The 134,421-nt window shown below is 41.4% G+C and overlaps 3 protein-coding genes and 2 long non-coding RNA genes across 8 annotated transcripts in view; 2 read left to right on the top strand and 3 right to left on the bottom strand.

Moving 5' to 3' along the window:
- Positions 1-640, bottom strand: part of SLC38A2 (solute carrier family 38 member 2) — a 16,688-nt gene extending 16,048 nt beyond the window's left edge. The window contains exon 1 of one of the 2 annotated variants that reach the window (XM_042017907.1): positions 397-640. The gene's annotated coding sequence lies outside the window, so the exon portion shown is untranslated. The remainder of the gene's footprint in view (positions 1-396) is intronic. The other variant, XM_042017908.1, reaches the window with a different exon arrangement.
- A 26-nt stretch (positions 641-666) lies between these two features.
- LOC121659472 (translation initiation factor IF-2-like) lies at positions 667-3,901 on the top strand. Its single transcript, XM_042017567.1, has 3 exons — positions 667-933; positions 1,454-2,062; positions 2,900-3,901. Exons 1-3 carry the CDS (start codon positions 667-669, stop codon positions 2,999-3,001), a joined length of 978 nt encoding a protein of 325 aa, XP_041873501.1. The 3' UTR covers positions 3,002-3,901.
- Positions 3,902-64,885: 60,984 nt separating this feature from the next.
- On the top strand, positions 64,886-110,649 carry LOC121659633. Its single transcript, XR_006014404.1, has 3 exons — positions 64,886-64,962; positions 102,966-103,197; positions 110,420-110,649. It is a non-coding gene; the product is annotated as an uncharacterized LOC121659633 (long non-coding RNA).
- LOC121659632 lies at positions 81,718-93,863 on the bottom strand. The gene is made up of 3 exons (XR_006014403.1): positions 93,725-93,863; positions 90,971-91,050; positions 81,718-82,415 (listed from the first exon to the last, which is right to left on the bottom strand). It is a non-coding gene; the product is annotated as an uncharacterized LOC121659632 (long non-coding RNA).
- Positions 105,745-134,085, bottom strand: SLC38A4 (solute carrier family 38 member 4). 3 transcript variants are annotated; one of them, XM_042017904.1, is made up of 17 exons: positions 134,067-134,085; positions 126,706-126,762; positions 122,733-122,963; positions 121,946-122,036; positions 120,543-120,658; positions 117,471-117,544; positions 117,237-117,329; positions 115,609-115,690; positions 115,435-115,517; positions 115,273-115,331; positions 114,634-114,912; positions 114,436-114,515; positions 113,235-113,335; positions 112,118-112,242; positions 109,420-109,564; positions 108,369-108,466; positions 105,745-106,986 (listed from the first exon to the last, which is right to left on the bottom strand). In XM_042017904.1, exons 3-17 carry the CDS (start codon positions 122,849-122,851, stop codon positions 106,885-106,887), a joined length of 1,647 nt encoding a protein of 548 aa, XP_041873838.1. In that variant the 5' UTR covers positions 122,852-122,963; positions 126,706-126,762; positions 134,067-134,085; the 3' UTR covers positions 105,745-106,884. The 3 variants fall into 3 exon arrangements, with proteins under 3 accessions (XP_041873838.1, XP_041873840.1, XP_041873839.1); XM_042017906.1 differs by lacking the exons at positions 126,706-126,762; positions 134,067-134,085 and adding an exon at positions 122,419-122,646 and having other exon boundaries at positions 122,733-122,824; XM_042017905.1 differs by lacking the exons at positions 105,745-106,986; positions 134,067-134,085 and adding an exon at positions 107,648-108,066 and having other exon boundaries at positions 126,706-126,806.
- Positions 134,086-134,421: the final 336 nt, after the last annotated feature.

The following is a 134,421-nucleotide window of genomic DNA, read 5'->3' as shown; positions in this document are numbered from 1 at the left end:
CCCCCCTCCGCCTCCCCGCCCCGATAGCGGAGAGCAGACTGATGCAACACCGGTGGGCGATTGTCACATCGGCCGCCGGAGCCTCCTGCCCCGCGGCTGTCCCTCCCTGTGTTTACCTCCCTCCTCCCCGCCGGCGACACCGCGCGCTCCAGCGTTTTCAATGGAAAAACGCAAACCACTGGCGGAACTGCGTCGCGCCGCAGTCACTTTGCGGGTTTGCCACCTTTCCACGCAGCGGCGGCGCGTCCCTACGCGCGTCTCGGCGGAGCCCGGCAGAGTCTTGGCGACAAGCCCGGGCGCTGCCGCCGGACAAAGGCGCGAAGCACGAGCCGCGCTCCGTCCGAAAAGGCGCCCCGTTCCTCCTGGCGGCCCGGTAACAGCCAGCCCCTGCCGTACCTTCTGCGCCTAGAGCTTGAAAGCGAGGGTTTCTCCCGAAGCCTCGGAATAACGAGATGCTCCTGTCTCCGCTGCTACTTCTTACAAGGGAAAAAGCCCTCAACTATGAAATGCCAGCGAAAACAAGTCCCTAGATAAATAAAGGTAGAAAAAAAATCACGTAAAAAAAGCCAGCGGTATCAAAAGGAAAGAAAATATCGCGTCTGTGTCCCTCCGACGTCCCTCCCAGTCTGACGGCCCCCCCCAGGCGCCGCCGCTCTTCAGGCAGGAATGTGGGCGCGTCATCGCAAGGGGCGCGGCGCCCGCCCGCTGCCGCGCCGCCCCCCGCCCTGCCCGGCTGACCCCCTGCGCCGCCCGGGCGGGGGCGGGGGGCGTCCCCGACTGAGAAGTGGGAGCCGGTCACCGGCGTGTGCCCGACGGGGATCGGGAGCGGGGCCACTAGCACATGAGCCGAGCAGCTCGCCAGTGTTTACATTCGGGCACTGGTTTACACGGCGGAGACAGGACGCTGCGGTGCTTGTCAAGAGCGCCCTGCCTGTGAGGTGCTTCTACCGGCCCGGTGCAGCATCCGCAGCGTGACTGCAGCACCCGGTGGCTACCGGTTCACCCAGGATCTGCCTCCCTCTTCCCGCTCCGCGCCTGCCTCCGGGCCCTGGCGCTGGCGTCTCCCAGTAGCAGGGTGCGTGGCAGGGGACGAGGTGCCACCGACCCATCATAGCTCCTCGCTGCAGTCACTCGCTATTTTTAACACCTGCAGCAGCGCACGTGCAAGCCCGGACCCTGAGGGCAACTGACAGACTCCCCGAACGTTTCCTTCGGGAAGTGAACCGGAATGACAGACTCCCCCTAGTGATGTGATTCATGGTAAACCTCCCTGGATGAAAGAGAGGGGGAAACAGAACATCCTGCTTCCTTTTCCTCAGGTAACCACTCCACCAGATTTGGAGAGCTCTCTGCTCGGTCCTCCGTTGAAGTGTGCGGCGGGTCTTTACTGTCCGCCGCAGCTCCTCACACGTACGGTGAGGAGGCCTGGCGGAGGTAGCAGGGGCCCATTTAGCTGCTGTCTCTAGAGGGACGGGGGGGTTGCAAAGCAGCATCCCCAGCTCCTGCCCTCGCGGCAGCAGCGCACTCCCACGCCAGCCTGGTGCTGCCAGCCTCGAGTGCGGAGGATGCCCTGCCACCGCGTCGTTTGACCCCCTCCGTGCTATCGCCCTCCCTCCCTTCTTCTGCAGCCTCGAGAGCCCGTGAAGGGTGCGAGGGGCGGCTGCCTGTCTGCTGTCCCGGGGCAGTGGCGGCCGCACAGACACGAAAGCAGATCACACCGTCGAGGGACAGCGAATCCCTCACCACCATCCCCGCTCCTCGGCCCACTGCAGTGCTCGCGACTCTGACGGGGACACGAAGCTCCCCAGGGCTGAGACAGGCGGGAGAACGGTGGCTCTGCCCCGCGACTGTCGCCGGGGCAAGCGGGCGGGAATCCGCCGGACGGCGCGAGGCGGCGGCACCCGACCATCACCGCCGCCTAAGGTTCCGGACCGTCCCCGCCGGAATGGGGGGCGGGAGTGGAAGCGGGGAAGGGGCAGGGACCGGCGAGGGCACGCGCAGGAGATGCAGGAGCCGAAAATTTTCCATCACTGCAGTCGTCCCCCCGCCCCCATCCGGCGCGGTACGTCACGCTCCCCCCGCAGCCCGGCGGGGCGGGACCGGGCGGGATGCGCTGCGGCGCCTTCCCGCGCAGCCCCGGGGCGCAGAGGGGCGGCGGCGGCGCACCTGCTTCCGCGGGAGCGGCGATTGAAATGACCCCGGAGCTCAGCTCGGGGCGTTCTGCGCTGGAGCCGGCTCCTGCCCTGCACACCTGCCGGCGCAAGGCGCCCGCCTGTACCCGTCTGCGGACGAGGCGGAGCGCGACTTTGGGGTGCCTGTGGCAGTGAGGGGTGGTAAAGTCACCCCCGGAGTGCCAGTTCACGGCGTTTTAGGTCCTCTGAAAATCGGACTGCACAACGGGAAATTTGCAAAGGCGTCGGCAACCTGACGGGCTAAAGCGAAAAGCTGCGCCGCTCCCTTTCACAGAGCAATCACAGCGATGTGTAAATAAGCACTACTGCGGGGAAGGCAGGGCACAGTCCTTTTCCAATGGGAATGGTGAATGCCTGGTGCCTTTTTCAGTCAATCCCATTCTTCGGGTGTCAGCAGTTCTGTGAAATTACAGTGTACATGACAGAGGTCAAGGTGACCTGTTTGTTGTGGGTTTTGCCAGTATAGCAACAGACGTAATGACGTATTCGTAACGTTTTTAGGACTGTATCATCCATTTCAAGGCAAGCGCACAGATTTGGTGCATGGTGAAGTGTCCCACATGCGCCTGGTAAATACAGCAACCATCTTTATAGATGTGATGTGGCTGTCGTGGACAGTACAGCTTTTAAAAAAGTTTAAACCAGAATTTTTTATCAAAATAAAAGTGTTACTCTACAAGTGCTTGATTTTTTTTTTTTCCCCCTAGAACTGTCCTCATTTTGTATGGAAAACGATGATGAGACCTTGTTGCTCATTTATAAGAAGAATGGTAAAATGCACCCAGGAAGAAAAATTGCTATGTTTCTAATGGCCGCATTACAGGAACTCTGCAACATGTGAGTGCAATCTGCACTGCTTCAGAATACTGAGTCTTTAAAATTTTACCCATGCAGTCTGTTTGCTGGTTCAAATAATCTGCTTTTTCAAGTGGTTTTAAGTAATGCCTCACTGATTGAATTATAATTTTCCTGACTTTGTAATTGCCAAGAATGTCCTTGGCAAAACATACATAGAATGTGTTTCATCCAATTTTGAAATGTATTTTGTAATCCGAATAATAAAAGTTAATATTCATCAGTTCCTCCCACCATAGTTTCAACGATTCATTTGTTTTCATTGTCATGCTTTTCTTTCTCCCCTTTTTAAAGTGTTTTTTTGTTCTTTTTTTTCCTTTCCTTTGTTTTCATCCTCCTTATCCCTAAGTCACCCTCATTTTTATACCTTCCATTTGTTTGCTTTTTTATTTTGTTCTTTTGTGTGCCTTTACACATTGGAAGCTTCCTTACAAAGTTTGAACATTTAGGATAGTTAAACTTTTTTACTTTTAATCTGGAGATTCTGTTCCTACTTCATGTTTTAAGGTTGTTGTAAAAGAAACTGTAAGTTTGTTAGTTAGACGTTGTAAAAATTGAATTGTGTTCAGTGACACAGGTAGAAATTAAATAAAGTTTTCAATTTATTATACAGGGAGGTAATGGGGGTTGTGTAGCTGAAGAACTATCTGCTGTGTACTTCTAAATGTCAGTTTACAGCAGAGAGCTATCTGTAGATTCACACCTCACTGTAACATCACCTGTTGTTCTCCATCCTGTGAATGGTTTCTTTTAAAATTTGATTAGTTGTTTTTATATTTAGAAAAAGAAATAGCTTGTAAGTGCCTATGTTTTTTCTTTGCTCATGTTTTAACAAATAAAAGGCCTTTATAATATGTGAGGGTTTTTTTCCATGCTCTTTCTTCCTAGATATATAAATAAATCTTGAGCTATACCATAAAACTATCTGTAACAGACACCCAGTAGAGTCATTTTTGTTTAAGGTATGCATGGAAAAGTTGTATGTACAGTAATACTGTAAAAGTCAAGTCCATCTGCAGGGTTTTTAGATGATACTTCCTAAATTGCCCAAAGGATACCTAATGAAATATGTAATATGTCAAAGCACTCTATACTAATAGCTACATTACATTCATTTTGTCTGTGCCTAGTATGAATAATATAAAAATCCCAACGGAGTAGGGATCTGCATCGGGTGAAATCCTCAGTACTGCCAAGAGTCTGGGGAAGGGTGATAATGGAGAACAGTAACAGAGACCTGAGAGTTGTGTTGTGTCCTGAATGAAACATCTGCACTACTGTCTACATGACAGATGTGGTCTGTCATGAGGAAGAGCTGGAAGTATGGGTGAGTGGGGAAAATGAGTATTCATGGTTTTGCTGCATAGACTCAGTGGTCCACAAAGATGCAGGCGGGGCCAATGGCTTCCACCATCCTTCCAACCAGTTTGGTTCATGATTCTTACCTCACATGGACTGCCTGTGGCATGCAATTAATGAAATTATGGGTTCTGATTATATGCTTTCTTAAACAAAACTTCCACTGAAGCCAAGAGGTATTACGAGTGCATAAGGAATGCAGGATTGCATATCCTGCCTCTTGGGCTTTGTGATGGTGCGTTGGAGTTGCATATTAAACTTGGTTTAAGCCTTAATTTTTTCCCTCTGTGTTTATCCTAGTCTAGTTTCAGTTTTGCAATATGAAAACAACAAAATCACTATGTTAAGAATATAAGCAGCAGTATTCTTTCAAAAAAATAGTACATTTACTATAATTATAACTTGGATTTAAGCCAAAAATAGGGGAAAATTTTGAGTTTTAAAACCATCTGATTATGCTGTTATACTGCAATAAACTCAAAACAGTGAGAGCTGCATGAGATATGTAGTGCTTGTCATCTGCAAGAAATTGTCAGCCTTAAATGGACATTGCCAGCTGCTATAAAAATAATTTTTACTTTATATTTTTAACTCTGTAACATTTTTAGGAGTTTTAAAAATAGCATTTCTCCATTAATCTTGATTCATCTTTTCCACTCAGCAAAATCCGATGTTTTCTTCCTGTGTGAAATTTACATAAGTTTTTAAGGTCGTGGTGGTTTCTTTATTTGTTTTTTGTTTTTTTTTTTTTTGTTTTGTTTTGTTTTTTGTGGTTTTTTTGTTTTTGGTTTTGTTTTTTTTGTTGTTGTTTTTGTTTTTGCTTTGTATAGTACAAATCTAGAAAAGCTTTGGAAATGGTATTTGTTAATTAACTGAAACTCTTGTCGTTTTCTATAAACCATTCCACATATTTTTGTTTAGATTCTTATGGGAAAAAGAGCTACTATTTTTGTTCTTTTACCATTTGCTGGTGGCAGAGAGTATAATTTAAGATATGCATTTGGATTCCCAGAGGTCTTATTGCCATAATTACAGCAGTCTCTGCATCAGTATCACTTACTATGTCAGCAGATCTTTGAGGACATTGTTTGTCAACCAAATAATGCTTCACATCTTTGGAGAGTCACTTGCATTTTTGTGGCTCCCTTAAAAAAAGTATAAATTTAAGAAATTAGATGAAGTTATCTGGGCAGGTTGCTATGCAAGAGGTGTATGCAGAAGGGAACAAAACTGGAACAATTGTGTAGTTACAAAGAGATTTCTGTGCTTTACCAGATAGAATAATTGTGTATGCACTGACATGGCAAAGAAAAAGGACAGTTAGAGTAGGAGTTCAAGCACTGTATTTTGATGGATAACAAAGCCCCAGTGAACCAAGAAAATCAGCTCTTCACTTTGTATTTCTTATCAAAAATACCATGAAAACAGGTATCAATAAAAACATATTACAACTGGATCTCTGTTCTGTAAATTCATGTGTGTAAGTTAGTATGCATTAACCTTGTTTTGGTAAAATTGCTGCTATTCCTAAACAACTTGAGGACTGGATCCTACTTTGTGGTAGGCAACCATCACCTACTGAGCTTAAAATTCCACTTTTTATCTCCAGTGCATAAAGCACAAGAATAGCTATTTACAGTATCACAATAGGTCCCTAAAATCTGATACTTTGTGTCTAGCAGTGGCCAATAGAGGATTTTTCTGTGAGAAAGAGTAGGAAAGAGGATTGGACCATGCAGTTGAATGTGTGAGCAATCTGATGTTTAGGATTTGGGATTTGCTGAACCAATGGTTGTATCCATGCCTTTGTATTTCATAGTTCCTGGTAATCATCTACATGAAATTGTTGAATCGCTTTAGAACCCGTTTGATATTTATCATAAGCAGTGACAACGTTTACTTAAGCATTTATAAAAGCTTCTTCAATTTGTTAATGTTTTTCCCCAGACTTCTTCCCGATCAGTTCATTTGAGATCCCCATGTTTTGTGCAGTAAGAATAGGGTTTTATACACCTTTATTCTACGTTGTATGGTTGTCTTTCTTGAAGCCAAAGAGTCCTAGCCGATCTGACAGAAACTTTAATATCTTCGGTTCCCCTGGATTCCTGTTGTAGAGAAAATGAAGATTGTTCAAAGTGTTATAGGTGCTCTCTCCTTTGTTAGAGAATGAAATTTAGACCTGGAGTCTCTCATAAAATGTCAGCAAGCAGATTTTACCACAACCTTTTTTGCAGTTGTTCTGTTTTCATGCTTGTGTGTTCTTCTCTGTGTTCTGAGGAAGGACTTTTCCCTCACCTTTTTAGATTGTTTGCTGTAGGTCTGAGTATTCTAAGTTGGCTGGTGTCCATGTGTAGAAAATTTGTAGCCATTTATTATTTTATTTTTGAAAGATGGTTTTTAGTTGTAAATAATTATGAGTCAAATTTGTAAACTCATTGCCTGTGGGAAGAAAAATCACTGTCCTACCTTAGTGTGTACAGTTTTTAGGTGAACAAAATGGACATCTTTAATTTTGTCAAAGAAATCTTCATGGATCAATTCCTGGCAAAAATTGGGAAAGGTTTAAATAACCTAGTTTATACAGTCTTCTTTGTATGCAAAGAGAAGATTTGAAATAAATTAGTGAAAAAATTATTACATAAATTCTGTATGGTGGTAAGGACATTTTTGTTTATATGCATGTCAGACAAGTGATGTGCTGTAAAGACATCCCCCTGCTGTTTATCTCCTGTGTGCAGCGTGCTTTTGCAGAATAAGTGGCTGCTGAGTCACACTTTCACCAATGATGGACAACCTTGTTTCTACTAAGAACTGGTAGACTTTCTTGCCTGTGTATCAGGCGAGCTGTGTAACGCCCCTTACCTAGGAAATGAAAGTATGACACAGCATTATAGCTAACCTCACTGAAAATGCTATAAGCAGCTGAATGGAAATGTGTTTAGGCAGCCATGTAGGGCAAATCAAAATCTATCCATGTTAAATTATTTACTGGCAGTAATGATTCGCTATTAAAGAAAATAATATAGTAGTATTCATTTCAATGTGCTGAACTAGCAGTTTTGCAATGCAGTTATTCAGAGGAAATTTTGTCTGAATATATGAGTAGTAATAGATCTGAGAGAGACATGGAACTCTCTGTTGGCAATGTTTCCTGAGCTCAGAAAGATATGCACGTAACTAGAGTGATTAAGTCTAAGCCTAAATAATCTACAGTTTATAATATCAATATATAACATGTATTCAATAGTTTGTGAGTCCAAAATAAATTACAAGAAGCTGTAAATATTGTTTTCCTCTTTAAAAATATAGGGAGATTTTATTGTGGAACCATAAATACAATCAATATGTTTATTTCCCCTTCATATATGATGTTTTAAATTGGCTTTTCCTTGAATTTTTAAGTATGTGTTTGGAATATGACAAGCAGAATCCATAGTTTACATTTACAGAAATATCTGCAGCTATTACTTGCTTTAAAATCCTTTAAGTAGTTAGTTTATGTTGCTATTAGAACCAGAATTATTCCATAAACAGCACAGCTCTTCATGTTTTGTTTAGCCATTCATTTGCCTTTTTTTTGTTAAATGCATAGGTATAATCTTTTAACAGAAATAGAAATTTACCTTTGACCAATAACAATTTTACTGTCATTTGGCATGTAAATGCACAATTTTTTGAGGTTTATTTTACTCCTGTGGTATTCCATAAAAATTTTCGTCATGGCATTCAGCAGGGAAAGAGTGACTGCAATTATTTGGTTGCTGCTGTGGAAGTGCTTATTACGATGTTCTTCTGATGGCCTTCTTTGGATTGAAAAAAAAATTGTGATATGATTCAGGTCATTTGGATTTTCTTGTAGCCCATGGATACCTCAGTTGCCATGATACTGAGACTTCACAGTGTGGGGAAGTTACTCATCTGAATAGTCAAATGGTCTTCATGTGCATGATTTTGTGCATGTACTACAGTTTTTGCAGAAGTAGATTTGGTAGATTTCATGTCACTGTATTTGTGATGGTGTATGTTGAAATAATGTCCCTGAAATTTGACATGGGATTTTGATATGCCGTACTAAGAGACGTACACTTTCTTTGTGGTATGACATCAAAAAGTAACTCTAAATTGTATTAATCTGAAGAATTTAAAAATACCAATGGTTCTATAAATAAGTAGCTTGTATAGAATACATAACAATGTTTTTTTCAAGTTTAACTCGTGTTTGGCACATACGTGGAACAACATATAACTGACAACTACCTCAAATTAAGAAACACGGAAAGTCTAGATCACAAACTCTCCTTTTTTATTCCACATACAGTACGCTGACTGGCACAGGTAAGCACATGCAGACAAGCTTAAGGAGGTGATACTCGCTTCTGTTAATGAATAAGGAAGCTACAGGAAGGAATAGAATCCCTTCATCAGAAATTTAACATCATTTAAAATACAATATGGTTAAATATTTTTAAGTAGATCCACTAATTAATGTCAAAATAGGTAATATATTTAAAAAGAGAAACATGGTTTTAATGGAACTTTGGAGTCAATTGTGGCTAGGGAACACTATTATGATACACAATTTGTTTCTTTCTGTTCTGATTGCCAATTTATTTTTAATGTCATGTTAGTCTACAGAACTCCTCAAGGCCATGATCTAATTTGATATGATTTTCTAGTTAACAGTCTGAAATTGAAAAGTCTCACAGAGAAACAAAATTGTTGAGATAATATAAATAAAAGTTTTGCTACAGGATGAGAGAAGTGTAGGTTAATTATTATATCGGTGTACTAGACTTACCTATAATTTATACTTTTTCCCCAAACGTTATATTCTTTATTTTAATATTGTTGGAATTGTATGTAACAAATACCATTTGTGGTCAAATAGAAACTTGGTGACCCTGACTGTGGCCACAATGATCTCAGAGAGCAGAAAAATTTAGAATTTTTTCCTCTTACAGATTTGTAGGACAATATCACAGTAGAGAGAATAACTGACCTAAGGAAAATCATACATACATGTAGAAAATTTAACAGAACTAACAGTGTTGCTTTTCCAACCCTCTCTGTCTAGTTCCCCTACATTCAGGCAAGTAACGTTTTGTTCTGTTGTTCTTTGTCTGCTTCACTTCTCTCATTCTGCTTCAGGTCCAGGACCATTAGTTCTCAGATCAGATTGGCACATTGCCAAACCTCAATGATACAGAAAAACTACTCTGTAGTTTTTGATTCTACGAAAAGTTTTGAAATGAACCTATAGGAAGGCTTGATGAAAAAAAGTGAGGAGAGAGGTGGAGGAAGGCTTATTAGGAGTTACAGAGATGCCACAGACTCACCTAGAGACCAGATCATCACTTTGTTTACTAAATTTCCATTGAGATCTTGTCATGGACCCCATACTGCAGTGTGCCCTAGGCTGAATTCTTTCCTGCATGTGTATAATCTTGTCGCCAGTCACTCGTGCAAAATGGTTGTACACTATCTTCCCAAAAATTGAAGGACCATTTAGTGTAAGAATATCTGTGACTGACACAAATCCCTTTTGGGCTCATTTTTCATGTGTTTCCAATGTCCCTTAAGGTCTTTGGCAACCCAGAATGGGCCATACCTCTGCATACTCCTTATCCTGTCAGCCCTTTGCTGTTGTAACAAAATCCCTCTGAGTCATGGGGGGAAGAACACAGGGTAGGACCTGGGTGCTGACTGGCCATGAGCTAGTGCCAGAGTCAGGATATTGGCCCTTTGCTTGAGAGTGGGCTCCTGTAAGAAACCTCCCTCTGCAGGTAAATGAGTGGTGAAATCTGTGTTTTGTACAAGCTGTAGCTGCCCTGCCCAGCTTCCTTGGGACTCCCATTCACACCCTGCCTATTTAAGCTCAGGTCTGGGCATCCCACTCTTGCTTGTGTGGATCTGCATCCATCTCTGTCTCTTGCAGTGCGGATTTGCTGGCTGCCTTCCTGGGGGGCCCTTGAACCTACACTATAGACAGCCTTGTTTCCTGACTGGACCTTGAACTCATGTGATAGTCAGCCTTGGCCCTGGTGCTCTCCTGCAGGAACACCTGGCTGCACCCCCTGGATGGACCATGGACCTAGCTCAGTGCCTGTGTCTGGGTCTGTTGGGGAACTGTGATCCTCCCATCACCCTGGCCCCTACCAGAGTGAGGGGCTACCCTGTTGCTGGGGGTGCTGGCGGTCTCTGCCTGCCTGTCTTGGGGTTCCCATAGGCTTCTAGCTCATCCTCCCTTGGGGTAAAATGTATCTGTCTCGTTTCTTGACAGTGACTGACTTCATTGACCAGCTTGGCAAAAGCATAGCCTCAGACCCAGCTTCTATGTGCATCTTCATGATATATGAAAATTTTTCACTCCTAGACCAATACAGCTTCATGCTACTTGGCTGTATCTTTCATGACAACTTTCAGTACATGCAGCAGAAATAAACTTTTATTCCAAAATTTTATAGCACTTCAAGATACCTTTTATTACTGTAGGGATTTTGTATTTACATAGTAATATTTTGCTCATAGTCAAAGATCTTCACCAAGGATTTGGCCCCAAACCCTGCAGTAATTCACAGAAAGGTTTGTGACTCTCTTTGTGTGGAGTCACCACAAGTTTTTTCAGGTAAACAAAATACTTTCTTACTCAGTGCTACACTTGAAAAAAGATTAAGTAAGTCTGAAGCTTCAGCTGCTTATGATGAAGATGATATGGTAGTAGATTATGATGATCTATTTTTGAATGCGTACCTTAGTTAATAGGTTTCTATGCCAGCATCTAAACCCTGCATTCAGGAAACAGCCTTTGCATATTAAAGTATAGCTGTTATTCTTTCCTAACCATCATAAATCCACAGGCTAAAAGTATTGAAGAATAGTAAGGTGTTACATTAGTTTATAGAGTGAAAGACATGCCAGTACATTTATTGTAATATCTTATCTGAAGTTTTTTTTTCCTTATTATTGAATGAATTAAACAGGGAGAGTTCTACTCCAGTGAATTAACAGTACTATGCAAACACTTTTATTTTTAAAGCACATAGGGTTGTAGAACTTTAAAATACTGTCTTATCAGGTTTCATGCTTCTGTACACACAAATAGATAAATAAACATTACCATATGTAGATGATCATTGCTGTATTAGACCACATAATTATTGAAAAAATATTTCAGTGGTAGAAGTTACAAATATTCTTGTTTTTATGTGTCTGTATAATGTATGCAGCTGCAGTAACCAATCTGTGATTCTTTTAAACTTTATCAGAACTTGTATGACTAATTTAGCCTTTTATCTATCTGTGGATAATCATGTAGAAGCTAGGCGCACAGGAATGCCGAACAGATAGTATAATTGGTAGTGCAAATCTGAGTGGGCAGGCAGTTGGATTTCCTTCAGTCAGTTCTTCCTAGCCACTGTCTTTGAAGCTGTAATCCTTCTGAGCCAAGCAAGGTCTCAGGTTCCAAACACACATTAATGTCATGATAAGAAACTTGCTGTGGAAAGGTTGTGCTGCACTGGGGTGTTACTGCTCCCACAGCCAAACTGGCTGGGAAGTTTCCTCATTTGTTTCAGTACAAAGTCAATAGCTTTCCAGGATAATTTTAAACAACACAAGCTGTTTTGCATGAAATGCATGAGGAAAGCTCACATGTCTTTCATCACGTCAGCTCTGGGCAGAGTATCTTTCACTAAATTTGTGATCACAAACATCTGGTTACTGGTAACTGTGCTTGCAGTTGAGATACACGGTGTGTTCAGGGGAGCAAATGATGGGAAGAGGAGAAGACACAAAGGATGATGGGATCTGCTTTACTTTTGTTTATGGTTTGACTTCACTCAGTGGGGCATGTATGTCCCAGCAATCCGTGGAGCCAGCAGGTTCCTCACAGGCATACAGATATTAGAATCAGGACCAAGTTCATATTTTATCATGCCCAGTGCGGGGTAGAACATTTTAAACTTATCTTTCTGTTTAAGTACTCAAATACAAATATTACCTCCTTTAAAACTACTGAAGCTGCAAGAGAGTGAAGGCTAACAAAACTCTTCATTTTTTCTGACAAATGAACAAGTGTTGCTTATGCTAGGCATGTTTAAAAGACAAAGGGTAAGAACTCTCAAATTTAAAATTAATTGTTTCTAATAATTTTCATTAATTTCTACAATCAGATAGTGTTAATACTGTGCCTAAATATACAGGCAAATAGTGTAAAAGTTTCCCGAGATGAGCTGACATAGGGTTTCATAATGACATATGCATTCCTAAGTGTAGTATTTCACTGTTCTCCAGTCCTATAAATAAAAAAAATATGTGGGCAGTAAGTGATATTCTTGTCTTTCTCATTTTATAAATCTCCTATTTCCAATGGAAATGAAACATTAAATAACTAACCTTTGGTCTTCCTGTGCTGCTTCTGATCTTTATGATAATATATTATTGAAGAAGATATTCCATATTTTGGATGTAGTAAATAGTTACTGTGAAGTTTAAGATTTATTTACATGCTTCAAGTTACACAAGTTACACAGGATCTTGGTCAATCAATTAGTCATATATCCTTTTTTTTTTTTTTTCCTGCATATGCAAAGTCTGAAATTCTAACTCCATTAACTCTATTCTGGTGGTCCTCCCTCCCTTCCTCCCTTCCTCCCTTCCTCCCTTCCTTCCTTCCTTCCTTCCTTCCTCCCCTCTTTCTATCTTTCCACCTGACTCTCAAACATATTCTTCACTGTGTATGTCTTACAGACATTTGTTTCAATGCTCAGCTTGAGTGCTTATCAAAATCATGTTGTAAAATTTGTCCTTCGCCGTTGCAAAGCATGACAAACTCTTGTGGGGTTGTACTCACTAAGATAACAGTTGTGTAAGTGAGGTGCAGATGTTGACTAACATTGAATGCTACCGTACAAGTGGGGCAAGGCAGAGTCCATACTGAGGCAGGTTTTCTGCTAATAGTCTGCTATTGCCTGTAGCTGATCACAGACTTTTTTTTCCAAACCATCTGTGCAATCCTTCCTCTAAAATAAAAAGCCTAATTATGACTTCCTGTGGATGTGCACTTGTGATGAAATCAGTGACAAAGATGTTCTTTCTGTACAGGAGAAGTATTTGACAAAAAGCTGTAACTTCTTTTCTTCTGCCAACTTTGACAATACCAGGAAATATTTTCCCAAGTAAAGACGTAATTAATTTAAAACCCTGGTTAGAATTTTATCAGATGAATTAAAAAAAAAAAAAAAAAAAAAAAAAAAAGCAACACCAAGTCTGGAGTCCAAAGAGCAGGTTGTGGACAATTGGAAGCCTAAGGATCTGGTCTCCTTCCTTTGGTGGGTGATGGTAAAATAGTTACAATAATTAATCTGTTCTAATTCTGTAGCTAAAATTCTTCTGTGGGAAAAAATTTTACTTTAAGGATGAGGTGAATACTTTATGCTAAAACATTGTGTTTATGGAAGAAATAGTTATTTTGCTAAATCTTGTTGATTCATTTTGTCTTGAAGCAAGTTTTTACAGGTCTTTAGTATAGTATTCACATACAGCTGTCAGGCATTAACACGGTCTTCAATGTTGTGAGCAATCATTTTGTTACTGTTTCCTCTCTTATTTTTTATTTTTAATTTTTTAAAAATTATTTCCTAAGAAGTCATATTTCTGTTTTCTACCTCTTCTCACAGTTGGTGTAGACATATTTTCCTTTTTTTTAATTTAGCAGTAGTAATTTTTAGTTGGGGAGTACTAGGTTAACTTAAACATTCACTCAAAAAGAAGGCTCCAAATGTGCTGAAAAGTTTGTGTTTTGCTTCTGGAGCGATTAAAAGGTTTTATTGAACGTTACATTAAAGGAGTCACAGAAAAAAGACAAAGTAGCTCTTAAAAGACATCTAGTTCATCCTCTGTTCTCAGGACATGGATGACTAAATCATTCTTGGCAGAGGTTAGTCTAGTTCTCCCTTTGTTGTAATTTAAGTCCACTACTGTCTGGTCTCTGTGCAGTCGCCTTTTACACATCTGAAGACCATTATCATGTCTCCCCACAGTCTTCTCATTTGTAGGTGATGAAGAGCCTGGTCCTTTCAATGTTTCCCAGGCTCAGGGAGCTCTCCCTGTTCTCCTCTGTTCTCTCACCATTTGATTCCTGGCATACCTGGAAATGATGCTTCAGATTGAAGATAGTACTCCGTCTGAAAAAAGTCTTTCTATTGACCTTTTCTGAGGATGATATTTGCTTTTCTTGCAACCTTGTGGCATTGCTGGCACACGTTCTTCTGTGACCCATTGCCATCTCTTATCCCATTTGTCCCTCTGTCCATTCATCCCCATTTTATATTTGTTCAGTCAGTTATTCCCAAGTGTTATGCTTTGGATTTGTCCATAGTGAAACACATTCCATTTAATGACCACATGCATCTTATTTTGGCAATGCATCCTCTCTCTTTGTTCAGTTCATCCTTATGAATTCAAATCCTGTGGCCTGCATAGGTCTTACAGCTTTTCCAAGCACTGCATCCTTTGCAAAGCTGATATGAGTGCTATTAATTCCATTGTGCAAACCATTAACAAAAATACTGGGAAGTGCCATATCTGGGACAAGTACGGTACAGTGGAATGGCTATGGAATGTCCTGTCAGTGACTCTTCATTACTGCAGCTCACAGGACAGGTGTGGTGTGAACAGATGGTGGTTCCTCTACTGATATGCCACGACTTGAACGAGTTCAAGTGAAATTGTGTCAAACCATCCAGATCTGGGGAGGTCTGAGCCTCTTCAGCAACAGCGCTGTAGAGGGTCCTCATAAAGCCCAAAGCTGAAATGACAATAGCCTGAAGCATCAGTGGTTCTTCCACAGAACCAGGAGAGTTGTATTTGCTCCAGTACCTCCATCTTTATGCTTGTGAATGTAGAAATCAACTCTATATAATCATACTAGAAGTTTTAAAAAATATTTTCATAATTCAAACTGTTTTGTGAAGAATTAAATTGAGTTTGGCCTAGTTTCTCTAAAAAATGGAAGGGCATTCTTAAGTGCGGGGGAAGAAAGAAAGAGTTAGAAATGTAAGCAGGTAGTAGAAGTATTTTTGGGACAAACATGCAGGAACTAGAGGTGTTGTAGTGCTCAGAGAAAACCATGGTGTTTAAGTTTTCTTATTCACAGAAAATCTTGTTAATTTTCACTTTTGAAAGCATAATTCTTTCTCTCACTTAAACACTATAAATGACATGTTTCATTAGGAAATCGTATTTTTCTCAAAAAATACTGACAAGGATTTTTTTGCTTTCATCACTGCTTCTCCATGAAATAAGCCACCAAATATAGTTCAGTTTCAGAGCAGTTTTTTCAGATTTCACATGTTTTAAACGACATTTCTGTTACAATTGTTTTTTTTCAATAACTTCCAATAAAGAGATACTTTACAAGAATGGTCTTTTGACAATATATTTTGTTGGGAAAACTGCTGTTCTTTCTTAGAGCTTCCTGTAAAATTTTTCCTTCGCTAAACTCATGATAAAAATGAATTTGCTGTTCTTGCTAACAATGATTGCACTCTTTTCCAAGGCCAAATGACCAAGAAAATAAATATTTTGAGCTGCATGTGCACTGACCCTGTCATTCAGCTCAGCATTTGAAACAGTTGGGATCCACAAGGAAACATTTTAATATGTTTTGCTCTCTTTGGCCTTGAAATTAGCTGCAAAAATAATGCACAGTTATACATAACTCCTTTGTTTTAGGCAAGACGAGATTCCTGAGACCAAACTCAGATTTTTGCAATGGCTCTTTATGAGTACTTGCTTATTTAATGCAAGTAAAGTTACCAAATACTACACATGCAATGTATTACATGGTTTCTAAAGTATAGCCCTGTATTTCCTTTGAAAAGAGTAAGGCATGGAAAAATTACCCTAAAAAATGATGTGTCAACCAGGTAATTTTCCCTTAAGTTATAATTGATTCATAGAGGCTGATTCTTGCTGCTGTGTTACTCGGTGACCAATACAGCTTGATATAAAAAGCACTGTTTTGCTTTATGCTGATATTCTTCTTGACTGAGTGACACTGCATTGCATCAGCATAGTAAAACCAGAATAATTCAGTAGTACCTCAAACATTAGAATAATTAATAAGTGATTTTGGGCATAAAAAATACTGAGTTCTGGCAGAGCCACAGTTTGAATGGGTTGACCTGGATTTAACTCAAGGTTTGCTCAATACAAGGCTACTCTGAAGAGAGCAAATGTAATTACCAAATCAATGACATATGACCACAACAGAAGCATATTTGATGGAAAAAGGAAATTGAGAAATCCAAGACAATAAGATAAGGCAGTGGTCTCTCCATGGTTTATTAAAGTTAGGAAATGTGTAACCTAAGAGACTAACTTGCCCCATATTTTTGCAACTCTCATTCAGAGCTAATATTTTGCATTTCAAGCACTACTGTTACTTGAAATGAAAAGCTGAAACTTAAATGAATATTTTTTTTTTCCACTTCGTGATGTGTAAATAAAAGTTCAGATTTCTTTTTTTGTTGTTATTCTTTCATCTTTTATCCCCAAATCCAAATACTGTTTGGACTAGAACATTCTTGTTTACCTGTTCTTGAGTACCAGGTGCTGTTGACTGACTGAAAAGCCTGAGTTAGTAGTAACTGAAGGGTTAGGCCTGGCTTTGTTAGCCTATCTGGCACTAGCCCACCTATTTATGGCATCTGCTAATGTGGTGAAAGGACTGACTTACACAGGCTTTTGTCACCTGCCTGCAACTTTCTTCCAGCTGTAAGTGTTTATCCCCCTACCTAGCTCCAGTCTCCATCAGAACTGAATGTCAGGTTACTCACTAACGTTATTCTGTCAAAATGATTTGAGTGACTTTAAATACTTTCTAGTGGGAGATTAAAAAACAAACAAACAAAACCTGAATCAAATTTGACAGAACTGGGTTAGAGGAGACTATGGATGCAGTGGCACCTCACCCAGGATGGAGGCCAGAAAGAGCAGCTTGGGCAAGTCTGTATAGGTAACACTGACTCTGGATGTGCCACAGCCAGAGTTTATCTGACAGGGCTTTCTTTAAATCTAGCCTCACCTTCAGTGCATTTTTCAGTTAAGAAAAAAGTGTGAGGTGGCAGCAGCATCAATGAAATAGCAGCATCAAAACACCTAAAGAAACAAACATTCCCAAGAAAAGGAGGAATTTTTTAGCTGTAGTTTGCAGGCTTTGAGGTGGTGGGGGATAAGTTTGTAACCAATTTAAAAGCCTGTGATTAACTTGCCTTTGGAAGTCACAACTACTGCTAAAAACATGGTGACTTCTCACCTTCACTGAAGGTTTTATAGGAACTTGGAGCAGTTTTTCACACGTCTGCACAGCTGCTCCTCAGCCACTGGAGGGGATTTCTCAGGATGTCAGTCTGTGTTAAGAAGATAATGCCAGTTTAAGGAATCCTGCCTCCTTACACGTGCCTCTTCTGCTCGTCTCTCATTTCTGCCCCTACACCACAATATATCATCCTCTCCAGGCTTTCTCATGACCTAGATCCTTTCTGCAATTCACCTTCTCTAAGAGTCTCACTAACAGCTCCATGAGGATTGCTGTGGGGGCAGCAAACTGGTGTGGTGAAAGAGGAGAAACCCAGGTTTCTTAAACTGGTTTTGCTGCAGAAGCCAGTGCCAAGCGAAGCAATCATTGAGGCAATAATGTCTAAAATTATTCTAGAATAAATGCATTAAAATGTTCCAGAAATTGCTTGGAAGACTGAAGATGACTGGGCACAGGTGGGACTTTTTTTTTCAACTTTTCAAAGACAAATGGTCTGAAAATAGACACAGTTATTGTGCTTTTCAACATGAAAAAACAAGAGCATCCAAATATTTTCTTTGACTTTCAGATCCAATGAACATTTCAGTATGATATATTAAATCTAATTGTTGTGGCCACTTGCATTTGAAATTTGCTACTTAGGAGCATAAGAGGTAAAGCATTGAATTAATATCTGTAAAAAATTGCTCTTATACACCAGCTGTTTTGACCCGGCCAAGAGCGTGAGAACCGTTGCAGCTTTGTTCATTGATGAAAGTCATGTGTCATTTCAGGTAAAGTTTTAAAACCTGTATAATCTGGATAACAGTGAGGTCTTTTGTACTGTTTCTTCCTGTATTTGTGAAGCTCCTGCTTCAGTAAATCCCAGTAATTTGAGAATGGGAACATTTGAGATCACCTATAACATGAGCAATAATCATAGTTCAGCTGGCCAAACACTGATTTATCATAATCTGTGTTGGAAGATTCCTAACAGGCAAGAGTCCAAAATACTTCAACCATCTCAAAAATGTTTCCAAGAAAATATCTTTTTTTATATTTTAATAATGACTATGCAATATGTAGGAAACATGAATGCTAGAGGTCAAGAGATCAGCAGAGTTCTCGGCAACACCGATTTAACACAGGAAGCAATGGGGAAAGTCTAAGATTAAACTGTTCAGCTAAAGCCAGAACGGAAGCTGAGGCAAGAAAAAGAAAACGTGGGGTCATAAAAATGATGACATCTCTGTGCCAGGAAGATGAGTCACAATAGTAGTAAAACCTAGGTACAAAAAGTTCATTATGGATTCGAGAAAGTATGTCAGATTTGGTAATTATGTCATGTTTTCACCGTAGATAAATCTGTTTCCCTTTTTGATTAAAAAGTCAAGGGAGCGCAAATGCAATCAGATGAAGCATATGGCAAAACACATACTCAAAGTACCCACTTTAATTAGTTATCATATATAATAATGTGTCAATGAATTCTTTTCAGGTTAGGCAGAGAAGGAGTTTTCTTTGAAGTATTTGGGCACACAGGAAAAGTATTGCAGAGTTTTAAGCAAAAAGAAAAGCATGTTTTTCTAACTTGCTTAGATCTAGAACATATCAACTAGTTAAAGCAGCTGAGGAAAGTGCCATGATCATCTTTGTGCTTTCAAATGAGGAGAAATACAAATGCTGCGAGAAGTCGAATTCTCTGGCTTTGATTCAGGAAAGCTCTCAAGCACGTTCTTATTTTTAAGCACAAATGTTCCAGTGGAAATCATTGGTAGTGCCTCAACAACTTGCAAGATCAAGGTGGTAAAATGTTTCATGTTTGGGTTTTTTTTCATTGTCTTGCATATGTGTTGTAGGTTCTCCTACAGCAGAGCAGCAAGCTGCTACACGTCTCTTGTAACTGTGGCTATGGAGGAATTTACAATGTAAGCATTTTGTTTCGTATTTTGTGAAATATGTGCCCTCACCTCAAGTCTTTGCTGTAGATTCATTGTAGCACAGAAATACTGCAAAACTAACACAAATTCAGAGGAGGGGATGGGGGATATTGCTTCTTTATTGTCAAAAGACATTTATTTGTAGGAGACTTTATGGAGCAAGAGCAATTTATCACAAGTTTTATTGCTTTGCATGTGAGATTGGGTAACAAGTTTATAAAACTATTGTTTGCTAACTGGAGTCATGGCATTTTGTAAAGGAAAGGAACCTTATATGTAGTAATACAGAAATACTCTGGCTGTCATATTTGTAAAGGAAATTATCTACATTCATTTCTTAATAATAAAGGGGCTTGAGGTTATGCAAATACACCAACGCAAGGTGGTGTTTAGCTATTTAAGAGACAGACTACTCCACTATTTTTTTCCCCTAGTTCTTCCTGTTTTGTTCATAGTAGTTTTACCATTTGTTTGCACTTACAACCTCCTGCTTCTAGAGAAAAAGAAAGTATTTTTTAGAAATAGACAGTTTACTGCCTGCAATATATAAAACTGTGGTTTGCTTATATTTTAGTGCTGCCTCTACCCATATTCTGTGTTCAGTTAATAATTTATGAAGCAGAATAACATCCTCTTCACTTCCATTGTTTCTGTTGATTCTGTATCTTGGGATTTTAACAGGAAGAGAGACTCCAGTTTAAAGCCAGAGTTAGCAACTAAAGGTTTCAAAAATATGTGCTAAGCAGCTACCACAGAAGTGGCCAGAGCAGCTAGTTTGACTGTGTGTCTAAGATTTTCCAAAATTTTCCTTTAAGCAGTGGTTCTGGTTACAGCTGACTTTAATAATCACAGTTAATACTGATTTTCTTCACGACATCCTGTTTGCAGAATCTAGATAGGCAGAATCCTGATTTCTGCCAAGGACTTCCAGGGAGCACAGTAAGAAGCGAATGCTAACACTGCTGTCAATAACAGAGAGATTATCACTATAATTTAAAAGACTGCAAGCTGAGAATAGATTGCTCTATATTGTTGCACTTTTCCTTAAAAATGCAACAAAAAGTAAATTCAAATCTAAAATCTACTTACTTGGTTTCTGCATGTAGTTTTGATGCAGCAAATGCTTCTATATGTACACAAGTCTATAATAAATTGTGCTAAAAATCAGTGCAAACCTCACTTTTTAATTTTTTTTTTCCCTGAATGTTTAAACCAGTGCAGAGTGGCCAGCACTGAGATGCTTCTGATCATCTGCTGGTCAGCATTGGGATGCTCTGCATTAGGGCACACGAAAAGGATTTTATTTTACAATCTGGAGAAGCAGTTGCAATCTTTCAAAATACGGAAATTTGAATCACTGCAGCCTGTGAACTACTGTATATTTTGTGGCACAAGAAAGAATGAATAAACTGCATCCTCTGTGCATACTAGGCTTGGGTACAACAGCATTTGCGGGTGTGAAAATGCACCTTCTGTTTACTTTTTCAGTAAAAAATGTAATTTGTGAAATTTATGCCTCTAATGGCACATTATTTACTATTCTTTGGAGGTTACCTTGCTTTATAAATGTTCAAGTCTTCTTTACTACTTGGAAGATGCTGTTGGACTCTCAATTACCTGTCTCTAAGGAAGGAAGCCAGTTAAAAACCAGTGGCTTTTGATCCATCTTTCACACAAGTATTATGATGCTACTCCAGTATCCTGGGATGAATAATGTCAAATAAACCTCTTAGATTTTAAGGTGCTTTTGCATGAGGATAGGTAAGATTTGAGGTGTGTGCCATTACCAATGATGTACCACATGATAGAAGCTGGGTTTAAAGTTCTTCCTGCTGCTGGTGGTTGCTGACCCTGGAGGTTGGGCTGTTGCTTCAGAGTAGCTGAACAAGCCAGTATTTCAACCATGTTTCTGAAAAAGAGAATGCTCAATATTTGTGCTGAGTATTTTACTGGTACGTACCTGTATTGATTTTTAGATTTCTTTTTCTTAAAGAAATCCCCATTAACTGTTTACGGCTATCTCAAGTTTGTTAGAAATATACTGATCTCTAGGTTCTTCCCAACTATTGAATTGTTTATGTATTTAGTTAAAATCAGCTTCTTAGCCTGACCAGTTCTGTCATCACTGCACATATTGGCATATTAATGGTAAGTAAATGCAAATGGGAGCATGAAAACACCCAAACAAATTTAAACTTTATTTGTGTGAATACTGTTCGAAGGTGTTGTTCAAAATGCAGTGCTTCTGAATCAGAAGCGATAAACTTACAAGAGACAGTGCTGGAAATAATCCAACAACATCTTGTTCTTATTAGACATGGGCTAAATCATTCTGACAGATTTCAAACCTGCTGAAATACTATTCATTAAAATTTTGGTGTTGATTTCAGCATTACTGGGAGCACATTTTACTTATATCTTTAAGGATGACTATCAAAAAGGAAGAAGACAAGTATATATGGTGAAAAACAAGGTGAGAAAACAGTCAGAGAGCTGACAGTGTGAAAAAGAAAGAGACACCCTGGGAAAGCAGCAGAGGAGTGAAAGAAAAAAATCCTAATTTTTGTGAGTGTGTGTGTTTAGGACTGAGACTATGCCAAACCTTGGACGTGGAGGCTGTTCTGTCCTTAATACATTGCACATGATTGTCTGTAGCTAGAAAAACATTTTTTGTGGTTTTAAAAAAATTGAATTATCCTTATATGAAATAAAATAAACCAAGAGTTTAAATGACACAGTAAAAAAGAAATGAAATTCATTTTGTAAGCCCTCAGAGAGTTTAAAAATCCCTTAGGTTCACAAAACCTCAAACTCCATAAGGTTCATGTATTCCCAGAGTACGATGCCCAATGGAGTTATTTCCATCTGCTTTAATTATGTTTTCATCAGAGTTTTTCTATGTAGCTGACTGATTCTCCTTTCAAGACATTTGTGTTAAGGGCAAGATCCAAAATACGCCATTGACAGTTCCTGTGCAATCAAGATAAACATTAGCTAAGGAGAGAGATTATAAAACCTGGGTAACTTTCAAAGGTAGACCATAGGCAGTTGAGTATTATTATGAATGTTTATTTCAGCACCTATGGCTTGTTCCAGATAGGCTCATTTGCCTTTTAGGATCTGTGTCTTCATCCATTGGAAGCATTTATTGTGTCTAAGCTCCAGAGAGAGTGGCCCTTAGTGGGCCTGTGTGTTCCTTAAATAAGTGTATTCCTTAAAATAAAATTATCTTCTGTTGGCTGCCTGTAAGTAATTCCCCACCCAGTGGGGCTTTTTAGCTTGTTCTTCAGGAATGCCAGTCTCTGCCCTATATAATGTCTAGGTTCCCAATTTAGTACCTTTACAGACTAACAGCGTCCATTTTTCAAACCTTGGACTGCTACTGAGCACCATGGAGCTGTCTCTAAATGTTAACTTCGAAAGGAAGCAAAGGCTTGTGGCACTCAAGCCTGCAGTGGCCATGTATCTTCTATCTTTAATGCCTAGCAAGGGGGTGCCAAAGCAGAGGGGTGTGTGGAGTTAGATAGTGAAAGGAGCTGATGTGAATAGTCGGTATCAGTAGATTCTGATAATCAACAGAGATACCATGGGGCTGGGTGAACATAGGAGTGGCTATGCTAGGTCAGAACAAGGATTCACACAGCCCAACACGGTGTTTGTGGTACTTACCTGACAGGGAGGCGTTCTGATCGTGAAAGCTGTTTTTGAGAGGGAACCTCATTACTAGCACTTCAAGCAGTCTGACACCTGCAACTTCCCCAGATCCAGGGAACTTGACATTAAAATTTATGATGTGGGAGATTGTTTTTGTTCTTTATCCAGAATTAAGAAATATTCCTACACCAAACTACCGGTAAACTCAAGAGAATATCTAGGGAAGAATTTAGGAAGAGGTGATCTGGTTGCTGCTTAAGTCCATATCAACTTTTAGCATCTTTGATGTTCCTTGCAAGGAATTCCACCCATTTAATGAGAACTACACCTTCTAGTTCAGTTTGAGTTCTTATTTGGAGCTTCATTTGATAGCACTCGTGTTTGAATTGGTAGATGCAGTACGAAATTGGTACCAGACTACCCTCTCCATGACACTTGTGATTTTACATGTTTCTGGCACATCCCTCAGTCATCTGTTTCCAAGACTAGAGTCCTGAGTCATTTGATCATTTCCTTATTTGTAGCCATTGCAGATCTTGGATCACCTGTCTTTGCTCTTTCCCTTTATTATTATTACTATTATTATTGTTATTATTATTATTATTTTATTTCTTATTTTGTTTTGAGTCCCATTTCTTTATTCAGCTTTGGAGCTATCTCTAGATTGTAGCTGGAGCCTTTCTCCAGTCAGAAGTCTTCCTTAGTGTTATTAGTCTGATTAGACAAAAATGATATGTAGTGACTAATATTTCTTAGGACACATTTATGTACATGCATTAGTGTGAGTATGCGTGAATACTTGAAATTTGCTTTACCTGCTCTTCTACCATGGAGAACACAAAGCTGTTTACACATTATCATACTTGGAGCAGGTTTGGAAACTTTTAGCATCTTCCTGGCCAGTGTGTGTGATCCCGTGACTGGACACTCACCCAGGCTCTTTCTCACACTCAAATTACAGGATCATCACTTCAGCCATATGCAGTGTGACTGCTTCAGGGACACCCTTACTGCAGCATGGCCTTGCCTCCTGCTTCAGACCATCTCCGAGGGATGGCAGAGGTGGTTTTGTGTTTGCTTGGGCTCTGGGAGCAGGTTTTTCTTATCTTCTGTAAATGCTAAGCTGTTGCGTAACAGGACTTCTCCAAGTGAAACATCAGCTGCAATACTTCCTCCATGACTTACTCCTGTGGTAGGGAGTGTGTCCATGTGCCACACAGCAGTAGGAAGCATGCACAGTGGCACTGCAGATATCAGAGGCCATGGGTCACAGAGCAGTTGCTGGTGACTTTGGATCACGTGCAGGCGATAGTTTACTCTGCTGACAAAGGCACAGGTGCATACAGGATTAGGCAGCAGGAAAGACAGAATCATAGGATTTATTTGGGACTGAATAAGTGCACAAGGTTAACTGGTTAAGTTGTTGGTGTTGGTGATATTGCACAGAAAGTTGTTGAGCAGCAATTGCATCATCATCATCATCATTATCAACATCAAGCAGCAGTGTCAACCTGCATAAGAGGTCAATAATATCTCAGGTGCTTGATGGGGACTTACTAGGAGATAGCTATTTCACTAGGAACTATCTCTATGGGTTCACAGAAGTGGTATTACTGTTATCCCTGTGAAATGCATGGACTTGGGGTGCAGAGGGATTTAGAATTGTCTAAGCCAAGATCACTCAGGAAGTCTCTGACAGAGCCCAGAAGTGACACCAGTATCATAACTGGCCACCAAAATTCCTTCCTTCCTTCCTTCCTTCCTGCCTGCCTGCCTTCCTGCCTTCCTGCCTGCCTGCCTTCCTGCCTGCCTGCCTGCCTGCCTTCCTTCCTGCCTTCCTTCCTGCCTTCCTTCCTTCCTTCCTGCCTTCCTTCCTGCCTTCCTTCCTTCCTTCCTGCCTCCCTCCCTCCCTTTCTGCTGTTCTTCTGAGAAGAAATCAAATCACTTGTAGGGAACACAGAGGAACATTGTTGATGGTTTATGGAGCTGGTTAGAATCTTCCTTTCAGTGATTTCTCTTTTCCTCTAAGCATGTCCAAATCTTATTGCTTTCATAGAACAGTTTTACAAAATAAGGGGTGAGTCACATTTGTCTGTGAAGAGAAAGGGCTGTCTGGTTTTCATTTGAAGAGGAAGTAAATGAGCTTTCACAACCTTTCTTAGGGACAGCTGATTTAAAGTCTAGGTGGTTAAAATTGGAAATTAACTGGACTAGAGGTACTCAGTTTAGAAATGTATTAATAGAACATGAAGGTTGGGATATATACCCATAGCTAACAGAAGTTTCATCTGTGTGTTTATTGTGACATTTCTACTCATTGTTATCAAGTACAGACAAGGCAACTTTCTGGTCAAGTATCTGTAATGTAACTATGAAATAATTAGCGTAAAATAGCATATTGAAGTGGTTTTAGTAAAAGGATGTGTCAGATTTTCTTGGTTTGGGGCTTTGCTCACCTGTTGTTTTAGGTAAAAGCAAGGAAGGGATGGAGAGAAGGAAATTCACCTTCATCTTTTCCAGAAGAGGAGAGGTAGTGGTTTAATGTGATTAATGATTTAATGGTTTCATGATTCATGGCTGTCCCAGACAGAGCAAATCACTCTGACTTCACCTTAGGAGTGTCAAGATAGAAGCTTTATGGGTGCTGGTATCTTTGCCCACTGAGGTTTTATGTGGTGATTTTTTAGATGGGACTCATCTTCAGATCTGTGTAACGAAATGAGTTAATGTAACATGGTAATGGAGCTAATTTCTCCTGGGAGGCTCTGGTACATGTGGAAGGATGCTGTGTTCCTTTACTGGTGTGTTGCTTCTCTGCCCACCTGAGATCAGAGTGAGAGTGGCTATGGTAATGGTAGGGAGACAGTTTGAGGACTATAACCCCCCACATGGGAGCTCCCTCTTCTGTGTATGCAAAGCAGCAGGGGCTAAAATTCATGTCAAGACAGAAAATAAAGTACTCATTTCTCATTGCAGTAAACTAAGAAGGTAATAACACGAGAGTTTGTATCCAAATTTGTCTATTTCAGTTTGCAAGTATAATGAGGTGTGAATAAGAGTGTTCAGATGAGGTTTTTTTTACAAATGCACTATTACCTATACAACAACAACACCCTGTTTTGTACAGCTGCTTGAAATTAGTAGAACTGTTGTTGAATAATGAAATAAAAAGTCACTAAATTAGCTACAGATAGATACGCCTTTCTATGAGCAAAATAACAGGTGCTACTGGGTTCATGGCAATCAGTTATCAATGGCTACTGATATATTATAGTACCAGACAGACCTGTGAAAATGCCAAGGAAAGTTTTGTTTTGTTTTGTTTGAAATCTCATAGTGGAATTCTCAGTAGGGGAGCTTAAGCTAGAAATCCAGAGGTATCTAGAAGTAGCTTTAAACAATGAACAAATAATAATAATAATAATAATAAATTATTTGTGTTTCATGTAGGGGAAAATCAGTTTATTTGTTTGTTTTTCCCAAAATACATCATCCCCTGTAATATCCATCTCAGTAAGGTGAGTAATTTAACCCTTTCACTGTGTGAATGTACATGTTTATTAGGGTCTGTGTGAGCCTTTTTTGACCGTGCATACAGAATAAAGAATTTTGCTCTCAAAGCGTTACAAGGTCTGGTGCTAGTGAATACATGGGAATAATGGTGCTAACAAAATTCACATCCTTTTTTGACCCATGGCCTCTTTATCCCCTTTTGAGTGACTAGTGTTAACATCATTGTCCACATGTATTCATGCACAGGAGCTTTTAATCTCAGCCTTTCTGCACTGAGTGGCTGTGCATATGTGGACACACAGTTCTGTCATGTTAGAAGATGATGAAATGACTTTTGCTCCAAGTATTCTTCAGCCATTTACTCTTTTCTGCAGTGTATTCACATGAATGTTCTTTTCAACTTCCCACTTACCTCATGCTATTGAAATAATTTTTAGCTTAATATTGAAAGACGATGCTTTATACACATGAATATGATATGCATTATGCATAGGTACTAGTGGTTGGTAGTTACTGTTTTTCAAACATTGTATATATAGATATTTCTTTTTTTTTCCAAGTTATGTAATTGTTAATGTCTACCTTGAGCACTGTAACTGGCTAGTGTCAAAATAGAAACCTGCATGGTTATTCTTGCAAAATAGTGATAAAGGAGTATAACTACCAAAAATGCACTGGAACACAAAGAAAGATGTAGAATCAAAACATACTCTCAGCTATATTAAAAAAAATATATTGGATTGAACTTAAAGCTGTGTTCATATATGAAGTGAGAGATACATTAGTTCTGAAGAAATTTAGTAATTTCTGTTTTATGAGTAGTTTTCAGTACATAAACTGTATGGTTCATTGGTCAGACTGATTTCTTTGCATTACATTCAAAACTATCTTTTGGATGGTTTGTGACTAAGATCCTGCTGGAAATATTTTACATTTTTGTGTCTGCAAAATGAAAGTTGTTTTTAATTTATGCAAGATGCCTAATCGAAATAGCTGTAATATACCTCTGAACTAGATAAGGATGTAACATTTTTGGAAGCAATTGTATATTTATTAAACAATAATTTGGTTTTATTTTTTGTCTAAGCATTTATTATTTTCATCTCATTTTCCGGACACACTTCATTACAATGCTGTTTGTTTTATTGCTACTGCAGTATTAAAAAATCTCCTGTTACTTATAAATAGAAACTTAATATGAGTTATAGTTCTGACCAAAATTGAAGGTAAACTCTCATTAGATTATGGTGCCTCATATAAGAAATTATGAAGGTGACTTATGATTTTATGAACAAATGACCTTTGCATCCAAGAGAAATGGGAAAGGGCAAAGGCAACACAGCTTGTTTTTCTACTGCACCCCATTTGTAGGCAACAGTACGCAGACGAATATGCAGTAAAAAGAAACAAAGTCTGAAAGTTAATACCCCAGGCGCCAAACACATGTCTGTGAAAGAGGAATGCAAGCAGACATTTCTATGTGCAGTACATTAATTCCTAATGGGCTCTTTCTCTTTTACAAAGGTCAGATTATTGGATGGAACAGAATCCCATCTGAGCAGTGTATTACCTGCCTTGGTGTGTGTGGAGTATCACCATAGCTGGGTTTCCTTGCTATGGGGTTAACAGCCCACAGTAAGAGATTAATACTACTCCATTAATACTGGTAAGACATGGACAGCTCAACAGGGCAATCCTATTAATGCTGGCTGCATATAAATCTGGCTTTTTATACAGCCAAAGTATTCTCAGCCTCAAAGTGCTGAGTGTCCCTGTAACGCTAGAAGGATGGGATGCTGAGGAGCATGCCTCCACAGGGTCAAACCCCATCTGGAGTTTTGTTCATATGGCCCTTAATATAATATCTTTCTTTCCTTTTTAATTGCTGATGATGCAATGGAAAACATAAGGTTGATAATTTTAGTCTCTGCAGCTGGGGTGTGACACAGTCATAAGGTGTGAAATCAGTGCAAGCTTTCCCATAGCCTCCAGTGAATTTTGCCATGGGAGAAATCGAGCCTGGGCAGAGCCAGTGAAAGGGTCACTAGCATGCACTCAGGACAGAATGGAGTGACTTTGTAGATGGCCTTGCTGCTGCTGAAAAAATGCACAAATCATGGCCAACTGCAGGGGCAGTTCCTGGCTGTGGCTGTCTGTCCAGCAGAGACCACCAAACCCACACCCACTACAGCCACCAAACAACTGAGAAGATGTGTTGGCATCCACAGCTGAAGTTATACAACAATCTGAGAGGTTAAAAATAATAAGCAAGTCTGCCTCTTTTGGGACACATTTTTTTTTCTAAATCAAGGCTCCTAATTTAGATTTTGGACTATTTGTACTGCTGTTTTCATAAACAACAAAAAACTATACTGCATATAACTGTGTAGAACTGCAGTTTGCAAATCTGATATGTCAGCATTCTTCTTGGTTTCAAAAGTAATTTTTCTCAACTAAGAACTACAAAATTTCATAAAGCATGTTTATGGAGGATTTAAACTGTAAATAACAGGTAGTATATTAGGTTAACTTTTGTCAAGGGAAGCTGAATGGAAGAAGAGTAATTGAGACTGGAATTTCTCACTGCCTTTGTTATCCAAATATTTGACAAAAATGAAAACTGATCTTTATATAAGTAAGTAATTTTTTCCAAGAAGGAGTTTGGTAACATACAGTGCTACTGAGTTTGTGTTTCAATGATCCCTTATGACTAGATTTCTATACAAATATATAAACAGTTTATAGAACTTGTTAGGATGGTGTGAGTGTTATAGATCTCACATAACCATGCTTATTAATTATCTTCAAATTTTTCCTTTAACTTTTTCAAAACTAACTGAGAATCTTAAACGGTAAATGTAACATTCTTGCAGGTGATTCTTACTGAAATCCCACTGTTTCGTACCATGCAGTGAGAATAAAAGTGGTGCAGAGTGTAATAAATATACAGTTATTCTAGATATTTTGAGTCAGCTGAGTCTTGTTGACTCTAGCTATAACATTGACTGTGAAAACTTTAAGGGAGGATGAGAAAAGCAGATTCTGGAATTTTTACCAGATATCTTTTTCTCACTCATCGTCCCTTTGTGAAAGAATGAAGTTTGTGCTTTAGAAAGGTGCAGGATGTGAAATATCCAGGTGCCCAGAAAAACGTATTTCAGTGTTATGTAATGAAATCTGATGGGTGGAAATGGCCTTCAAAGGCTATTTCCTTCCCTTGAACAACAAATGCTGTCATCAGCTATTTTTGATTAGCCTGTGAATTATGACCCTGTCAAGGTAATAGGGCTCTGGTTACAAATGCACCTTCAAGTCTAACAACAGTCAGGTAATCATGAGCAAAACTTGACCACCTGCAGTGGTGTGGGACTATTCTCATAGTCCACAATGAATCCTTGGGTCAAGACTCACTTATGTAAGACATGCCTGTGTCTTCAGCACCCATGATATTGGCTGTGGTTGTAATGCTTTTGTTGCTGGGAGAAAACATAGTAATTCCTAGAATACACAGTTTGGAAAACTGTGGAGAAGTGAGAAAAGTGGAAATGACAGATGCTTAATCAGCAGAAAAAAATTCCCCTCTTGTTTCTTGGCTACTTTACATGTATATCTAGGGAGAGAGCAAAATCTTTTGGGGAAGCATTTCAGCATATTATGTGATGTTATTCTAGAGAAAAAAATTACACTAGTGTGTAAAAAAAGTGGAGAACAGACACAGCAACAATGGATTTGAAAGAAACCAGGTTCCTAATTTCCACCTCCAGATGAGACTGCTGAGTACACAATGCCTGTATTTCTTTAGTAATACAATGAGCAGGATGGATTAATATTCATACTTCCACTTTTCTTTCTTCTTAGCATAGCAATCTAAACAGTTTAATTCATTGCTGGTCACACTTTTTGAATCTTTTGTAAGACTTACCAGGTTTTTTTCTTTTACCCTCAAGCTTTCCTCTTTCAACTCACATTAGACTTTTTTATCTCCACTGTTGCACTTTGCTGAATTCCTTCCAATTTACGGCTGTCATTCTGGTATTGAGGTATACAGATCTCGGATATCTCCAGATATCCAAGAAATATCAGCATATCCTAGTTCTGTACCGACAGCGCAGAACTGTAAGTTTTTAGGCTTATAAACATTGTGACGCTCAGTATCAACTCAGTCTTTTCTAGTAAGGCTGCGCTTTCTCAAAGGATTTAGTAGTTATTTCCTATATGTATTTTTTTTTCCTAAACAGAATCCCACTTGCTTGTTTTCCATCAGAATTTTTTATCTCATGGTTTTATTTGTGAGCACTAATCCAGTTTTGATGTTCGTCTTGCATCTCACTCATCACTAGAAGAGCAACCGCCTCTGATGGATGTGATTGCAAGATCTAGATTTCACACCATTTCCAAAAGGGAATCCTGTGCTTCTTACTACTTTCTTCCATGATTTAACCTAGAAGACTAAATACAAATGAGCTTTCCACTGATTCATGGAACATTCACAAACCACCTCTGACTTTTTAGGGCTTCCTTGTCTTTCAGGAGGTTTGTTGTCTACAATCAAACCAAAGAAAAGACCAGTACACAAATTAGAAAATAAAGAAAAGGGACAACTGGTCTCAACCCTGCATGAATTCCTTTTCAAGGACTTGGAGGTGACAGACCCTAATAGCAGTCACAACCACCTATTGCTGACTGACACTGCCTTTCCAAGCTGGTGGAAAATAACCCTGAAATCCCACTTGGATACCTAGTAGCAGTTGTGTCAGCACTGCCTTCGATGAAGTGCTCCTCTGCTATCAGTCCTGTTGGCAATAATAAAGTCATCAGCCAACATGGGGAAGCCACAAGCAAAGGAAACAGTTGTAGCTGCATGGCGAAATGTGTTTCCAGAGATGTACGGATGGCATGAACCTCCTTACTCTCAGGGCTAAATGCAAAACTCTTTCCTTTGATTTTGTACTTGCCTAAGACCCTCTCATATGCAACAAAGAAGTTGAAAGGGAGGAAAATAGCTGAAAGGGAGGAAAGAGGATTTGTGTTTAAGTATTTTGATTGCATTTTGCTATAGTTATGTGGGTTTTATGCTTACCAAAACAACCAGAAATATTCAAAAATACCCTGGTTAACCGAGTAATTTAGTTGACACTTCAAGGAAGGTTTAATATAACTCCCCCTTTTTAAGCAAACATCTTTTTCTACAAATTAAACGATGCAGCTGAGCTCCTCAGCTGATAGGAAAGAAAGCACAGGGCCTAAACCTCAGGACTACCTGAATCATGTCATCCACAAAGCCAGATGGTGCATAAGGCTGCTGGGATAACTATCCATCACCTCTCTGCTCCCTGCCTTTGGTGCCCACTGGGCACTTCACCCTAGTAGGCCACCAACCATTACCCACCTACTCAGGGAACTGAGCATGGAGGGCTCCAGGCTTACGTGGGGAAATCAAGCCTTCACTGCTCTTGGGAGAACAGATAGATATTAAGGGCTGAGCTGAGACTCTCACAGGTGAGGCTGTTTTTGGTTGTGCTGATCTTGCCTTTGTTGTCAGGAGTAAGAATGATGCAACCACTTAGAAATGTTGAAGCAAAAAAACCCTGTCTTTAAAAGTAATTGCTTCCTTGCTTTGTAAACTGCCTACTCTTTAAGCACTACGAATCACTGTAATTAATCCTTAATTCAAGCTGCTGTATCTATGTTACATTGTTATGTTTACTTAGACGTAAAATGCATTATTCTTTACAAGATAATGGCATCAGTCCACACAGTGTCTGTGACAGGCACAGGCAGCTCTGAGCCGAAACATTAGGTGGAGGGTTATAAAGCTAGTTACGTGCCAATATGTTAATTAATTAATCACAGGCATGTTTTCAAAGCATTCTTCATACCTCAGGTGGGGCTCCTGGGCTATTATGAAATGCCAAACTTCCCTTGGGGCTTTGAGGATTGCACTTCTAAATTCCTCAGAAGTTCAGGGAAGTAAAAGGGTATGTTTTTGGTGTGAGTCACTGAAGTGAGGCTGGAGATAAAGATTTTTTTTTGTTATGTTTTGTAGTGGGGGAGGAGGGCAGTAACCAGCCAGCAAGCAAGCAAGCAAGTACTTCAGGAGGGAACTAGGTGGAGGGCAGAGCTGTATTTTTCTAACCTATAAGCCTATTTTTTCTGAGCACATTTAATTTTTAATTTAATTTTTTTTTTTTAGTTTAATTTTTCTGACCTTCCTTCTTTAAATTCATCTCTCTGGTATATATCAGCCAGCCTTCTCTCACCTCCTGGTTAGAAACCCATGGTTATCCTTTGTGCTAGCAGCTTGTGCAGGACAGGGCAAGTGAATATATGCCTCTTTCACTTTTCAGCATCAAGGACTTGAAAACAATGTTTTCATCCTGTGTTTTCGCAAACAAAACATTCTTGTTTTCTTTCCATTTGTGTGTGAACCTGTGAGATATCTGCAAGGCTGTATCTGTAAATCACCCACAGCTTCTTTTTTTGTAGTAAAAGAGGAGATGCTAATCATTGCATTTCAGTGGAGGTCTAGGGTGGGCAGGAAATATTATGAGATTTGGAAAAAAAAAAGAAAACAAAAGAGAAAGAAAAAAAGAAAGTCTATTTCATCATTATAGGGATTTGCTCATTTTTTAAGCCACGCAGCTCTAGATGGGTATGTGTTGGAGCAGGGTAATCCAGCAAGGGAAGCTCATGAGCTCTGTAGCTGTAGCAAGAAGCTCTGTAGCAAGAAACAAAGAGACACCTGAAACGCTTCCTTGGTGAGTCTCAGTGAGACTGGCACCTGAAAAGGCCCATGCCAACTAGAGGCTGGAGTGTGTCGGAGACCTGAAAAGGGTTCTCAGCAGGACTGGGCTGAGCAAATGTGGCTGGAGATATCTGCATGTGGATAGTGATCCCCACTGTCTCATCCCAGCCTCTCATGCCAGAGGAAAAAGGTTAGTGAGTTGTAGGCCACCTGCTCGGCCCAAAACTTTCGCTTGAATTGGCAGGAAGAGTAAGCGTAATGGAATTTTTTAAAGGGTTGGGCAATTCTGTTTATATCTGACTCACATTGCATGTAGATTCATGAAATGTAAAGTGATTCCTGGCTTAGATACAGAAGAGAAGTGCCTCACATGTCAGGACAGAACTAGTACTATGTGGCATGTTAGTGCTGAGGGAAGGTCACTCAGTTTCGAATTTTTTCTAATTACCATTCCCACTCGGTATCTCATGCTTTACCTGCGGCAAAGTTGTGTAACACCCTGGGAACGCATTTGTGCTTTCCCAGCGAAGGTGCAGAGGAGAGACAGCATTCAGAGAACCCCTCCTAAGTCCTGCACAGCTCAGCCTGGAATATGTTCAGGCAGGACTTTGGGAGTGCATCCAGTGCTGCATAGATATCACTGATGGAGCGAAAAGATAGCCAAATAGTTGGTCTCTTTACTCTGATTCAAAGAATTTTCAGTCCACTGGAGAGATGAGAAAAGCAAGAAAAGTTTTTCTTCATTTGGAAACTTCACAAAAGCTCCTTAGAATAAGGTCTTTGAGATACAGTGTGCAGTTAAAGTGCTTTGTGAAAGGTGCCTTTTTTCTGAAGAAATAAAAACTTCAACAGAACTTCAAATATTTTGCCTGAGTTCTTCTAAGATTTCAACTGCTGATTTAAAAATATATCTTCAGGAAAAGGAGAAAAATTCAGATGAATGTTGGTGTGAAACAGGATCAACCTTTCACCTAGATTTGTTCTGCACTAATCATGGGAATATGGGCATAAGCTCAAACAAATATGGAAAGGGAGTGGCTTACTGAAAGCCTTATAAATAAAGTACAAAGGTATCGCAATGGAATCTTTAAAATTGGTAGAGCATTTTGTAACCAGGAAAGATTTGGCAAGGATCTCTTATTTACATTCGACTGGATTCAGCTGTTTTTAGCTGTTCATTTGTTGCTTTCAGCTGAAATGGCTAAATGCAACCCCACAAGACAACTCTTCTTGATTTTAAAATTAATGGGTATTCCTCTTGAGTGCGGTAGAAGAATATCCTGGATTAGAATATTAAACAAAGAATCTAATAAAGAAATTGACTTTCTTTTTCTTTTTTTTGCCTTCATTCCCTGTTATGGTGTTTGCAAAAGAAATGTACAAGAAATACAAGTACATCAAAAAATCAAGAGTTAAATAATGTAGAAGGAAGGGATGAAAATAAAGCTTCTTTATGTAAACAAGTCTTGACTTTCAATACTATATTCCATTTAACTTTTCTAGGACTCTGCTGCCAGGTGGCCCTTAATTTACAGAGCTGTCATGCACTTGAATTTAGTAGAACAGCTTGTTTGGAAACAACTACAGAACAAAACTTGGTTTTATGTTACTGGAAAAATGTGTGCTTTCTTCTGGTATCAGCAGGCGATCGGAGTTTCTATGGACCTGGTGCTAACAGAGTTATAGCAGCATGAAACTTGAACGATATGGTGACGAATGAGCCTGCAGGTTGGGGGGAAAAAAGTCATGTGCTTTGGAACAGGGTGGTGTTTGGTAGCCAAGGAGGATCATGCCACTACATATGGTCACTATTCTGTTCATGTTCTGAAATTCAGGAAGAGCCACACCTTAGACACTTCATGGCTTGACACTGAAGGATGATAACTGACTGCCACTTTGCATGTGGGACAAGCACTCTGATATAATACTCTGGGCTGCACTTGCCTGTTTGCATGTTGCAGCTTGTGTTATGTTTCAAACTTGTCATCATAAATAGGAACCAAATTTCTGCACCTCTGCCTATTGGTATTGATGGAGTCTGCTTTCTCAGAAACCATCTCTGAATAATTCTGGATGGATTTGTATTTTCAGAACAACAGCTTATTTGCATTAGTAAATAGTCTAGCTTTATGACTAATTAATATCTTTATCTGTTACTTAAGTCTTTATGCTTTCTTTCCATTGATAAAGACAGGAAGAACACAAGTTCACTGAAAGCCAGTGGCAAATGCCCATTGATACAGTGGAGTCAAGGATTGACCTCTGTTGCCAAGCACAGGCAGAAAAGCAGATAGGCAAATGAATTAAATGAGAAAGAGGATCAGAGACTACATCTCTTGCAGGAAATGAATTATTATGTAGTAATTTACTCCCAAAGCTTAATTATTTTAATTAGATATTACCTTTCTCTTTAAAAGTGGCCTGAAGGACTTAAGCTGTTGCCATTTTCATTTGAGCCTGGCAGACACATAGGGTCCTGCATGCCCCAGCAGGCACTCTGGCTGCTCCTGTGCTGGGGCTTTATTCTTCCACAGGCCATGAGTGTGGCCTTGATGATGGCCTGAAAAGACAGCCTATATTCACTGGTCATACTTTCAAAATTAATCACAGCATGAACACAGGAGGAAGCAGAAGGCTTATCTTCCATTTTTCGTCTCCCTCCTTACAGTCTGATAGTTCCAGGTACCCTTGGTCTTACAGGAATCCAGCAATGGTGCTCTGTTGCTGCCATGGACCCTGACTCCACCTCCTCAGCACGTGTTGAATGGCCACAGTAGAGCAAGCCTTGGAAATAGCAGGCTTCTCTCTCTGAAATCAGAGCTGAGAAAGCATGTGTTTAAAAAGATGGGTGAAACATTTCACCAAAACTTGATTTTACTGTGGTGCCAGCCCTGCAGAGAGCAATATAAGAAGATGGACTACTTCTCCAGGAAGTATCTCAAGAGGCTTCTTGCATTACCTTAAATGATGACACACAGAATCAGCTCAGTGATTTTATTTTAAGCTAAAAGGGTATTTCTGTATAAGAATATATGGAAATGCTGTCCAGTGCTAAGACTCAATCCTAGAGGCTTATAGTCCCTGCACTGAAGGCTAGCACCTCTATTTGGGTTTTAAGTGCATCTTAGGAGCTCTGATATGAGGTCTGTGAGACAGAAGCAAAACCGTACATACTAGGCCAACTTCAAAAGTTCCTTCACATCCAGAGAGTATGGGGGTATAGGAATACTGAGATCATGGCCTGCATACCTAGTTGTGGGACATGGGGTAACAGGGCCATGAGCTGATGGCATGGTCTGCGTGAGTTCCTAATTTACACCCACATGGATTTCAAAGACCTATTCCCTGCTCAAAATTCCAGGAAAGCCCTTTTTGTCTGGTTGCCCTGCCTCTGTAATGTCATGTTTCCCAGGGCATGTCGATCAAGCTTGGATCAGAAATGCTTTTTTGTAGAAAACATTCCCATCATCACCAGTGGCTGTCCTTGAATTGAGCTGCAAGTCTTGGAGTACACAGCTTGACTGAATTCCTTTTGCATGAAGCTAATCCTGTCAGTGTTCTCCAGGAGCACACCTAATGGTGCACAGGGTCAGGCTAGAGCTCTTCTGAAGGAAATCTAGAGTTGCACATCGTGTGCCTGTTGGAACCTTGAGCAGTGACTCCCTTGCACTACAAATCTGTCTCTCTTGGGACACAGGGCTTGCAGACAGAAATCTTCTCTTTGCTGTTGTGTTTCTCTCCACTTCCTACAGCTCGCTTCCAGTCAGTTCTGATTTCTGCTTCCATTCTTCAAATCCTTCGTCAAAATCTGACTTCATAGTTTTCTTCCACTATCACTTTACAGTCATGAGCAAGTTAGCTCTGAACCTAGGGGAAACATGAAGTAGAACACAGGTGGCCCAAAAGCCACAGGCCTGGTGTGTCAATGGTCTGGGAAGAATTAACAAGAAAGACAAAGATGAAGACTGGGCTGTTAAGAATTTTTCTATCTGTATCCTGTTCTCAGTCCTCACCAGCCATGGGTGGTGAGCTCCTCTCTCAGCTGGATGAATGTTTTCATAATTTTTTTCAAATATGTGTATTTTATTAAATTTAAAAGGAGCTAGTTACAAATAGGATACAGCACTCTGGGCTGAGATCTCCTTCAGCCAAAGTACACATAGAAGGGTGTGTATGCAATTTTCACTGTCCTGCATGACCAAAGTGTACATATTTTTACTGACGGAAAAGCAGCTAATCCAGTGAGGTTGCAACTCAATTTCTGCTCCTAAAAATGCTGGGGTGTATTTAATCTTGTTCATGTGAGTGGTATGGGTATATGTGGCCTACTTCTACTCTTAGGGACTTTCAAGGGAACAAGGTGCTTAACTACTTAAGGACAAGCATGTGCACATAGAGCAAGAATGATTAAACTTGGCTGTGCACAGGCCTCCTCCCTTCCCTGCTCCCTCTGCCCCCACATCTTCTCTCCAAAAGTGCATTAAACCACTTCCAAACTGCTCATGCAGTTGGGGATTATCATGCTCTGGGGATTGTAATTATTTGAGATCTGTATACTTCCCAAGTTCTGGAGGCAATTATCATTTGGCCTTATCCTTCAAAGTGTGCTTGCAGAGTGTGGAGCTCTTACAACTGTGCCTCTGAGATATTCCTTACATAACTCCCAAGTTATGAAAATAGTGTTTAATTTTTACAGGCAATGAGACTGCTTGGTCTATTGTTTCCTGTTAAATTCACCACACCAAATTCCATCCCATGAGAACTGAAGCCAGTCAGTAACTGAGATGAGGATTTAGTCCATTCTTTTCTGTCAAAATTTGGATATTTCACATATTTGATAGTGCATCTGTTAAAGGAACAAATTCCTGTACAGTGTGTTGGCCATTTCTGTATTAAAATCTTACCTTAGATGTGTTCACATTCCCATTCAAACTTGTCAAGTTATTTAACTTATTAAAAAAAACCAACATGTTTTTTCTGTACTCATTGATCTTGTCTTTTGATGCCATGCCCATTATGCTACAATGCGTCTGGAAAATAGCCCATAATTTTTCTTAAGGCAGGAAGTAGTATTTATGGCTGTGTAATAATATTTTACAGTATATATGATCAAAAGATTGTCAACTTCATTTTCAAATCAAGTCCAAACAATAACAGAAACTACCAAGGTACTGTGCTTTGTTTCACATTTCTCAGAATATCCCTGGAATCCTGCCTTCATTAGGTATACTTCCCACACTGCATGGTTTGGGGTCTGAACAGATGTACTACAGCCTGAGAAAGCACAAAACAAAGTGTGAAATGAAACAAATACAGAAGTGAAATATATCTGTGGAGGAATAGCTTTAATTAATGGAACTCTGCCTGTATGTTGCCCTAAAAGGAGCAATATGTTGAGAGAGGGTGAGCAGAAATATTTGTAGTTCCTTTAATCATAAGTTATTATAAGTTAAATGGTTTCCAGGTAGCTGAGTTCAGGATGGATAATCAAGCAGCAACTTTTTCTTTTATTAGAGAGTGCAGTTCATTGCCACTCTGCATTTTAGAAAATAATGGATAGCAAGATTCAGCAATTCATGTGAAGTTTCAGGTAGGCAACAGACATGTAGCAGTATCTTGAGAGACAGTAGTAATGAGTGCAGGAAAAAACCTCAGGCTGTGAAGTAATCTACAGTTCTCCATGCTTACGATAACTTCAGTGGAAAGCAGGACTCTTACATCACTGTTGTATATATTTTTTTCCCCTGTAACATATTTTTTGGTGGCAGTACTTGAGGATAATTAACAAGTTGATGTAGAGATCTAGTTTTGTATTGAGAATCTGATGTTTCTCTTTAATTTTTCTTTCCCTTCTATCAATAAAAATGTGTCATTTTGATTCTACTCAGAGGAGGGGTTTGTGCAGGCTTCACAAAAATGGTAGTTTATTGGTAAGCTGAGGACTGAAATTGAGGGGAGCTCTCTCTTCAGGATACAGGAAAACCAGCATTAACTCTCATCTCAGACTTTCCTACTGACAGTAAAAATCTGTGACTAAACTGAATGCAATTTGAATTTGAAATATAGTCAAGCTGTTCTAAAATGAATTTGGTTTCTTATCCCTTATTTTCTTGATAATACAATATTTACAGTCTTGGAGCAGTTTTAAAGTAAAAAATCTGTATCAGTATTTTAAAGTAAGAAGTCAGATATCAATAGCTGACTGGTGATGCCACAGTGAAGCTATTCCAGTTATGGGATCCTTGGGAAGCCAAGGGACTGAAGTACCTGGGTTCCCTTCCTCCATGGTGTTGCAGTGACAGGAAAATGTTCTGCAAGTGGTCCAGGCTTCTCTTTTTCACTTGTAGCAGGAGGGAAGATGAAGCAGTGCCCAGAAACTAGGAGTCTTACTGTCCTTGGCTTCAACTGGCCAAAGCCACCCCTCATTTGGTGTGACCGTCACACAGCATGTGCAGGCACAGGTAGGAGCTTCTCTCAGTGACATACTCCAGAGTTCTTGTGGAAGTGAATGTATCATTGGGGAGGAAGCTGTCTGAATTCTCCTGGAAGCTGATGATTGTAAAAGCCACCTTTGCCTTAGAACAAATGTAGAAATCCTGAAAAGATAGAGGCTGATGGCCATGGCACAATCCATTCAAGGCCATCTGGGAGATATGATGGATCACTGCAAGGGTTTCAGAAGAGGATAAAAGCAAGGAAGAGGGTATGTCTGGGTGTGAGCTGGATAAAATTTTGCGTGGGCAGTGCAGCTGGGATACCACAAAGGGAGGCAGACACCATTGGAGAAAGCCAAGAATGGTCAAATGAGCTACAGTAATGGGGCCCTAGAAGGGGGAAAAAAATAACAAGGAAAAAGGTCATGCTTTTTGGGTGAAGTGCTGGCTGGTGAATAAAAGGCTTGGAATAAAGAGCAAAGAAATTCCTTCTTGCTGTTTGATGATTGTATTAAGAGAAATACAATTTAATGCTAATTTTCAGTAAATAAACAGGATTGCTACCTTGTTTGTACACAATTCAATCTTCAGTTTCCTCAAGAAAAACAATCTGAACACTAGCTAAGGACTCTGGCCCAAAGGGGTAATGGTAGCCTCTAATGGGAATAAATAGAGGGTAGGCGGCAATCTTTCAACACACTCTTTGAAGAGCAAACTGAATACAGCCCTTAAGAAAGGTACAGGTACACAAATATTTACCTATTAGGCCTCTATTCATGATGGACTCAACCCTATTGTACTCAGTTGTTGCTTTCAGTCCTCCATAGATCTGTCCCCTGATGTGTGACCCGCAATTACAAGCAGTAATTAGAGAACCAGGTGGCTCTGCACCATCACCGGGCGTTTTGAATGAGGGACAAGAGCAAGCTGTGTGCTCCATAAAAGCAAAGTTCTCTCTATTGTCTCCAGAACTGGGGGCAGCTCAGAATTTGGGCCCAGACCAACCCAGGGCTCCGGTTACTGATTCACATCCTGGGAGCCTGCAGTAACACTAATGAAGGATTAGGGCTTCATTACAGTACCTGATGGATAGAAAGTGTCATCTTTTGGAAACACCCGTTGACAGAGCTGCCTTTCTCATTTACCTGCCCTGTAATCAGGATACGACTGGGAAAGGTCTTAATAACTGTCACTTTCACATTGAGCCTGTCAAATAATTTCATCATGGTAAACAATTTTACATGAATAATTCAATGTAATCTTGGATTTGCAGTTTTGTGAGATCAATGAAAATGGTATATTTTTTTACAGAAGCGGGATTAAAGGAATTCTCCTCCAGCCAGATCATCCTGAAGGAATGAAATACATTGTTCTGAAGGATTAATTTCCTTCTGGGAATATGCAAGACTGCAGTGAAAACATACCATAAGTGAAGAACCAAGGAGGTGCTTTGCTTTGCTGGCTGTGTGCAGTGTCTTGCATTTTGCTTCTCCTATTGCTGAGGGCCCTGTGTGGATCAGAAATACACACCAGTCCCATCCAATGTGTGACTGGAGCAGCCACACAGTGTGTCACTGGTAGCTCTCAGAGGAGAGCCTTGGGAGGCAAGAGGTGCTCCCAGGTGCCACCACTGACCCCCACGTGGCAGCCAACAAAGGACCTATTGAGAAGGGACAGGGAGGCAGGGCTGCGGTCAGGGTGGAGGAACATGATAGCAGCCTCTTGAGGCCAGGGAATCTGTAAAATAAACCGCTGGGCAGCGTGAACGTGGAGGTGAGGAATGTGGAACTGGAGTCGAGTTATTTGGGAGCAGTGCCAGTCCAATGCTGCGCGAGACATTGCTGGCCAACGGAGGAGGCATAGCTGGTTATAAAATACAGCAGTGACAGGACAAACCCTTTGCTGGTATAAATAACTTAAACTCTGACCAGATCAACTGCCCCCTTACACTGGCGAACGTGGACAGTGCTGGCGGCTCACTGGCTGTCGCCTGGCCACTTTCCCCACCCTGGGCTTGGCCAGGCTGATGGAGTCTATCAGCTGGGGCCACTTAGTTTCTGTGACCTCTTTGTGGAGGCACACGGCAAAATGACTTCTGCATCCCAGCCAAGCCTGTGCACTTTCCTACTCATGGTTACATCCCAGACACATTCTTGGCCTATTTCACACATGGGTGAGGTTTAAGGCTGAATCAAGGCTGTGTCTGCTGGGAGACATGGTCCTGTGTTCCCTCCTTGCACTATGTTTGGACTCATTTTCATCTTTTCTCTACTGATCATAGTTATGTGTCTTGAGTTTTCCTTCTGCCAGGTCAGGTCTGGTTCACCACAAGTACTGGTCTTGTCATAAAGGGAGCTGACAGGCCCATGCAGGCAGAGGGTAGAGGGCCAGAAGGGCATTGCCCCTTTCTAGGGAAGCATGTTCCCAAACCTTCTGCTGCTGGTCCCTAAACTGCTCCTTCACGGGTAGTGGTTTTCCAAGCCTCTCTAATGCACCTCGTGGCTATAGTCTGCAGATGTCTTCAAGAAAGAGAACATACCAACAATTTGTGCAGAAAAAGCTGCTGATCAGAAGGTAGGAAAAAGGTTAAAATATAGATATGGCTTTGCAAGTGCTTTCTGTGGAGCAGGCAGTGAGTCTGGTCTCCTCATGCTCCTCAGTTCTGCTCTTTCTCTGCTAGATCAGCTGCTGACAGAACAGCCAAAACAGCTGAAAATAGTGACTAGGTCATTTCAGCTGAGGATAAAATAAATGAAAATGAAACTTGGATTGGGCAGTCAGTCTTCCATCAATCCCTATGTTGTGCTGTTTCACTCTTACAAATCATGCAGTGCTAAGTTTTGAGGAATGTTGCCAATCAAAAAAAAAAAAAAAAAAAAAAGAAGAAGAAAAAAAAAGAACCAAAAAGAATCAATTCCTTTTGATGCAAACAATAAAAGTGTGTGGTAGGCAATGCCTGTTATGACAACCAAGTCTTCCTATTTGACAAGTTTTGTGTAACATCCTCTTCATTCATAGTTCATAACATTATTAAATTGAGTGTTCTGAACTGCAACTGGAGTGTTTATGATCATAGCAAAGGAACAAACAAACAGAAAATAGAATGAGAACTGTTTTAAAAGGAAGAAGCCTGATTAATATTAAGACAACTGAGCTATTGTCTACACAGTGGTTTTAAACTTGATTTAGCTTGTAACAAATTGTAACAGTGCCCACCACAACATGTCTTATATCTAATGCTTTCCTGTGGGGTGAAATGGAGGAATAATTCATTCTTCTAACTTGTTTCAGATATAAAAATAATGGTGTTTTTTATGATTTATGTTATTAATAAAATATTATTTTTATGACAAAACACTGTCCTCTGCTGTGTCCTTGAAGAATCTCTTCACCTCTGTGGAACATAACCAGCAATTTATTAAACTGGAGGCATGAAGAATATAGTCATACAAATCTGTTATGCATGACTTATGATTATCTCCTTTAGTTTACATGTGGCTTATTTGTATGCATTTCATCAGCCTAAATTCTAATTAAAACTGAACAATAAACTCTAACTTTTCAGTCATAATGTTCCTGAATCCTCTCTTTAACAGCAATATTTTAAGGAACATATTTGTGATTTCTCCAAGCTTGGATCTGTTCTCCTTGTTTAAGAATTGGCATGGAACTGACTAAATATTTGTAACCTATAAAGAGTATTTGGCTTATTTGTGGAGTAATTTTATTCATTCTTTGTATATATTGAGATGACTTAATTTATACTGAGGTCCTTGAACAGATGTTTTCACAGAACTTGCCTGAATTTTTAGTTAAAATAATTATTCCTAAAAAGGAAACAATGCCTTGCTATTGGCTGATGTTAACTCTTTGCTATTCTTGTTGCTCCTAAGTTTGGTTCTGCCCGGAGTTTACAACCATGCTGTGTGGCTTTGATTACCTGGATGCTATTATCTGCGAAAAGGCAAAATGAATACTCAAACTGTAGGTTGTGTTCTTTGCCTGATCTCTGACATTTAAAGACAATCTAGCAACCTAGAAATCTGAATGAACATTTAAAAAAATCTAAGTGGAAGAAAGGAAAAGGAGCTTACCATATAGAGTATCCCATTCCACTGTAGACTTCTCTCACTTTAAGGATTTGTGATTTTAGCTCTTATTGATGCATGTGTGTGATTTAATTTGCTGTCACCAAAACCTGAAAGCATTCATCCATATTCCCAGGAAAGGGGCTCTTCTAAGAAGTCCTTATTAATTCTGACTTGCTCAAGGAGTATCTGTCTTCCCCAGCATGTCATATCTTTTATTCTTGGCTATAGCTCTCTGGCCTAGCAATGAAAGTTGAAACTGGTTCTCACCTAAGTCATGCCTAGATTGTGGTAGGGCCTAGATTTAAAGAACAAAACCTTCCTTTCCTCCTTTAAACTCAAAGCAGTGCCATGACATGTGATGACAGTCTTGATAAAATGTCTGAAAGACTGGCTTCTTGTAAAGCAACATGTGTACTTAAACAGAATAATTTCTGTCTTCCTTTCTAATATAGAAAACCTATTTATTATGTAACTTTCAAATCCTTTTTTAAAGGCAGACTTGCTTGTAAAAAAATGAATAAAGCATTAGAAACTGAAATTCCCACTGAAATGCTGCAGTTGTTCCTGTGGTCTTTTGCCTGTCAGCTTCTGGTGAGGCCACTAGGGATCAAGAGATGGGGCAGGTCTAGGCTTTTCTCTGAGAGGCAGGAAGTTTTGTAGCTATATGCATTTTCTGGTGCTTTGCCTGTAACCCTTCCCTTCCCCACCTCTCCTCTGTCCCAATTTGTCTGCGTGTCCAGAAGAAGCTGGATTGAGATCAGCTCATGTGTCTGCCAGCAGATGTCTTCTGCTAATGATTTCTTTTTGTTCTGTACTTGCTTGGACTCTACGTGAAACAGCAAACTAGAGATGACATGACCCATATTATGTTTTTAATCTCTGTCATATGGTCTCTATTTAGGAATTTAGATTTAATTGTTCTTGTGTAGGCTGGTAGATATTAATCTCTGAGATGAATATAGGTAGGATAGGCAGTGCTTAAAATTTTTTGGATTATGCATTTCAATTTTTTCACTCTTCCGCCCAGAGTATAGGATGTACATCAAATGCTAGATCTAACTTCCATTGAAGTCAAAACAGCAAGGGAAGGATTGGACTCTTATGTAATAATGTATTAATCTCGAGAAACAACTGCTCATCCTTGTTCTGTTTTGCCAACTTTTAATATTATCACATTAAAAAAAAAAAAAAAAGAGAAAACCAATGAAAAACAAAGAAATGCCACATATATAAGTGCTTGTATTGAATATGTATTACAAACTGAAATAAAGTGTTTTCATTTGGAGTATCATTCTTGCTGTTCCTCTGTTTCCAAACACTTATGATTTCAACAAGAATATCAACACAATGTATAATAATATGAACATTTTTTTGAAGTGCAAGCTGAAGAGATGAGGGCAAATGGAAAAATGTCATTTTTTTAAAACAAGGTACTGTACTGTGAAAAAACTACTGTACTCACTCTCTGAGTTCAGTTGCAAAAAAAATCACAAGTCTTTCATGTCAAAACTGAAATGGTTTTCCAACTCATCTATTATTCCTCAGAGTTGCTGCCCAGGAAACTGAATAGGAGATTAACAAAGTATCTGGCTAAAACGATGTCATTTGAAAAAAACGTACCACTGTGTTTATAGTTGCGCAGGACCAGCCAATAGATTGCTTGAAAGTGTGGAAATTGGAAAATGGCACTCTCCAGTTGTGGAAAATCCCATTGCTCAGAATTCAGATGTTTTGTAGAGGAGGGAATTCTCTTCAGGAGATTTGACTGAATTTTTTACATTCTTGTATTATCTTATTCCACTGGAGGAATGTAAACAGAGCTCATCTGTCAGTATAGCAGTTGCAGCTGGATGGCCTTTAGGACTGGGATTTAAAAAAAAATGAAGATGTATCCTGAATGTGGTGCTTACAAACTGGCAGCTCTAAACAATAAAATTTCCACTGTGATGGGTGAGGTATGACAGACAATTTGCTTTGTGTTGTCCCATTGCTCTGTCTATTGTGACTTGCCGAGGAATTAATCCCAGGCTGGATATGTAATCTGATTTGATGCCTGACTTCCTGCTCTCCTAAAGTGACCAATTAAGATGCCATTAATTAGAAGTGAACAAGTACGAAAGCCAAAAAGAAAATCCCCTTTCTATCTTTTTCTGGTATTATTTATTAGAAGATTGAAAAGTTTTGCTTGTAATGATTAGAAAACATTTTCTTTTCCTCCTCAGCACTATCTACAAAACAGTAATCCTGCATTACCCTGCATCTCTGGCTACCTTGCAGAATATGATTTTCTTAGCAGCTGGGAGCTTTGGACTGGGCATTGCACAGATATTAGTCACCCTTCTGTTTTCTGACTTCTACTTCACCAGAGCTACCCTTAGCCATGCATTCCTATTAATTCCTTTTCTAAATGTTATGATTCTGACACAAACAGAAGTTGGTGGACATACCTGAACTCAGCTTAAAAAAGCTATTTCTGGAAAACAGTCCAGAACAGTGTATCTAACTTCATCTCAGATGCAACTTTTAAAATTTGTCCTTTATACATCTTTTATTAACCAGAACAGGATGCACAGACATGAACTCAGGACTCAGTACTGGACAGCTGTCCACTCCTTTGGCCTTATACTTCCTCTGAATATTGTATTCTTTTTTTCTATACATCAGCCCAGCTCCAAAGTAGGAATTTGTCTCTGCCTTTCTCTTCCCAGTAGCACAGTTTTTAAGGCAGGAGGTGGTAGGTGGGAATGCTGCATCTGTACTTGGCAAGAATGGGAAAAGTGGCTGAGCTTGGTATCCCATTCTGTGCTCACAGCCACGGTGTTTTGGGCTAATCTTAACACAGTCCACAGGCAGAGTTTGAAAGTGCTCAAAAAATACATGAGAGTCTGAGCCTCATTTGACTGATGAGAATTTGGACATCCCACAGTTGAAGCAGTGGGGTGGAGATCTTATGGATCACTTGCTTGAACTTGCATACACAAATTTCTCCTAAATTGCTCTAAGAAACTATTTATTTATTCATTCAGATTAGGCCCTCTGCTTCAGTCTTCATCCAAAAAAGGATAATAACACTACCTCTTCACGATATTGTGTAATGAGTATTCAAAGGCTTGGAAGACACCCGCCTATGATGACAGCAGGGGTTAGTATGTAACAAGCACAACTAATTTACCTGGTCCCTGCAGGTTCTGGTCCAGTAGAAGCAAACTGAGAGAATAGCTATTTTTGTCACCTTCTCCAGATGTTTCTTTATACTGATGAAAATTTAAATGGAAGAATACTTTTTCTTTATGCATCTAACTCTTTGATTTCTGCCTTGTGTGCATATTCTCTGCAAATTTGCCCAGTCCAGATGTAGTGGACAAATCTATTTTTTGATCCTTGCTGTCATTTCCAAATAAAGTGGGATTTTCACCTCTACTAAACAGAGTCTTACCTAAATGTAGAAGCACACTTATCTGTCAAAAACTAAAATGTGTATGCATGTACCCCTGTACAAAAAGTGAGGGTCGTTGTTGTGAATAGGTTTAACCTCAATGTATAAGATCAACTCAGTCATATACTTGTAAGTTAAAAGGTCTACATGTAAAGTGTTTTAAAAAGCATAATCCAATTGTATGTTTCATTAACAAAATGACTAATCTCAGTAAATGTTGCAACAGTGCTGATGGAGCTTGAGCTCTAATCTATGAACACAGCATTATAATTTTACAAGAGTAGCTGTTCTTAATAAACATCAAAGTGCATGTAATTATTATGTGACTTTAGCCCTTTTTTTCCCACGATACTATAGTTAATCTTGACAACAGCTAGCATTAAGTGAAGTGATTTAACTCCCCTGATGATAAAGTTTAAAAATAGCTTTGGTTCAGATTGTTCCACTCCACCATTATCCTCCATCACTTGGCTCAGGGGGGTGACCTTCATTCTCTTGTCTGGAGGCAGGGCTTGGACATGCTAGATGCTGCCTTTTGGAGGCTGTTTTGCCTGAGTTTTGGGAAATGGAGCTGGGACAGGAACTGCATGAAAAATCCCCTTTTCTTGCACAAGAGGACCACCATTTTGAATATAAGTTTAGGTTGTGTTAGTATTTGGAGGTTACCTTTACATTTCTCTGAAGTTCATTGGTCTCAAAAACAAAGCAAAACAAAACCAGAGCAGTTGTAAGATTTTGGAGCAGAGAATGCCTTCCTAAAAAAGCAGATGTGGAGCAATGGAGGTGCTCTGTTGTGGCTGGAACTGGGTAATGTTTTGTCTTGTTGACGGGTAGCTCGCAGCATGGCTGTGAAGCCTACAACCTGCAAGATGCCCTGCTGCTGGGCTTCTGCAAAGGCATTATTCTTTTGTCTAAATAGTCTTGGTGGAGGCTTCAATAATAACTTGGGAGAGTGGGGAGAATTTAACTTAAATCTTCCATGATAGAAAAGTGCTATATACAAGGGTCTACTTTTAGGGGGTTTGAGGGACAGTTGTGTTCCAGGCAAAAGAGGTGGAACAAAAGTTTCCTAAACAGGATCGGGACTCATTATTTGCCTCTGCATATCTCAGCTGCATATTACCTCCTCCTTCGCACTAATGGTGTCATCTGGCAAGACCAAATCTGAAAGAATTCTTTGAGAAATTCCCTTAAAATACAGATGAGTACATTGTGTACAAAGATTTCATTCCATTTGCTGGCACTTGCAGTCTTTCCTTCCGTGCTCTTTCACCCTACCCTTGTCTTCTCAAGCTGGTTTGAACAGGCCATTTTCTGATAAAACCTATTACAGCCTGAGTCCTTGTAACATTCTAAGAAAACAATACAGAGCTGAATCACGAAACTAATGAAAGTAATAGTTATTGTAGTCTATGGACAAATAGAAATACATTGGTAACAACGTTTTTCTAGTTGCATTTACTGAAATCTTTAGTTTATTTTCAGTCTTAATGGGCAGATGCATTTGCTCATTTTGCAAACAAAAGAATATTCAAAACCCCTAACTAGAAACAAATGATCACACACTACACCTGTACTTCTTGAACTAAGAACAGAACAAAATCAAATGTTTTTGTCAGGCATGCTTTATAATTGTGCATTCCTGCACATAGAGGCCCAAGCAGGATCCTTCTCAAATGACACAGATGATTATTATTTTGTTCCCAAGGGAAAGTGGTAATCCAGAATCAGTATTATCCACTGGTAATGAGGTGCTCACAGATGGAAAGAGGAGGGGTAAGACAGATATGAGTGACTACCCTGTGGCAAATATTGCTTTAAAAATGTTTTCATAACACTTCAAAGAGTCTGAGTGAGGGGATCATGTGGTAATACTGTCTAACTCTTGCTTTTAACAACAGGGACTTTCACCCCCAATCCTGGATAACCCTGTTAATATTGCTAGTAGTTTCTTTGCTTGTTGCCAAGTACATGATTAAGACACTGATTCAACAAATCAGAGGTGATCGCTTCACCAGAAAGCATCCTATGATAATGAAAGGCTTCTGAGAGGGAGCTCTCTGCATCTGTGCAGATCTGCTTTCTGCTTCTTTTTTACCACAGTCTCAACCACCATTATTAATATCTGCAAAGAGCTCGAAATGAGAACTGTGACAGTGGCTAAGCATTTTAACAGATGATGGTTAGATGAAAGGATGGGTGAACGCTGCCAGTGACATGTATTTGCTTTTTGTTCTCAGATGTTATGTGGTGACATTACCTTTTTATTATGGCCGAGAGAATGGGTGCAGCAGAGCCCCAGACCTTACTGTCTCTTTGAGAAGTCTTCCTTGGAGGTTTTGCCTATCTGAAGACTGAAAGGGTTTACTGATTTGCACAATTGTAGGAGCAGTTCTGGTTTCACTAGAGATCTAATATGGAAAATATTTCTGAACTGTTCGCTTTGCTTGCAACAAAGGGAGAAATACAATGCAACTTCTTGTAGAGAGATGTAGTAAAGCGCCATTAACCACTTTGTTAATGTGAAACCTTTAACATGCAGAAAAGAATTGTCTCTCTGCACCCAGGTGATACATTAAGTGCTGATAAGCTGCTGCTTCACAACTACGGGGCAGGTTTCTCAATTAGACTTGTATAGGAAAGGCCTTTTTTCCTTTTCTTTTTTTTTCCACTTTTTTTTTTGTGTGTGTGTGTGTGTGTGTGTGGATGATCACAATTTCACTGACATAGTTAGTTCTTATTCTGTGCATGCATATTAGTGATAATTTTCCTTTTTAACTGGGCAGCCAAAATGAATGCAGAAAAGAGAGGGCTGCATGGACAAAACCTAGAGAAGGAAATGTGTTTATAAACCCACTAATTCCAGCACATGAAAATTACCTGATCAAAGCCTAAAATCTGTCTCCTACACTGATAGCATGTGAGGAGTAAGTGGTTTTGTGAATGAACTACTGCACTAGTAAAGCATTCAAATCTCTCTGCTACTGTTGTAGTGCAGTATGGCCACAACCATTAATCCCCTCTTGGAAGCAGTGATCAGCAGCAGGGAAAAGTGGTATTTTCCAGGGAGAAGGCTCTCTTGATGGGTGAATTAAAAGGTAAGATGCCTAGTAAGAGTCTGTGCCCAGCTGCTGGGGGAAAAGCACCATTGTGATGGGAGCAGGGCCAAGGAGGGTGTACATCAAAGGTCAGATGATCCTTCCTTTGAACCCTCTCCTGGACCAGTGTGTGCATTGTTAAACACTTAAAGAAATACAGAGATCAGTTGGAGATCACAGTTTCCTCTGCCATGGAAATGATCAGAGGTATGCTTAAAATATGAGGAAGAACAGAGAAAGCAAAGCTATTCACTTTTCTCTGAGGAGTGAAGGAAAACGTGTTTATTATCTTCAACAAGTTAAAAATTACAGCAGAACAAAAGGCGATGTGGTATTGTTAGACATCCACTGTTGCTAGGACAAGAACTAATGGGTTTACATTTTAAAAAGATGTTTAAGCAGGAACCTTCAGTGGAAAAATATGTTGAGAAATATCTCCTCAGGAAAGGTTAGTGAAATGTGGAAAGTGATTGCCTGAAGATGGGGAAGCTTTTAAAAACGAGTTTGAGAAATATCTGTCATAAATGATGTGTAGTCAGTCCTTATAGCACAAAGATACACTACCTGAGTTCTCAGGCCTCCTCTGAACCTTTTTTTTTTTGAGATGTAAATACTGGGTATTTTTTAGCCTTTTGTATAAATCCATCAAATTGATTTTTTTCTCTTCACCTATCTTTGTTTAAAAATCAGCCTTGTTCTTAGTACTGTGATTTTTTCCTTCATGACATTTGATTTCTTGTTTATAAAATGATAATCCATTTTCATAAAGTGCTCTATCAAACAAAACTATCTCTACTGTTTGACGATATAAAATTGGTTCTTATTGTGAAGAAAACGCAGATTCTGTGTTATCCATCCACCTATGTTAAAGAATTACTTAAGCTACAGTAAACTGGCCAGAGACATTAAGATTACAAATGGACCCCTCCTGGATTTATTTGGGGTGCTTGTGGGAGCAGAGTGAGGCCATTTCACTGTACAGGTATCTGGAGGATGGCATGTTCTCAAAGCGAGTGGAAGCTTCCCTTCACCAGCAGCAACTGCTTAAGAGACTGATGGCATTACAGGTGTAATAAATGAAGTCAGCTTTGCAGTTTATTTGTGGGATGATAATGAATTATGATATCTATCATATTATCCAGATGACTTAGCATAATCATATCTCACATCACTGTTTATTGCCCATTACCTTTCAGTGTGCCAATGCTTGATGCACTTTGCACTGGTAGTTGGATAAAGTTGCACTTTGATTTTGTAGTTGGATAATCAGATCACACATTTCACTTAGTTTTAATGGAAACATTTAGTTGTTCCTCTCTTCTTTCCCCTAATTCAGCAAGTAGCCACCATCCCAAAGCTTTGTCCTTAGACATGATGAATGGCTGTTTTCTAAGCTTGTCTCTGTCACAGATTTCACTTGCAGCTCTCAACAAATTGTGTCTTCCTTCTGCTCAAATAGATGTTAATCACCTATATTTCAGCTTTGCCAGATAACGTTTGCATGTTATATTTTGCATACAGCCTCATACAGCAACTGTAATTAAAACGTGGCAGAAGCCAATGGAAGGGCTAAATGATCCAGGGGTGCTGCTGATAGTAAAGCCAAAATAGACTTCTCAGAAAAGTAACCTGAGTCCTTCAGTGCACTCTAAAACCAGGGTGACCTCCTTTCTGAAGACTAGTTTTTACTTCTTCACATTCGTGGGGCATTTCATCACTTGCCTCAGAGACCTCAGCTGAAACAGTATCTTCAGCACTCTTTTTTTTTTACCTTTTTCTTTCCTTTTTTTTAGATATTCTTGGACCATGTTTCTTTGTACTGTCTGCTACATGGAAGACCAGCACTGTCTGAGGACAGAGACAGCACTCTTGTTTAAATAATGATCTAATGTTACTCATCAATGAAGAATTTTCAAGCATATGAAAGGGGAATGCCCAGATAAAGTGATATCCACTCCAGCTATTATTTGCTCTATCAGACACGTTTGCTCCATTTATTTATTCAGAAGTTCCTCTTTGATCCAGTGTAAAGATTTCACACAACTTGATGGTACTTGAAGGGGGAATCTATTTCTCTATATTTAGTGTGCCAGAGAGTTCAGGTTCTTTAAAAATGCCATAAAATGTCCCACGGGGCATCAGAGTGTGTGCTTGAAGAAATCTCCCTTTTGTAATACTCTCTGTGAGATTCTCAGAAACTGACAGTCCTCGCCAAAATAACTCCAGAGGGACTGAGACAGGCCAAAACTAACATGATTAAAAAAATTATCTCTATAAGCTTACATTAAAATTTTCTAGAAGGAATTTCTTCAGCGAGCATGTTGATGGAATTTTTAAAACTAAAATTAAATGAGGGTCAGTCCCTCAATCATTTGCCCACAGCATTTGCCACAATCTGAAGTTGCCAAGAGAGAGTGGGATAGTAGTGTATAATATGGTGAAGAGCAGCTGGGTCCTCTTTCCTCTCATGAGCAGATTGTGCCAGATTGCTGCACTCCTGGTCTGCATGTTTGGGATACTGAGTGAGTTAGACTAGAAGAAATTGCATGGAAGCAGTCTGCATAGTTTTGAACACATCTTTAAATTTGAAAAAATATTCTCACATAACTTCTGGTCACTTGCTGAGATGAAATCTAACCTCTTCATGACTCCCTGAGCTGATTTCCCAAGTGCCTGTCGGGCATTTTAGATCTTGGCAAGAAGTGCTCATCTGGTGTTGCCTCCAGTGATATTTGGGAATTGAACTGCCCTCCCTGTTACATTTTATTTCTTTAGGAGGCTTTTGAGAAGCACCAGTAAACCCTTACAGATAGCAAAACTTTGCACAGGTGGTTTTTATCCCACAGTTGCTTTGCTCACAGTTTAAGCACAGGACTTTGCAGGCAGAGAGCAAAGCAGACTTGCTAAAGCATCTCCTGTCTGAAGGTCAAAATACCTTTGGGACTCCCTGAAGTCTGTCTGAGCTGGATAAGCTATGCTTTTTTGTTCACTGAGACCCTGATTTGGGAGGATATTGAAAATCTCTGACAGGAGTAAAAAGGAGTTGCTGCTCTTTTCATAAGTTCCTTTTTTCTCTGTTATCTCCTTGGTTTAAACCTAAGATTTTTTTCTGTCAGTTCACGTTTTAATTTTTGTTACACATTCTCCATATATGCCTTATAAAACATCACCAACACTGATGTTCTTAGAGTTTTGTTAATCAGCCAGAAAACAAAAAGCTGGTTTTTTTTTCTATCCTCTCACCACCTAAAAGCAAAACAAAACTCTATAGCTGCTTTAAAGACCTTTATTCTATTGCCTACAGTATTTTTACTACTGTGAGAAAATAAAAAAAATCCTGAACTGAGTTTTCTAGTAGACTTCCCAATGATTTTATGATGATAGAGTTGGGACTGAAGTGACACTGCTCTGCTGTGGATAAACCGTCATCCACTCACAAAGAGAAAAGAGGTCCAGAGCTGGGTAGAGTACCCAAGAAGCTTTCTGTCTGCATCTCTTAGCAAGCAGGTGAAAAAAATGACCTGCAAATAACACCTAGTACTGTTATTGTGTGACAGACTAGGCTAAAAATGGCTAAAAAAAAGGAGCAGTCTTTCAAACCTAGAAATAATAAAATGCAGTTGTCCGTCCTAGGAAAGAAAAGGCGGAAGATAGTACCTCACAGCAGCTCCTATGGGGGAGCAGGGAGGGGGGAGCTATTTGGCCCAAAAAAAGTCTGGTATATTTGGGCAAGAGAGACTGGGAAGAGAAAGGAGGAAGGAACTTTGATGCAATAGGAAACTTCTGAATTTATCAAGGCAGGCCCTTTGCACAGCCCTGGTGCTGAGGCCTCATATATAGTCTATGCTATTCTTAGAGCACCCAGCAGAACAATGGTTCCATTCGAAGAAGCTCTTTTATAGCTTGCCAATATAAAGAAGGCTGTGCGAAATGATATGATCATGTAATTGAACACTGTAAATAGATACACTAACCCAAACGATAGCTTTAAATTAGATCGCTTTCCTGCCACATCTAAATTTGTAGACTTAACAGAATGAGAAAGACTTGATTATTTTTTCTGGATTTATAAATGTTCATCTTACTTATATGTGATTTACGAAATCAAGTGATTTGATGGGACAATGATGGGAACCTTTTTTCTGTTCATTGAAGTAGAAGCTAGAATAATCCCTTTCCTGGTTTGACTTTAATGTACAGTTATGAAATTAAGGTCTGTGTATCCTGCAAAATTCAAACCTCAAACGTAAAGAATACCTTTCACTTTTTATAATGCTGTCACAGCTTCCCCTATTAATTAGGATTAATTTGGATTATTAAAATTGGTTCTGTGCAATGCAATAGAACTGGTGGTACAGGCTTGAGTCAGACAGATACAGCCTGCAATTGCATTTTGAATGGCCACTGCCAAGACAGGAAGCTAATGTGACAACCATCACTGGCTGACATGAGCCACGAAGTTTTCTGGCTTTCATGGGCTCATGGCAGATGCTTGATTCCCTGTATACTATGGGAAATGAACAGTACTGCACTATGGAGGTGCTTTTTTTCTAGTTCCCTTCCTAATAGATCCAGATGTGGCCCAGTGCAACGGCTTCTTGTAGGTATTCGCAATTGCCTCAGAGGAGACATCTCATCCAGCTCCTTTTCACTTTCATTCAGAGCAGTGCAACAAGGGCCTGAATCTGCACTGATCACACCGTGGTTGGTGGCTGTGTAGTCACAGCAAGGCACTTGACATGATGGGAAGGCTTTGCTCTCAGCAACGGATGGCGTACAGCAGGGTGCGGCCCATGCAGAGAGGATGCTGATGGGGGCAGATGTGGCAGGGCCAGAGGTGGTGCCTGGAGCAGCAGGTTCTGCTGTGAGGAGTATTGTGAAACCTCCTGGTAGTCAAAAAATTGGGACAAGACTTGTAGTCATGATGAGGCAAACCTGGTGTTTTGGTCTGCAGGGTGACAGCAGAGCAGAGAGTGATAGAGCTGGGAAACATCTCAGAATTCTGCCATGTGCCCCAAAAATAAGATCCCAAAAGGTAAAACAAAGTCAGAGCATGGCAGAAGTAGCAAATGGTCTGCAAAGCAGGGAGGCATTTTCTTTGATTAGCTGATGCTGGATCACTGTGTGAGCAAGTAGGAATGGAGCAGGGTGCTTGATCTTGGGCAAAAGGGTATCTTCACCTGGGAATCCCAGACACCATGTTCCCCTTTGAGATGTACAAAGTTTTGAATCATCCAGATGTCCAGCCTGACTTGTGGCACATAGTTAACCCACCAGGATCCTCTCTGGAGTGGTTTTGATCCAGCCTCATGAACTCACACCAGAAAAATGTGTTGTGTCATGGGACCATGATACTTACAGCATTTAGATATTGCATGTCTCAAAAAGAAATCAAGAATGTTGAAGTAATAAGCTTCTAAAGCACGACCATACTGAATTTTAATTGAACAGCACTTGGGAAATTAGCAGGTCTGACCTATAGCCATTTCATCTGGGCTGCTTTTTTCATGTAGTGCTGCCATACCCTTGCTTAGTATCTGGATCTTCTGCTGAATTTGGTTTTGTTTCCATGCTGTAGCCTTAAGCTGTGGATCAAGGGGCAGGTTGATACTACACCAAGCTGCATGGTGAAGGTATTGCTTTGGAAGAGGGGAGCCCCTGTGTTTGCTAAGGACCGATAAATAACTCCTTCCCGAGGTGATCACTCTGGGAGGCTTTTGGAGGGAGACCAATTTTTCCTATGTTCGGTTTTGCTGTGGTGTTGGAATTCGTGATAAATGTGGTGGTGGTTTCTCTACTTTCACTAGTGATTTAAACCACACATTTTTAACATCACAGCTAGAAATAGAAAATGTGAGTGTTGAGGGCTGAGCTGGGAATAGGATCCCGAAGTTGGAGCTGCCTGACTTCAGTGTGTCTGGAGTCTCAGCTGGAAAGCTGCTTTGCGTTTGTTTGATTTGCATTGATATATTGTTACATCATATATGTGATACAATAGATTAAAAAAAAAGCCATGTGGCTCTTGTCAAGAAAAAATGAACTATGCACTTCTAGTAATTATTATCATATGATTCTTGCACTGTTTCTACATATATAGTGAAGTCACTTACATCCCACTGAAATGCTGTTTTTTTTTTTTATCAGAGAGAACAGTTGAAACAACATGTATATTGCTACAACAATTTCAGTTTCTTACATCTGTTACGTAGCCACATCCTATGTGTGCAGAGGATCCTTAGTCAAGAAAGTGAGCTTCAGATGTGCTTGCTTATTATAAGTTAAACAAATTCTTAAACAGATAGATTGAGCAAATAATTTTCTTTTTAAATGATTTAAAAACTGATGGTGATCAAAGACAGGAACAGTCTTCCATGTGCAAAAATTTGACATAGCAAGCTGAACTAGTTGCCTTTTCACACTCAGATCTTATGTACCAAATCCTTTCTAAGTGAATTCATGTAGCGCTAGAGTGTGAATCGTCATATTAAATCTTGTCAGTGCCATTTTAAATGCTGTACAGTTTGAACTAACCTGCTTTAATGCTCTGCTCCTTTAACTCATCCTGTTATTGTCTGCTGCAGTTGTTGACTCAGTAGATTTTCTGATGTGGTCTGGGAATGAGTTCTTTTGGACTTTCACATTATCATATTACAATATACACCACAGATTATTTATACTGGGGGTTAATTGCATCATCTGAATGGAATTCTTTTTCCATTGTATCTACAAGTTTGCATTTTAAAATAGCATTTTCTCTTATGGAAATTCAGAATAAAATTACACTGATTCTTGAGGAAATGAGCTCTAAATAATGATCCTATGGTTCCATGTTTGGCTTTAAACAAACACATTGGATTGTAATAAGTAACTAGGAAGTATTATTAGAGGATGAAATATATCACTTCTGAACTGTAAGGGAATATGGAGTCTGCCCAGCTAAACGTAGCAGATAAATAAATTAATTAAATAGTATGGAGCCTTCTCAAAGGGACAGAGTTGCTAAGTCTCACTTTTCTGTGCTTAGTATAATCTTAACTCTTCTCCCAGGCACTTCCATTTAATTTTAAAATGAAATCTTGAAAAAGTTCCCAGGACCAGTAACAAGAAATATGCAATCTCAGTCATGAGAAAAACAAGTGGGAGACAGAACTTCATTGTGTGTATGCTTATTTTTTTGATTGGCTGTCAACACATAAATGTGAAAATAAATTGGAGGCATAAACTCACAACCCCATTTTTTGTCATGGCTTATTGGTAACTTTAAAACCTTGAAGTTCATTTTGGGTCAAGCAAACATTTCGCTTTTCCCATCAAACAAAGCACCTCATTGACTTGCACAAGACACCACAGAAAGGAAGGGCAGATCCACAAGCTGGAGGAGGCAGGGCCTCCCCTGCCACTGCAGTGCCTTTGCCCGATGGCCCTCGGGTTACAATGGGATGTGGATTCCCTGCACCAGCTGCCACATTCTGCTGGACTGCTTTGGCTGAGGGTCACCCAGCTCTGGGAGAAGGCTCTGCCTGAAGCACAGGCACTTTGGACACCCAGACTCCGCACTTCCTTTCCTCCCTTTGAAAGCAATATGCAGTGAACACCCTTTAGCTACCAAAAATAAGAGAACTCTCTTCTTCCTCTTCATCCCAAATGACAAACAACGAGGGAGCTTTATTTTTTCCTCCCATCTCATAAGTCAAACAAACCCTTCCCTCAGATGGCTGCACAGGGGGAGCCTCAGCAGCCCTGTCTGCTCTGCACAAAAGCCTCTGAAGCGGCGCCAGGCTGGGATGCAGCAGGAAGAGCTGGGCCAGCCACCCGTGCGATGGTGCAGGGCTGCGTGGCCGCCTCTTGGTCTCATGTTGGCCACTTGGTGCTGCTTCTGTGAGGGGAAAAATGGTTGCAAGTCTGATGGGTTGAGTCTGCCCTTGGCACAGACGCCTCCCCAGAATGCAGCCATGCCCTCTGTAGCAGGCAGGCTATGCACAGATGCTTGTGAATGCCCACATTTGGGGCACATTTTTGCTTGACAATAGTGGCCTAGAGGTCTTGTGGAAGAAAGATTTTGTTTCCCATTGCTGTTTTGTATTTCCTCATGATGATCTGGGCTGAACTGGAAATGAGTTAAATGGATCTGTTTGATAGGCCTTGGGAAGCTTTGCTGATTGGCCCCCTGTTGTGCTGTTGAAAACTGGGGTGAGCAGGAGGAAGGATTTGTCAAGATAAAAAAATTCCAAGTCCCCAGGCTCTTATGTGCGTGTCTGTGCACACAGAACAAAAGGAAAGACGGAATTACAAAGCTGTTAATTTGTTAATAATGAACGGACAGTTGCCAAGGTCCAGTCTTTATGTGCTGTGGTTAGTTGCAAAGCAGAAAGGACCAAAAGCAGGGGCTTGGTGAGTCCTTTCCCCCTCCGTGTTCTCTGGAGATATCAGAGCTTGGCAATTCTATCCCCATACTATGCATTATATCAAGCTATCATTAAAAAAAAGGAAATCACCCCAAATCTACTAGCATGCAAAAGTGGATTCGGTACAGGTAACCAGAAGCATAATGGTGCAAGATGAAGGGAGAAACTGAAAACTAAAGTGTGCTTTCAGAAAGTTGATGAGTGAGAGGACTCTGGTTTAATCCAAAAATTTTGCCTTCATCTCAATAAACTGACTGACCTCGTGTCAGTCTCTCTAGAGATACTTTCTACCATTCAAATAGCAAAGAATGCAACATTTCGGGGAACCCAGCATGCTTTCTTTTTCTTATGCATGAGACTTTTTTGACTCCTTATATAGGAGAACATCAGAAAACATCCTCCTGGGCTGGGATTAATGGGGGCTATGCAAGTAAGTGCTCAACATACTCTACTGCAGCAAAAGCTATCTTTTGGGTCTGTTTTTTATTTTCAATCTGGGAATGAGTGGGAAGTTCCTGGAGAGTTACCAAACCATTACAGGTGGTTGAAAATATTTAACTCTTCTCTTTTAATAACAGAAAAACATTTGCACTTTAAAAAAATTCGTTCCAAATCTAGCTGACTCCCTAGAACCATTTAACAAGTTACTGATGACATTGATCTGGGATGTGGGATATACTCCCAGGAAGAAATTCCCTGCAGTATTTTCTGTGGCCCTGTGTGCATCAGGCAAGATTGAGGGGAAGCTTTCTAGCTACCTTGCCCTTAAGGGGTCTTTTTTCTGATAAGTTCTGAGAACCTAAAGCCTGCTTTAAGTTAGAGAGGGTGCCATGTCTCTTGGAGGGCGGCAGTGCTTTGGTGAGAGGTTTCTCTCCCGACACCATACCTGTCCACCCTGTGTTTCATGGCAATCCAGCTCCCAGCCATGGGTTAGTTCTGAGAGCCTGCGTGGGTGTGCAGGGAATGCACATTTGTGGTTTAGTCAGTGCAATGCTGATGGTTAACAAGGTAAGCCTCCTCCAAGGTTGCTAATAAAGGATGTCCTCCCCCCTCCCTCTCTTTGTCTGGTGCTGTCAAGACCTGTCTGGGCTATTCAACTGCTCCTCTATCAGTGAGGTGCTTCAGCTTCTTGGTTCAGACTCCTGTAAGTTCTTCAGGCCCAGAACTTGGGCCTAATATGTTTTCCTGGACATAAATCAAAGCAGAGTTAAAAATAATAATAAAAAAAAGCATAAAAAGCTGTTTGTGTTTTAGAGATACCATATCATTCAGACTTCAAACTACAAATTCTGTTTAAAGTCTTTTTCCCTCCCCTGTGGTTTAGATTCGTTAGTTGCTAGACTTCCTTAGTATGAGCAACAGTTTTAGTATAGATTAAGAAGGAAAACAGGATCTTGGTTTGCATTATAAATAAGTCTAGATTGTGCATTGACTGCCAGTATATTTTTCTTATTCCATATCTATGTCAGCTTGGGATGAACACTTCATCATTGTCAAGCCACCTGTGTGACTGCAAAGTGTCAGCTGAATCTGTCAGTGTTGCAAAGAGGAAATGAAGAGACTTTGATCCTCCAAATAGTGTCCCTTATCACCTAAAGATGTTGATTCAAATTAGTATTTGCCATAACTTTCAAAATGAAAAATTTGTAAGCTTTTTATCTTCTGCAGTATTGCTCTATCAAGGCTATCGTGAGATTGTGTGAAAATGATCTGCAGTGATTTTACATTGTGTGCTTGTGTACTGCAAGGGTTTGTGCTCCCCTGGCTCTGCCTTGAATTCCAGCTTGAGTTCCAGCTCAGCCTGTGCTTTCTTGTCTTGGTTCACCTCTGCCATTTCAGTGGCCACTGACACGTGAAGTACTGCACTGTTGGCAGTACTGGCTGCCCCTGGGTTCCTAAGGGAAGTATTGTAGAGAATAGTTCCCCAGTGTAAGCAGGAGTAAACATGATTTTTTGGGTTTTTTTCTCCCCTTCTGGAGATGTCTGGGTATCCTCATCTTCTGAGCTACTGACTCAGTCACCTTAGGGATCCCTATATGTCTCATGGTCTGTGTAGTGTAGTGATATTTTTCCCCAAAGGCTGTGGTTCTGTTCCCTAAACCCACCTGCAATTTTCTCGGTCTCTCTATGATGGCATGTGTTTATGTGGCCAGCTGTATTTGCAACCCTTCTTTTTGCTGAATTAGTAACCAACAGAAAACTGATCATGAGACTGCACTGGGAGGGGGGCCTTTCTTCTGGCTATATGCTCCCACTGGACATCCTCGAGGAACTCAATGCTCAGAAAACTAGCAGAACCACCACAAAACCTAAGTGATTTCAATTTTCTTGGGGTCTAGCTTTCCCATATTTGCAATCTGTATGAATAATTGAGCCAGTATAAGAGGCAGGGCACAGACTTGAACTTTTGGCATATGCTGAGCTGTACTTGGCTCAACCCTGATGAGAAGCAGAAGTCCCATTTGCTAGTAGGGTCTGGCTGCCATTTAATATCTGCTGGTATGTTAGGGATCTGACTCATGTTCGCTTGACAAGCAGCTAAAATGGGTTAAAGTATGTTTCTCCCTCAGGCACACATCAGCTCTTTTGCAGCTGGGGTCAGGACACCATGTTTTTGGCTGGCACGCTGCAGCACACAATATGCTCTGCTCCTGGACAACAATCTGTGGCAGTGGGGAGGAGTGAAGGCCTAGAGGGGAAACACCTCCTGATGTCGTGGCCAGATTTGCAAGAGCTTATCTCCCAAAACCCACACTCCCAAGTCAGGGACTTGGCATCTCACCAAGTGGGGCGCTGATATGGGGCGAGTGGCCCAGGCTGTAAGCACCAGGCCTGCTGCCTCATGGCAGCTCCAACAACACTACAAGGACCCTGACCTGGCTTTGAGGAGGGCTGGGTAACTTCTGTATTTCATCAGGAATAATACTTTTGCCCAGCAGTGTAATGTGAATGGATTGTCAGCAGTGCACTGGGTCCCTTTCAGGCTCACAATGCAAGAGTGGTCTTTTTGCTTTGGTTGTCTCTTCTATCTTCCTATCTCCTCCCCAGCAGCCACTTCTCCAAGGAGTAATAACTCAGATCCTTTCGTTCCTTATCCTAGCCAAGTGCTTTGATCAATCTAGTATCTCTCTAAACATTTTCCAACATGTTTCTAGTGTTTCCACCTTGAATGAGCCTCACAGAAAAATGTAAATCCTTTTTTGCTTTCAGCAGATTATTTCTTGTTCTTCAGCTCTTCTGTGGTTTTCCTTTCTTTCTTTACTTTTTTTCCTTTTAAGAATACTTGCAGCATTTTACATAAAATCTAGACTGATGTGCTGTAGGAATTTATTGAGTATTTCTGCTTATTTCTGGCACAGGACCCAGCCAAATCCCCACTGAATTTTCTGTTGGGTTTAGAGCAACAACCTCTGTTTGAAAACTTATAATGCTCCTTACTCTGGATAACTGCTGAATCTTTATTTTTCTCATTTTAAGATACACACCCTCCCTCACTGCTTCTCTTGTCACTTGTAAATGACACAGTGTGAAAACATTTTGCCTACTTGAGCTCTCGAGCAGCACTGTGAGCCATGAGCCTGGAAAGAAAATTGATGGTGCTGTGACTGCTGGTCAGTATCTGCTACTGCCTGTGTCCACTTGCGACTTGGACTCCAGTGGCCACCATGCTGGTTGTTATTAATGCTCCGGTCTGTTCTCAGACCTGGTTCTGTTGCAAAACACATACAAGGAGAAATATGCAAGGGACATTGAGCTTTGTTAAAATAGACCTGCTGTTTTACTGCTAGGTTTCTTTTTCTTCTCTACTGTTTCCCTCTCCTTCATCCTCTTAGTGTGGCATGAGTGTGCGTTCATATAGTAGTTCATTGCAAAATATACCAGATTTAAAAGCAAAACAGAACAAAACTCCCTGAATTGAAATTGCCTCTTTAAAACTCCAGCGTTAAGTTTGGCCATGATCCATCCTGGAGACTTTCCTTGGCAGAGACTGTGATGAAGACATCTCAGTTTGGAATTGCTCTTTCGGACACAGATTCCCGCAAGAATAACAGGAACATGATAAGCCAAGTTATGCTAGGCAGCAAAACCCACTGCAGTCCAGTGAAGACAATCTGTCCATTCACCTCTTATGGACTTTTCTAGGGCTGCTTGCATGTAAGGGAAGGGGAAGGAAAGGGGACAAGAGGACAGAAATGTTGTTGGGGTTTTAAATTGTGCTGTTTCTGAGGGATTCAATTGTATGTGAAATAGTTGAAGCTTCCACTATGGAAAATGATTATCTTTCACATGCTCTTTATGCTGTGCTTCATTAAAAACTTGTTTCATTGTTGGACTGTGTTGAACTCTTACTGGAAAAATTCCTGCTCTTCTTTTTCTGGCCTGATCCATCTGACTTTATAGCTAAAAGAAATCTGTTAGATTTAGTAGGTAAGTGGTGAGGTTAGAACAAGCAATGCAAAACCAAGTGCGTATTCTGAGTGATGCTGAATGATAGGAAAGAGGTCTGAAGACTGAGGTCCCTTGTTGGAGCAATGGTATAAATGAGCATATGAATGTAGCCCATTCATTCCTAATTTGGACAATGAAGAGTCTACCCACTTCTTACTGTCTGGCTTGGAATGACAAACAGGTGAGCCTGCCCTGCTTCATTTTCCATCAGGACATTGCTGGTTTGCAGGGCCACCTGAAAACCAATGTGTATTTGTGTAGCTCCTCACAGCAAGTGCTATGTAGAGGCATATACACTCTGCTGCTATTTAAAGCATCAATACCAAGTTAGTGCCTGAAATACTACCTCTGACCTGGCTGGCAAAAGTGATTCCATTTACTATGGACAGATTAACATCTTCTTGCTCTGCATTGACTTAGTATCAAGGTCTCTGAGGTGAGAGTTAAGTCAGGGCAAGGTCTTACCCCAAATATTTTGATCCTACTCAATTTAAATGAATTTATCATTATGTTTTGCTATTGAGAATGAAGGAGGTTCACGTGTTTGTGTAATCTCTGTTTGATTTTTAAAATTATTATTATTTTTCCCTCTTCTGCTGGGAGTGAAGTATTTATTTCTGTTGCTTAGAAAGCCCAGCCAAAGCTCATCCATATTTCTGATGCTGGATACAGTCCATGAGCAAATCATGATTTAGCTCTGCATGACATAGAGGGTTTTTCTTTATTTAAAGAATATAGTTTATAGAGCTGCATATGCTAGTGCTTTAAAAGCCCTTCCACTGAGCTCTTTCTTCATAGTACTCAAATGAGAACACAGTGTTTTCTGTACTGTTTGGAATAGCCTGGGAAACAATGCCTCCCAGTGTGAACAGATCTCCTTCAGTGCACTGGCAAACTCATCTCAGAGGAATGTGGTTATCGACTAACCCATGATTTCTGATAGCAATAGCAAAAAAGAGTGGAAAAGTACTCAGCTTCTTGCAGTCCAATAGCACAGCAGTTTACCGATGTGCATGAGAAAGTCGCTTCTATTTAAAATGGTCATAAATCCTATTGGCCCAAACACAGCATCCTGGCTGCCCAGGGGTGGGGAAACAGCTGTGGACCTAGGCCTCTGGTGGTGTAAGCTGGTGTGGCTCTGCTGGTTCCAGCAAAGCAGTTTCATCTACACAAGTTAAATATTTCATCTTAATATACGTTGCAATAGTACTACTTGCAAAAAGAATATTTTCAATTAATGCTTGTGCTTGTGGGAAAACATTCAGATGGAAAATGTAATCATCCATTGTTAACATGAGTGTCTGGATTCAATGACTGAAAATTGGCATTGATTCATGAAATATAAAATAATGAACACATAGAACAAATACACTTGCATAGAGACTGGCTTTTTTTCCCTTGGGGAGAGACTGGAGAGAGAACAGGTTTTGAGCAATTTGTCCAGTGAGTGGAAGGGAGCTGAGGGACTTGAGTTCTTGGAATGCCGTAAAGGTCAGTGGCATTTGTCTTTGCCTCAAATTGGGTGCTGCCCAGATTTTGGGAGGGAGCTCTTCTACTTCCACCCCATGTTCTGGCAAATGGCGTGCCAGCAAATGTCTGATCATGGATGAGGCACGGGTGGGCAGAGGGGAGCTCACTCTTGTGTCCAGGTCCCTGCTTCACTGTGGTGGGCCAAGGCTTCCTTCCTCCATCAGCTGCTGTGGGCTGAGCTCCCCAGGGTTTGCCAGGCTTCTGGGACTAGGTGCAAGTGGGAGTGCAGAAGAACCTGCTGCTGCAGTGCTGGTAGAGCAGAGTCTGGTTGTGCTTTCACTGTTCCTACTGTATTTCAGTGGTGCTTTGTAAGGAATACCTGAAGGAGACAAAAGCCTTGCAAATCTGAAGGAAAGCACTTCCAGATGTGGCCTCTTCTAGAATGGTTGGCCAGGCTAGGGCAGCTGTCTGCATTGCACAGTTTGAGCTAGAGAAATTAGATTATAACAATCACCAACAAGGAGCAGCGAGATGTCGCTAAAGCCAAGGAGAGAAAAGGAGAGGATGTGTCTGCATTCCCTGCACCAGTGGATTCCTCTTCAATCATGTGCTGAAGAGATGAGCTACTCTTTCTGAGGCTGATACTCAAGATTGCAAGAGCAACCAGAATTCCCCAAGAGCCTCAAATCTTCCCTGTGGACCTGTGTGTCTGTACAGGAAGAGTCATCTGCAGCACTGCCTTGGTGATTTCGCTTACCACTCTTGTTTTTTATACAAATGATTTTCTTAAGAAATGTTTACCTAGCAGGAAAAAGAATAAAAGAAAACTCAGCATCAACACAACAGCTGTGTGGTATAACAGAAAGATTTCCCAGGTCTGGCACTTCCCCAGGCCCCCTCCTTCCTTCTGCTAGCTTCGATGTTAACTCTTTAACCTCATTCAAAGTAGGGGTAGGCAGGAAAAAGTTGAGCTCCCTTGTACCACCAGGAAGATGGATTTCCCAGGTCTCAGGCTGCAGCCTGCATTTCTGAGGTTTTTGTTTTGAAACAAAAGGGTTTGAATTCCTTTTTCAGGGCAACATATAGAGGAAATGTAGTTACTGCAAGCAGCCACACTATGGCACTAACAGTGTAGAGTGGTTCTCAGCCAAAACCTAGAGCTCATGTCAAAACTTGCTACACTAGCACATTTTACTACAGCACAGGAATGTTAATATGGTACAATTAAATATTATGTTGCAAGGAAACTACATGTCCCAAACCATTGCAGTATGTATCTATGACACCGGGGAAACTGTTTGTCTCAGCAGTGTGTTTTTATCTATGCCAAACTCCCCTTTTGCCATCGTCCTGCAAAAGTCATTCACAGTCCCAACCAGCGTGTGGCCATGGCTGCCTCTGACATCCAGTGCGTGGTGCAAGGAGGAGCAGGGCCAGCTGACTGTGCAGATTCAGGGAAATCAGACACAGTTACCACCAACTTGCTTTGTAATGGGACAGCCAAGAAAGTGCTTCGCAGAGGGTGTCTATGAGAAATCAAGAGCTGCGCTGCCTCTCGCCTCTCAGTTTGTGTTCCAGCCTGGGGCAAGGGCTTTTGGAGGCTGGGGTTCCTGCCATGACAGGGCCTTTGTGGAAGGATATGAACAGGTGCAGATTCACTGGGGAATTTTCTCTCCCTCTAGGTCTGACTGGTGCAATATATCCTGTTGTGACAGGTGATGTGGTTTCAGACCTTCATAATCCTCCCTCCTCTCCAGCTTGTGCAAGGTTGGGGCTTCCTGGTCTAAGTTCTCCCTTAACAGCTGATTCAAATCTTAATGCCTTGCTCTTCAAGCAAAAGATAATTTGCTCAGTCTCCATTTGTTGAAACCACAGATTAGAAAGCTCAGCTGTGAAGTGACCAGGGCGAAAGACCCACTGCAGCAGGAAGAAGTAATACTTGTTGTGTCCCGTCACCTTGTCCTTTGCTCTTCCCCAGTAGTGCCAGCTTGGGTGCTCTGCCAGCCACGCGCATTTTGAGGAACCCTTGGAGATGCTGGGTGATAACTAGTGCAGGAAGGGTGGTCCCAGGGCCTTCCCAGAGAGGAGCTGCTGGCACAGGGATGTTCACACACGAAGATAAAAGTAGAGGTGCATGATTACTGTTTTCAAATAGAATCAGTGTATCAGATATTATTTCATCGACTGATTTGTGTTGAGTGAGGGGAAGGCGTCTTAATTAATGTGTGCCATTGCAGTGTAATATCAATATTTATTTAAAAGTTAGATTACTTTCTTATATCCCAAAGTCTGGAGAAAACCATCACATGGGTAAATGACAGATTTGCAGGACAAAGGCTTATATTAATCATGAGCTGTCTCATTTTGTTAATTCTAAGTTAGAGGAAAAAACTGTGACATGAAAAGTACTTAAGCAAATAATTAATGTTATTTCACTCTGAAGTTTGGTAGACCTTCATTTTCTTTCTATTTTGCAAGTCATGTTCCTCTGCTCTGAAAAACTCCTGTTTTCCTCTTATTCTGTAAGTGAATAATGTAGAGCTGCATGGAGAATCTGCCCCTTTGCCAGAAAAAAGCACCTGGAGCATCACTGCAGTGCACAGTCCAGCTCTGGAACTAATTCACCCAACTTATAACTGGGTTAAATCATGCTCTGGCTCCTGTGCTTGATAGGACCCTTCCAGGGGCTTCTGGATGCCCTGGAGGAAGTCGGGAGCTCATCATGAAGACTGCCACCAACCTGCCTGGGGAAGCAACAAGAGTGGCCAGGCTGGGACTACTCTCCCTCCAAGGCTGCATGACTGGCTGTGACCCTGTCTCCTGAAAATCTGATTCAGTCACATCAGCCTCATGCCGGCAGTGTTTCAAACCTCAGGGTGTGTTTGTTGCCACAGCCTGTGTGATTTTCACAAACTGTTCAAATCACAGCTAGTAATCCATTGTTGGTGGTAGAGGTGGTGGGAAAGAGGGGGAGGAAGGTTGTGTTAAAGAAAAGATTCATGTCTTTTTTCTGTCAGCTGAAAATTTTTTTCTGTGGTCAAAACTATGGAATACTTTTTATTTGATTTTTTTGAAGGACAAACTTCTGTTGAAGGAAAAAAAAAAAACAACCATGAAAGCTATAAGACCAGTATCCTTATTTCTGTGAAAAAGGAAAAAAAAAAGTCATTTTGCCAAATTGATGTTTTCAAAAGCCATTACCACACTAATGCTTCAATATGAAGAAGTATGAGCTCTCTGTATCCTTCTACTGCCACCCCAGGGAGAGAGGCCAGGGAAGAACAGGCTCAAGGATCTCTGGAACCAGGATCTTGCTCACAGCTTTCTAAGGCACCATTTCCTTCTGTCTCTTTTCCTGCAGACATCTACCTGGCCAGCTCCTCAGACACTGCCTCTCTGTTTAGATAGAACTGAATCTTTCCTTTTTTTTTTTTTTTTAATGGGTTGATTTGAATCAGGTCCTCACTCCTAACAGTCAGTGTATTCAGGATTTTTTTGGATAACACTTTCAACCTCAGCTGTGCTCTTCCAGGAAGGGCCCTGCCATAGCTGTGTCTCTGTGCATGGCTGGGAATGAGTGATCCCCTCCAGGGATCAGAGAGCTGTGCTCCAGCCCAATGAAATTACATTTTTATCTATTGCAAGCTGAGTGAAGGGGAGAACCAGTAGTATGCTCCTTGGCTCTCCCCTAAAATAAACCAGGGAGGCCCAGACACCTCTACAGGTAATTGGGGATTCAATCTCACAATTTGCTAAGGTATCAAGATTTCAGCTGCTCAAGGGTGCATGTCTGTTGTCTACCCCACAGAGTACAGATACACATTTTCTTTTCCACGTAGGCAATTCATAGGTTCCACTGTAGGATTAGTGTAAATAATCCCATCTGGTAAGTTTTCTAGACAAAAGACTGCCTATGAGCTAATACCATGAGAACAATTCCTCTATCTGTATTCCCCAAAAACCTCTTGAAATTCTAGGCAATGAGAGTGAGACTTTTTAAAGTTAAGTGGGAAAAAAGAACAATTACTCAAGTTGCAGAGATGCAAAAGCAGTAGCGTTTGCACTGCTGGTTCTTCAGTGGTCCTTGTACCCAAGTCTGTTCTGGATGTACCCCACTTCTGACAATAAGCATAATTAGATGTAGCAACCACTTGGGCTCTTTTTTTTTTTTTTAATCCCTTGAGGATTCCTTGACTAATATTTATATTAGTTAAGGTTGCAATCTAATCTCATCTTCTGCAAGTCCATGCACATTCTAGTGGGTCAAGCTCTTTTCTGTAAGCAAGGTCTGTTGGGTGACAGATGCTTGGAGAGCTGGTTATAACTCAGTATAACGCAGTATTCTGTGTACTGTCCCTACTTGCATCTTCTGGACATTGGAAACACCAATTAAAACCTGCCATGATGTGAACACATCTTCTTCCATCCTTTTGGCTTCTGTCCAGCTCCTTGCACCCAAAGCTCAAAAGGCGCTAATGCACATCTCTGCGGGCTGGTCGCCTGTACGGCAATAAGGAAATTCCCCAGCTGGTCTGCAAAGGGAGCTCCACTCCAGTGGCACTGCTGGCTAGGTGAAAAGGGAGAAAGGCAGTACTTGGTCAAGGCATCTCAATTCTGCACAATTTCTCTGCCATCAAAATGAGGAAGACTCCTGAAGGCTGATGAACCTCCACCCATTGAGGGCCTTTTTCTCATTGCAGTCACCCCTTATTAAGCAAGAGGGGCAGGAAAGTCTAATATAAGTCTAACAGGCAATTTTGCAAGTTGATTTTTGTACTTCAGATAGATTACAGCAACAGATATGAGTTCCTGTATATTATGTAGCTTATTTCAGCCTCTGATTATGTTATATTGTGTGCACAAGCCCTTTCTTGACACTTGACACGGCAGCTGCCAAAGCTGGTTTCTGGACAGGTCTGTCTTGGGATCAGTGTGTGCTGTGATTTGGATAAAGGGTGCTCAGTCTGGATATGTGTCTCTGTTTGCCCCTTCCACTGCAACTTTGTTGTGGTAACTTTTATGAAACCCAAACCAGCTGCTTCCTAGTTTTACACAAAACACATTAATTGGGACCTCTGGCTTTGTTGTAACAACCAACTCCTACTTGTAGGAATTGTATACCTATGATCCTCATTTCCGCAAACTGCAGAAGTTTGCATTGCCTCAAAGTTTGACACAGGGATTATTAAGAATCGGTAAGTGAAATCATAGAAAACTTTGTAGTGAGTCCTTCATGGCCCCAATTCTACTAAAAATAACTGCTGACAGATCTGATTTCCACGTCAGAATGAAAAAGACTGGCAGGTAATTCACCTGTGTCAGTCACTGACTATATTGTCTGGTTGCACTTTTAGTCAGCTCCTTGCACAAATGCTCCCCAAAAAGTGAAGCTGCCTTCCTGAATTAGTTCCTCTGTAAGGTTATCCGCTTTTAAAACCAAAAGAGTCCCAGCTACAAATAAAGCAGCAGCAAGAGGAGTTAAAATCTTTGCATTCCCTTGATACATTCAACTCAATCGTATTTCTATAAATGTATTTTATATATATATATATGTATTATTCTTAGTACTCTTTTAACAAATCTAAAAATTCTTTACCTCTTTTAAAATGCATTAAGTTTTCAGAATTATTTAAGAGATGCTGGAGGGGGGCATCTATATCTCTTGTTGTGAAGATTTTTGTTTTTAGAAGACCTGTCCCTGTGATTCACAAGCCACTGATTTACACAGTGGCACTAGCCACGTGAGCACTCTTGACTTTGTCATGAGGGTCACAGTCCAAACCCTCCCAGCCTATCCTTGGCCCAGCGCAACCTCCCAAGCCTCTGAAGTCAAGGGCAGAGCTTGTCTCACTGCGAAACAGGAATGAAGTCCTAATCTGTGTAAGCACCTTTTCTAGATAAGTCCTTGGTTCATGGAGGAGTTTGTTGCTCTGATTGTGTCAGCTTAATGAGAACAGAGTAGCTGCTCCCCAGTGGATTTGGTTGCTGTGGCAGCTGGTCTGGCTTGCTCATATCACTACAGCTCTGTTTATGATGGAGCATTTACACAGGCATGTGTATCCTTTTTGTTATAGAGCCACCTGGCAAAGCTTTGCTGCCTTCACCCTCGGCTCTACAGGCTGGGAGCACGTGTTGGATATTTGGGTCTATCAGAAGCCAGGCGATGAGCACGAGTGGTGCTGTGGGACTGAGGGTAAGACCTGCATTTGAACTGGCAGTGTAGGGATGGAACTGCTGGGTGTACTGTTCAGCAAGCATTCCTGGTTAAAGCAAAAAACCTGGTTGCTTACAGAACACAGATATCTAGGGTGTCAAATACAGCAGGCTCAAGTGCTGCTGCTCAGTGGTTGGGTCACACTGGTTTCAGCAGTTGAGGGGTTGATTTCACTGCCTACTGTTTTAGCTGATCGACCTTCTCAAGAAATGAAATAGGAACTAAGTGGTTTTGTGGTTCAGAAGTTTAATTTTGCTTCCTAGCATGACAACCCTGCTGCTCTTCCCCAGGAACATTGCTTTCTTGGCTTGTACCCTTGCAACAGCAGCCAGAAAAATATAGGCAGCCTCATGCCTCAGTTAACTCAGCTTTATATGACATTAAAGAGCATGCCAAGCCAATGAAAATGGGAACATGAACAGTGGTAGGTGGTAGCCATTCATCTGCTCCTAGAAGTTTTGTCTTGCTTTCATTGCTGTCGATCCCCCTGTACTAGTCTGGTTGCCTCTGTCAGTGGCAGAATAGGCAGGGCCATGCAGACACGGTTATGGGAGAAAGAATGACCTGTTGTAGTGTGAGTTTTGTGTTTGGAGCTTGTCATGCGATGAAATTGTCCATGCTTGGACAGGGAAGGGAGGAACTGCTGCGAGCTGATGGCTGCTTGGAGTTGCTCAGGCTCCCTAGATTAAAGTGCTGTTTCACCTCATGTATGCCTAGTTGGTGTTGGTCGTGGCATAACCATTTTACAAACACTGGACTTAGACACATCTTCGGGAATTATCTGAAATAAAGAGCAGAAAACATCAATTACTGTGTCTGTCCTGGTTATTATTATGCTCTGGTCTGTTCCCCTTCCAGAATCATATTTCTGTGGGGTGTGAAGGCTATTGGAGACTGGTAAATCTGAGCATTTCATGGAGCTGCTGAGTGACAGCAGAGAATGTGAGGGGTTGCTGCTGTGCCACTGGTGGAGGGGCAAGCAGCCAGGGAGCTGGAAAAGGTGCTGCTCCCAGGGATGGCTGGCTGTGAGCCAGCTGCCTGCTGGGGCTGCTTTAGTGTGGTATTGCGCTGGGGCATGTATATTCTACTGCATGGAAAGGCTCATAAGCCCAAGCAGAGCATCACGGTAATGCAGTTCTCACCTTTCTGCACTTGGAGTCTATAATCCTAGATAATAACCACAGCCACAAAGATAACGAAATCCTACCTGAAAGTGCATTTATTGAAAACTGCCACCATATCCATTGGCCTAGAGGTGCTTTAGTTTTTACTAGCAATTTCCTAGAGGTGCTCTCAGTTTGGTGGCAGCACAGCACATGCCAGCAGTGCCATGCTGGCTAAGTGACTGGCTGCAAGGTGCTTCTCCCAGCCAAGACCGTGTACACATGGCTCAGCATCAAATCTGGAGACTTCCCAGTTGTGGGGCCAACACCTTGGCTAGTCATCCTGGGCTGTCTTCCTATTCCAGGAAGAGATTTGAGTGTTTGTGGAAAGAGGTTTGTCTTATAATAAAATGGCTGATTTCCATCAGTATACAGTAGCTCCATTCCTAGAGACCTTCTTGTGGAGGGTAGGGCAGGGATTTGGGTCTCTTTGTCTGAGAGGATCCTCAAGCCAATTCCTTCCTGTTGGTCCCAAATCACTGGGCTATAAACCATTCTGTGGGGGCAGGATTGAGAGGGACAAACATCATCCTTCCCTGTGCCTAAGAGCCTTGGTGGATGAGAAGGGCATTGCCTTTACTAAACTTGTGCAATACTGAAGAGCAACAAAGGGAGGAGTAGCATGCTTCTCCTTTGCCAGTGCATACGTCTGAAAAAAAGTGCTTATAGCTGAAAGACATGGCCTCAGGCAGAAGTTTCCCATCAATTGAGGAGAGCAGTGCTATACTGGACTATTTTGTGAGAGGCTGGAGTGCAGCTCTGTTGTCCACCTGCATTTTAAGTGAGAGACAAATGCCTGGGTAGCTGAGTCAAACCTGGGCTCTGTGGTGCTTTCATGTGCCAGGAGAGGCACCTGGAAGAAAAAATCTGTGGTGAGCACAGCATAGCACAGCACTACATGGCACAGCCAAGCCTCTGAGAGCTGGAACAGGCAGGGACAAATATGCAAAACTGAATTTTGGATGCAGGTGCAGGGAGTGGTTGGCACATCCCCTGGACGTGAAGCCAGTGCCTTGACTGGCAGCTCATGATGGGCAGCTGAACATGTCCCCAGAAGTGTTGGCAGCATCTGCAGGGCCTAGGGCCTTTTGGCACTGCAAGCCTGGGGACTGCCATGGGGTCTGGAGCACTGCTCTGCCTCCATTGCAATAGAAAAGTGATCTGACCAGTACCAGCTGAGTATTTTAATCTGCCAAGGATTCATAGGCATGGGGGCCTGCTTTGCACTCTTTTGAGGAAGAAAGTTTTGGCTGCAGGAGAGGTTTCACAATAATGCTTTCTTGCCTTGTAATAGATACAGGCTGCTTTAAAAAGCTTCAGGTTTAGATAATTTCCCTAGGCCAGCCTTTGGGCTCTGTACCTCCTGTACCCTAAATGCCTGCACTGAATCCATGGGCACCCCTCTGATGGGGCTGAGCACCCTGAGACAGTGCCCAGAACCATGTGGGTTCTCCTACAGCTGCTACCCAGAGCCACATGTGGACTCGACCTTGCAAGGCAATAACTCTTACAAAAAGATCACCCTGGCTGTTACTAGCACTGAAAAAAGTGGTTGACAGTGGTTGGACCTCCCGCATTTCTCATCCCCATGTGAATTGTCTGTGGCTGGTCACGTGTAGCCATGCTGCCGATGGGGCTGTGCCGAGGCACGGTGTGATGCCAGTGCAGTGCTTACCTGCTCAGCTCAGGGACCAGCCTTCCCAGGCACATCTGTCTGCACTGTCAGAGTGCTAATATGTGGTGCCATTTTACCAAGATAATATTCACCCTTAAGTTTTCCTTATCAAGCTTTTCCTTAGTAGGTTGCAGTGGATGGCCTTTGCCTCAAAGATGAGGCATACTCTGGTAAAACCAGGGAGGGAGCTCCATCAGCCAGCAGTAGGGTTGGGCAGTTAGGAGCCTCCCAGATCCCAGTGTGCTTTTTAGGAGTCAGCCTCTTGCTTCCAAAGACCTAACCTATTCCTTCAGCTTGTGCACTGACACAAAAATCCAACATGGAAATGAAGAAAAGCAACAACAACCCAGATGACTGGAAGCATGTCTGAGTGCTAGTGATATATTTTAATAAACACAATGCTGCTTTTCATCACACCCCTCCCCTCTCCTCTTGTTATCCCAGGATTCTTTTAAAGCCTGCAGTGAGATGCCAAATTGCAGCTTATGCATTTCAGGGACCTAACTGAAAACAGATGCTGTGTTCCTGTGAGCTGCCTCCCTGGTTGAGACAGGTCTGCCATCGCAGGGACTGCCAGAACGTGGGGTACCCTGGGGGGCACATACTCCACACAGGAAGCTGCTGAGCACATCACCCTACCCTTCAACTCTGCCCAAGACCCCTGGTATTTTTTTTTATCCACTTTTCTCACATGGAGAGCAAGACCCCAAAAGGAAAATCAAGAGCAGTCTCCAACTTCCCCTTCTCCCCCCCCATCCCACCATTAGTGTTCAGGGAAAACAGAACTGAAACAAATTGCAATGTTTAGGAACTGGCTAAAATTAGTATTAATCATGAATGATGACATTCTCATCAGAGAGGGAATTAGTTAATTTTTTCCCCCCCATAGGTACTGCTTTTTGTTGGTGTTGCAGAGCAATTTGCTGTGCAGCTGGGAAAAAGATGTCCAAATCCTCTGCTTCCACCCACGGCAGAGTTGGCTGCTGCTTCATTACAGGAATTAAAAAGGGACTTGAAAACATGATAAACATGTTCATTAGGCAAGTTTGCCTTTACTTACTTGGACTTTTTCTGCAAACACAGTGCTGGTATGACAACCAAGGAAGGCCATGGGAATCTGCATCATGGTTCCTGCAGGATTTAGCTGGAGGGACTGGAGATACCGTGGTCCCTGGGTTCACCAGCAACAGCTCTGCTGTGCTGCAGTGAGGCTGGTCCCCATGAAAGGCATGGGGACAGTCTGTCCCTCTGATGGCAAATAAAACTTCATCTAGGGATGGTTGCTTGTGACAAGTAGGGGCACTTTTTCAAGGTTTCTTGAGCCTAAAGAAAGAGGGTGGTTGAAGTGAGAGATGTGTCTTTTATGTATCTGTTAAATAAATCAAGTTTGAGGGAGAACTACTATTGTGTACTGAAGAAAAGACGGCTGTTATGGAGCAAAGGAGCTGAAGCGTCTGCCAAAGTGTCTGATACGATTCAAAGCCTTTTGACTTTACATAAAGGAACTACACGGCTCAGCTAAGTAGGCTGGTTAAAGCCAAGCAGTCTCTTACACTTTAAACAAAAACTAGATAAAAGCTTCTCTCTGCCACGTGGCTGGGAATAATGTGCTGCCTCTGGACTCCTTGAACCTGACTTGGCAGGCACTAATTTATCTGCTTTGACTGGGCAGCACTGAAGAGCCCTTCCTTGCTTCAAAAAGGCTGTAAATATGCTCACAGTGACAAATGCAGCTCTTGCTTACACTACAGTAGGAAAAACCAACTTGCATAAAGAATACCCGACTCTAAGTTGGCAAGTTTTGGACAGTATCAGTGCCATCAAATCTTAAAAAAATCAGTAAAAATGTGCCATGGAAAAAAGAAAACTCCATTGTGTAAAGTGTCTTGATGTTTTTAAAGTTGTGATTGCTATGGTGATACAGACTGCATTTGTCCACTTCAGTATATTTTAACAACAGAAGAAATATTTTCATCTCTGGAATTCAGACACTGAAGTGAGTCTGTGTGGTCCAGGGCCTGATACCCTGGTAAAGGGAGCCAGCTGGGGGCATGGGAAGGCCCATCATATGGCTCTGTAAGAAATCTTCTGAATTCTCTCTTCCATCAAAATACTGAAAATGAAAACCCACTGAAAATGAAAACCCACTCTCTCTAAAATAAGCTCTTTAATTCATAAATGAGAAGTTGTATGTGGAAAGGGCTGAGTGCATAATTTCCTCCCATCAGTAGTGTGTCAGGTAAATCAGAGATGTTCAAAACGTGCCCACGACGGACAGTGAGGGTTGACTGAAGCAGTGGCTGGATGGAGGATGCTTCCTCCTGAAACAGCTACTGGCATTAAAGCTGCCCTTTGCATTTATGTCAGACAATATCCTGGGTAGAACTGTTAATAGGCTACAAAATATATGTGTTTTTCTTTCATGACTCCGTTTCTAAGTACATACCTTGCTTTTTTCTGGTTGGTTGGATTTTTGTTTGTTTGTTTGCTTGCTTGTTTCTTTGTTTGCTTTCAGTATGTTTTTCAAGCAAGCGCTCATTTTTTCTGTTGGAGGGTGATACATCCACCAGGATGGGAAAACTTCTCACTGACACTTGCCAAAAATTTCATTTTAAGTGCTCATTTGTTTAATACAGTGACAGAGTTTTATTTTAAAACATGTCTGTTTTTGTTTAGGTAAGCATAGCAAGCTTGGTGGTAGGGAAGTAATGCTCATTACTGCTATTATTACTGTTAGTTAAGCCAAAACTTTTGAGTACGAGTGGGTGAAAATAGGAAAAAGCCACATTCTAGCATGTCTTCATCACATGACAGAGTTTTTTTTTTAAGTCATGCTTGGAAATTGTATGTTTACTTGTGTTGACTGCACTGGTTTATTTTAAAATGTTGGGTTTTTTACCTTCATTATTGGCTTCATCTCAGAAGTCAATCTCATGAGTGTGAGTAAAATGCGTGTGTACTCTAGGTGCAGCTTCTTGGGGTGAAGACACTTTTGCCAGTGTCTGTAGACATTTCTCCATCTTTCCAACTACCCAGATCTATCTACCTGAGAGTAGAGGACCTGGTGTGGGAGGTGCAGAGGGGCAGCATTCTACAGACCTGTCTGCTGACGTGGAGGGGGCCCTGATCCTGCCTGCGTGAGAGGCATGAGTCCTGCAGGGAGCATAACACTGGGACTGAGAGACCCCCTTGCTCTGCTTGCCTTGTTTTCCTGCAGAGTGTAGAACTTGGTGCCCATGGAATGCAGAGATACACCCACACAAAGTAAGACAGAGGTTTCCCCATTGTGCTGAGGAGAGAAAGAAGATGCCTGTGGGTCAGGACCAGCAGGGGTTTTATAACTGTAATTTTGGTCTCTGTGGATTTATAAATTGAAGCATGTTTTTTGAAAGTTTTTATATGTTCTGAAGCCTTTGTCCAAAGCAATTATATGATTTATTAAAAATTTTTGATATGAAGGGAATCTCATATAGCAAGGATAAAACAGGAGAGGTTCATTGTCAGAAGTCATTAATAAGCTCCAAGGGGAAGAGACTGTCAGGAAAAGGAAATTCTCTGGCATGGCAGAATGGCAGGCAATTAATAATTTCTGTAATTATACTACATAATAACTAGAGTACGTTCTGACTGTTCATCAGTGGCTTGCCAGGCTTCATTACTCCCAGGTTCTTTCTGGTAAAAAAGCCAAACCAACAAGCAAATCTCATCGTGTTTTGTGTGACTTCAGCTCTTCATGAAATCTTGAAGGTGATGTTTGATATTGAGTCAGAACTGGTCTGTTTTATAATTTAGGGAGAGAAGTCCTTCCAAAGGCTTTGACACAGCTAGACAGGGCTGTCACCAGAATGTGGCAAGACCTCAGATTTAAAAGAATTACGGCAAAAGTATGTAGTGATTAAAAAATTAGAACTTTGTGTTGTGTTACATATGGGAAGCTGAAGTTGTTGTGAGCGAAATTAGTGCTGCTTAGAATAGTGATCCCTGATAGCCATTAAAACTGTGTGTGGACAATGACTTGTTAATTTTCTTTCATGAAAAACAGACAAATGCCTTTTGCATGCAGTGATCCAATGGTATGGGTGAGAGCTGGTCAATCAGCTGGATTTTGCAGAACCCAGTGAAAAAGTGCCTGAAGAGTTCGTACCTAGGATGGAAGATGTCTCAAAGAAATGACAGTGTTTCTTGACCAGGGAAAGGTCAGCTGTGTTATGGTAGCCTCAGTGACATGGACTTGAAGCTTGCTATCAGGAGAGTATATGCTGATAAGAGGAATGTGCAGCTCTAGCAAATTAAATGTTTTGGGATGGGTATCCCAGAATAATTTATTCGACTGACTGAGAATATCCGCTGAGTCCTGAATTATGTGCCTTTCATTCTGTCACGTATAACTGCTGGAGCATTGACAAAGAGGCCATTTCCAGTGACAGTCGTGTTTGAGCCAAGGCTGTGCAAGTTTGTGATGCTGTTGTGATGTGTGCTGTTTTCAGGTAAGGGAGCCCTGGTGACCCAGGGTTGAAATTATTTCCTCGACTATTGTATAATGGATTATCTTTGTAAAAAACCTTGATGTAAAAGATGGCTGAAGAAATGTAGCAAATCTAGTGGACAATTTAGGGCTCAAAAAATGTTTTAGACTATGAGACCAGCATAAAATTTTAGTTCATGGCACACAAAGCAATGATGCAAATATTGTTCACTAATAGGTGTTGGAAAGGAAGAAGAGGATGCAGAAATCACAGGTAAGAAGTGAATTTCAGAGGAGGATGCAAAGTCTTGAGCAGAATATGTCACCTTTCTGAGAACTGGCTCTGAAAAAGTGCAGGTGTGAGGGAAGCCAGTGGTACTCCAGGCTCCTAGGTAGGGGTTTCAAGAGTGATGCTATTTTGTAAATTATTATAAAGCTCTTGATAAACCCAGAGCTTTTGGCTGTGAGGAGCTCCCTTGCCATGAGCTTGGCCAGGTGAAACATTGTACAGGGCCATTGGAAAGTATCTGGTCATTGCTGAAGGGGATTCTATAATTAGACCAATGTGGTGTCATAAATGTGACAAAGCAGATGAAGACTCCAAGGCTTTCACCAAAACAGAGCTGACTCAGTGAGGGTGTCAAATACTCCCCCTGACTCTCCCACTGAGCATCTGAAGGCAGAGGAACCGAATGTCTCCTCTTTCCAAAACTGCATGTAACCAGTGCCACTGAATGTGTTTCTGGCTTCCTCAGATTCATCATGGTGCTTCTGGAAGAGCTATTAGCTTGTGAACATGTGCAAGGGGAGAGTTGTCTTCAGAGAACAAGGATTTCTGCCAGCTCCTCTGTGCTTTAAGTATTCAAAATCATAACCACCCTGTTGGCGTAGCAACAAGAAGAGGTGAAATGATGGCATGTGGCCCATGGAAAACTTCCATATACCTTTTAAGAAGGCATGGAATTTGTGTGGCATTTTTCTTAGATGGCCAGACATGCTGCTTTCCTAAATTATTCATTTGACCCAAGGAAGTAGTATCAGGGTTCCTGTTGTGGTGGTTTGAAATGGGGAGATTAAATGTGGCACGTTCTTGGTTGTTTGCCAAGAGGGAGGGATGAGACATCTGAGAGCTTGTGTGGATGCTGAGCCCTTTCCAGGAGTGGAGAAACAAAACCGAACAGTGCAAGCTAGATGGCATGGGAATCGGGTTAAAAAGAAAAAGGAGGTATGCCTTTAAGATGATGAGATACAAAAGTCATCTTTGGATGGTCTCCCAGATGCTTAGCTTGTGACAATAAAACACAGAAAATATTAAACACCTGTCTCCTTCCCTCTAGATGGTTATGTAGCAGGTTGTGACCAGCTTGTGAACTGTGAGGTGGCCACTTCCAGCAAAGAGCAGCAGAAAAGTGCTGCAGAGGCAGACAGATGCAGAGGGCAGTCATGTCTTGCTGCTGTTTAGCAGAGACCATGTGAAGCAGGAGCTGAGAACTCCATTTCTATTTCCTTTCTTTCTTAATGGGAGCTTTACCAGTGCAGTAGAAGTTTGTCATATTTGCCATTAATTTTTTTGACATTAAGTAGGAGGTTTTTTTTTTTTTTCTGGTAAAAAACTCCACAGTAATTCCCTCCCTCATCACCTTTAAAGTTACATGCCAACCTCTCTGTTTTGATGATGGTTATATCCAGAAGGTTTATGCTGCTTTACTAAATCATTTAAAATCCTGCTTAAAATGCTTTCCTCTGCTTAATCTGTAATTTTTCAAAATAGTTTAAAAGGCCTTAGAGATTTCACTGCCCATCTTGTCTTTTTAGGCTTAAGGCCCAGGTATTTTTTGATAGATTGCCCATCTCACTGCAGATGTACTTTGAAACAGTTTTGTTTGGAGAGGTGCTGCATACCTACACCCTGTAATCTCCCAATGTGCATCTGCAGCTGACCCCACCTACTGCTTCTTATAAAACTTAGTTTTGCTGCTTTGGGGAAAATATAGACCGTCTATAGTTGGAAAAGCTGTGTTTTCACTTGCCTCTGAATTATTATTTTTGTTTGTTGCAGAGGGCTTAATCCCTTTCAAGCCCACAACCCCATTGGGGCTGCAATAAATCCTGAAGAGATGCTTCAGTGTAGTCATGTCTGGCAGCTGTGCTGTCATTTGCCAATGTCAGAATGGAGGTCCTACTCACGCCACAAAAACTGACATAAAGATAAAGAACATTTTTATGGTAAAAAACTAGCATTTCACAACAGCTGGAGAACAGGAGATACCTGAAAGTAGAAAAGTTACAGGTAGAGTCCCTTAAAACTGCACTTATTTAACATGCCCTCTTAAACAGCCATGCCACAAAAACGAAAAAAAAATAGCTGTTAAATGAGAAAATATATGCACAGGTTTGAAAAATCAATCAAATTTTACATTCAACATGAAGAGACTTAAAAAACCAGTGAGGCTAGTGAGGCACAGTGTTGGGCTTGGATATACCTGGGATAATTTCCAAGCCAGACTCATCTACTTCTAGATGTTTTTTTCTGCAGAGACCTTTGTTTCAAACCATACACTGAGCAGTCCCAGCATGGGCTGCCAGCCTGTCCTCTGTGCCCACTTGTTGTTATTTTGTTAGCTAACAAACCACTGTCCTCTCCTTCCCCAGCTCAGATCCTTGCTGCTGCTGCTCTCCTGCAGCCAGAGCAGCTCTCTTTGGTCCAGGGCATCCCTAGACAGCAGCTGTTGATCTCACAACAGCACTGGAGCTGGGGCTTGTCTCCTGCTGGACATTGTGTGGATAAGATCAGCACCAGGAGGCCCTGCTTTCTGCCTCCACTCCTACTTCACAAAAGAAAAAGACGTGTGGCAGAGACTGTAAAAGCAGGATTTTGGATGTACACAGCCTGTACCATATTACATTGCATTTCATTGCTTAGCACAAGGTAAGAAAGTGTGCAATCTGCTCAGATGTTTATAGATGTCAGACCAGGCATACTCTGCTCTTCCACAGTAAGTTGGACACCCAGCTTGCACTCTTGAAACTATCCCAAACTCAGCTTAAGTTAATATATATTTGTGGACCCCCTGAACAGGTACCACTAGGACTAAGCCTGACTCCAGATGAAAGTGACTACCTTGGGCATCAGAAGGGCTGTAACCTTTGAGTTATTGATCTGTTAGAAAAAAATTGCAAAATGATTTGAGAACAGTGAGAAAAAACCTGGCGGCTGAATTCACGGTAGAATGGCACACAGCTTTACTTTCCACATGTGAGTTCCCCTCATAGTAGTAGTAGTAGTAGTAGTAGTAGTAGTAGTAGTAGTAGTAAAAAATAACAACAACAACAACAACAACAGCAATATGCTTATTTTGTAAATTTAAATGTTTGAGGAGGTACTAAACACCTAAACCTGAGCTCTTCCAAGTTGCTCTCTGGTTCTTTGTTTTTGGAGCTATGACAAGCAACACCAGCAAGCGCCTGTTATGCTCCAGCCCACTGGTGTTTCCAGATGGTGCAACCCAGTTAGAAAGCTGGTCCACTGCAAGGAGTTTGTAACTAACAGGTTGGATTACTTATTTGCAACCAGCACCACAGCTGAAGTCTATTCTTCACAACATACTTCAGCAGAAATTAATTTTAAAAAAATTGAGACTTTAGTACTATCTTTAACATATACCATATGCCTGATGTTCCTGTCTGAAAGCTTTATTATAAATCAGCTGGGACAGGAATTTTCATGGCTCTTTTCATTAACATGAATACTGAGACAAGTGAATGAATAATACTCAAAATTTCAAGTTGATGTTTTTGATTACAAAAGCTCATCCCACAACTGTATACTTCTGAATATCTCTCAAAATCTTCTGCTTGTTGCTTCTGAATATGCATGTAATGGAGATTGCAGTTGTGCTGCAGCGTTGTAAAACTGTTCAATTTTTGAGTCTTTGAAATCTTGTACATCTCTATGTTCTACAACAAAAAATGAAATCAGAACATAAAATTAACTTTTTTTCCATCAAAGTAGCCTATTACAGCTAGTACTCTTTTAAACAAGAGATAGAATATGATGGCAAATGGTAGAGCGATATGAAATTGCCTGTATTTGCTCTTCTATTATGTGCTTGCAGTAACTGAAATTAGGTTGAGGGTGAATACCACAGGTGTCCTAATTTCAATTTTTTTTTTTTTTTAATAAGCCAGAAACGAATACTAAAAAATATGTACACATATGCTGCTAGGAAGACATTTGGTGCACTTGATACAATTGTTACCTTTTAGAAGTTGTGAAACTTATTTTTGGCTGCTAAGTATCCCCATTTCATGTATGTGAGTAACAGAAGAGAATTAAGAAGTGAAAGTGTTTTGATAAAACAAAATGTCCTTTATATGTTAATGTGAATTCCAGAGGGTTTTTGCAGTTTGAGTGTAATGCTTGCTGGGCAACTGCTGTTACTGAAATGGGCTGCAATAACAAGACCTTAATAGTTAGCTTTGGTAGAGGGAGACTCACAGGAGCCAGGAACTTCCATAGAGCACAAGTCAAAGGGGCAACTTTTCAGATTTTCCCCTAAATATAGCTCTTTCTGGCAATCTCAGAAGTTAAACAAGCATTGGATGTTGTCATTAGAGTCTCTGGAGTGAGACTGGAGGTATGTGAGAGGCTCCACCTTGAGCTCCCATGGAGGTCACGGCCAGAGAGCAGAGGTGAGGGGTAGGTGAGGCAGGGGTTGCACCCACATAGAATTGAGTAATTCAGAGTTTGGATGACAGAATGACAGCCTGTCTTGATATAATCCTGGGGGATGGGGCCAGAGAGGTGAAAGAAAGTATGAGTTATGTCAATATGGAATTTATCTAGATTCCTTTCAGGCTCTTGATTTTGGCTGTACATGACAAGGATGTGCAGCCCCTCCTGTCTCATGCTGTGATTTAGAGCTGTACTCTTGCCTCTTGGTGGCTGTGAGGATTTTGACATGGCCAAGTTTTCCAGATACTTATAATTTTGAAGTTTTCCCTCTGTGTCTCTGTTTGAAAAAATAAATCCCTCTTGCTTGTCTTAAAACCCATCTGGATATTAAAACAGCAGGATTTTTATTTTCTGTCATCAAATAGGTTGTGCCCTACAAATGCAAATTTAGCTTATTAGGGGCTGCCTATGGATTGGGGATAAGCTTGGCAACAGTATGGATGAACAGAACAGGGAAGAATGTCTTATAACTGTATGAATGGTTTGCTTTGATGTTTCAGAAAGAGACCAAATTTGCTACATAGAACAATTGAAAAAAGAAGCCAAAGGCTTAGGGGGTAACTGGTGAAGTCAACCTCTTTTCTTCCTTCTCCCATCAAACATCCTGTAGTAACTTGGCTGGGATTCTTCCTGAGACAGTGGTTTGCAACCCTTCTCTGAATTGGACCTGTTCCCCTTCCATGAGCTTGTTCTACCTGCTGAGAATAGGAAATTTGGTGGAATGTCTCCTGCAGCTTTGGGGTAACAGCATGTTGTCTAGTGGCATGAAAAATACAGTAACTCAATAAAGGTTAATATCTGTCACCAATTAAAAAAAATTAAATTATTTTCTCTTTCCATTCTTCTGTTCTCATTGTGCCTCAACTCTCACCCATCATGAGAGATGCTACGAGTAACTTCTGAGAAGAACAGCCTGGGAAGGACAGTACTATTTGCATGCTCCTATTGCCCTTCCATTCCCTACTGCAGGTTTTAGCAGTTGAAGATGTTTGCCAGTAGCAATATTTGGTGCAAAGACTGCTGTACTGTGTTTAATGGTGATGAACAGGAATTGACTCTGCCCTAAAGTATTAGTGCAAAGAAGAAGAAGGAAGAGTAGTGTCATAAGGGACCTCGTATTTCCAAAATCAGCTCTGAGACACTGTGTACCCACCACAGTGCTATGAATACTCCCACAAGCTTAGCATGGGTTTCCGTGCTGGAATGTGACAGGTGCCAGTCCTCTCTCCCACTGGCAGCACTGCCAGTGTAGCTGCACCCTGGTCCAGTGGCTGTTCCCTCGTACACACAAACATACTTGTCCCTTTCCACTGGCACAGGGTCTGTGCCATGCTTTTCATGGAGAAACTATTTATTCTTGTCTCCCAGAGGTGGTGGTGGTGGTGTCTTGGTGTCATTTCCATGGTGATGGGTTTTAGCAGGCTTCTCCTCAGGTGCCTTGCCAAGGCTTTGCATGGAGCAGGCTTCAGGCCACCCTTGATGGTGCCCATCCCTTGCAGAACTAAGTTGTCCACACTGGGAAGGGAGAACTACTGGGAAAGGTGTAGCAGGTTGGTGAATTCATGAAGAGGACCTTGGAAAGGCAGAGATCCTCCTTGCATGGGAGTCTGTGAGAAGTGCAGTAGGGGGAAGAAAGAATGTCTCCTGTGACAGAGCCATGGCTCCTTGAGAGAGCTGTTAACTCACCTGCCTGAGTTATCTTCACTTGGCATCAGCAACTACACTATCTGAGAGAGACCAAGGACAAAGGAGCTCAGGGCCATTCTGCTCTCCTCAAGAAGTCTGCTGCCTGTTCTGCCTATACCAGGAACCAGCTCTGTGCTGGATACACTTTGTTAGTGTGCTGGCATTTGGTGCAGCCCCTTCCAGACAGCCACCCCTAAGAATTTCCCTGGATCCTCCTCATTCGTGAAGAGTGATACCCATCACAGACCACAGCTGTGGTGAGGTAACAAGTCCCTCCTGGGAGAAGGCATGCACTGTTATGGGTTTTTGCCTACCAGTAAAGAGCTTCTTCATAGTGAAGAATTACTTATGCAAGTAGATGAGACTGTTCTCCTGGAAACCAAGTCAGAGCTTCATGCATCTGTCAGCCTCAGGAGACTAAAAGAACTTTTCCAGCCCCCTCTCTCCTGCTTCTTCTGCAGGCTTGATCTTTACCCTTTGATCTCCGGATCTACAGCCCTGGAAAAACAACAGTTTCACTGGGGTTGGGGCAGAGCCCTCACATCTTCCAGGCTGTAAATCTGACTATTGTGTTTGAGCATTGCCTGTGATGCTTCTTATCGAGATTATTGTTCCACCCTTTCCTGTTTGGTTTCTTTCACAATTCCTTTTGAATGGGCTCCCTAGTAAAGAGCCCATCATAAACAAACACATCGAGCTTTGCACAATGCAAAATAACATTGATTTCCCAGTTTTCCTCCCCAGCGGTATAAAAAATGCACCCCAAATATAAAATGAAAGAATCCCAAAGGGATGGAAATCATCCAAGAAAGTCATACCCTCGAGTGGCAAACCACCACTGGTGTATCTGAGATCCACCCCCATCTAGTTTCCAGCTTTCCCAGAGTTTTCATAAGCGGGAGAAGGCAGCGGTGTGTGCCCACAGAGCCCCCCCACCCCACTCCCAGTAGTACCCCCCACTCCAGCCCTCAGCAAGGTCTCATGTTGATTCGGTGTCCTCTAGTGGCAAACATGCGACAGAGACACCAGAGCAGTGGTGTCGGGGTCCCTTCCTTGGCTTGTCTTGGGGAGGGGGAAGGGAAGCTCGGAACAGGCAGCAACACAGTGGGACATGGGGACCCTCTGCCTGGCTTCAGGAGAATCAGGAGAATGTGGCCTTGAAGTAAATATCTTGGGGAAAAGAGGTCTATTGCACACATCATCCAAGCCACGGATGCAATGTGTGGCAATGTGATAGCCAAGTAAGTCGCAGTGTCACTGCCATCTGCTCCAGTCCTTGGAGTTAGACATGCCAAAAAAGGCTTCTGGAGAGTGCTGTCAGTAAAATACTACAAGATATTCTTACAGGTGAACAAACTGTCCAAAAATCGTCAGGGCTTTTCCCTACAAATGATTGAGATACTTTCTTAAGGTAGAATTTACAGCTTCACTTAGGTGAAAGATAAAGTGGCTAAGCTGTAATAGTGAGACGGAGCCCCCCGCTTCTCTGCCACTGGCTGGGAGCCAGTTTTGTGGGGCAGCAGCAGCAGCAGTTCTCAGGGGGCTAACAGAATGGCCCCAAAATATCTTGTCTGTATCTCTGGGAATAGCACACTCATTCTTCATCTTTTCAGCATGTTAGCATAAATTCTTCTTGTCAAATTCACTAGCCTTTAATTACTGAAAGTATCATAACAAAACTGCATTTAAAGTGCTTTCACTGATCTCCAGAATTCTATTGCAATTTCTTGTTGTTTATTTTTCCCCAACCTCTGTTCCCATTCTACCAAATTCTTCTGATCTCTGTTGGATGCTACTTCCCGATCTATGATTTAGTGATTTCAAATCCCTCCAGACTCTGGGTATGTTTTCTGTCTGGAGATGGACTCTGGCTAAGCTCATTTCTAGTGGTGACATGAAGGCATGACTTGTTATTTTGGCATGCAGCACAAGTCGATAGAGAAATCAGATCAAATGGATCTCTGCATTAGATGAGCTTCCTGGAAAAGATGATGCACTCTTAGTTGTTATCACCACAAGTTCCCAATTAAAAATTTGTCATGACACTACCGCTGAGGGATAATGATTCAGCTTCTCAGATAATGGAGTGTTTATCCACACCAGAACACAACATTTTTAGTGGCCATAAAATGCCCCAGAATATCTTTCTGTGCTGTAAAACCATGTATCAAACCTTTGGCTGTAATTCTCCCACAAAAGTGAAATTGAGCACTGTCTAGTGTTTTCCTTAAACAGATGCAGAAAAGCTTTTTTCTTCCTCTCCCTCCCTTCTTTTTTTCTATCCCTGAAGGGCAAGGAAGACTATAAAATGTCCGAGGCTTTTCAGATTATACTGGTTGGCTGGTTTTATTCACTGTGTTGGGAGAAATCAAGACTGCAAAATGACCTTATTTCTACATCTGTTTGCACAATGTTTTGCATCTGACAAACTGGTTTGAACATGTCCAACATACTTTTTTTATTTAATAATCCACATTGTTTGGATAAAATGCAGAGCCAGTTCTTGGAGGTCGTACAGGAGCCCAGACCTTCTCCCAGCCTTACTAAGTGTTGAGAACCTACTAAGCCACTCAGAACTTTCTCTCTCTCTGGTCTCAGTGAAATTGCCTTGCAAGGTGGATCCACTTCGGAAAACAGGCTTAAGGACTTAAAAATTAAAGGCTGCTCTTGGGATCCAGCTAGAAGGGAATCAGCAGCTGCTGTCCACTGGGAGAATCCCAGAACCTGACTCTTTACCCTGGTGAGGGAGGCAGAGGATCTGCTGAGGATGGCAAATGGTTTTACCTAAGATGGTAAAACACCTCTGGTCCTATCACCTGCTTGGACCAAGCCACAGCTGTGTAAATACAGGCTTGCTGCCTTCTGCCACGTAGGGATATGTTGGGATAGATGCTGAGTTCATTGGCAGCAATCACTCCATCACCTCCCTGTCACCGTGGGCTGTCGCAGTGGAAAGCCTGGCCCTTCTGCACCATGTCATCCCTTCGTGTTTCTCCCTTGCAAGGAATATCTGCTTCCAATCCTTCAAACACAGCATGGCAAACCCCAACTTTGCCCATGTGGCTAAAAGCTTAGTGCTGGTTCACATGGTGCTCATTGCGTTACTAGTGCTCCAGGAATGGATGGAAAAGGCAGGGCTCACACTAGGAGAAGGCAGTGAGGTTGCTTTAGGGCTCCACTGGAGGTATTTTGCCTCAGATACTCCTAGCTGCTGCTGTACATGGAAGCCCAGGGGAGCTGGGAGCAGCTGCCTCTGTGCTAACTGAACTGGGCTGCTCCTCTGTGTCTGCGGAAATAATGCTCCTTGTAACTCTTGTCAATTTTTGCTTTTTCACACCACGTTCTTTAAACCTATCTACAGCTCCCTGCTCTTTCACCTAATTGCTGACTGGGCAAGAGGCAAGACACTTTGTGTCTGGCTGGAGACATGGCCAAATAGCCAAACAGGCCAGAGGAAGAAGGCTTAATTTGAAACCTTTCCTCTGGTGAAGATTTGGATCTCTTCGCTCTCTAGATGCTGATTTTCATGCAACTTTTAAAAACATTACTTTTTTGAGGACTGTGAGGTCCTGTCAGATTGCATGAAAACAAGCCAAAAATTCATCCAGAAAACTTCAGGAAGAGCTGACAGAGAGAGAAAGAGAAATTACATCATCTTCATTTCCATTGGAACCCAGGCTAACAGGAAGATTTTTATCCTATCAGTCCACTCTGAGTAGTGAAAATATATAACAGATTATATGATTTGTGGAACTGCAGGCCATCTTTATGCCCTCATGAGTCTCCACCATCTACTCATTGTTACCACTCAGCCTGACCCTCATCCTTGTGCCAGCAATGCTGTCCACATGATCTTGCAGAGAACAGCAGAGCAGCAGTTCTCTGGCCAGCTCTTACTCCCACTCTGGGCTCATCAGGGTAGGTGGAAGCTCAACAAGGATGTGAAGAAATGTGTTTTGTGACTGGAGTGTCTAGATCCCACTTTTATGTGCTCAAATTCTTTTCTCATTGGACCAGAGTTCAGAAGCTACCAAGGAGCTTTCCAGGGAATCTACAGTGAGAGATTTTCAGTGAGTTGAGGCACCCTCGCATAAAAGCTCTGATGGACCATTTGACCTTTTGCTTCAGACTACCTAAAAAATTTGCATTTATGTTCTGAATAGTTATTATGTATGACAACTTAATAGTCCTGTATTGTTTTATCTTTCCAAGCACCTTTTTTTTTTTTTTTTTTTGTATCCTAGAGGACATGAACCAGAATTTGATGCCTAGGAAGAAATGGGAAGTTTCCACACTGCTCTACCAGTGTGGTGTCACCTTTCTTCTTAGAGAGACAAAGTGATGTAGTGATAGTGCATATGCTTTCTTCTGAACAGGGATTTGACAAAAGTTCCCACAATTAGCTATTCAGTAAACAAAGAGATAAAGGTCAGGCCTGATCATGTAACCAGGTAAAAACCAGAAGGATCTGGCTTGATAACACATAGATCTGTCTTGACTGATGGTTTCAAAATATTTTTCTTCATAAGCTAGTGGAAGAGGGAATGAAGAAGATCAGACATTAATCTTGCACGTAATGGTTTTTCTAGTTTAATAAAAATACTGTGTGACTTACTAGTCAGATGGACCAAACTCAGCTACCCAACACAATGATACAACATCATATTAAATACTGCATATGCATGTGGAAAGAGTAATTTGAGTTGGGAATGGTTTTTAGCCACTCAGGAAATCAGATGCCATTGTGGATAGCTCAGTGAAAACATCTGGTAGAGAGGATCAAAGGCACATGCTATTTTGGGTTGGAGTGTTATTGAAAGTAATACGATAACATAATGTTTCAATCAATAGTGTTTGGTAGGTTGTGTTCAGTTTCAAATGTAGAGGTACAGCCAAAGAAGCACACTGGAAAGAACTAGATTTGCAGAGGTGGAGGTGCTGAAGAGACGGATGCTGGGTGGTGGATGCTGGGCCAACAAGGTGGCTGGGCTCTCCTCCTGATACTGTTGTAGGATTGTGGGACATTTAAATCAAGACACCATTTACTTACTTGCCATAAGGCAGGGAGTTGTAACTGCTTAGTTGTGGCAGTTGTAGATACTCCAGCACTAGAAATCTTTACCTCAGGGCTTGATTTTTTATCTCCACAAGAATTCAGGTCTGTGCTGACATGAGGAGAGGGTACATAGCAATTCTTAGCCTTAAAATGTATCCGTTAGGATCAAATAAGAGGGGAAGGAGAACATAAGGAGAAAATGAGTGACAGTTCAGAGATTACATAAAAATTCTAGAAACACATTTGAAGTAAAGGAAGAAGCATGCCGATTAATTTCTCACTGAGGAAGACTGGTGAACAGTAATAGGCCCAGCAAAAAAGCTGTGTTCCTAGTTCATCCACATTTATGTAGCCAGAGTATCCAGGTTTAAAATCACCAGATATAAAATATTTTGTCCCTGTCTGAAAACTTTTCATTGTCCTAGAAAGAAATATGACCTACGTGTCTAAACAACACCTGGTTTTTTCCCTTTGACCAGTCTACAAAGAATGAGTCTGAAATAATCCACGTTAGTTTTCTTCCCCCCATATTTCTGGTTCCAACAGAGTTTTGCCCATGAGGGGCTCAGTACATGGACTAGAACAGCAAGCATTTTGATAAATTAGTTGTCTTAACAGGGATTGATGAATTTTGTCATGAGCTAGTAGAGAAATGCAAGGCATAATCAATCTAAGATGGATGGGGGTTACCGTGGAGAGCAGGAGAATTCCAAGTTAAATCCATTGGGGAAGTGTCATTATTAAGCTTCAGCTGATTGGTTTATAGAATCATAGAACCATTAAGGCCGTAAAAGATCTCTAAGATCATCAGGTGAGAGCTTCTGTGTCTAGTAAAGCAAAATCAGATGTAGGGTTACAAACAAGATGCAGGCATTTATGCAGAACAAAGCAAACCCATGGGGATCTGGGGGCTATAATGGAGTGCAAACCAAACAGTCTCCCGTATGCAGAGCCAGAGCAGGAAGCATGGGGAGGCACTGCCCTGCCACTCTGCTTACTGAGCAGCACTAGTGAGCATTGAGGTAGACTGCTTACCTTTTCATCTCATTCTCTGGACTTGCTCTATAAAACTTACTCTGCTATTTTAAGGTGATTCTGGAGCATATAATCAATATCTGGAATAGTAAATGCAGACAAATTAGATGGAGACCAAAGGTGGGCAAAAGAAAAACTCCTATGGATTTAGAAAACAGGCCATGTGAAAAAGGCTGAGGACAATATGCAATTATTTGGGTTGAATGTTCTGTTTAAGGCAGCTGAAAAAGAAAAGATCAAACATGGAGAGTGGCTATTTTAGTGAGCTACGCTGAATATTTAGCTTGGATAGCACACGCCTCAGAATTCCTTGTTGCAAAGCCTGCTTCATGTTTGATGTCATGTGGCTGTCTATGTGGCCTGGCTGGCCATGTGTTCCAGAACGGCATACCACCTTGAAATAAAATCTTGGAAGCATGACAGCTCTGCTGCTGTTGATATGACCACTGCATTTGCTCCCAGAGAACCACTGTGGGGTTCTGGGTTTCAGACCTTGGGTGGAGGATGATCAGGGCACATGCTGTGGTCCTTGCAGAATGTGGTATCTAGTACCTATGACAAGAAAATAAAAAAAGGGATTTTGTAGTGTTGTGCCATATTTTTGCATCAGGGTATGGAGACTCTTTGACAAGGCGTTCCTTCCAAGGCTGTGTCTTGGCCAACAGAGGCCAAGTAGGCTAACCCATGGAGCATTATCTTCAAAAGCTCTTCTTAGGCTTCTTTGTGCAGTGAAGCCTAATAATTCACAGGAAGAACAGGTAAAATGTTAATTACATGCTGTTTGAAGACTGTTCGGCAACAGCCAGCTCTGAAGTGGCCAATCTTTCATGGTCTGGGAGCCAGAAGCCAGAAAAAATGTGGCAATAAAGGGAATGGGACTTAAAGCTCTCAATTTATTATTTCAAAGATTTTATGACCAAACGTTGTGCTATTTACCTAATATTTGCTTTCTTCAACTCTTTTTAAAACTACCAGTAAGTATGTTCATTATTATATACAATCATTTGTATCTATCTGCAAAATCCTGCCCTTACAGCAAACTTACTGGCTATGGTTACCCAGAGGCAGAACTACAGAATGAAGCCATCCAGGATTAGTGTCTCCAGGACTGTTTCATGCTACCCTGCAGCACGTGTAAGGCTGAAGCTTGGCACCCCAACACTCTGCAAACCACCCCCCAGGTGCTGCAGCCTCACCTCAACTCCTGGGACTCTACATCTTTACTTTCAAGTACATGAACAGTAAAAGGCTTGTTTTAGCAGTTCCCAGCTGCTGTAAGCCATGGTTTCCAGCGCTCTCCAGCCTGAAAGAATAATCTCCATCTGCCCAGTCAAATACGAGTGCAGTGGGGAACAGCTCAGATGGCTCTGTGCAAGGCTGAAGGGTGTTATTGCCTCAGACTGTGCCTTTTAAGGGGTAAAAAATGGTCAAACCAGGCAGGTTAGTCATAGGTGGTACCATGAAGAAGATGCACAATTTTTCTCCAGTCGTACTAGGGATGTGTCATCTGAGGAATGTGACTGAACAAGTTCCACATGGGGGCAAGAGTCACCAAACATCCAAAAGCACCACAGAATCGTTAAGTTGGAAAAGATCTCTGATATCCTTGAACTGAACATGTTGCAATGGTTGAATTTACAACTCTATTACCCACAGTGAGCAAAGCCAGTGTGAGACCAGTGCCACAAATGCAGTGGGTTATTATCAGGCCTTTTAAAAGCAGTTGCTGCCACATTTAGGTGTATCTCATAAACCTGGTTGAAATTTCCCCCCATTTTGCAAATGCCTGTTTCTAATGAGAAGTGATGGACCTCTGTGTTCGGTAGCAAGCCATACAGGTCTGAAGAATCAGATGTGAAAGTCTGAAGAGGCTGGAACTTTCACTTATTTTGCTCAAATTTGGTCCCAATTTCAGAATGAAATGTGTTGAGACAGTAGTGACCACACTACCTGCAAGGACAGCCCTCACCTGGGAACACGTCCTCTGCCATGGTTTTCTGGCTTAAAGGACAAGCAGGTCACCCCTCAGCTGTGATCACTGATCTTGGTCTTTGGGCTACAGGCTGAACTGCAGCCTCAAGTTGCAGATAAAGCCATCGGCATGGTACTTAGCCTAGTGGAGTCCAAGCCAGCCGGAACCTTTTAGCACAGCAGCAGTACAAATGTTAATAATAAATCAGTGAATGGTTGAGAGATTTGCCCTAAAAGGAAATCTCTCCAGTTCTATTCTTTCCAGCTATGTTGTTTCTGGGAGGTTGCTGTGCTGTTTTCCTACAAAAAAAAAGGCCCTTTCTTCTCCTCAATGTGAGATGCCAAGTCTTGAGGTCCCACTGCTCTGAATAATTAAGAACAGAAAGTCCTTTCCTACAATGTGACTTAGGCCTTGTGATTGCCTATGGTCTTCTGATTTCTGATTCTGACTTTAAATGACCAGATTTTGAATTCAGTATGAGGCTGAATAAGTAGTTACTCATACATGCAACCTGATTTCATCAAATGGAGCTAGCTGAGCATGACTGCTTAGCTGCTGGTGTAAAGAGCTCATGACCTGCTTGCAATGACAATATGGTCATTTTTAGCAACAGTACATTTTCCTTCCATTTCAGATTTAGGGCAAGTATGCTCCCGGACACAGGAAAGAAACGCAGTATCCAAGGTTCCTTGTGAAAGAGAGGAACTGACTAACTGAACAAAAAGTGGGGGAAGAGTCCTCAGCTGAGCATGTCAAGCCCATGAATCAAGTTGTGTTATTACCTTTTGGTGTTTTTTTTTAGCCAGTGTGCTAATCTGGTGACTCAAGTGGGTCTTAGGAGGCAGGAGAGGGCAGTCTGACCTCTTGTAGCCCCTGAGGGATGCCACTGTGATTTTTCCAAAGCAGCAGGTGTTTATTCCAGAGACCTGGCAAAATGCAAACCCCGGATTAGAGCTGCCATCCTTGAGCAACTACTATTGAATGCATAAAAGCTTTGCTTCAATAAGAGCTGGATGCAGACCAAAGATGGTCTCAGGGTCTGACCACGGAGGTCTTACCCTTAATTCTTCCTGTTTTCAGTTGAAAAAATTGTTTTGTGGCTGTGTTCCTGCCTGCAGTTTTGCTGTTGCGTAGCTCTGTGTTTCAGCCCAGAAATGGTAACATTTACTAGCGGCTGAAATACCTCATCTGTTACCTCATCGGTTAAAGAGGTGTTAGATAACGATACTTCGTCAGTTAAAGAGCAATTCGGGACACTTTGGATTTCATATGAAGACAGATTTGTAGATGTTAAGCCTGTTGAACAGACTTACTTTTGTGGGCCTAATTTGATTACAGAAGTAAGTTACGAACAATCAGAAAGTGTGGAAGGTAACATAAGCATTGTGCAGAACCCTGAGAGAGACTGGGAGGCAACCTGACAGAGACAAAACTAGTGACAGAGGTATCTGGGAATTACTTGGTATAAATCTCCCCTATTATCAAATTTCCCTGTGGCCTCTACAACCAGTAGAAATCTATCTATAGAAAAGCTTATGGACAGCTGCCAGTAGATGATGCCTGCAAATCAGGAATGAGACAGCTGGTGCTTGACCTTGCTTTACTTGATCCTGACTTATAAAAAAAGCTGGAAATCTCAGGGCTCCCATGACTCCAGTGGGAATCACCCTTTCCAGCCCTGCGGAACAGCCTTCTCAAGAAGATCTATAAGCCACAAGCAAAATTTTCCATGTCCCCTGGAGACTTCCCCCAGCTAGTCATTGAAACATACCCCCAATGGGAGTTTCAAAGATGTTCATTGGTGGTGATTGATTTTTTTTCCAAAACTGTCACTGGATTCCTGGAATAGGCTGTGCAATTGCAGCCTGAGAAAATCTACCTAACTACTATGCAACAGATCCAGAAAATTGCACAGCAAGACTTACAAACTCTTAGCATACTGCCTGAGTAGAACAAGGATTCTCAGAGTTGCATTGATAATTAAAATAATAAACATGGCATATTGACTAAAACTTGAAGGAGAAAGTGAGTTATATAAGAACTCCCCAAAGCTTTAATCCAGAGATAAGAACAAAACAAAAAAAATCCTACCTCTTCTCTGTCTGCTTTGCCCTCTGCTGCTGTGGCCTGTCCCTCAGCCTAGCAAAAGTAGCTGAGAAAAGTCTTAACACTTCACAATAATTTCCAGAATTCCTGGGTCCCCCAGTAGAGGGAAGTATTGTTTCATTTCCTTTGGCTTTGAAAGGCTTTGCCAGGGGAAATAAGGCAGAAGTACAGAGACATCAGTAATATACAAAGAAGGAGATGGAAATGATCACTTAGACCTTAGTCTTGCAAGTACACACCTTCTTGCATAACCAGGAACTCAAAATAAATGAGTGCATAAAAGCTACAGGATCAGGCCCTACACATTTAATATGCATATGAAGGATGCAGAAACTGTACCAAACAAAAGTCCTACAATGAAAGCTAGAAGTGAAAATTAGAGTTTTTTCCCTGTTATTGTCAGTGTTTTCCCGGATGATAGTTTGTAGCTTAAGCCTTTGCTTGTTTCCTTACTGCTGTTATGTCTGTCAGCACTAATTATCCAAGGGAAAGTGGGGATGAAATATCCAAGTCATACAGATAGCACAGCTTCCCAGGGCAGCTCTGCAAAAAGCCAGCTTGAATTTCTGCATGATGCTGCCAGGTGAACTCATTCAGGGAGGGCTTCCCAGTTATTGTGTGCTGTCCCGTGGGTACTGGAAGCTAGCTAAGGTGGGATCAGGGTCACTTCTCCTGAGCTCCTGGAGCAGGAAGCAGGAGGGAGTCAGGCACGGAGCCTGCTCAGTGTACCAGCTCCTTGTGCTGTGCTCTGGGGCTGTGGACATGATGCTTCCAGCTGGCTCAGTGGGAGCAGAGCTGTGTCTGAACCAAATAAAACTGATTTGGGTGCCTCAATCATACTAAAAATACTAGGACCAGAGTATAAACTCTGACAGGCAACCTTAATTATTCACACACTCCTCAGTGTGATTTTCCCCTGGGCTAATTAACTCTCCTGCAGACCAAGGTAGACAGGGACAATTTGGAGAGCATGGGCTGGAGGCAAAATGGACATAGTCATCTCAGTCAGGGCTGAAAGCAAATTTTCCCATATGGACATGATCTATGTGGTATTGCATAGAGCCACACTGCCTGAGTGGAGACAGATCTGTTCTTCCTGTCCTGTGAGGTGTTTATCTGCAGAGGGAGTAATGTGCTGGCTGGTGAGGGAGAGCAGACAGAAAAGATCATGCTGCAGAACCTTTCTACTCCTCATCATGACTGCATCTTGGGTGGCTTCACCTTTTCGGGTGCTGGTATCAGTGTGAGCTCCAGCACCATGGGCTGCAGCACTGGCCTGGTGCCCTGGGTAATCATCAAGGGCTGAACTGCTCGGGGATCCCTTCTTCTGCTGCCCCATCTGCATGCCTCTTAGGATCTCCTCCAAACTTACTCTGGATGCATACCATGGAAAGTCTCAGAGGTGACTGAGTGAATCCTCTTTCCTGTGGAGCAAATGAGATGATCCTGCTACGAGTTTCAATAATTTCTCCCAGCATTTTAGGTACTGTGATGAACTTAGCCTCGATTTCTTAGCAGCTCAGTGCTATTTGCAAAGCTTTTTTTTCCTGGCCAACACAGTGCTGCCATTTTCCCAGTAAAGGCAAAGACAGGATTTTTGTTCACTTGAATATGACTGCTTCATGCTGTTATCTTTCTTACTACTCATGGCAGCACTAATTAAAACTTTAATGACTGAAATTTTGTACTTATAGACCATCACAACTATGTTTTTTTCCTACCTATAAATACCATCTAAATGTGTTATTCCTTTTTTCGTTTTACTTGAAACCAATGAGATAAAATCTGTCTTCCCCCTATGTAATTGGGGAAAACACTTTTTTCCCCCATCTAGAATCTATTGTGGGAAATCCGTAATTTTAAAGTCAAATTTGTTTCTGCTTCCCCACTTCTGCTGGCTGCTTGATGCCTCAGTAATGATGTGAAATTATTCTGCATGCAGCAGCTCATGGTGACTTCCTCAAAACATGAGTCAAAAAGGGTTGGACAGACAGCACCCCACTACTCTCTGCATGGTGGCAGAGAGCAATAGTGCCTGTGTTGATGATCTGTCTCCATACTCGGCTCTTATTCAATCATTTTGAGGGTGATGTTTTACAATACAGGAGTGGGTATGGCAGAAATTCCTCCTCAGCTTGTTAGTGATAGTTGTGAGGATTAGTATGTCATGCTTTGCAGGAACTGAGGAACGTGTTATACTCTTTACACAGGCATGAGCAATAGGGAAACAGCGATGCAGAGATTATTCTAAAACACATATTTTCTTGGGCACATTGTGGGTTACTGAGTGCAGAGCTGTTTAACATTGCCAGAAATGTCAGAAAAATTTTCTTTCCTCATACAGAACATCAAATGTGAGCAGAAGCAGTTTTGTTGGTTACAATAGACAGATTAACTCAGAGAACAGGTATCAGTCGATTTGTTTTAGCATCAATTTTACTCATAACCTGGAAGTGAAAGGATATCAGACAGCTGCCTTCAGTGACCCTACATATGATAACAGATGAGCATGTGTTCATTGGAGAAAGGACTTCAGCACTTTGAGGTAACACTTGCCTTCTGCCATGTTACTGCCCTTTGCTGGAAATGCTGTCCCATAGCAGAACCACTGGAAGGGACGTGTGAATGCTCGTCCAGGGTTTCAGAGCACAATCTGCCTGCTGGGTTCAAGTTGCTCTGGCGAGCTCTGGAAAGGATGTCTAGGCACTGCTGGGCGCAGCGCTGGGGCAGGTGATCCTGACGGCCAGCAAGCAGCTGTGTCTGCTGACACTAGGTTCACTTCTCTTCCCTCTTCTGGAAAGATTTAGTGTCTGACTATTAGCAATTTATAAGTTTTTGCTAATGCTGAAAACTCTTGTCAGAGATATGTGCCTGCATGCTTTCTCCAGGCAGAAGTGTCAGCAGAATTATCCACAGGCACCAGTCAGGGCAAGTGTCTGGCTGTTTCTGATTCCTTTGACTAAATGCTGTTGCTGGGTCTTACGTGGAAGCATGCCAGTGAGCAATGCCAATTAGGAAAGGGCATTTAACACAAAAAAAAGATCTAATCAGTGTATAGTAAACAAAGGCATCTTGCCTTGTGTCAACAATACACTGGGCACATGGCTACAACTTCCTCCAATTGTGTGACCTCCATAATAAGCAACTTTGTCCAGCAATGTTTAGAACAGCCACACACATAGGCTGGTTGTCTTAAAAATGACATTTTTCTAGTGTGATGAGAGACACTGTAAAAGAAAAGGCAAAATACAATTCCTTATATTGCATAAGTCTCAGGACTGGATTCTTGATATTTTTTGCTAACGGGTTTCACCCCTGCTTTCCTTTTTTCTGCCTACCCTATGTAAGGATGTAACTATGGACAGATATGACAGAGGTCAACTGCTAAACCTTTTCTTAAAAGATGGGACAAAATTTTGCCTACTACTACTACTACTACTACTATTACTACTACAACTTTGTGTATTTGGTTTCTGACTAGGATTGACCTCTCTGAGCTTAAAATCAATAAGAATTTTTGATATAACTAAGCAGAATACTTTCAAAGGACTTGTTAATATTATCAGTAGATCAATGGAGACTGAATCCAAATGTATCACTTCACATTCAACTCAACTCATGTATCTGTGTGCAGGATAAATGTAAATATAAGGTGATTTTAAACCATGTGTTAGAAATATTACACATTTGGTTCAGTATGTCATGTGTTTAGCACATCACATTTTGTGTTCATGATTTCAGTGAAAATCAGAGAAGAGTCATACCCCAGAAAAAAAGCACAGCAGATTATGCTGTAATTGGTATTTTATACAGAGGTGACAGACTCTATGAATAAACCACATGCTTAGTGTGTGCATAATGGTTTTCCATTATGAGTTAATACACGGGAAATTATTTAAGGAATATGTAGAATAAGTTCCTTCCTATTTTGGTTGCCACTTGTCTTTGAGTGCATGTGAATCTTTCTACTTGCTTTTAATGGAGCAACTTCATGCCAACCAGTGCTAGGTATATGTTGCATCAAGTCTGCATACCTTAGCAGAGATGATCTAACTCTTCAGGGCAAACAGTTAACTCCGTATTTACTTCCTGATGTGCACTGTCATAGGAAGACAATGCATCTTTATGAATAATTTGGTTTGCCTTAGTTCTGGAGGGTTTCAGTCAGATGTTGTATTTCTCACAAACTATTTCCCATCACTTGTTTCAGCCCCAAGTGACCAGTAATTCGCACAATACATGGTGCGTTGGCCGCCTCCATCTCATGGGATTGTGTCTGCTCTCTCGCTGGCAAGCTGAAACTTTTCACGAGTTCCTTGGGGATTGGACCTTTCTGCAAATATATATTTGTGTAAGTGTTGCTATAGCAATGTGTGCTTGTGTATTATCTGTCACAGCTTGCAAGTCTCCCCAAAGTGGCAGCAATCATTCTGATTAAGTCATTTGCGCATTGGTGCTTTTCAGGTAATCTTCTTGCATGAGAATTGCCATGAACAAAGTATTTCTGTGTTCAGGAATGAGAAGAGCAAGATGCATGGGTGATACTGATGCCATGAAAATTTTTGCCTTTTCTTTTATACCCCTGTTATGCCTTTTTACAACTTCTGTATTCTTAGTGCTTTTTGCCTACATTCTTGGACTTGTTTGTTCAGCTAAGAGACTAAACGTTTTAGAAGCTTCGTAGTTAGGGGTTAGTGTGCCCCAGACCTCAAGGTCCTCTCCAGAACACATTCTGTAAACCAAGATAGAACCATCCAGGGAAAGGTTCCTTGGGGGTGTGTGGGGGGTGCTCATTCAAGCCTCTCACTGGAAAATTTTTGATAGATATGCTAATTAGTAAAACCTATAATGTTACACCAGATCTTTTGGGAGTAGGCATTGCAGTGTGCATTTTGGTGCATTTGACCTGGACGTGTGCACCTAAGGATCCTTAAAATAAATGCCAAGGTAAAATCCCTTTTTCCCTTCTAACCGTGTTTGACTCTTGATTTTAAGACCAAGAAAAGGCATCAATACTTACCCAGATGTTGTAGAAAAGTCAGTATTTCCCTACTTCCTCACCTTCTGCACTCCAATTGAAGGAGAGAGGTTTTCATGTCTCCGTTTGGAAGTGGGTTTTTTTTTGAGTCCAACAAGGCAAAAAGTTGCCTTTCTTACTGACTGCTGATTGAAGAACAGAAAACACCATGCCTGGCTCCATGGTACCAGAAGGCAATGCTCAGAAAGCCTTGCAGGGGGCTCTGCTCCTGGGATTTACAATTTATTGCTAGTACCCATACACTGGCTTGGTTCATATTATTCAATGATTGTGAGGCGTATGGTTAATAGAAAAACCAAACACAGAATTGAAAAAAGTCTCCTTTGTCATGGAAGTAATCCAGTTTGACTGTAGGAGACTTTCCTTATTCTCGTTCTAGCAATTTGCATTGTGGTGTTTGCAGTGATAACCAATCAAAATATTCTATCAGGCTGTACTAAGTACTGCAAAAAACTTTTTCATATTTGCATGCAGCTGTGAGGTCTTTCTCTGATTTGGCATTGAATCTGGAAGATACTAACTGAGGACTGCAGCACTCAGTTGACTCCAGTGTTTTAGCAAAACTTCCCTCTGCTGCATAAATAACCTGGTGGTGGCTGTGCTTCAGAGTGGCTGGAGTACGGATTGAGGTGGTGGTAACTGCATGCTCCCAAGTTCTGAAGTTAAGGTTGATCCCTTTGCTGCTGGTTGGCACAGTGTCTACATCCAGAGGATAATGGTGAAATATTTCTTTTAATTTTCCTGAAACATGGAACTTGTCCTTGTCTTTCTTTTGTACCTGAAACCAGGTAGAATATTCCCATTTAACCAAAATATACATTCATGGCTTTGGCTGTGTATATGACTGTATATGGGAAAATGAGTTATCCCTGACTAGGTTGCCTGAGTCACCCCACTGTGAATGTGCTCGTCTGTATGCAATTCAATGTATTTCACGTAGTACTATGAGGTCTTGGGCATTGGAGACAATTTCAGGGAAACTTGTCTTCTGACTAATCTTATCTTTGATTTCCCAATAGCTTCTAGGAGCACAGCTGTTTAATTGCCGACTGTTTCACCCACAAATTGTGCAGATGCTTGCCCAGCTTGCTATGGGTTAGGTTAGTAGAACTATTCAGTGTCTTGCAGACTCCTAATGAGCAATACCAGGAACAACCACATTTCCTGCAACGGCCTAGGGTTTGACATCCGATTTCCTGGAGAAAATAATGGGGAAATAATTTTCTATTGAGCTTGTATCTGCCCAGTTACTCACAAGTGTAAAAGCAGAGGTAATTCATATGTTTGTTTTCTTAGAGGCTGGATTGAAAAGAGGGCAAATTGGCATTTTGCAAAAGGTTTATAAGAAGAACAGTAGAGTGCAAAAGAATTATTAAGAGCAAAGAGGTGAATTAAGGCAGCTCAGGCACCATCAGAAGATTTATATCAGTTCATTGCAGGTTCCAGCTAGATGCAAGTTATATCACTCTGTAGCTGAAGGAGGGAAACAGGTGGCTCCTAACCCCTGAAATGCGGCTTTGAGAATGTAAGTAGGGCATCTATTTCTGTCCACTAGTGATACATTAAGCTGAAGTGCCTCTGAATGGTGAGGAGGTGTTACAAGCCAAGGGGAGACCATCAAGTGACCTGTAGGAAACAGTGAATAAGATGAGGTATATGAAAAAGTGCCTCCTTCAGCAGCCGCTTCTTCCTGGGGAAGCTCAGGAATGTTTTGTGCCAAGCTCTCCAACTTCACATAGGATAGACCAAGTTAAAGGTGGGGGATTCAAAGAAGTGTCAATCTCAGTGTGAGCACCTGTGTTAACCCATGCACGTGGAGTTTGTTGGGTTAGTCTGACTGTGGCAATCTGGAGCCTGGGTCAATTGCTTGAGCTCCTAGTGAAAAACCTGAACTCAGCCATCTTGGAAAGAAAGGGTGGGAAGAGTTGGATAGTCTGTGGTGGAAAAGACAGAAGTTCCACCTAGGTCAGAGAGTGAAAAGGAGGGTGATGCTGATGGCATGCAGCCATCACTTCCTGCCATCTGCAAGCTTCCCCCTGAGAGGAGGTACAGACCCTCCTTTTGGGAATAAACAGTTAGGTAATAATTTATGTGTAGATAATCTGGTACTGAGAACAGGATAATTTTCTCAAGCCTCAAAATAAATGAGCCTGAAGAGGTGTGTGCTACATGTAAAACTGAATGAATGCTGTGGGCACTTTCTGTTTGAGTGTGCGGAACTTTGAAACATCCACTTCAAAGTGTCCTAGAGAGCTGCAGCCAAGCAAGTGTCCTTTTATGTTTAGTTTTGCTTCTTCTGGGTAATAAACACCTTCTGTTTCACTGTTAGTAACAGCATGAGGTCTCCTCATTTTCTGTAGCAAAATTAGGTCATCGTATTGATTTCCAAAATTATTTATCATTATGTGATGTGTTGGGTTTAGAACTTGGCTCAACTGGTGGGCAAGGGGATTAGGCTCCACAGGACATAACTCCTGTCAGTGCTAATGCTCTGCCGATGAAGGCAGCAGCTCTGCAGCACTGGGAATGCCCTCAGCACCTCTTTGTCCAGAGGGTACTGAGGTATCCATGATGTGTCCTGCGTTGCTGGAAACAACATCTCTTAGATGTGGTAATGGTTGTGAGACCAGTTAGCACAACCATTTTCTTTTCTTTGACTTAATTAAATGTTGGAAATGAACAGCTGGAGCCACTGTTATTGGCTAAGACTGCTATCTAATCCAGGTATGGAATAGTAGGCTACCTGAGATCACTTTCAGCTTCATATATCTCATACTCTTAACAGTTTTTATCACCCAGGTTCAGCACAGGCTTTTAAGTGTTTTCAGTAAGTGATGATTTAATTAATTAACTAAAACCATGTTTGTTTTCTTTTCCAGGATGGTACTAGACAACACAATATGCCATGCAAGTGTTGACAGTTTTGTCACAACACCAAGGCTGAGCTCCACAGAAGCAAACTCTGCGACCCTGAGCTCACCCTGGACCCCCAGCCAAAGCTCTGGGGCTGTCGGTGCTGGGTGTGAGTGGGCTGGCCCTTGCCCACTGCCAGGAGAGGTGGAGGCCAAGAACTGCAAGCCCCCCTGGAGCCCACAGAGCTTTGCCAAGCAGGTAAATGGAAAACAGATGGAGCTCTGCCAGAATTTTGTTGCACAATTTCTGTAAAACTTCCACTGAAATTTAAAGACAAATGAATGGAAATATTCCATCTATAGCACCACCTAGACCTCTTAGTGAGTAATTGCTGACTAGCTTTAATTACTATGTCAGCCATTGAGAACCAGAAGGGTTTAATGAAAATGAACACCAGACCCAGCTACTCTGACACGCCTAGGCCTGCTGCTGTTCTTCAGGACAGGTGCTATTGAATACAGTCTGTGATTATTTATGGACTAGAGAGGATTTTGGCCTCTAATGAGTGTCCCATTTTCTGCCCCTTTCTAAATCCAGAGCCGAAATATTCATTACTTCTGTTTTTGGTTTTTTCTACATCACTTCTGGCATTCTTGACACATCCATTTGATGACACACCTCTATGGCCACTAAAATTTCTAACATTTTCATTACTTTTTTTTTTTGTTCTTGAAGACACACCTTTTTTTTTAACTCCCCTCATTCATTTTCTACAATTGTAATTGTTTAATTAAAACAGCCTTCTGACACAAGAAAATTATACCTCAAGCATCATCAAGACAGAGCTGAGCTGATGCTGCAGGGAATGAAGGCTGCCTAACAAGAAGGGAAGGAGAAATCAGGGTGGATGTTTGTGGAAGAGGTGTTGAGCGCGTGTCTGGAGCTGCAGCGTCTCCCTCATTAGCAGGCAGCTTGCAAATGCCGGCTGGCCATGGGCATGGTTCCCACATGAGCTCATTGATGCTGGAGCTGTGTGTAGACCAGTGTATTTTGGTCTATGAGTATACATCAGACAAGTATTTCACAGCAGGAAAACCTGCAGCTGCAATGCTAGGAAGTATTTATACACAGCGGTACCATGCCGTGTGCACTCCGGTGCTATAGTTAGCAACACACCATATATACTCCCATACTTGGCTGCTGTACTGTGTATCCCAGCTAATCCAAAGAATGAGGCCTTCAGTATCTCACAGATAACCCACTTTTAACACAAGCCATTCACCATACCCATTGACATCTATGCAGCTCCATGAATAGATAGAAAACAGGGAATGCCAAAGGGTTATTATATAAAGGGTCTGCCATCTTGCTCATCTGCAGATACATGGACACACAAATTTCTCTCTTAAAAGGGAATCAAGTTTTAGCAATACCTGTGTTAAGGCTACCACTTTGACTCTGCTTGGTTTTCAAACAAAAATTCTTCTCCTGCTAGACTAAAGCAGATGAAAAATAATCTGCAGTCTTTGAAAAGTTAATTTATTATACATTCATGGATGGTCTAATAATAAAAATCTTCACCAAGCCCATTGTCAACACTACAAAATGAATAAGAAACTCCAACATCCAGCATTCCCAGCAGTGCTAATAGTTAGTGACCAATACTGGCCTTACTCCCAGTGCGTGTAGCAGCTGCCAATCACTGTCATGTATTTTAACTCAAAACCGTGACAGTTTACAGCCCCCCATCTCTGCTTTTTTTGCCATAAAAAGTTAGTTATGCCATCATTCCATAGTTCTGTTACTTTTCTTGAGGTCATCTATGTATTTTAGGTGGACTACATGAATTCCTAAGTCTCTACACTCAGTTGTAGTCATAGTATGTGTTTTTATTCTGAAGCAAAGATGTAGTTACAATTTCATACATACAACTCTCAGTAATGGTAACAGGAACAGAGGTATGGTGGTGTTTTACTATTAATTCTAGTCCATGTTAAATGTCTCTTCAGTAATAAAACAACTTTATTTGTATTAGTCTGCTTAAAATAGAGAAAAATATTATTGGCACCATTTTCTTTAAAAAATACAAAGCCAGACGTAGCATTCATGAGGAAGTGTTTCCCAGTATATTAAGGATACAGTACTCAAGTCAGCATATAATACTGCTCAGAAAGGTAGCCTTTGACATGGAATAAATGTTTGATATTCCTTTCCGGTTAATCCCCAAGTATACACAATTTATACACACACACACGCACACACGCACGCACACGCACACGCACGCACACGCACACGAACAGAATTTTGTGTGAAGGTGGGAACAGAAACAACTTTTGAGTGTTCACAGCCTTCCGAATTCACAGGCATGCACTCAACAGATTTCTAAGTCAGATAATGAAAACTCCTATTACATGAGCTTGCGTTTGTGAAAGCATGATAAACCCAAGTCGCACCTTCCCACTCGTTCCCTCTGCTAAGGAGGCAGCAAGACCGCTCCGGCTGATTTTCCCTGCTGTGTGCAGAGAGCATATGTAGTGAGCTCTCCACAACACAGACCAATTCATGATCTGACTGTTAATTAAGCATGAATGTAACATGGAATGCAACCCTTTTTTCCTCCTGTCTTGAACAGCTGTATAGCATGATACACTTGAGATTGTCAGTAATGGTGTTACCCTTGCATAACTTAACTATACAGGATGTTGCTGAATGCTGACATATGCAGAGACAAGATGAGGCACAGCAACTGAGCAAGTAATTCAAAATTGTGGTGTACAATGGTAACACAAAACTTTAAGACATGCATTAAAAATTCTGAACAGGAAAACATCTTGCCATTTATTGTAACGTAAGTAGTAAACATAAGAATGTGTTTTTACACAGGTAGCAGTTAGGGCTTGCTACAGGGATATTTCAAACACTGGTGAATAAAAATGAACCTTTTACAAACCCAACAATTCAACATGTTTCCTCCAAAACAATATTAAGTGTGTGGCTATGAAAACAGAGTGATACATAAAAAAAAAATCAAAAATCATATACCACATATTTATGACTAGAGGAAAACAAAAAATTATGTACATAAATACATACATTTTTATATATAACAAATTACAGTTTCCTGCACTGAACATTTATCAAATACACAAATACTGAACAATACTGGATAGGGTGCTCTGCCACACCTTGTGGTCTCCTTAAATTCCTGTGAGAGTGGAAGACAAGTTTTTATGGAGGATACAACTTGTTCAGTGATGCAAGCTCACACAGTAACTAAGAACTGAACAACAAAAAAAAACCCTACAGCAGAAATGACTGGTATTTCCAGCACAGGCATCTTTAACAACAAAATGAGAATACTCTGCTGTTCTTCAAGCACGTGCCCCAACACAGAATCTCTGTCAGAAAGCTTTATTCTGTATGACAGCTGTCACCTGCTAAGGGCAACGAATTTGGGCAACAAATCCAACGCTCAGCTTTGTCCACTGGCTTGTCAAAGCCATCATCTTTCAGATAGGCAGGTCAGTCAAAACGATGGGAGATTTTGAAAGGGGTGACGCCAGGTGAAATGAAAAGTATGGTGAATGCTTTCTATTTTCAAAACCAAAATAACTTTGGACATAGTCCTCAAAAATAGCTTGGTGTCACTCCTTTCAAAATCTCCCATGATGATAGTAAACAGAGTTCCTAGAGCCTTGGAAAGGCAATGGCCAGAAAACCCCAGTGCCTTGTTTTGGATCTGATGATCATGGGAATGGCTGCCCAGGTCCAAGAGAAACTCTTCCCTGCCCGATAGACTGACCTGTCTATCTGAAAGATGACAGCTTTTACATGCCAGTTGACAAAGCTGAGTGTTAGACTTGTTGCCCAAATTCATTTAGATATTCTTCGGAGCACACAATACAAATACTCGTGTTATAAAAAGCACTTGGTTGTCTTCACAGGTCAATGACGTCTTGAGCTTGGGGGATTGTAAATCCAGTCCATTACAATAAGAGTCATACTCACAATCATGAAGATTATGCCAACTATGAGGAAAATTAGAGCCTGCAATTGGAAAATGAAATTCTATTAATAAAGCAAGTGACTGAGCAGTCTGTAGCTCACAGACTGTCCCACTGGATCTGCACTAATGTAATACCCAGGACCTAAGTTTGGGTTATTTGCTGTGACTAAAGCCCAAGTAATGTTATAAGGGCTACATGAATCAAAGTTAGTCCTGTGTGAACTTCAGTCCAAGAGAGATGGACTTTACACAGCTAGATCTGAAAACTACCCACTCTGGTACTATGAACAATAATAAAAAATATAACAGAGAAACAACTTTTTTTTTTGATCTTTAAAAATTGACGATTTTTTAAATGATCGTAGTCTCTGACATTAAGAACGACTTCAGAGTTAATCTGTTTGATCCTTATTAGACAAACAGGTAAACCCGTATCTCTTATCTGACAGCATCTTTGTATATATTCAAGTGATTCAGATGTTTGTATTCACCCTTTGCTTAAGTGGAGCTTTAGTTTACCATAATCTGTCCACACTTAACAATATTTCATTTTGTAAAATAAAAATGAATATTCTATGTGATCTCAGTGCAGGGTGTGAAATTCTAGATGTGCCTAACACAAAGCAACATGAAAAGTGAGCAAAGACACATGAAAAAATAATCACAGTGTTTCTATAATAACTGCTACAAGACATTGTAGAAATCATTTCATTATAGTAAACTTCTCTTATAATGGAAGTATGTATGAGTTGAACTTACATGTCTTTTGTTAACATATATATAGATGTGCTCATCTGTTTATATTATGTGCCCACATATGTATTTCATTAGTAACTTTTCTGATGACATTTTCAAAGAACATTTCCTCAGTGACAGTTACTGATGTTCAGGATGAAAGGTATTGAAGTGGCAGTCCAGTATGACATTTAGACATATGCTGTGCATAAATAATAGACCTTCATACGTATATCCTGTAGGTGTATGGATCTGTCTCAGAGGAGAGCTCGCTATTACTTATCTCTGCAGTACAACTTCCTTCTTAACCTTGACCTCAATCTTCCTCTTAATCCACAGCTGGTCTTCTAGGATGAACCAACAACTTCTTACAGACTGTCTTGATGCTATTTATGCAAATGCAGGTGTTAACTACAGCCTAAGTCGGATTAAGTAAGTCCCCTTTCCTAGTGGTTTAAGACACACTTTATCCTGAGCATGTAGGTGAGTGTCAGGAGCAGTAGGACACTAAAGGCTTTGTCTTGTGAAGCCTCAGCTGAATCCCAATGCCCAACCTGTATTTTGAGTGAGACACTACCATTTATGAGCAAGTGCCAGATGTTGCAATTCAAAGGCCCGAGTATTAATGATGAGTGGAAAGCACACACCCTCCCACCCTTCCTTTTGTAACTGCCCCCAGTTGTCTTACCCCAATCTTCTGGGGAGACCTCAGGGGTTCCTTCTCAACAATTTGCAGGTAGAAGGCAGCAGGGAGGATGAAAATCAACAGTGTAGCAGAAGAGGCTCCTGGAAGGGAAAGCAGAGCTGAGTGCTGCACCATTTGACAGAAAAGCAGAGTGGTATACCAGCAAAAGAGAGCCTGTGGGGAGGCAGCAGCCTTTCTGAGCCCAGCTGCACAAAGGGCTCTCTCTGCAGACAACATTCACAGAGAGCTGTAGATGTCCAAACACTGATTTGGGTGCTTGGGGCCTGAAGAGACACTTTTTACTGGAAGCATTTTTTCAAAGTGGTGTGGCTGCCTGTGGTGCAGATGTCTACATGTCAGCTGGTGAAGCAAGGGCAACTAGACATTCCCAGGGCAGGATGACCCTGGAAAGCAGGTATTGAAAAGAGCGTGGATGATCTGTGCCTAAGAACTGCCCACTCCTCTCTGCTCAGCAGAGCCTAGCATGGTGGCCCAGGTATAAAAGGCAGGGAGGAGCAAACCAGCTGCAGAAACCCCATGGAGGTATCTTTCCTGAAGGCATCTGCATCCCTGAGCCCTCAAGCACTTCAGAGCATGGAGGCTCCTCATGGACCTCTTTGGTCAGAGGCCAAATCTGACCAAAAGAAAGTGGCAGGGAGAGAACTGTTAATGTCAAAAGAAATGTGTCACTCTTCTCCTTTTTCTAGTGTAACAGTTTGGAAGTCAATACATTTTTTTCATGCTCTAGTGGCTTGAAAACCAAAGGTGATTTCCCTCTCCTGCACGTATTAAATTCCCTTTTGGTCAAAATGGGAATTCCTTACCAGTTTTTATACTGGGATTATTGGATTCCTTGTGCCTCATGCAAAGTAACAACAAAGTTAGGTAGTCTGTAGCTTTGTCTGTCAGCTGTTTGGGAATTCTTATATCCCCTTTAACTTCGTGTTTACGTTACTCTACTGTAAGACCCAAACAGAGACTGCCCTTCAGTTCACAAATTTAAATATGTTGTAGAAAGGATAAAAGAGTCAATAAAAGTATTTATGAAACCTACCGATAAATCCAAAAATGTCTTTAATAGTTGGGACAAAAATTACAAGCAGATTATTAAAAGCCAAAATTACTGCTGCAATCAGGAAATGTCTAATCCAGCTAAATGGCCTTTTGGGAAACAGCAATGCACTGACAGATGAACGGATCTGCAAGATGAAAAACAGCAGGGAAAGTAAAACAACAATTAGTTTATCTTTCCTTTCACTTACAAAAATTATCTATGTTAGTTACCTCTGCTGTGAGAAATTCTGACTGAAAAAATGTGTTTTCAGTCTTTGATTCCCATAATGTAATCTCACTCTGTTGTAGGTTTTTGAGAACTGGGTTCACAGTTTAATGCAGAAACTCAAATATTTGCAGTGTAAAAGAAAGTCAAATAAATAGGGTGTAAAATCAGGGACATGAAATCTGTTCAACTGAAAGATGCTAATATCAGCAAAAAAAAATCCTCAAAGAACCCCCCACTATAAGTACTAATCAGGCAAGAAAAATGCATGTGTCAAATATGAACTGCTGTATTCCTGAACCTGATCCCTCTGAAAATCCCACAAGAATTCTGTCACTTACTTTTCTGAAGGATAAAGCCGTTGTTTTACTTAATAATTAAATATATACATATACATATCAGAAAAGAAAAGCATATTTTTCAATGCCACTTGGAAATTATAATCCCAAAAGCTATTGCAGAGATCTTTTTTTGCTTCACTGACTTTCTCACACTTCATGGAATTTTTTTTGCTTTTACAACATGAAAGATGGTAAGTAGAAAAAAGGTCAGAAGCAAATCCATTTGGTGGCTGGAGACAGTGTTATTCTCAAGTACCACTGAAAAAAATATTTCTACACTGAATAAAGCTCCAAACACACTTCTGTTTGGTTGTTTTAAAGTAACATATAACCGCTTCTGCGTGTGTTTGGCAATTGAATAAATATATGGGATTCTCTCAGTGTAGTACATCACTTGAAAACACAGCATGAGTTTTGTATTTCATGTTTTTCAGGTTGATGTGAACCAGTATTAGGAAGACGAAGGCAGATTGAAAATATTTTGTCCAGTTTTTGAGTTGGTGTAAAACAGCTTTATTACAGAAAAAAACTTCTGCCTGCATTCCTGTGAACTTACTGTCAGCATATTGTGCATTATTCCTTCTGTGATACAGTCCTTAAAAAGGAGCTATCAAACTGAAGTTTTACAGCGACTAATGGTAACTAGATCTATACCTCATTTATTTTTCTGGCAATGCAATAAATTTTTTTAAAAAATAAAAAAAATATCTGACTACTTTAAGAAAATACAAATGGAGTGATTCATTAAAAAAAATACTTGATACAATTATACTCCTTATTTGAAGTAATAAGATCTGTTAAGCTGGCTGTCCTGATATAATGTACAAAACTCTTTGATATTCCGGTTTGCAAGCAAATGGTATTTTCTCAGGAGTTCTTTTAATGGAGCAATCAGCACTGTGGTATGTAACTGCTAACTATTCAGACATAAAAATGATTATACAGAAATCTAAAAATACAGAATGCTACACCTGACAGAGGCTTTTGCAATGCCCTTAGCTTGTTTTTCCCATGAAGACTGATCAATTTGTTAAGACTAATTTAAACATTTAGCCACTGGTCTGAACATGATGTTTAAGGCAGAGCACTGGACCTCTCCAAGCTACAAGGACTGATCACCTGGGTGTTTTATACCTGAACCCTTTTTTAATAGACAACATTGAACAGGGATCACTGCTCTTAGGCATTTGTCAGCAAGCCTGGAAACAGTACATATGCAGAGTGTGTGTTGCATCCAGGAGCAACAGGACCCCAGGGTTACTCATGGGAACACTGTGGTGTGATGCAGCTTGCTGGGAGCCCTCCAGCAGCATGATGCTGGGCTTGTTTGTACATGCTGTATAAATGACACACCAGCCTCCCAAAACCAAATGGTGAAGATTGGCTATTTTCTCCTTTGCTGCATGGTAGCTCATGGAAGGCATGAGGGACAGTCTTATACATTCAGGAGCCTGTAGCTCTGCTCACCGGGGGAGATTGATCCCTGAGGGGGTTGGTCCCTCTGCAAAGCAAATTGTTTAGCTGTGCCTTTCTGTCCATGCTACCGAGGTTATTGTGCTTTTCCCTGTGAAGAGCACACAGAAGCTCCAAAATTTGCTCAGACAACTGACTATGCAACTGAGTCCTATATGCCTCTTTCTTCTGGCATTTAGCTTCCTCACCTGTCCATAGACTCAAGCATGTAAGGTGGGAACAAGGGCCTCTGTCCTCGTACTTTGGCAGCCTGGCCTGGGAGTCCTGCACAATGCGTGATCTGAGCTTCATGTGTCTGTCCTAAGTTTGGATGCTATAGTAGGTGCCTATGTCTGTATTAGGAAACCTTGTAAGTAGTTTCAGTATATCTCCGAGTCTTCGGTACTTAGCACTGCTCTGATAAATATAGTACAGAAAGAGCAAGAGAGAGACAGAGAAGTCATTCCTGATTTATTTATAAAGACTGATTTATTTCAGTCTTTCGAATTTTGCAACCATAACTGCCTAAGGTCCATGCTCTCATCAAACTGCGTGTGAGAAAACAGAGCTCTCTAAATAAAAAGCTCAGGCTTACTTTTCTTCAGTGCTAAAATCTGTCTGTGCCGAGCACCTTCAGTCAGTGTATATGGGTTAGTCCTGATTTCAGCCGTGTTACTTACAGGGAAAAGGACAAGAGGCACAGTCAGGGTTACAGCCACCAGCACTGCCAGGCGAACTGACAGCAAGAGGGTGTCGAAGGTGTACACTTTAGTGTATGTATGAAGGAGCTCATCTTCAACTTCTCCTATGAAAAGGAAACAGAAAGGGGTTAAATCACTTAAGCAGTACCTTACACATTTACAAGATCTTTACACTGCAGCCAGATACGAGGTAAGATTAACTTTAGCCCAGCTGTTGTCATTAGATACATGTTATGGGCTAGACATGAAAGGAATTTTCCCACCCTGACTGATACAAGTCCATCATTCAGAGACTATGAGGGTAATACAGCTCTGAGGTGATGCTTTCTGCTCTAGTATCTTTGAGATGACTTTGAGAAAGTCATTAAGTGGATGCAGAATCTGAAGTAAAAATAATTTCTGTGATATGGAACATGAAACAACTCACTGAACTGGTAACAGCTCCTTCTGACCTGCACCCAGATGTCCCAGCTCTCAAACAGAGCCCTCTTGCCCCAGTGGTAGGGAGCAGATTGTGCTGTATCATTCACTTCTCTGCTCTATGGAGGAACTAACAAGGTAAAAAGAGGTGGCGTCTGCACAATAGTGCGCTAATAGAGGGACTACTCTGTTTGCCTATCAGTTAGTCTAGCTCATCCAGATTTCTTTTTACACTAGAATGATTTGCACCTGTTTTTCAGCATAGATGAAGCTGAACTAGTGGCGTCAGAGACAGACTGGATAGCACTTAATAGTGTCATGTAACACTGTTGAGCACTAGAGTATTTTTAGTACTCTTGGCCTTTGCCAAGAGTCAAGTTTACAGCAGCTTCTTGTCTGAGTTCACAAAGCCAAGGGAAACAAAACCAGTCCCCCTAGTAGGCACCCTAGTAGGTGCACTCTGAGTCTCTCACAGGTGAGGAACTTGTGGTCTGACAGCTGGGTAAGTCCCACCGTTCATTCAGAAGGTTACACACTGTGTATTATAATTGAATGTTGCTTACACTTGGATTCAAACCCCCAGAAAATACATTAATACTCAAGCCTTTGCGACAGAACCAGCTTGTCTGCTTTAAAAAGTGAGAGAAAATTCTGCAGAGACAGGGTTTTGACCTACCATAGAAGGTAAGGTATCCAAAGAGGGCAGCCAGAAGATACATGATAAGCATGCCAGTGATGGAGACATTTGAGACATTCTGCATCCGCTTTCGGGAGCGACTGAAGTACGAAAGAAAGAGAGTAACAGTCCTATAAAGCCTCTACTTGTACAAGAAGTGCTCTGAAGTATCTTAGCTCTCTGACATACCCTCGCTGGATAGTAAGTTCATAGCAACTATATCGGTTACATAGAGTTCTTGATGTTTTACAACTCTGTGCAGAGCAGCACAGATTTATAAAATGTGTTGAAACTCCATTTCTAGTGCTTTCTCAGTGACAACATAAAAATGTGCCACGTTATTTTGTATATCATTATTTATTAAATGTCAATCTCAAATGGTGTATTTTAGATTAAAACAAATGGAGTGACTAGAATTACAGGTCTGTTAATAATAATAGACAAGAGCTTTCAGCCATCTCTATATGAACATACACTTATATCTACATAGGGCTGTTCTGCAGGTTCAAGAATCCCTCGCAGATCAAATCCTTTCTTCATACATCATTTGGTTAAAGAAAATCTTCATCTTACAGAACCTGCAAGCATTTTCCCAAGTCATATGAGAATTTTTATTGCTTTTGAGGTTAAACCTACTGAAACAGGAGGTAATGGATCTTAGCCTCCTTGAGTTTTCCAACACATCCTCGTGTAATGCAATTTTTGCTGTTCAACAAATGCCTTTTATTAGCCCTTCCCAACTATCAACTCTGCGCTGTTTTAAGCAAGCATATTTGATTTTGGATATTGGTTACGTAAAGCAGGCTGAGTGAAGAGCCTACATAAGACACCCAAACCAATGGCATCCCAAGAAACTTTAAGAGTAAGCAGCAACAGACCCAGGCACAGAACTCATTAAGATACTATTAGAAACCAGAATGATCTGTTTCAGTGCAACCAAGTTCCCTGGTTTATTTCAGATCATTTGAAGGACTGTCCAGATTCCTCCTTTCCTAAGTAAGTATCGATCAATGCAGTGGTTCTCTGTCACCAATATCTGACTACAAGATCAAAGCAAAGTCAGTATCTGCTTACTATGGAAAGCAATAAATCATTATCATGTGGATGTTTACACACCAGCAATCAAGGGACAACATGTAGAAATTGTTCTCTATCTATCACTGGATAACTGGAAGTATTGGACAAAATTTAAGAACCTTACTCTTTCAGTTCACTGTATATTGGTAGCACCTCAGGGTGGCATACGAATGCAAATGCCAGGATGGGTATTGCATAGGCAGTCTGTAAAATAAAGCTCCCATTAGTAAGAATGGTCACGGCTGTACCTCTGACTTTTGGCAGGCAGCAGTGTAGCTGTGGTACAAGTGGTGAAAGACAAATTCTACAGAATCTCCCTTACCCGTGAGTTGAACACAAAGTATTTTGGCTGGCACTTGTCACTGTTGTCACTGTGTGCTTCGTATTCTACTCCGCTTTTTGGGGAGGCATCTTTTGGCTCCTCAAGGCTCGGAAAGTGCCCGGCTGTGTTGTCCATCATGAAATTCACACCAGAACCGAGTGACTCATTTGATAACATGACCTGGTACATTGGCCCTGTGCTATTGGTGGTGGTCCAGTTTTCAATCCCCTGGTCCATGATGGGAAGAGGACAGGGTATTTGGGATTTCTTGAAGATTACCTACAAAAGAGTAGACAATGTTATCAGAAGAGTAGCACTGTAGGAGATTACACATCTGTGGTATTCCAACAGAAGTATAAACAGACACTCAGAAAGACAGGAAGCAGGAAACCAAGTGCTACGACTTCTGTTTCTCCTGCAAATATTTGCTGTTACTCTGTCTCTGCTCTATTTTTTTATTCTCAAGAGTTTTTTAAACTGATTTTTTTATTCTGACTTCATTAAGCAATAGGTTGTTGATTTGATTCACTTGGAGGTGCTATTCTAATACCCCCATTAAATTGTCATGGTAAGAATAACAGTGTTTAAGGTTTACAGAGTCTGTATTTGCCTGGAGACAATACCCAAACAGTCACCTACCACACCGACAAAGAAAACCATACAGGTCAGCGAAAACCCACTTGTATAACCAAGATAACCTGTGCAGCAAGAAAAACAAACAGAACAGAACAGTTCAGTTACATATAAATTCACAGTCATAACAGGAATAAGAAATAAGCTTAAGCAAGGTATTAAGCTTACCTAAACTTTTTAGAAGGGAGAGGGGAAGAATAATCACAACTGTTACAAGTATGACGAGGTAATTCCCATTAAGGTACCATTCTCTAAAGAGGAAGAATAAAAATAAAAACAATCATCATTGACACTGAAGTGAAAAATTTTCCTCTGAGGTTCAGGCTGGGAAAAGGCACCTACCCAGAATTCTCCTCAAGTTTCATAAATGCTTTGATGACTTCAGGAAGTTCGTATTTAATAATAAAGAGGTAGCTCGACATTGCTGGAAAAAAACCCAAACAAAACAAACACCTTCAGAGAAAACTTTAGTTCCAAAAAAAAGAGAAAAGTTTTTGCTAAAGTAGAGAAATGAGTTTTGTTTAAATAGCAGTGTGACAATAAACAAATCCTTTATATTGTTATGAACATGGTCTGAATGACATCTAGCATTCTGTATTAGAATACAATACAGTTACTACTGAATTTATAGCATACTTAAATCCCTCTGAACTTCTTTTTCCTTTTTTGTTATGTCTTTTTTCCAATGGACGCTGTCCATCCTCATTCTTTAGTAACTTTAGTTGTTTCCTCCTCTAGATCTCTTCAGCTACCTTATCCTTCATACTTTCAACTTCTTTCTTCCAGTATCTTCTATATATATAAAGCAATCAACTAGTTGTCAAGATTCCTGAAGTAAGAGTGGACTTCTACACATCTCATTTAAAATGTACGGCGGGAAGTAATGCTTTTTTCATTTGTTTTACATTTGTCACAGGGAGGTCTCTGGAGACCTATGGATCAATCTAGACAAGGACTAGAGGAACAGCTATTCCTCCTTAATAGGGAAGCATACTTCATTTCTGAATTCAACCAATTTGATATGCAGGCTTGAGGAAGGAAAGGAATACCATAGAATAACATATTTTATGAACAAAATAAAAAAGTTTTTTGCAGTAGAGAGACGTGAACTACCTCTATTTTTGTAGCAAAGTTGCTGTAACAGGACAGTAATGACCTGTTGATGGAGATTTGCAAAACATAGTAAGTTCCAATAGAGAAATTACCAAAAAACCTGCACAAATTTAATTGACTAATGGCACATTTAATTTAAATTTCCATTACCTCTCCTTAAGGAGTCTATAAAAAAATATACACATCCCTGTGGTTTCAGACCTGGTGTTCTTTGGCCTCCTAAAAGGCTTCTTCTGGGACAGTAAAGGAAAAAAAGCTTTGCTGAATGAATGTACTGTCTACCACTACTGTTGATATTGGTAAGTCTCCTGTTCTGAAAGGATGGAGGTTACTTGATAGATATTTCACAGGAAGCATCTTTGTGAGTGAATACATTCAATAATTACTTTAAACACACATCTTGGGAGTAACACAACCCAACTGTTATTTCAAGGAGAGAATTCAGCTGAAAAACGAACTACTGAAGGGCCTTTTATGGAGAAGTCAGAACCCTGTTCCTTTTAGGTCAGACTAATCATTTCAAAGTTGAAGCAGATGCTTCAACTAGATGCTAAGAACAGTCTTAGCTGAACTCAATAAAGAGAAATGGCCAGTTTCTTGAGAACAGTCAGTCAGGCCACTTTAGCCATCTCTTCACTGGCCATGGAGAGATCCCAGGCAACTGTCTTTCACCAAACACTGAAGTGTCAGGTAGCTGAAAAAAAGTGAGATGAATTCCTCATATCCTTCCTTTTTGAAATACAGTGTATGCTGTATCTGGTGCATCTCTGATGCCGTTTAGCCAGACAGAGAAGAGAAACAAAGCACTTGTGTTCTGTAGGAAGAGCACTGGAAGCTAGAAAACTTTTGTCTCTTACCTCCAATATTCTGCATTGTGACTGAAATGAAAACACCCCACTTCCCAGGCCAGCCAAATGCCTTTGCTCCCAGTTTTTCATATATTAATGATCCTGAAAAAAAAAAACGAACAAAACCAAAACCAAAATAGAGACATGGGCCACTACATTGGACATACTTGATAAATTGCATTCCAAGGTAAAATACATGCGTGCAGTAGGGACTCTCTTTCAATCACAGCCTGATTATCCTACCTCCTTCTTTTGATATCTTCAGTAAAAGGTGGACCGAGTAGAGTGACAATATTGCTACGCTGAGCAGCAAAACTCTGCAAGGCAAAGCAGAAACCAGAATCCTAAGCAGGACATCAGAGACACTCAGTTGATTTGAACATACACATACTCATTCTCATGAAGTTCAACATGTAAGTAGTCTTCAGCAAGTTTGTTCTTTGGTCTCCTAGTGCTAAATGCAGAGCTAAGTGTCACCTGTAGCTTACTTGTGAGTACAGTTGCACCTTATACATTCTAAAAGCCCCTGAAGGCTTAAGTCCAGTAAGTGCCAGTTCTGTGCTATTCTACACGGACAGAATCTTGTATCTTAATAAGATCCTACTAAAGTAAACAGGTTTCTATGAAAGAATCTGGTCTTTGGACTCTTACCTGCTCTCTGACTTCTCATTTTCATCTCTCTCTTAATCAGAGCTTTCAAAAAAATCCACAAAAATGAAACACAAAACCAATCGTGACTGGGACAACTTTAATGCTACCTCCTACCTGGTCACTGCTTTTGACTTCTGCTGTATCATTGTGCAGTGGAGGTTAGCTGCCTGCTGTGTAAGTACATTAGAAATCTTGCATAATGCTAAAGCATGGCACAACACTGGAAAACCTGCTCTTGGAGCACTGGTAGCTGAGTCTTCTAGCCTTAGTCTGCTTGATGGTACCAGTGCCTGAATTCAATAATTCTGACTACTGCCATGTTCCTTCCACACAACAGGTGCATCCTACGTGATTTCAGCTACCTGTCTCTTGTAAACTGCTTGTGAAAAATGTAGCTTTGTATGACATTTTCAGGGCATAGCACTGTGGACAGCGTATCCTATCACCATAAGCACCTTGTCATCAGCCTGCATGAGTGCTGGTGAGGAAGGGAATGCGATGATAACATTGACAGAGATAGAAAATATGGATGCACTTTGTTCCATGGCTTAACAGGAGGCTGTGCCCACACCTTCCACTCCACTGAACATGTGGCTTGGTACAGATATGGGAGACACTGACAGCCAAGTTCTTAAATGAGTTAGTCTAGGACCAGACAGAGGCCCTGGGGCCAGGTGACCACCACCAGACCATCATGATTTCCTGTAAAGTGTCCCTCTTCAAGAGAGACAGACAGTGCTACCACCTTCATGTGGGCAGGGTTGTCTCCTGCTGTGGGCTCATATGGCAAGGGGGGATCAAGACAGTGCATCCTGCTGAGATGGCATCCTCCTTGTTCAGGGGCACCCATACAGATGCTATTCAGAGACATGGTCTCCATGCCCTGACACACGAGGTGGGGTAAACCAAAGTCCTCCTGGTCGCACTTGCTAAATCATGCTGTGCAGCAGAAGCGTTACTCTGGTGCAGGCTCCATGCCACTGTAAACTTCCCCCGTGGGAAGGATGTAATGGGAACTTTGGGGGAGCTTCTGAGTTTTAGGAGCCCTCTATTTGCCTTCACCCTGTAGAACACCTTCCAGCATGAAAGCACTCGGGCAACATGAGAACAGTAATTACAAAAATTCAGACAATGCTGCCAGCATGATCTAAATTAGAATTCATGTCCAGTAGTTTCCATTCAGTAGATGGTATTTTTCTATCCCACTAACGCTAACATCATGATCTGTGAAAACAGAGGAACTTCAAGCAAGTGGATAAATGCTGTGGGGGTAACAATATCTACACACAAGTTTATACTTTTAAATAAAACTCCTTCCTCTACCAGAACAGAGAATGTTCTCATGCAGAAAATATGGAAATAGCACAGTAAAGACAGTGAGCTGTGGGAGGGCATGCCTTTGTTTTTTGCTTTAGCATTACCCCCTGCTTTAGCACTGCCGAAAGAGCTAATATCATAGGCTTGTACCAGAATTTCAGCAACCAGTCAGAATGAACAGTTTCAAAAGAAACATATTATAAAGGTATTTTTCTCCTGTTAGTAAGGCTTAACGTATCACAGTTTTCTTTACAGTGATCATTTATGGACATACTAGTTAGCACAACTGCTCAGAGAAAGCTGGAGGAAAAAAAATCCTACATTTTTCTGACCCTGATGCAGTCAATTTTAGAACTGGCTTCCATTTTTTGCTCTGCAAATACTATATCTAAACCAGTTGAGTGCAGGTATTATGAAGCACTTATACAGAACAGCATTTCAATCTACAATTAATTTTCAGTTAGAAATTACATGGGCAAAACAGGAAATGTTTCTTAGCAACTAGAAGCTGCATGTAACATTTTGAATGTTGTTGCTGTCATAGTTACACAGTCCCCACAGGCAAGAAGCTGTATAAAAACATGCTAGATTTCAGTTATGACAAATAATGGCTTATTGCCACACCGTAATATCACGCTTTATTTCAGTCTCATGGGAGGCTAAAATTAAGGCTTCAGCTAAAATTAAAACCAGTTATTAAAAAAAGAAAACCAAGATTAATTTTTGATAGCTTGTCTCATTAAAAGGAGCCACATGTTAGCCACCAATTAAAAAACTTCCCATGGCTGTATGTTACTATCAAAACTCGTTCTGTGTAGATACTGCTTGTCAGTCACAGACCAGTGCTGTCATTTGGGCACATTGAGTACAAACAGACTTGAAGCAGCAACATTAAATCTGTGAACCCCTTTGCACTCAAAGCATGCTGCCATTTCAGATTATATCGAATATTCTTCCTCCATTTCTACACAGTGATTAGATAGTTGGAATGATGTAAATATATTTATGGGTAATTTAATTCCCTTGTTGGATTCCCATACTGAACTGGCAAGATTGCTCTTGATATTTTAGGACCAGTAGTATACTGTTCTTTCCTTCTGTTTTTTGATTGCACAGTATCAATTCACAATTGTGTTCCTAATACAAAGGAGGTCTAAAACATTAAATAAATAGAAGGGTTTTCAGCAGTGGATGGTTCCTTGTGGTGAAGCTGAAATGTTTTCATTACAGAGGATCTTATGAGAACCTTCAGCCAACAAACCAAGCTTAACATACCTCTCTAATCATAAAAACTTCAGCTCCAGGCCCCTGCTTATAAACTATTTGCTTCTCCTTCTATGTACTTACATGAAAAGGATAATTCCTGTGTTGGCCATGGCATAGGAGAGCCCTAAGATGCCGCTGCCCATAATGGCATTGCTGAGGTTGAACGAGGACATTCCAAAGGAAGTTCTACCCCTGTGCTGTTGGGTGCAAGAACAGAAAATGGCAGTTCACTTGCATTTTACTAAGCATGACTGGCTAATTATCCTCACTGCTGGTTTTCCCCTTGATCCCTAGAGGTGGAGCTTTCTCAAGGCTCCCAAGCCCAGAGGCACTAGCCATGATGAGGAGTCTCTTTACCCCCAAGATAGTTGTGCTGGTAGCGTTTGCCTCTTCCCAGTCTTTCATTGTCTCAGTCAGGAGGAGGCCCACATTCCTGACAGGCAACTAAGGTGACACAGTTACACTGGCTGTGTTGGCTAGCCTCTATGGAAATACATGCTGTTATCAAATAGACTTTCCAATTATTGATTTTTAAATATTCAGAGTTTCTAAAAGATTTATACAACAGATTATTGAATATTTCTCCAAGTAGGATGTGCTTTTTCCTTTGGGAAACAAAAAGTGTGTCTGGGGGAGGAAAGAAAGGAGCGTTGTGTGCCTAGGATTGGAAGCAGAAGAATGGAAGAGGACAAAACCAGGAGAGAGGGGATGGTGTCTGAGTGAGTTACAACTGACACTAACTGCAAAAGAAGGGAACATGGCTCTTAATCTTAACTTACAATCACAAATAATATTTTTGATTTTATATGATCATTCATTAATAAAATCTGTTATTCAACTGATAAAATAATGCTTTTTATTTCATCGAGTTCACTAAAAATTAACATTAAATCCTGAGCAGGGGATGCACGTGCACATGCACCCCCCAGGAACTGGTGCTGTGCTTCCACTTGCATGAGGAGTTGTCTAGGGAGTTGAAGGTGTGCTGACCATGTAATGTTCAGCATCATAAAGCTGAAACAGTAATGTCCTTTCTTTAAAGCTATGCAGCTGGAGGTCGGTTCATTTACACAGATGCTGGAAACTAGAAATACAAGCGTGCATGCACTAAGGCACAGATCTACCTGGCCATAGGAACAACAAAGTCCTTCTGAGCCAAACGTCCTGTCAGGAAAATGGATGCTAACCCACCCTGTCTGCACATCTCAGCTGAAATTACATGGAGATGTTACTGAAGCTCAAGTATAATCTGAGGAATTTTTCTGATTACTTGTGAAGGAAAGACTCGGTTTTACTTGTAATTACGACAACAGAAACGGTTTGCTGCAGTAACTGTTAGAAAATGTGTTAATTCTTTGAAAGCAAAAATTACGCTGGCTGAGCTCCAAAGTAATTTTGCTTACTGAATCTTTCAGAAAAAATTCAGGTCAATAAGATATACTTTGTAATCATTCATTCGTTCATTAAAAATGAATAAAACTTACATATTCTTCATTATAGTCTTCCAATTTCTTTTTATCCAGATATCCATTTGTAAGGAACTTTTGACTTTCTGCATCATCACTAGCAAGGGGACTGAACACAAAGAAAAGTAAGAAAATATTAGAGCTTATGACAGACATTTTATTTGAGTAGTGCCTTTTGTCATCAGTGGAAACTCTCTTTTGGCATGTTTAGTAGATCTTTGCTTTGATTTGGAATTAAGTTTTAGACCCAGTAATCTTCAAGTTACATTTGACTGCAGATGTTGAAAAACAGAATTATGTACTGCCAGCAACACGCTAAAGCTGAGCACATGCTTCACATCTGGGGAACAAAGGGCCTTGCCACTGCCGCGTTGAGGTGCTGAGGGGTGCAGTGAGCCGAGAGCTAGAGACTGATGGCTCGTTTTGAGATGACTTTTTCCAGCCATGCAGGTCCTAGCGCTATGGTGGGCTCTCCCTGCTGCCCTCCATACCTTGCCCTGGAAAGCGTTCTCCCTCAGTGTGCTCAGGCTGAACTGCTCTGAGAGTGTATTAATTTACACATGTACTATCCGACTGGAGTAGCTGGAAATTGCCAAGGGGTTCTCTGTGTTGCGAGCCCGCAGATGTCAGTCCAGGTGGTGGCAGACAAGGGGGGACCTGGGCTGCCTTGCTGTTCTGGGCACACCATCCTCCAGAGCACAGAGCAGGGAGGGTCAGTGCTGTGGGAAAATGTCCCAGATGCCATTAGTGAAGCTTGTTTATTGATTACTGCTCTCCAGCCTTAACAAAACAGGTAAATGCTTACCTCCTAATTGCAGCCTTTTCTGAATCAGCCGGATCTGCGTAGCTGTCTTCGAGGCTTTCCCCACTGTTGCTCTGGCCATCAGGTTCGATGTTGACTTTTTGCAGCTCCATGCGATCCATTAGAACGGTCAGCGCTTTCCAGCACACACACTCGCTTCTTCAGGGTAAACAGCACCGCGCCGTCTGCTTGCAGATCCTCTGTATCATGCAGGGACTGCCAGAACACTCTGTTCTGCAAACAAAACACAAAGAACTCATTAGAGTTTTCTTCAAATTAGATAAACCAGTGTGAATGCTCTTTATATGCCAGCACTTGGTCCTCCTGTCTCCCTTCAGATGGTAAAGAGTGCAGAGGGCAACAGACGCACAGCGGATGTCCAGCATCTGGAAAAAATACAAAGCCAGCAGAAAATAATTTCATGAACTGCTGCTTTTGAATTTCTAAGGGAGGGTGATGCAGAAATGCTTGCTGTTAAAAAAGGAGTATAGCTGGCTTTCCTGTTTGTTTTAAGATTAACACTGCCACGGGTTTAAATGTTTTGTAGATTTTGTAGACCCTTTCACTGGGATCTGACAGAGGTGAGCATCTGTATGACCATGTTTTGATAATTAGGAGGTGCAATTCTGATAGGCCAGTTTCTGTTTTTCAGTGCACTGATGTTTAATTCTTACTTGACCCATCACTAGAAGCTCTGTCTCACACAGGATAACTACATGGATATAAGACCGATTATCTTTACCCCATTAGAAAAATTCCTGCCTTTTAAAAATTATAGGAATAAATGCTTAACTCTTTATTTCTTGTATGGGCCAAATGAAACTGTATAACCCAAATTTACAAAGAGAACTTCACCTCTGGGATTTCAGCAGCTGTGTGCTACAGACTAATCTGAAGATACACACATAAATTCCTTTGTTTATTACCAGATTCAAGAGGAAAACACTGTGTAAGAAATGCTGCAGTTCTGCAATACTTCTCCCTTCCCAAAGATATTCCTTGATGCATTCTCTATTTCCATTCCACAGCTGAGGGGACACCAGTGAAGGGAGTGAGCACAGATCAGACAGCACACTGCCGGCACGCTTGGGGCCAGAGTTAGAGTTTCCTGGTCATTTACCTGCTGCCCTGCAATCAGGCACACTGGCCAGATTCATGACAATTTTCATGAATATCATATGCCAAATGCAGCTCAACACTCCATAATAACAGTATCAGAAAACACTGCAACAAATAATTTCTAAGTCTAGCTCTTTGTAACACTAAATCTGCAACTATTTAATAGCCTTTCTCCTGGGTTTGCATTTATGGGTGTGTAGGTCCAGCTGATGACCAGACCTTCACTATCCTCTGATACTGATCATATGCTTTTCTTAAGAACATTTACAAGCATCTGTAGTGGCAAGATGTTGGAGTGCAGGTGTCTAAAATGCAAATATAAACTTTAAATACCAACCCTGGAGATTAAAACTGACTCCAGGCCAGAAATTAATGTCAAGTTCATTGCTTCTTACTAAAAGCATTCACCCAGACCAGACAACTGAAAAGGAGAAGCAATATCACAGTGCATTAGGAAATTTCCTACCAGAGAGAGTGGCTGGGTTTAATTCTTTCTGCTGCCTCACAGAGTGTTTGTGTTCGTGAGGGGATGAGTGACTCAGGCATCAGGGCAGAGCTGCTGGCAATCAAATTCCAGTGCCTGGGGGATTCTGCCCGCTCAGGATACGAATAACTCCATGAGATAAAAAACCAGTAACACTCCCTCCTCACCCCTCCACCCCTGACAGAGCCCTAACAACTGTGGTTTCATTCACAGAACTGTCTTCAAACGCAGACTCTGCCCTGTCTGAGAAAAAGAGTTTTTCCAATTCTTGATGCTTATTTTCAATCTGTGGTGTAAAAGTCAGGCAAACAAATCTAACTGTGCTTATCCCTGTTCTGGTAAAGAGTAAAATCTCCCCTGTGTGCACTGCCTAACTCTTGTTGGAGAAATTTCTTTTCCAGAAGTGGCAGTCCAAAAAACACAGATCTTCAAAGAGATGGGAAATGGAGGAAAAGTAAGCAAAAAAGTTGCCAGGAGTTAAGCTGCACAAAGGTTAGGGTCTGAGGATGAAAGCTTGTGCAGCACAGCAAACAATTTGGAAAAACTGACTGAAAGTACATGTTACAGCCTAAGAATAATCTGGATGTTGCCCTGTCAAACATTTACACAAGTCATCTGATTTATGGGCATCATTTCAAGAGGCTGTGGAATTACCGAATAGAGAAGTGATTTTCTATTCTATTTTATTGTTTTTAATCTGTGAATTCCTAAAAGTCTTCTTGTGAAAGTACAAAGCCTCAGGTGGCAAAATTAAGTCTGTTGAGAATCTGCTTTCTTGCAGTTGTAACTTTTTAGGGAGAGGCTGGTAGAGCTCAAGAGGTTTGCAAACCATGAGCTGAAAGCCACTGGCATAGAAGTGGGGAGAATGAGAGCCATAAAACAGGCCTGCTATTAGATTTGAATCCTGCAAACACTGATAACTGATTATGACCAATGGTGCCTTTGAACTTCAGTAGAACTTGACAGAGCTGGTCCTTAGCTGGTGGCAATCCATATCTTCAGGTTCCTAGTACTGCAGATACTGAGGGGTTTGGGAAGATGTACAGGCACTGGTAGCATGTTCTCCCCATGAGTAACACAGAAGAGGCAGAGCTGTCACTTCTTCACCTGAGGGGGACATGGGGTGACCCTGTGCCTCTGGAGTCGTTACTCAGCCTGCAAGATATTTAGATAAAGGGAAATGCACTGGCATCCGGTGCTCAGTTGCACCCCTTCAGGGGTTTGTGCTGGCTGGATTGCTGGTCCCAGGGGAAAACAAGGAACCAGGGCAGGGATGGCATGAAAGCACAGCAACCAATGTTGGGCAGGCCTGGGTCCTGCCAGAAGCGCAGCCTTTTAATACTGGAGGAGAAACACCGAAGTTTATCAGCTTTAGCTTCTCTGGGATATAACGCTTTCTGCTTCAGTTATGATTCTGGTGCCTAAACATACAAGAGAAATCTCTTAGATTTCCAGTATTCCTCAAACTTGGCTTCAATACAGTGATGTTTTTGCTGTCTCTTGCAGCATTTGGCTGAACAGAAAAGATTTTTCTTAAAGTATGGTACTAAACTGGAAATACTCATTGCAAAAGAAATTCACCTATTATTAGAGGGCAGTTATTTATCTCTTTAAAACTAATTTTCCTCTTCAAGTACAGGGTACTGTTCTACATCATTTATTAAGTAATGGTTTTCAGCAATGATTCGGAAAATGATGAAATTTTTGGCATCTGATTTCACAATGTTATTGATTTCTGTCCAGTCTGCAGTTAGAACATTAGGCGAATGGACAACCACTGGGCAAATAATGCCGGGTCATAGATATGACTAACACTTTCCTGATTTTTGCAATATCAGTATTTGTAATCTCTGCCATGGTATCCGATTTAGCAGATTCTGCCAGATTCTTTGTCTTCATGAAAGTGACTTTATAACATTATTGTCTCTGTGGCTATTTCAAAATGAAGTAAGTGTTGCAGCTGTGAAATAAACAATTAAAATGTAAATCCCACCTTCACAAATTCGTTTGTTTAAAGAAATATTAGCCAAGTAACTTAAGAGCCTGGAAAAAAATTCTCAGAAGATAGCTGAGGGCTGCAAAGGAAAGCAATCATTCATTTCTTAATTGACTAGACAATTTTGAATACTTTTGCTGCCTCTATGGTTGCTTAGGTTTTGATTTTCTGTACAAAAGAGAAGACTAAACTTCATTCCTGAAGAAATACCAAAGATATCTGCCAGTGCAAATTACCATGTCACTAAATCTTAAGGAGCCCATCCTTCATATTGCACTTATATTTAAAGATTAGTTAAATTTATAGTTTCCAATTTCTGAAGATGTGGCTGGTGTCTAAACTACATTGATCAAATTTTATAAACAAAGAAAGTTTACCTCTGAGTTGAGCAGGTTCCTTTCCTCACTGCAGGTGATATCTTTTAGGAATTGCACCTGTAAGAAAAAGTTTACTCATATGCAACCTAGAGCAGTTGAACAGTGATTTAAAGACAAATGGGAGTGTATGGGATAAACCAATCAACAGCTGCTACACCCAACAACACCCTTTGACAAACTTGCGTCAGCTCTTTAAAAAAAAGGGGAAAAAAAAGAAGAAAGGTAAATCAGTTTATTGGAGCACACTGAGGGCAAACATCTCAGTTACTGGAGCTATTTGCTCTCTGAGCTTAGCCCTATTACAAAATGCTTATCCTCAGAACGCTTCACCCAGGCTTGATCACACTCTCATTTGACAGTCTGGATTTTTGAATAATGTACATGCATTAAACTTGCAGTAGCACAATAGTAAAGAGCCTGGAAAATAAGTTCTGGGAGAAATATCTATTTGCTCCCACACTGTTCTTAACTCTGTGACTACAGAGCTCCATCTTGCACTGCCTGTCCAGGCTTGGTCCGAAGTGTGTGGTTTCAAATGGGCTGTTTGATCTGTGCCTTAGTTTCCCAGTTGAAATATTTAATGTAATTGGAACTGAGGAGGCATATGTTCAGTGACAAATGTTATTCATATAATGGCAACATAGGCCTGTGGAGAAGTATTTCATTACCTGTGATGTGCCTGTAATACTGCAGAACTTACTGTAGCATTTTATCCAATTACATAATGACCATAATTAAAACCCACAACTAAACCCTCCAGCCCTCCCACCCATGTAGGCTTTGTGATTAAAGCCCTCAGACTGGCCTGACTGTGAAGGCAGGAGAGCAAGTGAGGGGATGTAATTTTTAATTCTTAGAATTTCCTGTGGAGCACTCAGACTGTTTTAGCTCAGGCTGGGTGACAACCTGTGGGAACCCAACCCTGCTCCACTGTGACCAGGCCTTCTGCTTGCTTGCTTCCAGCACTGGCTGTGGTGTGCTGGTTTCAGAGTTCCCCCCTCCAAAGAAGTCTGAGTTCCAATATAGACTCAGACAAATAGTTTAACAAAAATAAGCTCTGTCTCCCTCAGTTCTGCATTCCCTTGAAAAGGCGACTGATTGTAAAGCCAGTCATGCCATACGATGCCAAAAGTAGTGCAATCCAAAGATTAAGAGGTGCAAGGTTTGGAGCCAGAGGTCCTATCTTGATTTAAACCTAGCACATAGCTGGAAAAATGAACAAATTTTTGGGCCTAGTCTGGTAGAATGGACTTTGAGTCTGAAAGCACGCTGTGTCTTCCATTTCATCAGCTGGTCTGATGAGGGAAACAGGCCTTCCCTCTAAGGCATATGACAAAGAATAGCTGACCTTAATGTGTTAAGGCAGGTCTCAGCACAAGTATGGCACCAAATTGTCCTATGCCATTGCTAGGGTGAGGGAGCAGAGCTGAAGAGGGAGCTAAGGGAGGCAGCTCTGCTCTTCTTGATCCTGTTTGCTTTGCACCCTTGACAGGGCTGCGGGTATGGGCAGCCTCCTTGTTGCACTGTTGTTCATGTGGCTGTTTCATGTAACAATAGGGGAGAGAAAAACATTTCTTTAAACAAAGGAAAATAAGATTGCAAACCATAAAGAAAACAGCAGGGAGATTTGGGGACAGATGTACTAACAAATCAGCAACAGCTGTGCAAATTACTTCTGATGCATTTTTTGAACCTGATTAAATAAATAATAATCAAGGTTAGAGTTAATTTCCTTTTCAAATACCACAAGTATCTATGTCTATCTCTGATTCCCACCGAGTCTAAGCAGTGTGGCACAATTTTCTCTGTAGCCACATCATGGTAGTTGTGTGGATCTTTCCTCAGTGCACGGGGGGATGCAGTCATCAGGGTTGATGGTGCTCAGCAGTGCCCCTGTCCTAGCACCTGATGCCTCAAAGATGCCAGGCAAGGTGTATGGGCAGGTGGGGCTGGCAGGAACCATTCACATGCCTGTAGGCAATTTTTTCTGCAGAGAAGAGCCAGCTAACAGAGTTTTTAACACAGTTTTTTTTTACTCTGCCAGTTCTTTCTGCCTATCCCTAACTAGAAAAGCACTGCTTAATCTCCAGCAGGAAAGACGTCTTTCAGCAGAGCACAAATGTCAGTGTCCAATCTTCACACTGAATGGAGGCACACAGTAACTCAAGGATTGCAGAGCCCTTTCTGTTTTGTCTTCGGCTTGACTGTGTTCGATTTCACTATTTGCAAAGAAAACTTTGTATTTGCTAGTATTGCTTGAGGTCATGCAAGAGTTCAAAGAAAAAAAATACATTTTCTTTTTGTTTTCTGACAAAGAACAGGATTAAATTCTTGATTAAAAAGCTGGAAACAGTGAACAAAAGAAAGCACAACCTTGTGATATCCATCACACCCTTGCCTCTTGTAGCTGGAACTAGCTTTCTGTGTGACATGTCTCTGCCACAGAGTCATGCAGACACAGTAGCTCCACTTACATTCAAAGAGCCAAGTGTACTCTTGGCTACTTTTCCTCCAAATGCTACTAAATAAAGCTGTTAATTTTTGGGATCATACTATAAGCTCTGTTAGACACCTCAGTGCCTATGGAGCACTCTGAAGCTCACCAGGGACTGTTTTCCCTGCCCAGAACCCTGTTTACCCATTCTCTGAGGAAGCCAAATTAACTGCAGCTAGAACTGTGATACTTGGTAGATGTTATATTTTTCTCTTCTCATGCTTTTTGGCTACCTTATGTCTCACAGAAAAAACTCCTGTTGCAGTAATACCTGCCATCACTTACAGCAGAAATTTCCAGGCATGGCAGATCTGAGGACTGAGGCCACATTTCCTGAACAGAGAAAGCAGGAACAATCTACTGTGGCTGTCAAGTGTGTGCTTCCAGAGTCTTCTTCAGCTAGAAGGGTGTTTCCAGAGCACAGGTTTTTGGCAGAGCCTAGAGCTGGAAGTGGTGGCAGTGCCATTAGAAAAGGCTCAGTGGTCCTTTGCCCCCCAAGCACAACCTCCCACATTTGCCACACCAACAGGTTCCATTTTCTGAACACTATAATGCTCTTTAGGGAGCAAAACCCTCAGCCATTGCTCAGAGCCCTTGTCTGAGGCAAAGAGCAATCAAGAGCTCATCGGGTTGTGTGAACTGGAGATGCTGGCCCAGAGCTTGGTACTTGAGATCCCCCAAACATGGGTATCACTGGGGTACTGTTGGGGGAAGTCCAGCATGTTCTGCTGCCTGCCTCTGCCCCTATGCAGCTGGTGGTCAGCCTCCAGGATATGGGCTTGGGCAAGGCAGGTCAGGGCTGTGCTGCTGTCCTTGTGGCTGCTTACATTGCTGTGCCTGGAGCCTAGGTTGACAAAAAGGCTTTACAGCATGAAACAAGACTGTACTGAACATGCTGGAGATTTTTTTACCAAAATACTAAGCATATTTTTTTCTGTATTTTGGCTTTGTTTTTATGGAACCTGAGGTTGTGTTCAATGCTTCCTTAACATTTTCCTGTTTTGTAGTAATTGCTGCTCTCTGACTCATGCTACTTTCCTCTTGACACAAGAGCCTTTATCTGTGTTTTCTTCTTGCTCAAATACTATCTTCTGAAGTTGAAGGAGATTTTCTTGTAGCTCTGAGTTTAGTTTTCACTCTGTATTCATTTTCACTGTCACTGAGACAGTGTGCAGGGCAAAGCAAAGTGTATTTTGCAATTTTGTTGTGGCTGTCTGCTACACACTAATACACTACAAGTCAAAGTAATCCTGGTGATGGTAAACCAGCTGCATTCAAAGCACCTAACCCTACAGATCTACGTATACACAGGCCCAAATCCCCACCTTAAAAGGGTTAGGAAGCTTTTTGCAAGAATATTTTCAGTATTATTTGACTCTTGCTATGTTTTACCCTTAGAAGTACACATTAAAGATTAGGGCTTTTTCACAATTTTTTGGAGTTTAAAAGGGGCAGTGATACCTCCTGCCATCTCAAGCAACCTGAATTCTCACTCAGATCCTGCAAATTCAAGGTGCTGCATGATTTCAGCTAGACAGAAACTTTTGAATTTTTCAAAATTGGAAAGTTTGGGAAAGGGATGTTTGTTTAAGCTGGGGGAAGATAAAAGGAGGCACGAGAGCAAGCTACAACTACTTAAAGTGTAGTTACAAAGATTACAGAGGCAGGCCCTTCTCAGTTGGGCCAGGCAGCCCAGAGATGGGGCAGGAGCCACCAGAGTGTGGGAGGTTCAGACTGGATATGAGGAGAACGGTAGTGCAAATCGGGAACAGGTTGGTGAGGGAGTAGAGGCTGCAGAGTCACTGTCCTTGAAGGTTTTTGAGACTTTACAAGGCAAAGTCATGCCTGAAGTGAGCTGGTGCTCATGTCAGCCACTCCTTGTGGAGGAGACTGGACCAGCTGCTCTCCACAAGTCCCTTACAACAAGTGTTCTGATGAGTCTATGCAATTGCTTAGCGCCACACACACGGACACAAAGATATTAAAGATGCTCTCAAAGATACTGATGGCAGGAATGCAATTAGGTGAGACACGGCCAGACATTAGGCAAACAACACTCCATGTGCCAGAAACAAGTTAAAAGAAGGACTTACTGAGGAATTCAATAGTCCATTGACTTCTTGAGATCTGCTGACGAAAGTGGGCAGGTTCTGGCTTAAGTAGTCTTTTTGTCTTCACACATACACTGTCAATACATAACTATGCACAAGAGAGCTCTGAGTGCTCTTTTAAAATATTGATATTCACAAATTTTGCAAAATGAAACTGAGGATAGTTGGTAAATGTATTAAGTTCTGTGTAGAAGAATAACTGGCATGTTCTGAAAAAGGTTGCAACATCCTGTGTTTCCTTTCCAAAAAAACCCAGTTTCTTCTTATCCCCAAGTTTATTTCAGTCTGTCTGGCAATAATGAGCTTCACAGGGCAAGTATGAAAAGCTGCACTTGCAATTGACTACAGCGAACTTAGAGGAAGAGCTAAAAAAGAATACTAAATAGAACTCGTGATTAATTTTATGAAATAGGATTCCTAATAACAAACACAAGTTTCAGAGTCATGACTGTAATTTACTATATATTAACTGCTTTTCTACTGTACTTTTTGACTTACTGTGCTTATAATATTAAGTGTGACTACAGACAGCAGAGGGTATTTCCTTTGTGACACTACTATCTCTCCCTGTTGCAATGACTCCTGCCACTGCAGAGTGCATTTATTGCTGCCCAATATTTTTAAGTAAAAAGGAAAACTGGAGGTTCTTAACACTTAACAAAAGGTAATTCACTATAATGACTAAGAATGGAGGTAATTTACCTCAGTGTCTGTATAATCTCAATAGAGGGAGAGAAAAACATCTCCAAAAATTATTCAAACCCCCTAGAAGGGGCTTATGGTCACTAGCTAGCTTCTTTAATACACTTCAGTCTGCTACTTAAAGGCTTACCGTCTGAGTCTAGGCTTTGGGAAGGGTGTAAGGTATTACTCATACTATTTCAAAGAACTTGACACACGATTTTCTTTTTGTCTTTTTTTCTATTTGAATGATGTCAGGAACAGAGAAAAACATCCTCTGGATTTTTACTCTATGCCTTCTGTTGTTCCACTTCTTCACCTAAAAAAAATTATTTCAGTGGTGCCCTTTCCCCCCTCCATTATTTTCAGAATACTTTTGGGAACATCTTGCACTGTCAGGGCAATTATTCCTGGCTTCAAGCATTGCCTGAGCAAAGGCAGGGGCTACCTGAAGATTTTCACCACAAGCCTGTGTCTGCTCTGAAAGTGTCCATGTGTGCTAGGAGGAACATATTATCCATGCTCTACATGGAATGAAGCTGAGCAAACAAAGCAGCATGGCAAAGGAATGATGAATTCACCAAGGAGTACATTGACGCTGCTGGATATTATGGAGTATAACACTATGGTTTTATGTGTTTTTAAATATAATAGCTGAGTAATATTGAGCTATTATATCCCTTTCTGTTCTGATATATACGAGAAATCCTGTTGCAATTTATCCAGTTTCTTTTCACTCTGCCTTTTGCTAAGGGTAGAGAACTGCATTTTCAGCTGACTACTGAGTGCCTGGGGTTTCTCACAGCTGCTGCCATGTTCTGCCCAAATGTGAGTGAGTGATTCAAGCTCTCAAATGTTCCACTGGTTTGACACCTGTGACTTGGGCAGTGAGAGCTGCTCAGACTGAGGGGCTCTAGGAGCATCATATTAGGCATGGCTTTGAAACCTCTGTTTAAGATCTGGAAAACATACAGGTCCAGAAAGAAAAGGATTTAAACTTTTGATATTTTGATCTCCATCCTCATTTTAGGAGGCTAGTTTCTGCAGCAGCTGCAATGACTTGCTACATCCTGAACAATTCATCAGAACCAGCCAAGCTCAGATCCAACCTGACAGAACATTTCATCTGGGTAGCTTCCACTTCTGCTGCCACCTCTCATGGAGGCCCTTCAGCTGTGAGTAAAGAAAGGTTTCCAGCAGGATTACATGCCAGGCTAGCCTGCTCATGGATCCCTCTTCCCTGGGGCCCAATGCCTGTCCCACTGCATGACCAGACATGTGTCCACCATAGCTTATTTCTGCACTTACCTACTGTGAGATAAACATACTTCCACTCACACAGACTGGGAAGAGCTCACTGCTTATTATTTAGCAGGGAACACATGGAACACATAAATTCACTTTTGTTCATGTTTAGTGAGCCAGAGGAGCCTATATTTGTTTAGTAGTGTACAGTTCTGTAATGCCTCTATATGTGCCAGCACGATGTGCTGGGATGGAAGGCCTGGCCATCATGACTCCAGACCCCAGGGTCACAGAGTGAAGGCCTGGAAGAGTTCTCATCTGAATTGTATTAGCTGGAGCGCAGCCAGAAGACCAAAGGCGTGTGTGAGGAGCCAATTCAGCCTGAATTCAGCCATTTAGCCAGCTCCGGTTGTCAGGGCTGTCAGAGGGGGGTGGGAGCGTACACCTGCCACGTGCAGGAGGCAGCCAGGAGTGCGGGCAGCCTCGTCTCCGCGGAGCCCTCGCCTGCCAACACCCCCCGAGGCAGGCAGCGGGAGACACTGCGGAGGGGCTGCTCCGATCAGGCCGTGAAGAGGCCTCCACCAATGGACGGCACAGGAAGGCTGGACTGGGCCAGTGGTTCCCTGTCCTCGGGCAGACTTTGGGAGGGTCAGGGCTCACTGCTGCTCACTGGGGCTTGCTACTGTTCGCTATTCCCGCTTGCTCCCTCCCTCCTTTGCCCTGGCCCCAGCCTGCCTTCTAGCTCTCCTGCCCTCGCCGGTTCGCCCTCGCACCGTCCTGCATTCCTGTGCCCCTGACCGCTGCCTTGCCACTGCGCCCCGTGTCCTTGCCTGGGCTGCCTGCATCCAATCCAGCCGTCAGTGCCCGCCGTGCCGCCCCAGCCCAGGCGGTCGCCGCGGCCCTGTCCGGGGTCCTGCTCCTCCCGTCCGAGCGCCCGCTCACCGCGTGCCCGGGGCCGTGGCCCTGAGAGCCGCGCCCCGCCGGGCGCCGCGCAAGCTCGGTCAGAGCGGGCCCGGCCGCGGCACAGCCCCCAGCCCCGCCTGGACACCGACAGCCCCGCCCTGCCCTGCTGGGGGGAACGCTCTGTTCTTCTCTGTGTCTCCTCTCCCCCAGTCCTTTTCCATTTTCCTATTTCCCGTCTCTTCTAGCCGTCTTTTCCTCGGGGAACTCCTTTTCCTTCTCGTT

Source organism: Corvus kubaryi, unplaced genomic scaffold, assembly GCF_017639235.1.
Source record: "Corvus kubaryi isolate FWS band 111438036 unplaced genomic scaffold, C.kubaryi_AGA036_p1.0 137, whole genome shotgun sequence".
In the NCBI taxonomy this organism is placed as follows: Eukaryota; Metazoa; Chordata; class Aves; order Passeriformes; family Corvidae; genus Corvus; species Corvus kubaryi.
Note: the sequence above shows the minus strand (reverse complement) of the source record. Positions and strands in the feature narration are given on the sequence as shown.

Bases quoted from the DNA above. Each gene is read 5' to 3' on its own strand.
- LOC121659472 (XM_042017567.1), top strand. From the start codon at position 667: ATGTGGGCGCGTCATCGCAAGGGGCGCGGCGCCCGCCCGCTGCCGCGC. The intron at 934-1,453 runs GTGAGGTGCTTC...GGGCCCATTTAG, and splicing joins TTGTCAAGAGCGCCCTGCCT to CTGCTGTCTCTAGAGGGACG. The intron at 2,063-2,899 runs GTACGTCACGCT...TTTTCCCCCTAG, and splicing joins CCCCGCCCCCATCCGGCGCG to AACTGTCCTCATTTTGTATG.
- SLC38A4 (XM_042017904.1), bottom strand. From the start codon at position 122,851: ATGGATCGCATGGAGCTGCAAAAAGTCAACATCGAACCTGATGGCCAG. The intron at 120,659-121,945 runs GTAAGTTTTATT...TGCACCCAACAG, and splicing joins AAGACTATAATGAAGAATAT to CACAGGGGTAGAACTTCCTT. The intron at 106,987-108,368 runs GTAAGACAACTG...TTCCAATTGCAG, and splicing joins GGTCTCCCCAGAAGATTGGG to GCTCTAATTTTCCTCATAGT.